The following is a 144179-nucleotide window of genomic DNA, read 5'->3' on the forward strand; positions in this document are numbered from 1 at the left end:
AAACAGTCTCCAAACCTCTTTGATTCTCTACTTACTGTCTACCTTGTCACTAGTATTTTTATGATTAAGATTAGCTTATAAGCAAAGTTTACCTTAATATAAAAATTCTGCATGACTGGGCATGGTTTACTGTATATTAAAAACTGGTAAAGAGAAGCATATTGTAGTGGAAGAATAATGGCATCTTAAATATGTTTATGCCCTAATGCCTGGAACCTATGAATGTGATCTGTTACATGGCAATGAGAAATTCACGTGGCAATTGGAATCAAGGTTGCTAATTAGCTGACATTGATATGGAAGATTTTTCTGGATTATCTGGCCAGGGCTAATGTAATCACAAGAGTCCTTGTAAGTGGAAGAGGGAGAGAGAAGGGAAGAGCCAGAGAGATGGCATGAGAAAGACTCACCCCAACCTTGCTGGTTTTGAAGATGAAGGAATGTGGCGACAAGCCAAGGAAGACAGACAACCTCCACACCTCCATAGAGGAAGGCTTCTAACTAGAAAGAGCAAGGAAATAAATTCTTTCCTAAAGCTGCCCTAGAGCTTCCAGTAGAAACACCGCCCTCCCCAGACTCATGATTTAGCATGAGACCAATAGAACTGCAATGTAATAAATTTGTGTTGTTTTAAGCCACTAAGTTGTGGCAATTTGTGACAGCAGCTATAAGACACTAATACACCTATGATGAGACCATATGAATTAAAAACATCATTTTGAAGCTCCAAATTGACATTAAGGACCCCAAACTGTATTTTTTTATTTTATTTTTTATTTTTAAAATTTACATCCAAATCAGTTAGCATATAGTGCAACAGTGATTTCAGGAGTAGATTCCTTGGTGCCCCTTACCCATTTAGCCCATCTCCCCTCCCACAACCCCTCCAGTAACCCTCAGTTTGTTCTCCATACTTATGAATCTCTTCTGTTTTGTCCCCGTCCCTGTTTTTATATTATTTTCGTTTCCCATCCCTTATGTTCATCTGTTTTGTCTCTTAAAGTCCTCATATGAGTGAAGTCATATAATTTTTGTATACCGTGGGTACATGCCTAGTAGTGCAATTGCTGGGTTGTAGGGTAGTTCTATTTTTAGTTTTTTGAGGAAACTCCATACTGTTTTCCACAGTTGCTGCACCAGCTTGCATTGCCACCAACAATGCAAAAGAGATCCTCTTTCTCCGCATCCTAGCCAACATCTGTTGTTGCCTGAGTGGTTAATGTTAGCCATTCTGACAGGTGTAAGGTGGTATCTCATTGTGGTTTTGATTTGTATTTCCCTGATGATAAGTGACGTTGAGCATTTTTTCATGTGGTGGTTGGCCATCTGGATGCCTTCTTTGGAGATGTGTCTATTCATGTCTTTTGCCCATTTCTTCACTGGATTATTTGTTTTTTGGGTATTGAGTTTGATAAATTCTTTATAGATTTTGTATACTAACCCTTTATCAGAAATGTCATTTGCAAATATCTTCTCCCATTCCGTTGGTTGCCTTTTAGTTTTGCTGATTGTTTCCTTTGCTGTGTAGAAGCTTTTTATTTTGATGAGGTCCCAGTAGTTCATTTTTGCTTTTGTTTCCCTTGTCTCCAGAGACGTGTTGAGTAAGAAGTTGCTGCGGCCAAGATCAAAGAGTTTTTTTTCCTGCTTTCCCCTCAAGGATTTTGATGGTTTCCTGTCTTACACTGAGGTCTTTCATCCATTTTGAGTTTATTTTTGTGTATGGTGTAAGAAAGTGGTCCGGGTTGATTCTTCTGCATGTCGCTGTCCAGTTTTCCCAGCACCACTTGCTGAAGAGATCGTCTTTATTCCACTGGATATTCTTTCCTGCTTTGTCAAAGATTAGTTGGCCATATGTTTGTGGGTCCATTTCTGGGTTCTCTATCCTATTGCATTGATCTGAGTGTCTGCTCTTGTGCCAGTACCATACTGTCTTGATGGTTACAGCTTTGTAGTATAGCTTGAAGTCTGGGATTGTGATGCCTCCTGCTTTGGTTTTCCTTTTCAAGATTGCTTTGGCTATTTGGGGTCTTTTCTGGTTCCATATAAATTTTAGGATTATTTGTTCTAGCTCTGTGAAGAATACTGGTGTTATTTTGATAGGGATCGCATTAAATATGTAGATTGCTTTGGGTAGTATCGACATTTTAACAGTATTTGTTCTTCCTATCCAGGAGCATGGAATATTTTTTAATTTTGGGGGGCCTTCTTCAAGTTCTTTCATAGGCTTTTTATTGCTTTCCATGTATAGATTTTTTACCTCTTTGGTTAGATATATTCCTAGGTATTTTATGGTTTTTGGTGCAATTGTAAATGGATTGATTCCTTGATTTCTCTTTCTGTTGCTTCATTGTTGGTGTATAGGAATTCAACCGATTTTTGTACATTGATTTTATATCCTGCAACTTTGCAGAACTCATGGATCATTTCTAACAGTTTTTTTGGTGGAATATTTTGGGTTTTCCATATAGAGTATCATGCCATCTGTGAAGAGTGAAAGTTTGACCTCCTTCTGGCTGATTTGGATGTATTTTATTTCTTTGTGTTGTCTGATTGCTGAGGCTAAGACTATGTTGAATAACAGTGGTGAGAGTGGACATCCCTGTCTTGTTGCTGACCTTAGGGGGAAAGCTCTCAGTTTTTCTCCTTTAAAGATGTTATTAGTGTTGGGTCTTTCATATATTGCTTTTATGATTTTGAGGTATGATCCTTCTATACCTACTTTCTTAAGGGTTTTTATCAAGAAAGGATGCTGTATTTTGTTAAATGCTTTCTCTGCATCTATTGAGAGGATCATGTGGTTCTAGTCCTTTCTTTCATTGGTGTGATGAATCATATTGATTGTTTTGTGGATATTGAACTGGCCCTGCATCCCAGGTATAAATCCCACTTGGTCGTGGTGAATAATTTTTTTAATGTATTGTTGGATCCAGTTGGCTAATATCTTGTTGAGGATTTTTGCATCCACGTTCATCAGGGAAATTGGTTTATAGTTCTCCTTTTTAGTGGGGTCTCTGTCTGGTTTTGGAATCAAGGTAGTGCTGACTTCATAGAAAGAGTTTGGGAGTTTTTCTTCCGTTTCTATTTTTTGGAACAACTTCAAGAGAATAGGTGTTAACTCTTCCTTAAATGTTTGGTAGAATTCCCCTGGAAAGCCATCTGGCCCTGGATTCTTGTTTTTTGGCAGATTTTTGATTACTAATTTGATTTCCTTACTGGTTATGGGTCTGTTCAAATTTTCTGTTTCTTCCTGTTTCAGTTTTGGTAGTGTATATGTTTCTAGGAATTTGTCCATTTCTTCCAGATTGCCCATTTTATTGGCATATAATTGCTCATAGTATTCTCTTATTATTGTTTTTATTTCTGCTGTGTTGGTTATGATCTCTCCTCTTTCATTCTGGATTTTATTTATGTGGGCCCTTTCCTTTTTCTTTTTGATCAAACTGGCTAGTGGTTTATCAATTTTGTTAATTCTTTCAAAGAACCAGCTTCTGGTTTCATTGATCTGTTCTGTTTTTTTGGTTTCAATAGCATTAATTTCTTCTCTAATCTTTGTTATTTCCTGTCTTCTGCTGGTTTCATGCTTTATTTGCTGTTCCTTTTCCAGCTCCTTAAGGCATAAGGTTATGTTGTGTATCTGAGATCTTTCTTCCTTCTGTAGGAAGTCCTGGATGGCTATATATGCTCCTCTTATGACCACCTTTGCTGTGTCCCAGAGGTTTTGGATTGTGGTATTATCATTTTCATTAAATTCCATATAATTTTTAATTTAACTTCTTGGTTAGCCCATTCATTCTTTAGTAGGATGTTCTTCAGTCTCCAAGTATTTGTTACATTTCCAAGTTTTTTCTTATGGTTGATTTCAAGTTTCATAGCGTTGTGGTCTGAAAATATGCATGGTATGATCTCGATCCTTTTGTACTTACTTAGGGTTGATTTGTGTCCCAGTATATGACCATTCCATGTGCACTGGAGAAGAATGTATATTCTGCTATTTTTGGATGAAATGTTCTGAATATATCTGTTAAGTCCATCTGGTCCAGTGTGTCATTCCTTGTTGATTTTTTGATTAGATAATCTGTCCATTGCTGTGAGTGAGATGTTGAAGTCTCCTACTATTATGGTATTACTATCAATGAGTTTCTTCATGTTGTGATTAATTGATTTATATATTTGGGTTTCTCCACATTTGGTGCATAAATGTTTACAATTGTTAGGTCTTCTTGGTGGATAGGCCCCTTGGTTATGATATAATTTCCTTCTGCATCTCTTGATACAGTCTTTATTTTAAAGTCTAGATTGTCTGATATAAGTATGGCTATTCCGGCTTTCTTTTGTTGACCATTAGCATGATAAATGGTTCTCCATCCCCTTATTTTCAATCTGAAGGTGACTTTAGGCCTAAAATGTGTCTCTTGTAGATGGCATATAGATGGATCTTGTTTTCTTATCCATTCTGTTACCCTATGTCTTTTTATTGGAGCATTGAGTACATTGACAATTAGAGTGAGTACTGAAAGATATGAATTTATTGCTATCATGTTGCTTGTAGAGTTGGAGTTTCTGGAGGTGTTCTCTGGTCCTTTCTAATCTTTGTTGGTTTTAGTATTTATATATCTATATCTATCTTCTATCTATCTATCTATCTATCTATCTATATTTTTTCATCTTTTCTCCCCTGAGAGTCCCCCTTAAAATTTCTTGCAGGGCTGGTTTAGTGGTCACAACCTCCTTTAATTTTTGTTTGGGAAACTTTTTATCTCTCCTTCTCTTTTGAATGACAGCCTTGCTGGATAAAGAATTCTTGGCTGCATATTTTTCTGATTCAGGACACTGATTATATCCTGCCACTCCTTTCTGCCCTGCCAAGTTTCTGTGGAGAGGCCTGCTGCAAACCTGATCTGTCTCTCCTTGTTGGTTAGGACCAAACTGTATTTTTTGTACTGCTCTGATATGTTTAAATTGTCCTACATGTTTACCATTTTCTTGTCCTCCCAATCCTTATTTATAGTGTAGATTTTAATTTATTATTTTAAATGTTTATTTGTTTATTTTTATTTTTGAGAAAGAGAGCATGAGCCAGGGAGGGGCAGAGAGAGGGGGACAGAGGATCTGAAGCAGGCTCTGTGCTGACAGCAGTTAAGCCATAGGCGGGGCTTAAACTCAAAAACTGTGAGATTATGACCTGAGCTGAAATCGGATGGCTCAACCCACTGAGCCACCCAGGTGCCCCTAAATTTTACTTTAATGGAAAGATATTCTGTATGTCTGTTGGTAGAGAAAATGCAACATTGAGCTTTGTTGAAAATTAGTTTGGTAAATTTAGAATTCTGACTTGACAGTTATTTTCTCTTAACATATTGAAGATATCATTTGGGGTTTTTTTTTTCTTTTTTTTTTTCTGGCTTCCAATGTTGCTGTGGGTATCCCAGCTGTCAGTTTGATAGTTTTCCTCTAGAGATAACTGATACTTTCACATTGGCTGCTTATAGGAGTTTCCCATCTGTGTTTCATGTTCTTCAGTTACTCTATTATATATCTAAGTGAAGATTTGTTTGTTTTAGTTTATCATACATGGGATTTTGGGGGGTTTCTTGAATGTAAGTATTGGAAATATCTCGACCATCATCTTTTTGAATATTGCCTGCCTGCCTCCCTCCCTTCCTTCCTTCCTTCCTTCCTTCCTTCCTTCCTTCCTTCCTTCGTTCCTTCCTTCCATAATTTCAGGCTAGGATGCTAATTGCACACGTATTGAAACTTCTCAGACTATGTTCTGTGTATCTTAACCTCAGTTTTAAATTGTTGCTTCTTTTTTTTCTGTCTTATCCTAGTTCTGAAAATTTTCTCCAGAACTCAACCTTGAATGGGCTTTTATTGCCTTTCTGTGTTACAGGAAAATCAGTTATGCTAGGGCTTCATTTTTTGAGCTTCAAAAAATACCTACTCACAAGGCTATCATTTCTCCTTTGGGTCTCAAGGGTCTCATTTGGAAGTCATAAGATGAACATTGACTTCTTCTTTTGACATTCATGCTTATAATCAAAATTGCTCCTGAGACAGCACATACTACTGACAAAATAGGGTGAATGTTATGCACAAAAGTCCAAGAATGGAGGCAACGGATAAAATTTCAGGATTTTAGGGGTGCCTGGGTTGCTCAGTTGGTTAAGCATCCAATTTTGGCTCAGGTCATGATCTCATGGTTCGTGAATTCAAGCAGTGCATCAAGCTCTGTGATGACAGCATGGAGCCTGCTTTGGACCCTCTGCCTCCCTCTCTCTCTGACTCTTCCCTGCTCTCCCTTTCTCTCAAAAATAAATAAACATTAAAAAAAATATTTCAGGTTTTTATCCTTACATTTCTCTTTTATCAAGTTCCTTGATTTGTCAGGTATAGGTGTATGGAGTATTTATGTTCCAAGGTCTGTCCAGGTACTAGAGATAAAGATCAACTAGATATGATTTCTTGTTTAATGGAGCTCACACTCTTTGGGCAAGATAAGAGACTAGATTATAAGACAACATCTATTGATATTTTTCTCCTATGAGAACTCAGTTTGATGAGTGTGCTGATTGCTTCCTGGCCCTCTGTTTAATGGGGCATGTGTTTTTGTCTTCCCGAATTTGCCTTTCCAGTATGTTATTTTTAAAAGAATGGGCTCTAGAATTCATGAGTATAAATGTCAGCTCTGACAATTAACAACTTTGAATTCTGGAAAGGTTATATTATACCTCCAAGTGTCTGATTCCTCATTTATATAATAAGGAGATAATGATATGTTCCTCAAATGGTGATTAGGAAGATCAAATGAGTTAATATTGAAAAGTATTAAATAAATAAAAGCATGTGCATCCTTTGTCCAAGTAAATAAGGTCCTATCTCACCTATAGTCCAAACTCACTTCCTGATGTTGTTTCTTCTTGTGAAAGAAATTCCTCTATGTCTGAAAACATGAAATCTCTTTTAAGAAACTGTTGGCCTAGCTGTGAATGGCAAGGTATAGGCATTTGCCCTTATAGACACTGCTGCAGAGAGGGCCTGCTAATCCCTACAAATTATGCAGGTTTTCAAAATTTCTTTTGCTTACTTTCAGCAACATTCCTTTGGAAGAAAAGCTGTATATCAGCTACCCGTATTTTTGAGCCAAATACATTTTGCGATATGTGGTAAAAATTGGATTTAAACGTTGATGACATATAATGACACAATTTTAGCGCTGATAACATCCCCTTCTCCAGCTCCTTCTCCTTCCACTCCCTTGAACATCATTTTTGCTTCCCTATACTATTTTTGATGAGACTGAAGTTTGAAAAAAAAATGTTTTCTCAGATATCTTTTTTTTTTTTGGGGGGGGGTTGTAATTGACATCAGTAAACCAAAGGACTGTTCTGAAAGTAGAAGTGGCATTAGCCAAATATGAGAGAAATGGAGAAGTAATAAGTATCAACCTAAGCTCGTGGCTGACCCAAGATTTGTGCTGAGACTGGTGACGTTGGAACTTCAAGGAAATAAGCATAGAATATAGAGTATCACATGTGCTACTGCTCCACACAGTTTTAGTCATTATTCATTATTAAGATTTTCCGGGAGAGAAGGCAGCAGGTCTTTCACACATCACACTTTGGTTGCTTTAGGCCCCTGATGTCATGTCACAGTATGGGTATCCCATTATAACTAAAGTATTAATAAACTTTAATAAAGAGTAGAAGAAAAAAGTAAAGGACCAAATCTGAAGGGACATTTTACATCCTTATTAAGCATGCTTTATATAACCAAAGTAAAAATCAAATACATATATTTTCAAAAATTGCCTAAGGGCAATTAACGTTAAGTGTTATCATTGTTTTTAATAGAGGGGAACAGAGAAGGGACTGCTGAGGGAATTAAATGAAGTTTTCAGATAGTATAAGGAAGAAAGAACATAAATGCTGCAACTGCAGCCCAGAAAACTGAGTTGTTGACAAATAATATGCAACCTTTTAAATTAGAAAAATTTCCCTACATAATTGCAAGCAGTTGAAATAAACAGTGGTTTCCAATTGTCCAGGTAATTTTGTGCAATTTTTACTGGCCAATAAGCATTAGGGCCACTTCTCATGATAGGACCTAGGATTCAAACTTTCTCTTAAGTATATTTCTGTATTATTTTCCATTTGTTTATTTGGTTATTTATTCACCAAATTGCTCTATTTATATTCACTTTCAAGACTGGGGTAAGTTGTTTATGCAGGCCCATTGATTTAAGGAAAAATGTATTTTTTTAATCTAAGCCCCAGGATATATTTCAGCTTCAAATTGAAATATGTGTGCTTATAGGTGCTCAAATACTATTGTACCTGTGGCTGCTGTTTTCCACCATAGTAAATCTGTCCAAACCTGTTCTTTCTTACGCATATTCCTGGGGCCTGTCATGACTGTGACACTCAACTAAATTCACTCACTCCATCTTTTGATGCTTTTCATCATCAGGGCTGATATCTCAGGTTAGGTTCCCTGGAGGCAGAGACTAAGACAGAATTAGCATGGAGCAAGTTGTTGGGGAACACTCTTAAAAGCAGCACGTCTGCGACAGTACTGGAAGAAGGGGTTGGCAGGACAAGTTGGACTGCAATGCAGTTGTGACCAAGACCTTGGAAATGCCATGAGAGCTCTGAAGCTGGGGTAGCCCTTCTCAGCTTAAGTCCCAGGTAAAGTCAGTCAGCCAGGCATGTGGTACCCTGTATTGACCCTTTCAGAGGAGGCTATCTTCAACTAAGGGCAAGTAATGAAGTGTCTCAGTTGAGAGTTGTGGATCATCACCAGTGCCAGTAACTGGGCAGTGAAAGCTTCAGCTGGAGACAAGATCAGGTGCCTCCACGGCTTATTACCATGGCCCCAAACGTCTTCAGCTTCTTACCTGCTAATCTCTTCTACCCTAAAAGCTTCCATCTCCTTTCTAATTTCCTTCTCTGTGTCCCAGCCTAAAGGACTTCCCGTCTCCTCTATGAGGTCTCCACATTTCACTGAGACTGTACTACATGGGCCATTGTCTTTCCAAATACTTAAGACCAGAATGTCACAAGGAGTCATTGACACTTTTCTGCCAGACTTAAAGGTTTCAATAACTTAAAGGTATGTGATAAATCTGTGAGAGGATTAGTATCAGAATTTATAGTTCTTGCTTTTTCATTATAGTTTAGTTTATGAAAGAATCTTTTTTCTTCTTAGTAGTCTCACTGTTTCCAACTCTGAAAATTGGAAAGAAAACGTACAATATATATTCAAGTTTGCAATCAGATCCTTTGGGATTCAGAAATAAGGGAGGTAAGCATGGGTTATGGTAACAGGAAACTATGTTTTCCGTGTGTTCAAATGTGTTTTTTCCCTCCTACCTTCATTAATTATAAAGTACTGTATATATAATGGCCTACATATATTCTGTCATTGAGGTCAGATAGCCAAGTGTTTAGTTGGGAGGAAACTGTCATTTATTGATTCTTTATTAGGCATTCTCATAGAAATTAAGTCATTTTATTTTTTTATAAATATTTGCAATATAAAGACTATTAAGTCTGATTTTCTAGGTAAGAAATCTAAAGCCCAGGGGAATAAAATAGATTGCCCAAAGCACATGTGATTCAAATATGAGTTATTACCATCTGAGGACTTTTTCTTTTGTGTATGAAGGCTGACTTTTTCTTTTCTCCTCACTTTTTTTTTTCAACGTTTATTTTTTATTTTTGGGACAGAGAGAGACAGAGCATGAACGGGGGAGGGGCAGAGAGAGAGGGAGACACAGAATCGGAAACAGGCTCCAGGCTCTGAGCCATCAGCCCAGAGCCTGACGCGGGGCTCGAACTCCCGGACCGCGAGATCGTGACCTGGCTGAAGTCGGACGCTTAACCGACTGCGCCACCCAGGCGCCCCTCTCCTCACTTTTAATAGACTTTTTTTAGAGCGGTTTTAGGTTCACAGGAAGATTGAGCCCACGGTACAGAAAGTTCCTGTGTGCCCTGTGCCCATACATATGCATAACCTCTCTCATTGTCAACATCCCCATCAGAGTGGTACACTTGTAATTGGTGGATCTATGTGGACACATCAAAATCACCCAAAGTCCAAAGTTCACTTTAAGTTTACTCTTAGTATTATATATTCTATGCGTTTGGACAAGTTTATAATAACATCTGTTCACTACCATACTGTCATATGATATTCATATGGAGGATATTCATCCTTCTCTCCCTCCTAAACCCTGGCAACTACCAATCTTTTTACTATCTCCAAAGATTTGCCTTTTCCTCAGTGTCATATAGTTGGAGGAATACTGTTTATAGTCTCTTTGGATGAGTTTCTTTCACTTAATAATATGCATATAAATTTCTTCCATGTCATTTCCTTGTTTGATAGCTCATTTCTTTTAGTGCTGAATGATGTCCCATTGTCTAGATATACCACAGATTATTTATCCATTCACCTATGATAGGACTTCATGATTGCTTCCAAGTTTTGCCAATTAGGAATAAAACTGCTCTAGAATATCCATGTGCAGTCTTTGGTGGACATGAGTTTTCAACTCTTTGGGGTAAATACCAAGGACAGCTGGGTTGTATGGTGAGAGTATGTTTAGTTTTGTTAAGTAATAAGCTGCCAAACTGTCTGCCAAAATGACTGTACCACATCCTCATCGGCATTTAGTTCTGTCAATGTTCTGGATTCTGGCTATTCTTGAAGGTTGGCTTTTTGTGTTCTAAAATTTAAACTAGCTGTGAAGATGTACAACCATATATCCAATTAAGACACTGATTCTTTAGATGGTCCTAATGGCTTAAATTGTTAGCCTTATAGGTTGATGACCAAAAAAATTATAAAGCTTACCATCTATACCTTGCATAATTACTTTGGGAATATTTCTTTGAGAAGATTCAGTGAATGAATAATGCATATTTTTATCTCTTAAATTATACCCTTCTGTGTCATTTTGAGTTTTCAGAGAAGAATTTGTCAAGACAGATTAGATGCACAAAAGTTATTGGAAGAAACATCTTTAAGGACAAAGAAGAAAGGGGTGTGGGGAGGCTGGGAGAGAGTTCAGTGTATGATCTATGAGAGGAGAGAGAAATGGAAAAAATATTGGGTAGAAGAAGCTTCAGACTGTACTATTTTCCTGAAAAAGCCTCAGCTAGGCTGATGGGGAGTCCTAGAACAAGGGTTGTCTGTTAAAAGAGTCCTGCATTGGGCAGAAGTGTCCCAACTCTAGTGCCTCTGCTGTGCCTCTCATTCTCTGACAGAGAGTAGCCCAGCAGAAGCATGGCCTCAATGCGGTTGCTACAATGGAGCCAAAGGAATGGGAGAGAGAGGCTGTCTACCAATATTCTCAGTAGCTGGTAAAGGGAGATCTGGGTACATCTAGGCTTGCCAGGCTCTTCATTCCTCTTCCTCTGGATTTCTTACCTTTCCATTTTTAAAAATTTAATTTCTGCCTCCTATGTGGCTGCCTACATTCATATATAATGTATTCCTAGAATAAAAACAAAAGTTTTAAAAAAGGAGACTTTTGGAGCACCTGTGTAGCTCAGTAGGTTAAGTGTCTAACTCTTGATTTCAGCTCAGGTCGTGATCTCACTGTTTGGTTCATGAGATCGAGCCCTGTGCATCAGGCTCAGCACTGACAATGTGGAGCCTGCTTGGAAGTCTCTCTCTTTTTTTCCTCTCTCTACCCCTCCCCTGCTTGCACACATACTCTCCCTCTGTCTCTCTCAAAATAAATAAATAAACTTTTTTTTTTTAATGGAGACTTACTATAATACTTTTAGAGAAAATACTCAATGCTATGTTTCCAACCTTCTGTACCTGTTTCTTCAATTTGGTCCATTTCCTTCATAACTGATCGTATTCTGCTGCCTCATGTTGAATTTGTCTGAATAAGGCTAAACATTACCATTTCGGTAGAGTTGTAATGATTTTTATCTTTGTTTTAATTTTATGTTTTTGTTTTTGTTGTTGTTTTAGACCATATCCGTTGTATTTATTTTGAACACTTTCATTGCTCAACTTCCTCTTCATTCTCATAAAATTATATGGGTGAAAAGTAGCAGAATATTCAAATAATTGCAAAAGCCCTACTCTACCAAGAACAATAGTATTAATATCCCAGTTTAACTGCTGGCTGGAAGTTAGCATCATCATATGATTTTTAAAATGTTCATCCAATAATTGATGAACAAAATGTCTACATTTAGAACACAAAAAGGCATTTAAGGACATTTTTTAACATCATTTGTAACTATTTCTCTTAGGTCTGGCCTGCTTAAAAGCAAAGCCTAAGACATGAATCTTATGTAAATGATTTATTTAGAAAGTGCTGTTAGGAAAAGTCTCAAATAAGGTAAGGAAATTAGGACAGGGCAGGAGAGAAGCTAAGTAAAGACATGATTTCAGGTGACAGCTAGCTTCAGCTCACATAAATGTTTGCATTGTAGAGTTTGCCTGCCTTGTGGCAAAGACGGGGTGGAGCTTTTGTTAGCACCTCCTCCCACCTACTCACATGCTCATACCACTCAGTCATTGGCTACATGCTGCCCCTGGGTGAAGCAGGTACAATAATCGCCGGAGGACGATGTTCTGGAGAGAATTGCATGTGTGATTGGTTAGCAGAAAAACCCTAAGTAAATGGATGGAGTTGGGGTGGGGCTTGCAACAAGAGTGCCTGCTCAAAAGCATTGCTCTTAAGAAAGTCACTCCCAGAAAGCTTTCCTGTACTGATGTTGACAGTTGTTAGATCCTGGAAAGGGGGAAATAGTACCAGGCCCCAACCTTCCTGTTACCTCAATCTCCTCATTTATTAACTCCTAGGCACTGAATTCCTTGCAGCCCCAGGATGAAAGACTTTTGGCCAGGTATCCAACTTTGTGTCATTCACTTCACATTACACACACACACACACACACACACACACACATCTGGGGCAATTGAAAGTATTACATGCATGCTCATTCATGAAATTGATCACCTAAAGGTAGCGCACCAAGTTCTAAGTTACAGAGCAAGGAAAAGAATCCTAAATCATTAAGTTTGCTTTTAACATAACTGTTATGTTTCCTAGAAGACATATAAATTTACAACATTGACATGTGCACTTGCCTCAAATGCCAAAGTGAGATTTCTTCTAGTGAGGCATTTACTTAGCATGGCGATCAAGAACAGAGAAAGAAAATGGATAGAAAATCCAGAAAGTTTTCTTTGGGTTTTCCATTTCAAATGAGGAGAACAAAAACTGGTAGAATCCATGACTTTGGTCATAGATTAAAAGTGAATGTTTTAGATAATGTGTCACTGAATCAGCAATTGTTGCCTTCTGTTTCCTTCCTTTTACCATTTGAAATTTAAAAAGGGTATAAGGAAATCTTATTAAATGACTTTTACCCAGACAACCTCAGTTTCAATTCTCTCAAATCGTATATTCAGGCACTGCTGTCTTTGTGAGCTCTCTATGTGGCAAAAGGAGAGACTAGTTTCAGGACCTAGTCAGTGTTAAAGTAAGCTGATCTATCACCTACCCCCTGAGGAAATTCCTACAGGGCTATCTTGCTCTGGGCTGCCTAAGTGTCTCATTTGTACCTAAAAACAAAAAGTGTAATTTTTTCCCTATTCAAGATGTCACAAACCCAATTTTCTTTCCCTAAGGATCACAGTTATTAGTCTCTAAAGGTGCTAGCACTTGAGGCCAAGTCTGAGGTGATTAAAATTCCTCAGCACTTTAGGACTGGTGCCCTTCCATCACGTCTCATCTCCAGCTGCTTCCCTGTCTGACTCTCCTTCTGTCTCTAATTATGATCCATCATTATCCATTTTGAGGTCTGTGTAAGTCATGTGAATCAAGGAAAATTGAGAACCTTAGGAAAATACATTTCTATAGCCATGCACCGCTGATAAAGAGATGGAAACACTGATTGGATCCCATTTTTGTCTCCAATTTTATAAATACACTTACTTTGCCTTTCAAATTCCTTCTGTTCTCACTCTCTTACTCTTTCCCTCTCCACCTTCCTCTCTCTCTCTCTCTCTCTGTGTCATACACACACACACACACACACACACACACACACACACACTTACACATACTCACATGTGCATTACAAGCACATACATATGCTTACCATCTATTGGCCTAGATGAGCTATAAAGGCCCATGCCAGCTGAGATTTTGGGTTTAATGTCATTACAGCCATAGCACTGCAACGGTAATTTGGCACCTGGTAGTTAGCTGGATTGGTATAATGTATAGCTTCCTGGCTAACCCCAGCATCTTTGTTGCACACAACTGACCTGAAGAGGTTTGCTTTATAGTTTCACTCAGCAAGATAATGATCTCATGCGTCCCAGCACTTCTCAGAAGCCACAAATTAGAAACATGTAGAAATGGGACCAATGGAGTTATAATCCAAAGTATTCATTCTGATTTCAGTGGAGAGTGAGATAGAGAATGGAAAAAAAAAAGAATTATGACTATGATGGTTTTTTGACATCTTCACCCCCTTCTGGTGGATTTACATGTTTAAAATCATCTCTTTGGGGTAGTCTGTACCGCAGGTAGGTAAGTCACACATTAGCTTTATGGAAATGAGAACATGAATCCATCAGGCTCAATTCTGCAACATGAAATGAAAGGGCAGTGAGTGGCCTACATACCAGAGACTGAAGAGCCTGGTATATTTAAGAAATAATACCCCAAAAAGATATAATTACAGAGGTGCAGTCATATAAAGACTATAGATAGGCAAGTCATGTGCCCAGAATAGGACAGCTGCTCAATCAGGATGTCAGAGAATAGGGTCCAGCAAAGCCTGTGTTTCTGATTACCACCCACACATGCTCCTACATTACCACCACCTGTATAGGAGGAGTTTGAGACCAGTTCTTGAGAGTAAGTACCTTTTACAAGCTGCTCTTCCTTTTTCTTTATTTGCTGCTTTTGTCAGGTATGTGGACTTATGTTTTCTTGGAACCACATCAGAAGACTGAAATCTGCCTTCACAGGAAGCATATAGAATCTCCTAGGTGAGATGCTCTTTTTAAATGGCTTAAAGGGAAAGAGCCATGACGTAAAACCAATAATTACAGGAATGGAAAGAAAACTCAGTTTGGGTAGGTTAGCAAATAGCAGTGGCCAAGAACACTAAATGTTAAGAAAACAAGTGTTAAGAAAAGCTGTTAGTAATCAAGGCTTGTAAAAGACAGATGAACAAAGATTTTAACTGAGCTCATCTGAGACACTAAATAAATGAAAATATAAAAATAAAAATTAGAGGCGACTGGGTGGCTCAGTCAGTTGAGCTTCTGACTCTTGACTTCAGCTCAGGTCATGATCTCACGGTTTGTGGGATCGAGTCCCACACTGGGCCAGCTTGGGATTCTCTCCCTCCCTCTTTCTCTGTCCCTCCCCCACTCACTCACACACACATTCTGTCTCTCAAAATAAATAAACATTTTTTAAATAAAAAAAATTAAAATTAAGAAAGAATTGAATCTATTCTGCATGGGACTTTCTCCCTCATGTTTTACTAAAGAGAAAGCAAATTCTTTAAAATGGCTGCTGGCATGAGCCACACTTGGGTAGCTGTGACAGAGAGGAGTATTTAGCAGTATAGTATGGACGTCAGAGGAGAATCTTCAGATAAGAAATCCTTCCCACCCCTGCTTCCCAGGTGTTGCTGGGTTATGAACAGAAAAGAAAAGGGGGAAAAACCCCACAGCAACACCGGTTCTTGGTCTACAAACCATGTATCCATTGTTTACGCTTCACCTATCCACATGATTTTATAATTGGCAGCCAAGTTTACAAAAACAGAAGTGGGCAGGGAATTAGGTGGGCACAGTTAAGTTTTGCAAACAGAGATAATGGGTGGAAACGTCTGAAGATGATACTTGTGTTTCTGCTACCTGGGAGGTAGAGGCCTGGAAGAGACACTGGAACTGAACTCTCTGCTTTTATGCCAGTAATCCCTGTACTTTTTGGAATTGTCTCCACTTCATAAACAGAACATAAGATAACATCTGTTGCACTTTTCTTTTACTTATCACTTGCAGTGATTCAGAAATCAAATATTAAAATATGAAAATCACATGGTTTTCTAATGCATTTACCTCATGTAGAGGACTGAAATAATCAGAAATAATCAGTGCTAATCCATTTCTTCAATCTTGCGTTCTGACTCAGCTGTCCCATTTCTTTTTTTTTTCCCCTTCCCAATCAAAATCACACACACACACACACACACACACACACACACACACACACACACACACAGATACAAATCCATTTTTACCTTGAATAACATAAACAGTAATCATCACCCACCATTATTACAGAAGATTAGCGGGACCATTAAGGGACATAATCTGCACTGTACTTTTATTCATCAAGCAGCATTTATGTGAAGAAAATTTAGATGGATCATTCCACAGCCTGGAAATTACAAAGAATGAGTTTGCTGAAACAAAGCTGCAAAACAGGTAGCAGCCTGTTTTTGTGATTACCATCAAATACGTAATCCTGTGTGGGGAAGCTTTGGGACTGAACCCCGGAAAGATTTTCCCTTTGGGAGTTATGCTTCTTCGTGCAACAGTATTGCCGTGTATCGTTTAATATCCATCTGCCTCCCCTCTTGAAGCCACACATGGGAACTGGCACTTGCCTTACCAGGAGAGATATAGAATCTCCCATAGGAATTAAAGGGCTGCCTAAGTTATGAGGTCGTCCTCATGGCTAGTAGGCGGTATCTGGTTCCTTGTTTTGTTGCACCAAGTCCTTTCATTTACGTGTTACTGATTCTAATCTACTTGTCTCTGAATCTCGGATTCTCTGATACTTAATCCCTACACATCGCACCCTTCAGTAGGGGAGTGAAAAAGAAAAGAATAAAAAGAATAGGAAGGATACTGTGGAGGTACTGATAGAAACTATGGACTAGATATGGGAAGTTATGGAGAAGAGAAGTCAAAAGACACTAACCCTTTGAAACTGGCTAAGTACAATAGTAATTACACTAACAGAAGTAAAGGCAGAAGACAAAATCAAGGTGAAAGATGACAAATTTCGTTTGGATATTGGGCTGCAGGAAGGCAAATGGCTGTGTATGGGAGCCTGCAGCTCAGAAGAGTTGGCTGCACAGGCTAGAGCCTGAGATCAGGGACTCATCCACACGGGTGTGGTGGCTAAAGCTATGAGAAAGGATGATATTACTAAGGGAGAAATTATGAAGAGACAAAAGATAATGACTGAGCCTACAGAAAGCCTGTATTTTGGGTGTGATGAGGAAAAGAAAGATAGCAAAATGACAGAAGGAATGCTCAAAGGTGGGAAATCAAATTGGCCATTCATTGATTGATGGATTCATTCATTCATTTAACAAAATATTTTGAGCTCATTCAATGTGCCAGGCACTGGTGTGAATCCTAGGTGTGCAAAAGTGAATAAATTAGACGTGCCACTACTCTCATGGAACTTCTAGTTTAGTACGAGAGACAGACGTTAAATAATCTGACAAATATATATGAGATCAGAGCTGTGCTAATTTCTCTGAAGGAAAGGAATGGCACTCTCTAAGAGTGTTTAATGGAGGCTATTGACCTGGTTGGGGAGCCCAGGGAAGAATATCCTGGGAAACTATAGGAAGGTAAATAGGAAAATATAGAAAGATAAAATTGGAGTTAACAAGGCTAAGAGACGGAAAAAAAAATGTTCAGGGGAACTCCATTTATCCTGGGGCCATTGAGGAGAATAGAATTATACATGAACCTAAAGAAAGCTGGTGTGGCTGGAGCTCAGGAAGCAAAAGGAAGTTTGCTGGATATGAAGCTGGAGCAGTGAAGGAAGGGTCGGAATGTATTTGGCCTGGCCAGCCATGTTAGCGATGTTTTTCTTTATTCTAAGAGCAAAGGGAAGGCATTGGTGGGTTTCATGCCTCAGATTTGTATTTTGAAAAGAGAACTCTAGCCTAAATATAATATAAGGATGAGACTGAGGAAAGAGTATAAGATGACTAATTAGGAGTTGTTATTGTAGTGTTGGTATGAGGTTATACAAACTAGGATTGGATGGATAGCAGTGCATGTGAGGAGAGGCAAGTAGACTACAGAGATTGTGTAGGTGGTAAGACCAACAGATTTGGTCATGAAGGATATATAGGTTAAATCAACAGATTTGGCAATGAAGGATACATATAGATCCATTTGGATACCATGCTATTGGTAAGGAGCAAGAAGAGTTTCAGAAAGTAGGGCATTGGCAGCACTGTCCAATATTAAATAAATTAAGGAGAGAGAACAACTGAATTTTACAATTAAAATGTTACTAATGACTTTGAAAATGACAATTTTAGTGGATTGGTGGTAGTTTTTGCCAGATTATAAGGGCTTAGAGAAAATAAGTTAAAAGCAATGAGTATAGATTCCTTTTAACTATGGTAATTTAGTCAACAAAATTTTATTAAATTCTTATGAACCAGATACCATGTTAGGTGCAATAGATACACGAATATCACCCAATTGCAGCCCCATAGTTAATCAGCCTAAAAGAGTAATCAGTGTTTATTAAGCTCTTACTATATGACAGGATTATTTCAATTTATGATAAATATTTTTACTTTTCATCTTTTTACAGTGGGCAAAATGCAAAAAAGGAAAAGTTATTTTTTCAGGCTCATTCAGCTAATCAGCTCAAGACCGAATATAAATTCAGAGTCTAGCATCTGAACCCATCATCTTAAAAACTTTGTTTTGCTGGAACCTGGAAAAGGAGACAGCCTGCATAGTGATGGCCCTAATAGAATTACAGACGGAGAGCTAGAGGTGTGGCAAGGAGGCAGGGACCTGTGTTGGCTGGTGGAGTAATCAGGACTTGTCAGAAGACATCTGGACTAATCAGATAGAAGCTGGAAGGAGTAGCAGGGTCAAAAATGTTTGGCTTTGCTTTTTTATGACAGAGGAGATTTGCCGCTTGGCAAGACTAAGTGGTACAGAGCACAGGCTCTGGAGTGAACCAGATCTGAGTTTAAATACCAACAATGCGGCATATTAGCAGTGTAACCTTGTCCAAGTTACTTAAACTCCTGGAGTCTCGGGGTTTTGATCTGAAAAATGAATTAGAAATGGTATTTCATGACACTGATGTGATGGTCTGTGATTTTGAAGGATATTGAAATAAGAAATGTACATAAATTGCTTGGTCCAAAACATGTACTCAGTAAATCTTAGTCCTCTCTCTTTATTTATTATTATCACTTTTTGCTTCCCCAACCCATAACCTGTGTTTACTGCAAAGAGAAGAAGTATAAGATGACACAAGCAAGTCAGGTTGGTCCATACAGAAAGGTCAGGAGGGGATGGGATTAAGGGATTAGCTTTGGTGAAGGAGGAAGGACATCTTTCTTCTGACCTTGGTGACAGAACAGAGGACACTTGGGAAGTAGACATCTGATGCATGTCCTATCCCTCCCTCTGTTTCCCCTTCCCACGCCTGGGCCAGAGAGAAGTACTGTATGTACTCGAGAGCTATACTTGTTAATTTGAATTTCTTGCTGTAGACCTAATTCTTTTAAAGGAGAATTATTTTATGACAGAAGGATCCCTGTCACTGAAGAGTCAGGCTATTAAAGAATATATTTGTGCTTTAAGTTAGTATTCATATGCTGTGAATTTGTGGATATAAAGGAAGTCGAAGGATTACAGCTATATAAAATATGTGAATTCTCAGACAGAGCTTAGCTTTCTTCAGTTACTCAACTGTATTTTTTACCTTGAGGAGAAATTCTGGCTTTAGGTAAAAACAAGCATGATACTCTTATGAAGCTAACATCAGAAAAAAGAGGGGCCAAGAAAAGAGGACAAGCCAGAGCTACTTGCCCTGTGACCATTACCATCTTCTGGTTGATATGATCCTTTTACTCCTGGTTCTGCACAGGGAATATAGGAGCTGGCTTACTGTTGGGTATAGAAGGGAGCCACAGCCCTCTGTGAGCTACCAGATGTTGGGGAATAGGACTTGACCAGACTTGTTTTCAAAGATGTCATTAGGGAACGGTAGCAGAAAACTCACTATGAGGAGCTTTTATTTTTAACAAGGATTTATTTTATTCTAACTTTAACAAAGTTTTTTTTTTTTAACTTGGTTTGTTTTTATGCCTGCAGTTAATAGAAGAACAAACTCAGATTCTCCTTTCTTCTTTAAACCTACAATTATGCTCAACACCTGGTTTAAATAGTTTCCTTTCCTTATAGATTTTGGTCTAAAATCTTCATACTAGAGTAAAAGATCCTTAGTCTACCTGGAGTCACTCCAGGTCTTGTGCCTAATTGAAAATTCCAGCACAGGGACTACCAAAGGCTAGATTGTAAAATAGACACTTTAAGGGGCACCTGGGTGGCTCAGTCGGTTAAGTGTTCATTCTTGGTTTCGGCTGAGGTCATGATCTCATGGTTCGTGAGTTCAAGCCCTGTGTTGGATTCTGTGCTGACAATGCAGAGCCTGCTTGGGATTATCTCTCTCTCCCCTCTGTCTGCCAGTCCCTGGAGCATGTGCTTTGTCTTTAAATAAGTAAGTACATAAATAACCTTAAAATAGATACTTTGCCTTCCATACTTCCAGCAGACCCATTTGTGTTCTTTTTACCACTCTTGCCTTCATCCCTGACAGAAACCAAACTGTTCACACACTTCCCCTCACCCAACCCTTCAAGTTTCTCCTGTCATGAAAATCAAATTTGTCCTTGACAAAACAGTGTTTTTAAGACTTTGGAAAACAAAAACCTATTTCAACGCTAAATGTCAACATCAGACTCCAAAATATATTCTAGGTCAATGAAAGAGATGAACATTGAACTGTTGTTTTAAAGGAGAAAATAAAATTGTTATCTGATCTCTGGAAGAGCTGGAATTCTTAGCTTTGAAGCAAAAAGAACAATCACATACGAAAAGACTGACCAATTCAAAGTCTATTTGAAGTATACTTGGAATGCAAAACTTCACGTTAAAATGCTCGTACCAAGCACAGTAGACAAAAAGGTGGTTGTCTTTGTGTGTAAAGGGTATTCCAACCCCAAAACAAAACAAATAACAAAGAAAACTTTCACCATATAGGCAATGATCCAAGTATGGAAAAAGCACTTACACTGGAGAAAATACAAATAGAAAACAATTAATGTGAGGAAAATATTTTCATCCTTCAGCATAGTAGGAATGCTATAGTAATAATGTTGACAATGTTTTGCTGTGGCTTTTAACTTACACCCAAATGAGAGCTCTGTTAACTGATACAATCCACTTGGAAAATAATGCAACATAAAAATACTCATACCCTTTGACCCAATAATGTTTCTTCTGGGAATTTATCCTAAAGCAGTAGTTCAACAGAGGCAAAGTCCAGATGAATAAAAATGTTTATGGCAGTATTACATAAAACAAAACAGAAACAAACAACAACAAAAAACTCACCAAAAACTACCAAAATATTCAACAATAAAAGAATGGTTTATTAATTGTAGAATATCAGCAGGGGGTAACTTAATGAGCCATGAAAATGATAATTACAAAAACTATGTAACTACATAGAAACAAATTCTAATAGAAACACAGTTTTCCTCACTATATACCACTATTACTTTCTGAGGATGTGGAATTTACTCTGGGGAAGGCAGGTTGTAGCTGAGCACATGGATGTTTTTTTTAGGCTAGTGGGGGAGCAAGGACTGAGAAGACCTTGATGTTTTGTACAGCTGAGGAGAGAACCAGGCGTTTGCAGGGGAACTCAGAATTCGCAGACAGTTTACGGAAATGAGAGCTGTGTGGGGGTGGGAACAACACAGGGAAAAGCCCTATAGGGGATGGGATTGCCAAGAAGGGAATCCAGAGAACATAAATATCCAATTTGTATTTTCAGATTGTTTGCTACTGGTGCATAGTGTAAGCTGTTCTTTGTCTCCCTGTCAAAACTGTCAGAAAAGTCTATGTTGTTCCCTAATAATTTTTGTGGAAAAATTCTTCCCGAGAACTGAAAAACTCCACAGCTGGATTAATGAGGGACGGCTAAGACAGTAAGTCTGAAGCTATTCCAGGCTTGAATACTGTCATGGCTTAAGCTAACTTTCTCAAGGTTCTTTGACTTCAGCTTCCTCATCTGTAAAATAGGGATAGCAATATATCTCCTTTCAGAGGATTACTGTGAGGATTAAATAAGTTAATAAAGCACTGAGACCAACATCTGGCACATAGTAAGCCCTAGATACTTGTTTGTTTTTATTAGTGGTCATCATCATCACAATGCAGGGCAGAGACAGTTCATGAGGATTCAGGATGTAAGTGACAGATGTTGTAATTAGGGCTGTGGTTCCATACATTTGTTTTTCAAAGTTGGGTCAGTATTTCTGTTGTATTGACTAAACATTTTAAAACAGAGGAAAAAACAGTTTAGTAGATAGCCTAAGTATTTAGCCCTTACTTAGACATGTTTAATCAGCGATCATTTAAAGCAAAGGAGAAAAATCACCAAAGTTGAACAAACAATTAAATAATGAAAGGCAGTGAGGTAGTAGGAAATTTCTTTGATTATAAAAAAGATAGTCACAATAGGCATAGAAAAGCAGGGGTAATATATCTAGGACACTTTAAATTTTAACCTAATTTAATTGGTGCTGATTATAGGAGAGAAAGCTATCAGAAATCTGATCATTCAGAGAGCTGATTTGTGATCCTAGAATGTCAACCTGAAATTTTCCCTGGAATTATAAGAAAATGCCTAAAGACATTCTATTAGATAAAAAAGTGATTTTAACTTGAATTTCTGTACCTTTCAAACTTGAAATATTAGAGGACTTAATGTAATGGAGAAAAAAAGGAGAAAATTATTATGAGATAATGTAAATGTATTATTATGATATAAGTTTAATTTTAAAAGCTTCATGTATTTTTGCTTTTTAAAGTCCTTGTAAAATTCTCCATTATTCAGATAGATTGTAATAAAAATTAATTAACAATTATTAATATTATATAAGAGTACAAGGATATAATTACATAAGAATATAATTATATTATTAAGTGTATATAATTATATAATATAGAATCATTAATAAAATAGTCATAAAATTATCAAACATAATCTTCATGTTTAGATATTTGACTACAGATATTCAGTTTAAATGAGAGGTGTAACTATGTGAAGGAAAATTATTAATCTGGTTTTTAAAGTTAACTCCACTAGAGAGTTTAAATCATAACCTGGGTTGCACCATTAATCTCTAGCAGTTTAAATGGGTGGCAGGGACAGGGCCTGGGCAAACATACAACCTTTGAGATATTTGTTTGCAAATCTAAAACTACTATGTGAATGAATTATTCATGGGAATAGCTTTACTTAATTAACATAGAAATGTCTTTAATTCTTGGTTCCTGAAAGAATAGCTACAAGCCTGAAGATGGGCTGGATTCAAATGTGTTTAGAGGCTAGATTAAGTTTTCTGGGCCCTAGGTTAGATCAGAAACTTAGGCTTACATAAACACACCCTAACTCCAACTGCCTGGGCCATGAAATCCAATGTCCAATGCTTTCTCTGTAGTGACCACATATATGCTTGATGATCATTAGTATTGTTTGGAAGCATTGTATCCATGAAACCCAAATCTCTGGACAACTGGTAAAACAGATTGAGGGCTACCAAACTGGTTCGTAAATCGTGCTCTTATAGATAGGTGTGCCATTGATAAATGGGAGGAAAGAGGTAGAGCTGTAGAAAACAAAAATTCAAACAATATTAGTTTATACATGCAGTGTTTCCTCCTGTTCGATGGGAGCATGTTGTGCACATAAACTTTATCCTTCCTTCGGCTCTGCCCCAAATCTGTCCCCTCTCCAAACTGTCTGTGAACCACTAGAGGCAAATGCTACAGGAAAAAACATCTAGCTCCAAGCTGAGCTACTCCTTGAGGTAGGCTGTGACAGACTGACCTGAGAACGGTGCCAGATCATAGAGGAGTTGATGGTGTTTCTGTGTTTGATCCTCTTTAACACGAAAGGGTCACTTGGCTTCACAGTACCAAGTAAAGGCAAAGACATTCTTCACCAACTCTACCCCAGGAAATTTCATACCGAGGGGCTTCCTACAAAAGAATTGTAATGCAGACAGTCACGTAAGTATTTCTAAGTTAAGGTAATGCCCTTGGTAGTTTGAAGTCAATAGACCTTTAAAAAACAAACAAAACACCTTAACTTCCATTTACTCTCAGGATAGGTTCCCAGCAGATATGTCTGTACTCAAACCTTTGTCTATGTTTAATACCATCACTGTCCCCTTCCAAGCATGTTCCACGAGGCACAGCCTCATGGTGAATGGCCCATAGGCCCAGGATTTGAGCATTCCTCCCTGCCGAGCAGAAGACTGGATACCTACAAGGAGGCTGACTTAGTGACTGAGACCAACTACATGTTCTTTCCACTGAAACGTGTGCCTTTGCACATGTGTACCCTTCCTCCATCCCCGACACACATCCAGTTTCCTGTGAGTGAATTTCCCTTGCTGATGGTAGTGATTTGGAGAGAGAGCCCAGAGGGACTGCAATTCCCACTCCCACCTCCGGAGCCAATCCTGATCCCAGCACTTTGCATTGCTAGGGCTATAGACCTACAGCCACCCTGTGGCATCCAACTGATTGCTCAACTGGAAATGTATTGAAAAGAAAGAAAAAAGAAATGAGCACATTAAATGCATTTTGGTCTGAGTTTCGTCTCACTGTGTAGAAGGTTCAGGGCCTGCTGGGTTTCCAAAGCTTTGTATAAAGTAAATATTACAAAAAAAACAATGCATCACAGCAGTCACTGCTCAGTGCTATTTCTTTTTTTATGTGGTAGGAAAGGCTTGTCACTCCATACATCATTTACAACTTGCTGCAGTGATTCCTCAAATTTAAAAATATTGTACATGGTGAATAAAAATACAAAGAGGAAAGACAGTTTTATACTACAGGATTTTCCTCACCTAGCATTCTTAAGGAAAACATTTTTGACAGCAGTAACAGGAAACATTAACTGGAACGAATGCTAAGAAAATTGATAATTGCAGAAATCGTATGGTTAAGGGCATGTGCTTTGTGTTTTTTCTCTTACTGTTAATTTCTCATGTTACATTTAATATTTTATAAAAGGATACAGTGAAAACAAAAAATATGTATTTCATAAACTACAAAATTATACCATCTAACCAGAAATCAAGTGTTGGGTGACTTCCATCCTCTGAAACACAGCTCAGAACACAGAAAGAGAAAAAAAAGTCCATGGGACAGCTGTCATAGAACCAGGGGACAGCTCCTCAAATCTGCTACTTTCCTCCCCAGGAAAGTCACTGACCATCGCTCAGAGACCACTGGAGTCTTACCATGCACTCACTTCTATTGTAGATGTGAATACCTATTTGCCAGCCTTAGACAAATTAGACACAGTAATTTAGAAGAGATGGTGGAAGGGAAAGAAAGGGAAAGAAAGAAGGATGGGAAGACAGTACTTCAAGCAGGCATTCTGGTGAGAACTCTCAGCTCCAGGCAGGTATTCCACAAAGGAGGAACCAGAACAACAGGAAGATAACTTACTTGAGGCCATTTAGTGGAAAGGGAGGAAGTCTCTCATGCTTCACGAGTCTCTAAAGCCATCAATAACTAAAGCACAGCAAAATCATTGATGTTCCTCACATAGTATCATTAGAGGGGAAAACACTATATTCAGTATATTCTTTTCTTTTTAATGTTTATTCATTTTTGAGAGACAGAGACAGAGTATGAGCAGGAGAGGGGCAGAGAGAGAGGGAGACACAAAATCTGAAGCAGGCTTCAGGCTCCAAGCTGTCAGCACACGGCCTGACATAGTGCTGGAACCCACGGAGTGTGAGATCATGACCTGAGCCGAAGTCAGATGCCCAATCGACTTAGCCACCCAGGCGCCCTTCAGTACGTTCTATTTGAACAAGTCAAGGAGTATAGAATAAACTTTGGAGAGATTTTTTAATGACATATTTAAATTTTTAAAAGGCTTTTGTACTTGAAATAGTTCATGTAAAATCTCTTTATATAAAATTTTCCCCCGTGGCAGTGCCATGAAAATGAAGGATTATTGTATATGTTAGGTGTATTAATGCATTGTAATTATATTCTCTTTAATTAAGATGAGCAAATAACAACTCACTGATCTGCATTTATTTACCTCTGTTGGTGGTGGATTAAGTGTGGGTGGGTTTGAAGGCGGGGAGGGAGTTAGCACATCATGGAGTGTACGTCCCCAGCTATGTTGCCTGGAGCTCTGTGTGGCCCACTCCATCTTGGAGAGGGTCAGTCCTCTCTAGAGATTAGCCCTCTGTTCTCCTGGTACATCATGTTAGTATGTTGAATCCTGTGTGCCATCATACATCGATGGATGCACTTCCATGCCTCCATCCCTGAGTGGACTGTGTTAAAGTCCACTTCTGAGACACCTACCACGTCAACCCTAGAAATAGATGTTGTAGCTTTCATTCTAGATTCCCGCCACTACCACGTTCAGGCATCTTCTAAATTATTGACTCCCCACACTCAATGACTTGGATATAATTTCCCGAGGAGTAAAAATGAAAAAAAAAATTAAAGCTCCTCTTGAAAAATATACATGGATTAGAGATATTGGCACCCTACTTGATCACCCCAATAATATTCTCAGAGTCCTGTTGTGTAACAAGTATTCACATGAGGTAGATGGGTTATGGAAAAGTAATTTTAATATATATTTCAAGAATTAGAAATGTGAGATTAATTATGATACTGTCTTACTTAATATTTTGCATCTTCTCAAAAGGCTGTGCACATTTTTTAAGAAGGAATAATTTATCACAGCTTTAAGAAGGTGTAAATTTATCAAATATATCTATATCTATATATCTATATCTAGATAGATCACATCATATATATTCCCATAGTATATATTCAATTTATATGTATCCTATATATTATTTATATTTTAATACATATCATTCATACTTTTGATTTAATTAAATTGATTTTCTATGCCTCCTACTGACAAAAATGGATCAATAGCTCTGGTAATTGTTTATCAAAACATAAAGCTTTGATAGAAACAGGAACACAAAACAATGATCTTCTCAATAACCTTCTTAGTAGAAATAATAAGTGGGACTCTAGTGGTAGTATGGTATGCGGATCTAGATGTTCTAGGAAATTGAATTTTTAAGTGTAATGATTTCACAAAATCAACCAAACAAAAATAGAATTATAAAATATGCAATTATTTAAAAATTGGATTCTGCTAGGACTATTAGGTAACATTTTTAGTCCACAGTGGGTTAGCTGTTAATAAAATTTAGCAAATGACAACATAAATTCATTGAACTTTTCTCATAATTTTCAAATAATTACAAGATTTACCATAAATGTGATAAAACAGTTTTTTTGTATAAAGTTGATAATTTTTTTGCTACTGAGGACAAGAGCACAAATGACAGAAACAGACAAATTTATATTTCTCAGAAGAAAAGCAAAAACAAATGACCCTTACACTACTGCTGAGAAAAATGTAACGCCAAATGCAAATTAGTAACAAATATTATGCCAGAAAAATAAGAATAAGTTGTTGACAAAATTTATAAAATGAAATTTATAAAGTTATACCATTAGATGTCAATGATATCATAAGCACATAAAAAAGAGACTTTAAAAAGTGTGTATTGAGGTGTATGTGTGGACTGTATGTGTGTCTGTTTGTGTCTGTGTGTATGTGTGTCAGGAAGTATTTATTATAATTGGATGGAATTACTAATGAATGGGATATTAGCCTTTGACACAGGTATGGTACATATAGGGGAATGCACATCTTAGGTTTTTCACCAAACTCACGGGAATGCAGAAGAGAGTTTTTTGATTTTGGAGTAATGATTATCTTGTGAGTTGCAACATAGCCTAGGAAAGGCATCTTTAGAACTTGATGAAAAAGCATTGGCTACGTGTACAGCAAGGAAAATGTGTCACACAGGCAAATAAACTGTCTACGAAAGTTAATCCAAACAGTATTCATTCAAGAGCATAGTTGGTAGTCAATAACATACTTTAATTCATTGTTCTAGACCAACAATGACCAAAAGAACTTTCGGCAATAATGAAATTTTTTTTCTATTTGCTTGTTCAATATGGTATCCCCTAGACACATATGCTACTGAGCACTTGAAATGGGGCTAGTATAACTGAAAAATAAATTCCTATTTTACTTTAATGTATTTAATTTTTTTAATGTTTATTTTTGAGAGAGAGAGAGAGAGAGAGAGAGAGCGAGCATGAACAGGAAAGGAGCAGAGAGAAAGGGAGACACAAAATCCAAAGCAGGCTCCAGGCTCTGAGGTGTCAGCACAGAGCCTGATGTGGGGCTCATGAGTGGAGCCGTGGGATCATGACCTGAACAGAAGTCAGCTGCTTAACCGACTGACCCCCCCCCCCGCACCCCTTTTTATTTAAATTTAAATATCCACATATGTCTAGTGTCTACAGTATTGGACAATACATTTCTCCAAAGTAGTTAATATATTGATGTAATGCAATCACAGCTATGGTGAGAATATCTTTTCATTATGTCATGTGAGGGAATGAGTTGAAGGTCAAAGACTACTTTTCCACACACGCTTCCTTTCTCTTAGTGTGGGAAAGATTTGAGTTCATGAGGTAGCAAAACTGTTTCCTTATTACACTGATAATACAAAGAAGGTCTGTATGATTTTAAGTGGCCTAGTCAAATAACACATTTCAAAGATATATTCAATGTCTTGAATAGTCTGACCCCAAAAATCCAAGGGAAAATATTATGATTTTTAAATTGATGATAAAGTATGAGGATTTCTTTTGAAAACCCAACAGTGATATGAATAACTTCCTTACAAAAGGTTTAACTTTTTCCTTCGTAATTGATTTCACTTATTGGAGATAGAACTGGATAATAAATTACTGAGTTTATTATTTCTCATCTAAAGTGGAAATAATTTCTGGAATCAAAAGCAGCCAGAGTAGATGAGGGAATTGAGTGTTGTTGGCATCCAAATTGAAATATTCAACAATTAATAGTGTGATACAGTCATTTGGTTTATATCTGATGTGGCCTGGAAAATAGCCTTCAATGAAAAAGAGGAGTTGTAATTTTGTGATTTCTGAATCCATGTTTGAGATGAATGTCCATAACTGATAAAGCTATAAATCATTGCTCCTATTTCCTCAAAATCTATAATTGAAATTCAGAATGTTTTAATTTAGTAGAACCTACTACGTGTAGAAGTTGCAGTTAGTGGCCACTTGGTCACACTAACCACATAGATAGCATGACAAAGATTATGTTTTATAATGATTATTTTAGAAGCCTTTAATATTTATTTTAAATGTATTTAACTAAAATGTGTCAACCTATAATTGCACTGGTCATCTAGTAATTGGTTTAGGATTGCCAAAACTTTGAAAAACATTGGTCTATAATATAAAGTTAGAGATTAAAAGGCTCAGTTGGTTAAGTGTCCAACTTCAGTTCAGGTGATGATCTCACAGTCCGTGAGTTCGAGCCCCACATGGGGCTCGGTGCTGACAGCTCAGAGCCTGGAGCCGGCTTCCGACTCTGTGTCTCCATCTCTCTGCCCCTCCTCCTCTTGCACTCTGTCTCTCTCTCTCCCCCTCTCAAAAATAAACAAACATTTAAAAAATGTTAAAAAAAAAACTATTTACAGTGGATTTACTTTTTAACCTCCTCGTTCTCCTTTAATTTTCATTGTCAGTCTTTTAATTATTTATTGATTGATATTTTAGCAGTTTTATTAGAATATCATTAAGAGACATGGAAGTATACATACTTAATTTGTAGAATTTAATGCATTTTGACACTTTCCAGAATTTCTTTGTGTTCGTTTGTGTGCGATAAGAACACTCAATGTGAGATCTACCCTCTCAACAAATTTTGAAGTACACAATTCCGTATCATTGACTCTAGGTACCGTGTTGTATAGCAGATCCCTAGGACTAGTGTAATTGAAACTTTATACCCTTGGAATAACAGCTTCACGATTCCCTCACCCCTCAGTACCAGGCATTGAGAATTGTATTCTCTGCTTCTCTGAGTTCAACTATTCTAAATACCTCACATAAGTGGAATCATACAGTATTTGTCCTTCTGTGACTGGCTTATTTCACTTAGCATCATGTCCTCCAGGTCCATCCACATTGTCACAAATGGCAGGATTCCCTTGTTTTTAAAGACTGAAGAATATTCCATTGTATATAATATTCCATTTTTCCATTGATGGAGACTTGAATTGTTTCCATATCTTGGCCGTTGTAAATCAGTAGTGGTACAGTGAACACGGGAGTGCAGGTATGTCCTACTCGCTCTCCTTTATCTGCCATTTCAGGAGATAGTCAGAAATCTGAAAGTAAATCTATACATCTCTTGTGCCCATATGTCCTGTATTAAGTCGACATCCAAGGTCTGCCAATTATATCTCAAACCTATTCATTAATTCTCTATCTACTTAAACTTGACAGCCACACCTTATTTCAAGCATTTATTTCCTCCCACTTGGACTGCAGCAGTGGCCTCCTATGTGTCCTCTTTAGCCCCATTTCTATTCCTTGAAAATCTGTTCTCCATATTATTACCAGCTTTCTATTTAAAATTCATGTTTGTTGCTTCACAGTCTGTTTAAAATACTATTGTGTTTTTTTCCTGTTAGCAATAAGCATCAAAAAATGAAAATAGTGAATATATTCCCTTAGTAACCGTAGCAAAAAAGTATATAATACTTAGGAATAAATTTAACAAAAAAGGTACTGAAAGGATAAACTGAAGAAATTTTTTAAGAATCAGAAACACAATTGAAATAACATACCATGTTCTCACATGGTAAGGATTATTAGAATAAAAACATCAATGTTCCCAATATTAATAAGTAAATGTATTTCAAGTCCAATTAAAATATTTATAAAGATTAGGGTTTTAAATTATTTTCTGAATTGACAAAAGTACTTAAACTGACAAGAAAGGATAATTTATGAAAATAGCCAATAAAAGCAAAAGCAAGAATAGTGAAAAGGAACTCACATTAATAAATATATAAAGCATTAAAAATATTCTGTAATGTAAAATGGGATTTTATATAGAAATAGAAATTAGTAGGATCTAACTAAAAATCTAGACACAGACCACATCATATGAAAATTTGGTATGTAATAAGGGTGGTATTTTATTTCAATAGTGTTCACACATTGCCTGTACATCTGAAAGAAAAGAAAGTTTCATTCCTGTCTCACACCATAAGTAGAAAAGATTCAGATGGATCAAAACTTTAAAGAAGAAAATAACTTAGTAGAAACTGTAACAAGACTATATATTAACAAAGGAGTCGGGAAGACCTTTGTCATAAAGATAGGTAATATAGAAACTATAAAGGCTATAAATGTAATGATATCTTTCCACAAAAGGTTTTAAACTTTCACATGAAAAAATACTAAGACCATCTCTTATACATATTTGAATTATAGATGGCAGACAAAATATTACTATTAAAAACAAAAACTACTTAAAAATTCAGTTGAAAAGCCAATGAGTGGTCAGCAAAAGCCACAGAAGGGCAAGTCCAAATGGGCGATAAATATATCCCCACACCTACCAGTACTCAGAGAAAAGAAAAGTATAGTAACCATGAAATATTTTATAAAGTCCAATTGGCACAAATTAAACAGAGTAATAATATCTATCTGGCTGAGATATGGGGAAAACAGCTTCTCTTAATTTGCTGGTAGACGTATGACATAGTCTTTGGGGTAAGTAATTTAGCAACAAAATCCATTAAATTTGAAAATACACATACCTTTCAACTCAGTAATTCTGCCTCTGGGACCTATCTCACAAAATTAAAACAAAAATGCACCAAGATGTATGTATGAGGATGTTTATTTAGCATTGTTCATGTGACACAAAACTGGAAACAAAGATAATAACCATCAACAGGAAAGTGGTTGAATAAATTATGGTACATATCCATGGTGGAATATTTGCAGCCATTAAAAATAATTAATTAAAGCTATATGAGTTAACTTGAAAGTATTTCTGTGATGGTTCACTGAGAAATTATACAATAAGACCTAATGTTTTTAATGACTAAGCAAACTTGAAGATAATGAGTTGATAGAGATGAATGTTAAAATAGGAAAACAAATGGATGTATGTGTACATAGGATTGTTTCAGCACAGATAAAATTGCAGAACATCACAGATCAGTTTAGACATGTAAATTTATTTTAGCAGAGGAAAAGGTGAGAGTTAGTAAGCAACTGACTGAGGAGAGGTGGACAAAAGGATGTAGAGAAAATTGAGGTAGGTACAGATGTACAGATAAAGCTGATTGTTCTAAAGTGAAGACACATGAGTGGTATGCTATTTTGGAGGAGATAAGAGAATCGTAATTTCTGACCCATAAATGATGACTAGTTGGTAAGCTAAAAAAGCACATATAAGAAACACATATAAAATGATCCCATTACACAAACAAAATAAAACATCTTATGATGGCACCCAAACATCTGTAAGAAAAATTCAAACTACTTAACCATTCCATACCAGGCACTTTAAGAAGGTACCTATCCCCAGACACCTTTCCCACTGTACCTCCTGTCATATATTATACTCCAGAACAGTTCCAAAATGCTTCTAGGGATACGCAAGTACACACAGACATAGCATGTACGTTATTTTGTGATTTCATGTCCTTGATTATTCTATGGGTTATAGATTCCCCTGTCTAGAATTATGTTTGAAATAAGATAATATTCTATAAATGCTCATTGAATAAGTGAGTAAAGGAATTAATGTGTAAATGAATGAATGCAAGTTACTGTACCAGGAATGTCCTTTACCTACTTCTTCATTTGATTTTAAATTCTTATGCCTTTTAGAATTTTAGCTTATGTATTCTATCTTGCAGGGAATCTTCCCTGAACTCACTTGCACAGTGTCCCCCTCCATGCAGCCTGTCTTTCTATTCACCCCATCTACCAGCCCTTACTACATTAGTGTGTTATCATCAGGATTCATTTCTGTATCTATCTCTCAGTAGATAAAAAACAACTAAAGGACAGTGTCTGGAACTAATTCATCTTTGGTACGTTGTCTCTGGAAAAATGTTTGCTAAAGTTATAAACTGAGGAAAGTAGCAGACTTCTGGTTTTATAATTGTAAATATATTTCCATGATCTTCTCCATTGAAAAATTAATGCCAAATAAATTTAGAATATAGCATTTGACACAAAACAAAATAAATTACAGAAGAGAAATTTCCGGAACTTAAGGACAACTTCCCAGAACTCAAGACTGAAGAGACCAACCAACTAATCACATAATTATGTTTCAAAACATCAAAAGGTAAAGAATCAAAATTGGTTTGGACTTTTTCAGAACAAAATGGAAAATAAAGTATAACATTCTAAGTTGAGAATGTGTTAAATGTAAAATTGTATGCCCAGCAAACTAGCAACCATGGCTGAAGGTAAAATAAAGTTATTCCAAAATATAAAAACTATCTCAAAAACCTACCTTGTTAAAGGAAAGAAATGAAGGATATTCTTCATGAAAAATGAATGAATGAATGAATGATAACTAAGGAAAGGAGATCTTGGATACTGAGATCAGAGGATCAAAATTAATGAGAGAAGAAAGACATTCTCAGAATTATGGCTTAGAAAACAGTGAACCCAGATAATAATTGTCCAAATTTTTCAGTTTAGTCTGCTGAAGAGAATTGAACTGAAGATTATCATATAGTTTTCATCCCGTGGAAAATTTTACTTACCTATGAAAAGCTTTGGATGTAGCAATAGATTTGAAGATTTCCAGAGAAGTAAAATAGCAGGAAATCAAAACCAGTAATATAAAACAGGATAACATATCACATCCCTTTATCTTAGGAAGGAAAGATGGTTTGAATATTCATAAAATCAATTATTAATATTTAATTTTATTGATTTAATAGTTTAGCTAATCTTCTTTAATTCACTGTGTCAATAGTCTTAAACAGAAAATATATAATTATATCAATTGATGCAGAACATGATTTGAGAAAATTCAACATAAATTTGCAATAAGAAGTCAAAACAAACTAGAAAAACAAAGATGTTTTCTCATCTTGATAAAGGATATCTGTGAAAACCTGCAAATAACAATATATCTAATGCTTTCCTGTTAAGATGGGGAAAAAGAGGTCGGAGGCATTAGAGACCAAACCACCGTTTCTTTCTCTTCTATAAAACTTTTAAAGTGACTTTATTTTTTAAACTTCATGTTACTTTGTATATGTATCCGAAGAATTACTTTTGTAAGTGCAAAACATAATTAAAAATAGTTCTGTGATTTATGAACATAAAGTCATAAACCAAGGGAGATGATCTGCATTTTGCCTACATTTCAGAGTGCTTCTGAGTCTGGTGTCTTTAAATTAGTTTTGATCTGGGATCACAATTTCAATATGGAGTCCCTTTTAAGCAGTACATACTTATAAAGCTGGTTTCCTACAAAAATCTCCATGAAATCCAAGAAAAGTAAATGAGATCCCACCCCCAACCAAAACAAGAAATGAGTCCACATGAAATGATCTGATAAAAGCCAAACCAAAGCACTCCCCTACACGAGGTTCTAATCTGGTTAGTGAGAAAAGATGTGAAAAATGACATTGCCAAACAACATAGGAAAATAAACCTGTTCTTCCCCAGCTGTCAGTTTGGAAGAGAGCTGACAAGCTGGTTCACACTATGTTACTTTGATGGATTACACTTTCATGGATTATTCTTCTCAGGAAGGTGCATTTTAATAAATAAGCCTAAACCAGTAAAGTAATAAAGGTAGGATTTTAGACATGTACATAAGCTTGTAGAGGAAACTTGAAGGGTTTGGGGGTTTGCTGGAATCCCCAAGGTTACTTGGCCTGTGTATCTGTATTTTGGGGAAAGTGTCTGAACTAGATGATGTAAAAACAGAAAACCATCCACTTACTTTCCTGTGGTTTAGCTCCTGGAATTTTACTCCACTGTGAAATCCAGTATAACCAATGTTTCATTTTCAATTTCAACTTGTAAATTACTTCTGTAAGGGGAATGTTATAAGAGGTAAGTGATATATTTTGAGAGCAACTGAAAAATCTCAAGACCTAAAATTTCCAGCATCTGCAATCAAGTTTTACTTTCTTTAATCCATGCAGAGCAAGGTATTTTCAGTGTAATGCAGGTAATTTCATTCATAATCATGAACTGTGTATTTAAGTAATCAGTTCTATGCATAATTATTCATTCTGGATGAAAACCTGTGCCTAGCTTTTCTGGGGAAATGTGCACATTTTTTTTCCAAATTCAAAAATCAATCATGAATGCTTTAAAACTTGTTTCTAAACTGATTTCTGGCCATTGATAACACATGATAAGCGGGGTATAGGGTTAGTTCTTGGAAGCAAATGAGGTGGGAGAGACAGTTCCTACAGAAGAGGAGTGTGGCTTGGTTGTAGTACCCTCACCTGTGACCGCTATGTGGCCGTGTTAACAATGATGCCCATTAATTCTTCAAAATAAATAACCCACCTATATTATTGACAACCCTCAGGCCCCTGCAAAGTACATGCCATCTACCCCAGTAGTTTCTGGGCAGGTCCTAAATAAGTCCCACTTGTGTCCAACAAGTGTGACTGTCACATCTGGGGGCTCTTGCTTCCCACCAGACTGCTGCTTGGAGTCCCTTGTGATGGCTGATCATTTACCCCTTTTGCCAAATCTTGAAATATCCTCTAGGGTGTGTTTGTACATGCTTCTGCTATGCCTCTGAGAAAATACCAACTACCATTAGGTGTTGCTTTCCCAGGATATCTCAAGACAACCCCTAAGGTGTTAAAATTATGTTACTTTCCTTCCAGTATTCAGTGCACTGGGGCCATGCTGTGCTCTGTGAGGAGCAGGCAAGTGCCCACCCCTCTCTGTGCCATTTTGTGAGAATGTGATGGAAAGAAGCATTAGGGGCGCCTGGGTGGCTCAGTCGGTTGAGCAGCTGACTCTTGATTTCAGCTCGAGTCATGATCCCAGGGTAGTGGGATGGAGCCTCGTGTAGGGCTCCACGCTGACCAGGAAGACTGCTTGGGGTGCTCGCTCTCTCTCTCTCTCTCTCTCTCTCTCTCTCTCGGAAAGAAAAAGCACTCCCTCCCACTTCCTCTCGACTCAAGTAAGGATGTCCCTCATCTTGCACCAAAATCACCATATTGTCCCTCAAAGCCACTCTTCCTCCTGAACTTTTTCCTCTCTCTGTAATCGTTATCATCATCCCTCAACAATTCAAGTCCAAAATCTCTGAAATCTTTCTGTTCCAGTCCCCACATCAGATGATTTAAAAGATTTCATTGATTTCAAGCTGTCATGTGCATAGTCATTTGTTTACTTACTAAACACATATTTCTTGAAAAGCAGATTGTAGGTTAGCACTGTATTAGAAGTTTAGGTTCAAAAGTTTGGGATACAGAACAATAAATATAAATTGAAATATTGTGTGAAAATATTTACCTTAGGCCCTTATTACTTCTTACTTAAACTATTTAAATATTCTTTTAATTATTTCTCAAAGCTCTTCAATTCAATCCAAATTGCTCCAAGCAATCAAATTAATTTTCTAAAAGCCTGGTTCTGAATCTACACTGCATCGATCTTCTTAACAACCCTAGGAGTATTCCCATCGTCTGGCTAATGAAGTCCTAAGTCCTTTGGTCAACATATAGAACTTTCACCAGAGTCAAACACCTTGCTAAACTTTTGTTTAATTTATTCTCCTTCAAATAACGTAGGCTGCAGCCAATCTGGGCCAGTATCCATTTCTCAAAAGATTTTGGCCTTTCTTGTTCTTTTATGTCTTGATTATAATGCTGTTGTTTCTGCTTAGAATATTTGCCTTTCTGGGGCACCTGGGTGGCTCATTCAGTTGAGCATCCGACTTCGGCTCAGGTCATGATCTCACATTCATGGGTTCGAGCCCCACATCAGGCTCTGTGCTGACCGCTTGCTCAGAGCCTGGAGCCTGCTTCAGATTCGGTGTCTCCTTCTCTCTCTGCCCCTCCCCCGCTCACGTTTTGTCTCACTCTGTTTCTCAAAAATAAATAAATGTAAAAAAAAAATTAAAAAAAGAATATTTGCGTTTCTGATTTTTCCAGAGATCTCATGTCTAGCAGAGGTAGGGTTACTTTCTTCTGATTGCTTACATCACTTTTCTTGTCTTCTGGCACTTGATACATATTATTTTATATTTTGTTTATGTCTATCTCTCCTATCCCCTAATGGAATGGAGGTTCTTTCAAAGAGAGAGGTCGCAGGTTATTCATCTTTTAATTCACATGCCACACAGTACATAAACCAGATCACATACTCAATTTATTGATTGCATGAAAAAATGTTTTATCAGCAATAAATCCTTTGGCTTATAGCAAAGGTGACTGAATGGAAATATTTGTCATGTAAATCCTATTTTCCACTGACTTCCATTATGTGATTAAAAATATGTCCCCATGGGAGAAAAAACAAAACAGTAATGCACTGAGGAAAAAATTAGTGAGAAACATGGTGACTCCCTCCATGAAATACTGAGCAATGTACACAAAAGACATTAAGTCTAGAGGCTTTTAGCCTTCTTTAGTTATTTTCGTTTCTCAAGACCTAGTTCAGTAAGTGTTAGGTGAATAATTAACTGAAAGAGAGTCTCCCTTTCATGACAGAAGTCCGTCTTTGTATTTAAACTGTTCTTTTAATTGAGGTGTCTGAGTTGACATACCTGGGTGAAAAAAGTCAAAGCTAAACTATTGGACAAGTCCATCTGGAAAAAGCCTGTTTCCTTGTCATCATCATATGTGATGACACATTCAAATTCGGGGTAAAAGGAAAAGAGGATGTTATGCCAATTACATGAGGCATTTAGGAGAAATTCATTTCCATCTGAATGTAAATTGCCCAATCTGGCGTCTGTGTCTTCCATCAGTTTAAAATTACCTTCTATTATTTGCTGTGGTCAGTGTGAAACTGTGCTCTCAGATTTCCCTTTAAGACAGGACTTGCTGCCCTGTCTTTCAGGAAAGAACCTCCAGCTCTGAATTCCTTTAGAATTTGTCTCGATTGTAGAACACTTCATCGTTTAAGGATATATCCTTCCTAGGATAACTCATATCCAATATTGTAATAAGTGATCATATGGAAGCATGACTATGTTGGCCCAATCTGGGGAACTTTAACAGGCCACATATGATCCAGAAACATGGTCAAGCTGACTGACTCTCTAGCCTGTACTTAAGCTTGACTTCTCCCTCTGTTGATCGCTGCTTCCTTTCTTTCTTGTCCACAGTTGTTGATTGCTAAAAAATACCCAGTACCTTATTAATTTATTAAATGGTAATAAATTTCAGTTCCTTATTCCAGTGTTTTCAACCTCCAACAACTGATGTCAGTAGTGACTCAAGAAGCTAAAATATAAGATGGTGTTTTGAACCTGGCTCATTTGGTGCCTAGCTAGCACTGAGAACCTTATCACTGGTGGTAGTTGAGGCACATACAGTTTTAGCCCCAAATAGTTGTCCAAATTGTTAAAACTTTCACCATATCAGTAAAAGAGTACCTCCAAATAGCCATAGGTGAAAGCTGGGAAGGGACACTGGCACAAATGGTGCTCACAGCTACCTGCTCATATGGCTTAATTATTCCCTATAGCCTGGCCCATGTTTAATCTCAGTATGACCAATTACATGTAACAATGAACTGACACCTGTAGCATCGTTGAATCTGCAGGAGGGTAAGACCTCAAGGGACAAAACTGATTGCACGTTGGCCTTGACTTGCTAGAGTCCTTTATTGATTTGGATCTCACTCAAAACTAGCAGCGGTTATAAAACAAGTTATGGCTTGGAACAGTTTACATGTGGAACATGTTGCCTACAGAAACCAGTAATGCCTACTTGGCACTGTGCTTTCTTCTTTGGGGTAAGGCATGCTAGGGAGCGCAAGTTGCCTTTTGTTTTGTAGGAAATGTGCTAGCACACTGCTTACCTTACCACTGGACCTCCGTAAATTTCACAAAGCCATAGGTCTCTAAAACTCCATACAGCTTATCTCCTAACCTCTAGAGAGCATGTGTCTTGCCAAGGCCTCTAATACAGAAGCCATCCCTTGCTCATCCTGTCTAATGAAGGATTTTTAGTTTTCAGAATAAAAGAAACTCTTTTATTGAAGGGGGAGGTGGAGTGTTTTCTGACGGGCTCAAGAAGGCCTAGGCTGGGGATGAAAAAGCAGGCATGTGGTGGTGAGACTGGTCCCCTGGGACTAGGGCCGCATATCCATGAAGAATTTTAATTAGCTGCTGTTATATATTAGGTAATTCAAAATATCGCAACAAATAATCACTGGTGTTTATGCTTTGGAAAGCTAATAAGCAGAATAGGATTGAGCAGTAATTAAAAGCTAAATGTGAAAGTGGTGGTGGAGTAGAAGGAATTGATAACCCAGCCTAAGACTTAATCATAAGAGGAATAAGCTCCAAGGACTGTCAAAGGCCCAACCCAGATAAGTCTGCAATGCCAACATCACAGTCCAGGATGGGAAAGAATGTAATTTTGACACATGGTATGAGAACATCTGGAAGGAAGTTCCTGACAACATCAAATCCCCAGATTTCCCTGACACTAACAAGCATGACGACATGGCCCAGTACTCCGTACTAAGGGCTAGTATTTTGTAATAGCTTGAAAATTCTACGTAGACCTCTCCCCATGTGACCTCTCTTAAATCTGTCTCTACTCCCCTCCAAGACACCAGATCTACAACTAGGATTAATGTCAGGATATAATTTAGCTGAAAATGAGCTGGGCCTGATAAGAGAAGGAAGGGACTATACCTCCCAAAGCAGCATAGGATTTAGGCAGGATCCCTACAAGAGCCAAGCTGCTTGATCAAAGGGCAATGAAACATAAGCTGGAAAAGGGAGTCTAGTGCTTTTTTTCCACCACTCTCCCAGGATTAAGAACACTTAATACCCTGGCAAGGATTCTGGTGATGGTATAGACATACTGCTAGGATGGCTTCCGGAAGCATAAAAGAAAAGGTGATGTTTCATACCTAACTGAAATAGAAATGCTAGAACTGTTATGAAACATGGTGGACAGAAGCATTATCAAGCTCAGAGAAAACGGTATGCTGTAGGGGATGTGCATAATGCAAGAAAACTCACCAGAGAACTGTGTTTCAAAGGAAGACCAAACGATACATCATTTACCAAAGCAATATGAAACACACTGGTGAGCTCCGCTTCTGCTGGGGATATAGAAAGCCAGAAGAAAATATTACCTCAACTCTAACAACCAGGAAAATTTGGATACTATGCTAAATTATAACATTTTCTGAGCCCATCAGAAAACAAGACAATGGGGCGCGTAGGTGGCTCAGTCGATTAAGTGTCTGACTTCATCTCAGGTAATGATCTTGTGGCTCAAGAGTTGGAGCCCCGTGTCAGGCTCTGTGCTGATAGCTTGGATCCTGGAGCCTGTTTCGGATTGTATGTCTCTCCCTTTCTATGACCCTCCCCTGTTAGTACTCTGTCTCTGTTTCTCTCAAAAATAAATTTAAAAAATTTAAAAAAGGTAAAAACAAAACAACAAGCTAAATTGAATTTCAAAGGGTAACAAGCCCCTCTGAAAAGATACAGGACCCATGTACCTTTGGCAGAGCATATAAGAAATAAAAGCCATAAAAGCAGAGTTGCAAATAAACTGACATATTAATTAACTATTAAAAGCTGAGTGTGGCCAAGCATGACGTTCAGCATCCCTGGGAGCCCTAGACATAAGAGTAGTCCCCCTGTAAGTTCTTTCCCATGGGTCTTAACAGGGTGATTATGAAAAATATTGGAGACCAGGTCCAGAAAGCATGCCCCTTAGTGATGGAGGTCAATAGGGGATAATTGGCTGACACTGGAGACTGGTACAGAGATCTAACACTTCTGGATTAGGATTCAAGCAAAACATATTTACCTCTGTGGGGGAGACAGGAGACAGGACACAAAGACTGATTACTTCTAGGAAAACAGTGTAAGGAAAAATACTGTTCTCCTGTTGAGGAGCGGGAAACTCTACTGAGCTTAGGATCTAAGCTGTATCAAAGCTGAGATCTGCTTCTACCAAGAAAGGCCAGGAAATGCTCTCCTGCACAAGATCCACCACAGATACAACACAGACCTAGGCAGCCATCAGATGATCAAACACACTGTGAAAGCTTCACCCGCTAAACCTACATGCACAGGGTTTGCCAAACACACAAGTTGAAGCAAAAGGACAGAGAACACGGCAGCTGTGAGCTTAGCACTAAGTAAAGCCACCGTTGTTCACTGCGGTGGAGGGGACAAGAGTGTATGGACGGAGGCCCTGCTATGGTAGATGTAGAGGACTGCTGAGAGCTGAGACAAAATAGACACCCATTGGTACATTAAGTCACACTTGAAAGCAGAAGGTAACAGCAATCTGTGTCATGTGCAGAAGGTACATGATGATAAGGGGAAAAACACTAACTCAGTTCAATTCCTTGCTATACTGCATCACCTCCGTGTCCCCAACATAAATATGTTAACGGCCCATTCCAGATATATATACCCTTTACCTCAGTCTCTAATATTCTTTTTTACACAATGTGAAGTACTTAATAAAAACCCATGAGATATACAAAGGAGCAATACAATAGAGCAAGAAGGAAAAAAACACATTGCCAAGAGATAAAGCAGTACAAAAAATAATATTCAGAGATGACCCTAATATTATTATCTAGGAGGCAGAGACTTTCAAAATACTATGATTAATGTGGCAAAGTAACAAGTGGAAGAAGTGCACAGCATGCACAAAGAGATGCAGAATTTCATCAGAGAAATAAAAAGTATTTTTAAAAAAGATCAATGAAAATCTAGAAATAAAAATGTAATATCAGAGATAATTCTTTCAGTGTGAAGAAGTAAGACTGTATATATCTGATTAAAGAATCATTTAACTTGCAGATAGATCCATAAAAATTATCTAAACTGAACAAAGAGAAATAGTGCAAAAGATAGAATATTCAACAGCTATGGTACAATATCAAACAGTCTAATCTATATGTAATTGGAGTTGCAGAACAAGAATAGAGTAGGACAGAAAAAATATTTTAAGATACAATGACCATTTAGTTTTTCAAAATTTAATAAAAATGAGAAAATCCTACATCTGTCTTTTTCCCCCTTTCTGTCTCTGTCTCTCTCTCTCTCTCTCTCTCTCTCCCTCCCTCCCTCACACACACACACACACACACACACACACACACACACACACACAGGCATATTATACTCAAATGGTTGAAAATCAGAAATAGAAAATATCTTGAAAACAGACAGATAAAAAGAAATACACATGCAGAGGAGAAAGGTAAGAATTATGGCACACTTTTTAGTTTTTTTCAAAAATAAGAAAATAGAGTTATATCTTTAATGTGCCAAAATTGAAACAAACAAGACACATCAAATTAGAGTTAAACATTTGGGGAGCATATCTTTAAAAAATGAAGGTAAAATAAAAAAAATTTCAGAGAAATGGAAGATGACAGAATTCGTTACCAGCAGGTAAGAAAATGTGGAAGAAAATAAACTTGAATACACACAAAGAAATGAAGAGAGCCATAAATACTAAAAGTAAAGGTGAATTTTTTTTAACATTTATTTATTTTTGAGAAAGAGAGGGACAGAGCATGAACGGGGGAGGGTCAGAGAGAGGAAGACACAGAATCTGAAACAGGCTCCAGGATCTGAGCTGTCACCACAGAGCCCGACGCGGGGCTCGAACCCATAGACCGTGAGATCATGACCTGAGCCCAAGTCGGCTGCTTAACCGACTGAGCCACCCAGGCACCCCAGTGAGGGTGAATTTAAAAGATAGTTTCTATATAACTAATTGCTGTAAAGAATGACTATAGTAACAATGTATTTTGGCAAGTATACTTAGAAGTAAAATGTATGACAATAATACTACACAAATTGGAATTAAGGAAAAGGACTTATACCATTGTATAGGTTTTACACTATGTTTGATGTGGCATAATATTATTGAAGTTAGGCTGTAATAAGGTAAAAACTCAGGCTGTAAATGCTGAAACAACAAATAAAAAAATTTAAAAGAGAATAATTCCCAAGCCAATAGTGGAGATGAAATGAAATAATGATAAAATAAGTCAGGAAAGAGGGGAGAAAAAAAGGAACAAGGAACAGATATGTCAATTAAAAAAAACAATTCCATTAGTAATATGTTAGATTTATTAATAAATACATTAAATGTAAATGGCTAAACACCCCCATTTAAAATGTGAAGAATAACAAACTGAATACAAATAAATCCAAGACCAAACTACATGCAGTCTACAGCAATGTACCTTAAATATAGAGATAAATTAAAAGATGAAAAATCAAGCCATGTGAAAACATCAAAGACATTGGGAATGTCCCTATTAATATCATAGAAAGTATACTTCAAAGGAATAAATAATACCAGCAATCCAGAGGGCATCACATAATTATAAAAGTGCCAATTTAATAACACATAGAATTCCCAAATGTATACGCTTCAAATAACAGAGGTTCAAAATGCACAGAAAAAAAAAACAAATTTAAAGTAGAAATACACAAATTCCCAATTAGGGCTGGAGACTTAACACTCCTTTCAGTAATTTATAGAACAAACAGCAAATCAGGAGGGATAGAAAAGACTCCAGATACTTCATCAACCAGCCTGACATAACTGCTGCTTCTGGAACATCCCACACAGCAATAGACAATTTTGTGTTCTTTTTAAGTGTTCATGGAATATTCACCAAGAGAGTCCATATTCTGGGCCAGAAATGAAGTTCTAATAATTTTAAAAGAATTGAAACCATACATGCAACATATGCTCTCTGATTACAACAGAATTAAACTAGAACTATATTACAGCAAAGATATTTGGAAAATTTCCAAAGAGTTGATAATCAACACAAATATAAATGCAAACAACATAATTCCAAGTAACCCATATGTTGAGTTAAAAAATAATTACAAAGGAATTTGGAAAATACTTGGAATGCAATGAAAATAAAAAGAGAACTTATCAATATTGGGAATCAGCTAAAGAAGTATTTAGAGGAAATTTTATAGTATTCAATATTCTTATTAGAAAATAATATTGCACATAAATAATTTAAACATCTGTGAGAAAGTAGAACATAAGAGTAATTAAGACTCAAAGGAAACAATTGGAAAGCAGAAATTTACAATAAGAGAAAAAATCAATATCTGAAAAAAAGAAAGGGAGAATCAATGATACGAAAAGCCTAGCCAGAATGATTACTAAGAAAAAAAGAAGACATAAAAATCATCAATATCAAGAATAAAGGAAATGCTAAGCCATAAAATTCCCAGAAGATAACAAAGGAAAAATCTAGAAACTTAGGGTTTGGCAATGACTTTTTAGACACAACATTAAAGGCATGATCCATGAAATAAAGGATTGATAAACTGAACCTCATTAAAATTAAGAATTTCTGTTCTGTGAAAGACACTATCAAGATAATGGATAAGAAAGCCACCAATTGGGAGGAAGTAATTGCAAAAGACATATCTGATAAAGGACTGTTACCTAAAATATACAAAGAACTCCTAAAACTCAACAATAAGAAAATGAACAACCCAATTCAACATGGGCCAAAAACCTTAGGAAGCATCTACTCAAAGAAGATATGCAGATGGAAAAATAAACATATGGAAAGATATACCACATCATAAGTCATAGGGAAACGCAAATTAAAGCAATGAAATGTTACTGCACACCTATTAGAATGGCCAAAACCCAGAGCACTAACAGTACCAAGTGCTGGCAAGGATGTGAAGTGAAGAACATTCATATATTTCTGGTGGGAATGCAGAAGAGTACAGCTATTTTGGAAGGCAGTTTGGCAGCCTTTTACAGAATTGAACATATTCTTACCAAACAATCCAGCAACCATGTTCCTTTGGTGCTTACCCTAAGGAATTGAAAACTCATATTTACAAAAAACAAAAACAACCTGCTCACAGATATTTATAACAGCTTTATTCCTAATTGCCAAAAATTGGAAGCAACCAGCATGTCTTTCAGTAGGAGAATGAATAAAGAAACTGGTACAATGAAAAGATATGGAGGAACCTTTAATGTATGTGTATTAGTAAATAAAAGGAACCAATCTGAAAATGTTACATACTGCATGATTCCAATTATATGATATTCTAGAAAAGCCAAAACTATGGAGACAGTAAAAAGAATCAGTGGTTTCCAGAATTTAGGAAGGAAAGACAGATGAATAAGCAGGGCACAGAATATTTTCTAAGGCAATGAAATTATTCTGTATAATACTACTATGGTGAACACCTTCCATTTGAAATTTGTCTAAACCCATAGAATTTACAAGGCAAAGAATGAAACCTAATGTAAACTGTGGACTGTAGGTAGTCATGATGTGTCAGTGTAGGCTGTTGAATTAGAATGAATGCATCTCTTTGGTAGGGAATGTTGATAATGGGAGAGACTATGGTTGTGTGTAAGCAGAGAATGTGGGAAATCTCTCTACATTCTGTTCAGCTTTGCTGTGAACTGAAAACTGCTCTAAAAAATAGTCTATTAAAAAAAATGAAGATTTTGTTAAAAAATCCCCCAGATCAACACTGCCCCTCCCCTGCTCGCTCGCTCACTCACTCTCTTAAAGTAAATAAACATTGAAAAAATTATTCCCATAAATTTGACAACTTAGATGAAATAGAGAAATGCTTTAAAATATATAAATTACCAAAGGTTGGTCAAGAAAATAGGTATCCTGGATAGCCCTATATCCATTAAAGACAATGAAAATGTGGTTAAAAGTATTTCCACAAAGAACATGTCACTGGTAAACTCTACCAAATATTTAAAGGGCAAGTAATACTAACTTTACACAAGTTCTTCCAGAAACAAACAAACAAACAAACAAACGAAAACAGTAGGGAATTCTGGCACATTCATGAGGCCAGCAGTGATAACATAACCAGACAGAGACATTATACATAATGAAAATCACTGTACCACTAATAAACATAGGCACAAAAAATCTTTAACAAAATAAAAGCAAACCAAATCTAGCAATATATAAAAACAACAATACATGATCAAGTATGATGTATACCAGGATTGCAAGGTTATTTAAACACTTAAAAAAAAATCAAACAATGTAGAGCAATGTATTAGGCTAAAAAGAAAAAAAAGGCATGCAGTTTTCTTTTTTTTTTTTTTTGCAGTTTTCTAAATAGCTGAAAAAAGTTCTACACCCGTTCATAATAAAAATTCTTAATCAATGAAGACAAGAAAGAACTATTTGCTCAACTGTGCTGCCTTGTGAATGCTCAGTATGGGAGTTGGTTAATGTTGAAGGGGAAACTGCATGTGTAAATAGGGATTCCTTTCTCTGTGGCTCTTGTTTTTGGAGGGAATCTTGATCCTCAAGCTCTAGCTTAAGGGTCAGTTGTTGCCTCCTTAACCTAGTATAACTGTCCCAAGCGCTAGGTCACTGCTTTCTGTCTGGCTTCTATGAAACTGGTTGTTTATTTTAAAATGTTCTGAAAAGAAAAAAAAAAAAAGTGGAGGCAAGGATAGCACTCACCTCAGAGCACTTCCTGTCTCTTAGGGATCTTATCCCTGCAATTCTTGCATAACTTCTTTGCTCTGTGTTGCTTCCAAATAACTGTTTTCTGTATTTCGTTCGACTTTAATGGTTGTTTTTGACAGGAAGATTAGTTTAATACCAATTACTCCATGAGAGCCAGAAACAGAAGTCTTTATGTCTTTACTTACACTTAATGTCTTATACCTTTAGACTTATTCAACATGATTATTTAGTATTCTGTGCAATAATTTCACTATTTGAGCTTTTTGTGGGTCTCCTTCTTAGGTCTTTTGCAATAGTTGGGTTTTGATCTTAGAGCACCCCCATCTCTAGCCTACCCATTTAATGATTTTTTTTCTTTTCTTTTTTTTAACTATAGGCTTATTTTTTTTTGAGATCTAGGCTGAAGTTGTGTTCCTCCAAAAGTGATTGACATTCACTTCTCTTGTGCCATCTATGTGCACATCTAGAGTGCCACTATGCCAGGGATTTTTTAGGTTAAAATCTCCATGTCTTACTTACCATTGTAGGAAATTTATTTTTTCTTTCTCCCTGAAATCATTGCTTGAGAAAGGGGATTTGCCTAGTTTCCTGGAAAGAAAGGTTTATTTATTTCTAGATGCCCTTATATCAAAGTATTGCCCTGGATGGCCCTAGTCTAATGCCAAGGTAGGGGCACCTCCTCTTATATTTTCTACCTGAAGGTGGTCTTGGGCTTTGTTTTGTGTCTTCTATGAAGCCCAATATTAAGTTCATTCACATTCTTCATGGTAGGAGTAAAATTCAGTCTCTTGCTAATCCCCCTCCAAAGTTCCAGTTTTACTGACTTTTTAACTAATAATATTCCATTTCTAATTGCCAGTCCTTTACTATATTTTTTTAAAGGGAGCTTAAAATACTTTATCCATTTCTTTTGGTTGTTTTTAGAGGGAAAGCTGGTAAGACCCTGTGGACTGCCTCACTCCCAGAAATAAATATCTATAATCACTTTCACGTATATCATTTTAGTTGATTCTTATGACTGTTTGTGAAAAAGATGTCATCATTAACAACATCACACAAATACGGATACTGTTACTATTGCTGTCATTTGCCCCAAATTCATGGCCAGAAAGCAGCATCGTTTTGCTTCAAATCAGATTTTGACACTGGACCTAATATTCTTTTCATGACACTTTTCTGGTCATTGTTCCACTTCTGGAGAACAATAATTTTGGCTTCTAAAATTTACACATCAGCTCAAAAGTTGGAAAGATAACACACACACATACACACACACACACACACACACGTACACACACACACATTCTACTCTGAGTCCTCACTTACACATCGTTCTGAAATTTCTCTTGATTCATCAAACAAGCTCAATTTAGAAAGGACATAGCCATCATCATTTGTGCAGCTATTCCGAGTGGCATCACCAGATATTCTCCATCAAAGAAACATCTCTGAACAGCAGTGTAATGTCAGTACGGGCTGCCTTCCAGAGAAAATTAATCATAATACCAGGAGTTAGAAAGATCCTACATAGATTTCAGGAATATTGCATTTCTTTACCCTAAAGTTCACATTCTACCTGCTGTGTTTCATTACAAAATCCAGATATCATACAAAAACATCACAGCTACACTCCTCACTGTATGTATTTTAATCAAAAATCTTTGATCCATGTGATATTGGCCCTGCAGGCAAAAGCTTCCTTTTGTGTTAAGATATGTTCTACTCTATCACCAGTATGAGGTCCATTCTAGTTGGTAAAAATACTTTCAGGAAAATCAGAGGGGAAACAGCATACTTAAACAAGTAGATCATGTGAGAATTAGCAAAAGGTAATATTTAGATTGGTAAGATAAATATTCATTTATCTTCATCCTCTCAAGTTTATAGAAGGTATATAATTTGGGGCTGCATTTGTTTTTACGTATCAGCCATTGTGGTAAGGTCTTCTATCTTTCCCTTGCTTTCTTCAGCCCTTTCAGAGACTGGCCAGTTCTTTTGGAAACCCATATCCTGGATCTACCTGCAAAGAAATACATTGCTGGCTTTGGAAAATCTTGCCATTTGGGAATTCTTGCAAATGTTGGTTGATGTTTTTGTGTGTTGTGCTCAATTCCATTTGTTAATAACTTCTACATCTTCTTGGCAGTGTGTCTACACACGCCCCTGCCCTATTTGGTTTTCTCAAATTCTCTAGGTTTTTATATAGGGTCAGAGCACCAAGGGATTTTCTATACTAAGACATATATTAAGAAATAAGGGAAATATTTTTATTAGCCATATGAATTTATCACATTTGTGTAGGGCTTAAGGTTCTAATATAAATATGGGCAGCAATATCATGTATTGAAACTTAAGAGAAAACAACAAACTTTTTCCATGGTCCCCAGTGTTCATAGAACCATGGATAAGGTATTGTTGTTGCTCCTAATCTTATTTTCCCCAGCTTTATTGAGGTAAAACTGACAAATAAAATTGTACATATTTAAGCTGTACAGCTTGATGTTTTGATGTACATAGACATTGTGAAATACCACAATCAAGCTAATTAACATATCCATCACCTAATATAGCTATCTTTTTTTTCTTTCTTTTCTTGGCGGGGGGGGGGGGAGAGGGGTGGCTGAGAACACTTGGAATCTACTCACTTAGCAAATTTCAAGTACAGTGTTATTAACTATAGTTACATTGCTTACCTAATCTTAATTTTGTAAGGATTCAGGAAAGTAAGCAGTTGAGAGACTCCCCCAGATACACACAGCTCCAGAAGAATTAAAGCCTCCTTCATGGTGGCAGGATATATGAATTCATAGCACCGTTTTCACTAAGTGTAATTGTGTCTTCATAACCTTTATGAAAAAAAAGGGAAAAAATGCTTTTGCTTCTGGAAAAGGCTGCCCTCTCTCTCTCTTTTGCCTCTTTGTTCTTTTCTCTTCACACTCAATCCAGTTGCTCTATTCCTGCAGTTCTGTCACCAAAGAACTTCATTATTTAGTCAGCTCAGTGTCAAGTAAAACTTGTTGCTGGTCTGGTTCTGATCTTTTGACCTATTTTCAATAATTGGTTCTTTTTTTTTTGTCTTAACAACATACTGTGATAAAATGTGTATGGGTTTTGGACAGCTGGGCTCAAGTGTCAGTTGTGCTAATTTTAGAGGTGGGTCTTAATTCTCTTTTATACCTTATTCCATAAAATGGGGATGATAATTCATACTCTGGAGGACATTTGTGATAACCAGATGAAGTAATGTATATTAACTTGTTTGGAACATCATAGACGCTCAACAAATAGTTCTTTTGTCACCGAGAGTCCTAGCCCAATAAACTGAGATGATAAACTCAAAAGTTAATTGAAGACAATTTAATTAGGATACTTTAATTAAAGACACTTTAATCAGGTGTGGGCAGGGTTAAGGGATGATCAGCAGATGGTGAAACACACAGGAAATGATAGCAAATCGAAGTTGTTACCACTCTAGTGCTGAATGGATAGAGGATCCATGTTCCCTACTGAGAATTATAGGCATATGTGAGAGGCTTCTTGACATGATCTGTGACCTTCAGCAGAAGAAAGTAGCTGTTGCCAAAACCCCCCTGCCAGGAGTAGAGGAAGTGTAGGTGGAGACAAAAATAATATGGTTATCTATCTTCATGCCCTCTTATATTCTTCTGGGATCCTTTATCAACTGATCCCAACTGGATACTAAAAGGCAAGGAAGCCCAAATAATGCTGTCTGGAGCCATCACCCTTCTGGGACACAGAGTAGCAATAGAAAGATAAATAACGAATGCAAAGAAACAAATGAAGAATCATCAGCACAATTTATTTTCTTCACCTTCTACTTCTCTTACTCCAGTATTTTATTTACCTACATTGATCACTTTTCCCACTATTAGCTGCCAATATAGACTGTGAGGTTTTTGAAAGCAAGGATAGTATTTACTCATGACTTTAGCATTTCCTAAAAGATGCATCACCAAACACGTTGTGTGTGAAAATGCTACCTGCTATATACCTCTTTTGAAAAAGCACATTAGCAGTACAAAAGCTCTCAAAACTTCTGTACAAAATGATAGTAATAATAAATATCTGCTCACAGAGTTACTTTTCAAGTAATGCCACTAATCCATAAGCACTAGTTCCAGGAAATGCAATTTTGAAAATTAATGCATCCCTAGTGCCTCGTGCCTAGTGTCTAGGAGGCAGAATATACTGTATGGTCAATAGACATATAGTAGATACATAAATAATGGGCTTCCTCTATGACTGGTCCTGAATTGCTTTTGCTGAGGTCCTTATCTTCTCTTTCCCCCCTCCAGAAACTGGATTTTTTTCTTCTAGCAGGAATCTAATTGGAGTTCCATATTTGTCTCAGGGTACCTACATGCCTAGCTGCCTATAGGTGATCTAGATTATATTATAGATCTATATTATATTATGAGTGAACAGTAAGTATTATCAGCAGCATCAAAATCTCTGCATTTGGCTTCTATTTTAGATTCCCAAATATTATGATCTATTTTACTGTGTTTTAGGATAACTTATTACTCCTGAGAGAAATGCCATCAGTACTGGATGTATCTGCCCCTGAATTCAGAAAAAGCCACCTTGCAGCCATTTGCCTTAGCTTCCTTCCATAACCTGTACCTGATTGTGTTCCTTTTGGATTGGTACAATCAGATTGGATAACACTATCCCCGTTCCCAATGCCCTTGTCTCACTCCCAGTGAATTTTCACCACCATTTTCCTTTCCCTACAGATTCTTCACCATGCAGCAGCATCTGATTTATTTATTTTCTAGGTCAAAGAATCCATACAGGTGAAGTGATATTTCTGCAGAAATTTCTTCAAATGCCCCTAGGCCTTCTGCACAACATCATACCCCCTTTATGTCTTTAAATAACAATTAAATATGAATTAAACTAAAATTAACATAGGAGAGTCAAATTTAATGAGAAAGCAGAAGAGATGAGGAAAGCGATTTTCTAGAGGAGATTAACTGTATTTTTCTCAAGAGAGTTGCTTATCTTAGTGAGTATAAGAGCCAGAAGGAATAAGAGACCAAGAAAAAAAAAAGACAATTGCCATAGAAGAGATAAAGTCTTTAATAATCACCCATGTTCAGGATTTTTTTCCTCCTCCCTTCCTGGTTTAGTCATAACGGAAGCAGACTGGTGGAGGAAAAAAGCGTCCAACATTACACAGAAATGTATATGTTCTTGAAGATTTGGAATAGCAAAAGCGATGACCTAGAGTCTCCTCAGTGGAGACTCTGATCATAATAAGCCAAGGTCCTGTGACTTCATTTCCACATATTCCCTGGATAGTATAAGGTGGTCTTCTGCATTTTAAAAAGGGTGCAGTGGCACTGTATGCCTTGGTTAAGCATCTCAGCTCAGATCTTGATCTCAGTGTCATGAGTTCAAGACCCACATTGGGCTTCATGCTGGGCATGGAGCCTACTTAAAAAAAAAATACATCTGTACATACATAAAAATTCAAGATTTTCCCTTTTGGTCATAGAAGCATGTTGACATATACCATAAAGCCACAGAGAGGAAAATGCATGCTCCTTCCCCAGTTATCAGCTGAAAGAAAATCACTGGCCTATAATTCAGCCTTTATTATTGTATTGTGAGGGTTCAGTCAGGGAAGCAGAACCACTAGGAGTTATATGGAAAAAGGAGTTTATTATAGGTATTAGGCAGTATACGTTGTAAAAGGTAATAAAGAAGTCTATGAAAGCTCTTGTTGCTGTTGTCTGGCGACGGACCCGGTGTTTCTGTAGGTCAGCACAGTTGGCAGTGGGAAGAAAACCTGGGACATGAAGCAAAGGAGAGTGACCAGCTGGAACCCAGGAGAACAGAATGAAACCCACATCTACACCCAATCTCAATAATGTGGTGTTTTCATAGACCAATGGAATAGAATAGAGACTCCAGAATTGGACCCACAAAAGTATGGCCAACTAATCTTTGACAAAGCAGGAAAGACTATCCAATGGAAAAAAGACAGTCTCTTTAACAAATGGTGCTGGGAGAACTGGGCAGCAACATGCAGAAGATTGAAACTAGACCACTCTCTTACACCATTCACAAAAATAAACTCAAAATGGATGAAGGACCTGAATGTGAGATAGGAAACCATCAAAACCCTAAAGGAGAAAGCAGGAAAAAACCTCTCTGACCTCAGCCCCAGCAATTTATTACTTGACACATCCCCAAAGGCAAGGGAATTAAAAGCAAAAATGAACTATTGGGACTTCATGAAGATAAAAATCTTCTGCACTGCAAAGGAAACAATCAACAAAACTAAAAGACAACCAACGGAATGGAAAAAGATATTTGCAAATGACATATTGGACAAAGGGCTAGTATCCAAAAATCTAAAAAGAACTCATCAAACTCCACATCCAAAAAACAAAGAATCCAGTGACGAAATGGGCAGAAAAAATGAATAGACACTTTTCTAAAGAAGACATCCAGATGGCCAACAGGCACATGAAAAGATGCTCAACATCAGTCCTCATCAGGAAAATACAAATCAAAAGCACACTGAGATACCACCTCACGCCAGTCAGAGTGGCTAAAATGAACAAATCAGGAGACTATAGATGCTGGCGAGGATGTGGAGAAATGGGAACCCTCTTGCACTGTTGGTGGGAATGCAAACTGGTGCAGCCGCTCTGGAAAACAGTGTGGAGGTTCCTCAAAAATTAAAAATAGATCTACCCCATGATCCAGCAATAGCACTGCTAGGAATTTACCCAAGGGATATAGGAGTGCTAATGCATAAGGGCGCTTGTACCCCAATGTTTATAGCAGCACTTTCAACAATAGCCAAATTATGGAAAGAGCCTAAATGTCCATCAACTGATGAATGGATAAAGAAATTGTGGTTTATATCCACAATGGAATACTACATGGCAATGAGAAAGAATGAAATATGGCCTTTTGTAGCAACATGGATGGAACTGGAGAGTGTTATGCTAAGTGAAATAAGTCCTACAGAGAAAGACAGATACCATATGTTTTCACTCTTATGTGGATCCTGAGAAACTTAACAAAAGACCGTGGGGGGAGGGGAGGGGGGGGGAAGTTAGAGAGGGAGGGAGGCAAACCAGAAGAGACTCTTAAAAAGTGAGAATAAACTGAGGGTTGATGGGGGGTGGAAGGGAGGGGAAAGTGGGTGAGGGACTTTGAGGAGGACACCTGTTGGGATGAGCACTGGGCATTGTATGGAAACCAATTTGACAATAAATTTCATATTACAATTTTAAATATAATGTGGTGTTTAGCAGAACCTGGTACCCTTCACCACTAAGCTACACATGTGCCTGAGAAAAGCTGAAAGTGATGAGAAAGGACCTTGGATGAGCTCCAGGTCGGTCTTTTCTCTTTTCCAATCAGGTGAGGTAGCAGATCAGTGACAATATGCGTGTGTTTCAATAGTACCTGTCATGCTACACCAACCCTCAGAGTAGAATAACTGCTGATTTTCTTCATCTTTCCAAATCTTGCACAAATTTTTCCTACAGCTCATCTTAACCCAGAACCATATAGGAAGAAAATTCTGGAAATCATACTTCTAATATGGTGCAGTTGACACAGTGTAAAACCACAGCAAGTGTGATACTTTTGTGCTATAAATTTAGGAACTCAGAGAGGCATCTGAATAGATTTTGGGAATAATATCTCCGATAGTTATGGAACTCGGAGTGGTTTGGAACACAAAGGGCCTCCTAGACATTGAGGTCAAATAGCCATGTGTCTACTTGTTCTGATGCTGCTGGAAGGTGTGGTCATGAACTTCTGTTCTTTGTATAAAATGAGGATTTCATGGAGCTGCAGCCTGTCCTATGTCTGAATGTCAAACATTTTACTCAGGAATTAAATAGACTTCACTATTAGTAACGCTAAAACCTCTCCCTGTTCTTATATTTGGTTTATTTCTAAAACACTTTTCATAAGGTTTCAAAGATCTGTGATAAGAATGCAGATGGAATTTATACCAAAATCATTCTGACAGCTGAAGATTATACTGTGAGTGCAAATTATCAATCTGAAAAGAGAGGGCTTTACTGCATGTAAAATAAAAAAGGTGTTGATTTATATTTGATTCATGGTGTGAGTAGTTGCATTATAAAAGATCAATGAACATTATCATCAGAATAATGTCACACTATTACAATTATGGTGCATCAAAAATGCAAACCTAATTGCTTAACTTTAATGAAATACAAAAGCCATATTTTAATAACGTTAGGGTTGTGGTTCAAACTGAAAAAAAAAAACCATATATAATCAAAGTTAAGGTAATTCATCCTTAACCCTTTGACGTCATAATCTAAAATAGATCATAGAAATTCCACACCTCACTTCCACCTCTCTTCATCATGAATAGCAGAGGATGTCTTTTCAAAATCTAGTTGGCTGGCTTTCATAGGAAACAACACGGTCCTTGGTCAGATTGGCAACTCAATTTACTTCATCTGGTTGCATCTGAAAATAGATCAACTTCTACAGTTAAGGGAAAACAAAATACAGATTTTGCTATACTTAAAAACATTTTGCATCAGAATTTAATCATAGGTCAAATTTTCACCAAGCAACAACCCTTAAGGCAAACCTTTAGTATAACCGAGGGATGTAGCTACAGTATCTCTTGGATAATCTTAAGAAAATATGTATACAAAGAGCAAGGCAGAAGGAGAGAGACAAGGAAGGTTGAGATGACTAAAGTATAGGGTCATATCTACACATGAATAACAAATAAATATTTTTTCAGTGGATTAAGACTTTAATTATCCTGATCTTCTACTTCAACTACTGAAGAAATACCATCCATCAAATCATCCAACTCTTGAAAAAAATGTTGTCAAGATCAAATGCCTTTGTTAAGACAACAAAAAATAGTTGCTGAAAGAGATTATGGGAAATACATAAAGTGGGCATGTTTTGCACTTATTACCTCTTTGAATTCATTCACATTACCATATAGTACTAACTGCTGGTAAAGGACAGAATCAACAAAACCTCAGATAAATACGACATTCTAAGTTCACCCCCCTATTCTACTCATAAGCATATGATAATTCCCTTGATGACTTTTATCTCCATAGATTATTCTTATATCAGCTGTAAAATTTAGTACGGGGCTTGGCTTTCATAATTCAGATAGCACAAGTAATGTAGGGCATAGTAGCATCTGAATTCATTAGTTACACATTTTATCCATTATTTCAGTAACTTGGCTCTCCCAAATCCAGTGGATGCATCTGAGTAAAATGGTTATTTGTTTATTTATGTACTTGTTTATTTATGGATATTTTTTCACATGTATACAATGTCAGGAGATCTGGAACAGCCTTGTGAGAATACAGCTAGCATCCCTAATCCCTCTGACCTATTTGCTTCAAAGAATAAATTAGGTGTGGGAATCTAACAACTTCAGTGAAGTCAGTAATAGTGAAACCACTGAGTTTTCCTGATAATCTTCTTTTCATCCCTAAAGCACCTTGTACACCAGAGTTATCAGCATCCCCCACCTTATATAACTTAAAGATGTTTTATTATTGGCTTAGGATTCCTTTTACAAAATACTCATTAAATTACTGTTTCACCCTTAGGAAATTCTGATTTCCGTACTTTAATATACACAGAGAAATTTTCTTCTCTACACTTCAGCAATATTTCCACATGTAAAGACCTTTCTTTCATTCTACTTTGATATTTGTCCAAGCAAGGATTTTATTTCAGTACTTCTTCTTCCAAATATTGAGTGCATCTTTTCTGGCTCTGGTACCTGGATTGCCAATTGGGTAAACCCTTCCTGGATGCTTATAGCAGGCACAAAACACTGTTTTAAAATATGATCTCTTGCAGATTAGGTATTATGACAGCTCTTTCTCTGCATTGAAAAAAATGGTTTTTTGGATACTAAGATCCACCTTTTACTATAGTGGTCCCCTCTCTTCTGTGGCTTCACTTTCTGCTGTGTCAATAACCTGGGTTCTGTGGTACAGAAGCAGATGACTCTCAGATGACACATCAGAAGGGCAAAAGTAGCCTAATGCAATGACACAATGCCCACATCACTCACCTCACTTCATCCTATCACGTTGGCATTTTATCATCTCACATCTGCACAAGAAGAAGAGTAAATGCAGTGCCATATTTTGAGAGAGAATGAGACTACAATCACATAAGTTATTATAGCATATTATTATAATTATTCCATTTTATTATAAATTATTGTTAATCTCTTACTGTGCCTAATTTATAAATTAATCTTTATCATAGGGATATATATATATATATATATATGAAAAAAGGGCATATATATTTATATATGTATATACACACACACACATATATATATATATATGTATGTATATATATGTATGTATATATGTGTATATATATGGAGGATTGGGTACTATCCAAAATTTCAGTCATCCACTGGGGATCTTGTCACATATCCCTTGCAGATAAGGTGAGGGGGCTACTGTATTCTTAAACTGAAGAATTATAGGAGAAAATGTTTTCCTTATCGAGTAAAATACCCCAAATCCTGATTCTTCTAAAAACTTTCTTTTTGAAAAAATCTCATCTCTACCAAAAGGTTTAAAAGCACTCTCTAGTTTACATTATCAACATCAAGCATATTGGCATAATCTGCTCAGTCCTTAACATTTTCCTCTCTATCCATAGTCAAGATTCAAAGTAATCTTTGTAGTTGCTGGAGATGGGATTTAGCTTGCTGACTTCTTACCCTCAATGGAAATCACTTATTTTTCGTTGCTGTGTTTTGCCCCTTTCCCCATAACCATGGGTCTGCCTTTATGCTCTGCTCCTGTGATGTTTCACTTTGTCTATTTGAATTTCTTCTGGCTTCTCCAGATTCTGACTTTAGTTCTGAACATTGCTTCCTATCCTCATGATACAGACTAGAACTTTCTAACTTCTTACTCAGCTCAGATTCCTGGGATCCATTCCCTCAAAACTGGATATGACATCCCAGATGATCTAAATATTCAGAAGGAAATTCTCTCTCCCTCTCTCTCTCCTTCTCTCTCCCTCTTCCAATCTACTTTCCATATTTAAATCTGTATCACTTATTTTTACAGAAAGAATACTCAGTGAAAGTCACTGTTCCTGCCATTAAGAAAACAAAATAGGCAAAGTCTGTTTTGGGAAGCAGCAACGTTTCAGAAAGAACCAGTTTAGAAGTTAGAGTTTCTAATCTTTTTTTTATTTATTTATTTATTTATTTATTTATTTATTTATTTATTTTTATTTTCTGACTTGCAACCAAATTTTGAATGAAGAAAACTAATACACTTTCCTACTGGGGAGTCTATAATTGTCATTTAATTGCCACTTCCCCCCCTAAAAAAAAACATGAAGAGCGATTCAAGTTAGATCAATAATTTTAGAAATTTAGAGATGAGGAATGCTACAAACCAAATAAATTGAATACAAAGATAAGCAGATTTGGGGGTATCTGAGGAACAGCTTTTCAAGTCATAATTTTGACAATCCCCCCAAAGGACATGCATATTACCAACTTATTACAGTGTCATTATTTAGTATCTGTATAATATTTTTACTGTTTGTTTCCACTAATAAGTGTCACTGGGCAAACTGCCTCCCCCTTTCTGGGATGAAGCTGCTGCCTTATAAAACAGGGACTTGATACGGATGTCACTGAGGCTCCTACCAACTCAGACCTTTCATGATTTGTACACCAGCCATTTATTCTATTCTAGAAACTTGCCAACAACCCAGTTCTGAGCAGTGTGAACATATTTTCACATTCCTAGTTAACACAAATCCATCCAACTTTTACATCTTAGAATGGACAATCATTTATTTACTAACACATTAAATTAGCTGTGTCAATACATTTTGTGTGTGTGTGTGTGTGTGTGTATAAAAATGAAGTGTTACACGCAAATATCTGTTTCTCCTGTCATCTTCTTGATCTGATGAATCAAAATATGATTTCCTTTGTGAAACCTTACTGGCTTTCCTAGAATTAGTTGTCCCTTTATGTTCTTTTGTAATATTTTGTTAGCATTTTTAATATTAGATTTTTTTAACATTACATTATAATGGTTTTTTTATATATATCTGTCTTCCTACTAGACTTTGGTCATCTTTTTTTAAATGTTTATTCATTTATTTTGAGAGAGAAAGAGAACACATATGTGTTCACATGCAAGCGGGGAGGGGCAAAGAGAGGGAGAGAGAATCCCAAGCAGGCTCTGCACTGTCAGCACAGAGCCCAATGCGGGGCTCGACCTCATAAACTGTAAGAAAATGACCCAAGCCAAAAACCAGAATCATCCAAGCTCAACCCACTGAGTCATCCAGGCACTCCTGCATTTTGACATCTTAAGAGTCTTTTATTTTGTCTTAGTTTCTCATATTGAGCATATCATCTGACATAGAGCAAAAAAAAAAAAAAAAATATTCATTGATTAATGAATGAATATCCTTTGTATTTAATTTATGCTAGTTCGGAAGAGGCTTAAGTCCAAAATCATCAGAGATATTTTGGATGTAAAATATCTTGAAATTTGTTCTTCTGCTTTGAGCAATACTAAAATTGGTTTACATTTTTTGGCAAATAATAGCGTAGAAAGATTATTAAATAGACATAACATAGAAGTTTTAGTTTTTTACTCCTACCGTAAGACTCAATGAATTGTGCCACAAAGGTTTACTTTACTTTTCAGAGTTTACACATTATCTATTTATAATTAATTTCAATTAACTTCCCTCAGCCAATCAACAGACCATACATTCAAATTAAGCAGTTAGGAGCAGAGCTTTGTGATGAGAATTCATCCTTATATTAATTTAGTTCATTAAAAGTTTGGGCTCAGGGAATGATAATAGCAATATTTAAGTTCCTCATTTATGGTTGCATTAATGTATTTAAAATAAAACTTCTCAATCAAGGAGCCCAGAATATTCAATATTTTAAATCATCTTTGTCAGAATTCTTAAGATGGCTCTAAGAATGCAGTAAACACATTCGGGAAGATTCTAGAATATAGAATTTTGTGTCACTTGACCCCAGTGTGGATATACTCCATTTCCAATTGTGCATATTTGTAGTTACACTCCTCTAGCTAAAACAATAATCTCAAGCAAATATGGTTATTTCGAATTGAGACCTATATCTGATAGAAGTTACTTAGAAGAAAATAAAACCACACTGGAATAAAATACATGAGGCCTCTCCGGTCTAAAGCAGAAATTTGGCACAAGGTGAGGAACCCTGACAAAATAAGAAAGAAGCAAAAAAGAGAACTGATAATATAATCTAGTGATCAATAAAAAGCAAATGCTGCACGAGTGCAGTATGTGAGGGCTTGAAGTCCACTGAATGCCTCAACAAGAGAAATTTCAAAGTTTCCTTGTGAAGGGTTGGGAATGTGGAGAGAATGAGCCATTGGAGTATCATAGGAATATCGCGGATATAAGAGAGATCTGAACTCTAATAAAACCAGCTAGAGAAGATCTTTATTTGGGGGTACTAATAATGAACTCGATAAAATTAGAAGGCTGGAAAATGAAACCAGCTGAAGTTAATGGATGCAGCCTCTCTGTGTGAAGCTGGACACAATCCTGAACCTCAGGCTATAGCAACTTGAATTTTGCAGTATGAACATGAGGTTACTATGTTACTGAAGGGAAAAAAAAAGCAGGAATTCAGCACTAAAAATAAATGACTTATCAAGCCATGAATGCATAGAACCTTAAATGCATAGAACTAAGTGAAAGAAGCCAGTCTGAGAAGGCTACATACTATGTGATTCCAAACATTATGAAAAAGGAAAAACTACAGAGAAATAAAAAGATCAGTGATGCCAAGGGGAGAGGAGGGAGCTAAAATTAAATAGGCGGAACAGAGAGGATTTTTAAGGCAGTGAAAATACTCTATATATTATAATGATGAACATATGTCACTAGAATTTTGTCCAGATCCACAGAATGTGCAACACCAAGAGTGAACCCTAAGGTGAATAATAGATTTGGGGTTACTATGATGTGTCAATGTAGGTTCATCCTTGATTTAAAAAAATACCATTCTGGTGAGTTATGTTGATAATCGGGGAGGCTATGTATGTGTAGGGGCAGGGGATATTCAGAAAATCTCTGTACCTTCCTCTCAATTTTAATGTAAACTTAAAACTTTTCCTAAAAAATGGTCTTTAATTTTTTTTTAATAAATAAATTTTTTTAAAAAGCGAGAGAAGATAAAGCAACCAAAATTAAATTATCTAGATTTTTCATGTTGAAAGAACTGGGAACAGGAAAGATTAGCATATGCTCCACATAAAAAGAATAAGCAAAGGCAAAAATGTCTGTTGATCTCTTGGAAGTTAGTGGTGGAAATGATGATCATAAGTTGCATGGACCCTTTGTTTGGTGGGCATCCTCACAACTCTTAAAGATTCCAAATAGTTTTTAACATGGTAAAAAGTTAATTCAGATGGATGATAAATTAGTAAGGTTAGATTAAGTTATGTGGTCATAATAAATAACCTCTAAATCTCAGTGATTTAACACAAAAAAGTTTTCTCTCTAGTACAGAGTTCTGGGGAAACTGTTCTCTATGTAGTAGGACATCTGTGTTAATGAAAGCTCCATTATTTCTCCAGTTTAACAGTAAGACTCCTTAATTGATGAGAGTGGAAAAGACTGTGGAGTCTTGGACTAGCAATTAGACACTTTCGCAAGGCAATGACACCTACCACTTCTTGCAATTCATTGGCGATAGTTTGTCTTAAGACCCTTTCCAATTGCCAAGTGCTGGGAAGCTTAATCTTTCCCCGACCTAAAAAGAAACTCAGATATTAGTGAGCACCAAGTAATACTACCACAGGTGGTTTCCCTGAGCGGTATGTGTTTATTGTCCCCTAAATTCCTGATCTGTATTCTAGATTCTCTCCATATAATTTATTGTATGTCTTTCACTAAAACTGTGAAATGGCCTGTTACAAAGATTCTGTGAATTGGAAGACCTAAGTTGTTTTTTTTTTTTTTACATAATGGGGTTTGAATGTTTGAAAATAACGGGAAATATCAGGGACCGGTGCAAGAAGACTCACACTGCCCTTCTCTATGTCTTTTGAAATCTTTCCAAATGAACCATATCTATCTATCTGCTTATGTGAGAAACATTTAGGGTTTCCTGGTTAGCATTCTTTGTTAGACTCTCAGGAAATACTGTACAGGAAATACTTAAGACCTGAAAGGTATGGCAAAAATGAGACTAGGACAGATCCCAAATAGTGAAGAACCAGAGTGGCAAGCATGAAGAACTGGGCCCTGAGCCCTGTGGAGGTAAAGGCCCTGAGCTCCTTTACCTGCATTCTTGCAGTGTGCACAGTGCCCAGCAATTGATAGGAGTTCAATAAAAATGTGAGGCAAAATGACTGAACTTAAAAATATGAAAACTAAATAAAGTTTAGTAAATGACAGTGATAACCCCCAATACTTTTGTTTCTCATCTAGCCCTGTATCTCCACCCCATCGCTTCGAAAATCTTCAATAAAATCATAGGTCTGAAAGGTTCCTCAGAAAATCATCTAAGAATTTCTCCCAGGGTGACTAATGGACTTTTCCCCAAATGCATGGGAGGCAGTGAGACAAGATGAGACAAAATGCAAATCTTGGCCTCAGTCCAATTCACTTTTTCTCTGGTGAAGTGGTCCTCCTTCCCACAGGGCCATCAGGCTTCTCCATTCATAATGAACTTAACTGTCTTCTCTCTTGTTCCTTGCACATACACATCACAACCACTGCCATTCTCAAATGCTTTAATTTTCTTCCTAGGTTTTGATCACACTCTGACTTCATATTATATAAAAAGTTTTATTGGTTATTTGTGTCGTCCATTCAAACAAATTCCATGAGGGCAGCTCTTTTTTTTTTTTTTTTTCTCTTTGGCCCACTATTGCATTCTGAAACTTAGAACAGTACCTAGAAAATAGTAGAATCTCAATATATATTTTTGAGTAAATTAACAAAGTGACAAATGAATGTGTTTCACAGGGAATATTTGGGTATGAATGATGTGAATTCTCTAGAGCATAGAAAGGTGAAAATCGCCTTTATAAAAGTTAACATTTCTTCATGTATTTTAAGGTTCAACTATAGGAGTAGCCAGGAATGCTTAGGGAGATGATGTAAATTATGAAAAGAGGAGAGCTTAGTACTGATCCTTGAGAAACTTCATGATTTAAAATTTGGAGAAGCAGGCCACTCCAGGAAAGAACAGTAGAAAAAGCAAGAGCTATTAAAGTAGGGGAAAAACTAAGAGGAGTTTAAATCTGGTATCAGTGACCAGTTGTGTCAATGCTGCTGGGAGGAAATACATTATAAAACATGGAGGCAATCAATGATCATTGCATATGTAGTTTTGCTCTGAAGCCATAGTAGTGGAAGTCTGATTGGAGTGAGTGAGGAATACATAGAAACACCATTCTGTTTGTTTGAAACCTGTTTGGGGAACACAACTGCTATACGATATTGAATCATCATATCTGTGACCTAGTTTCTTCATATCTTTAAAATGAAGATAATAAAACATGTTGCATTTACCTTACAGGGTTACTGTAAGGATCAAGTGATCACAACAGACAGGCCTTCCTATCGTGTGAAATCTACCTATGCAAAATATTATCTTTGGCAATAATATTTCAACTGAATTCTTTAAAGGAAAAAAAAAACCACATGAACATTCATTTGAGTTCTCTTTCCCCATAACCTAGGCTTACCTGTAACCTAGACCAAATGTGTCAAAAGATCACTAACCATTTCCTTTTTTTTTTTTTATAACACTAGCCTATGGTAAACAGGGAAATAGGGGAACTACATGTATTGGGCAAAGACTACACAATCTCTGATACTTAGTTTTAAAAACAATCTGTTATCAGGACATCAGGTTAAGGAGCATGTTTTGGCTTCCTCAGCCTCAGACAGCATCGGGTTATCTCATGCTTACTCTATAACTAATATTCACTGCTTTCCATGTCAAACCCTAGTCTACCAGTCTTTAGCACTCCTTCAACATGCAAGTGTGCATAGAAAGCCCAGGTTTCATTATGCCACTTGGAGGAACAAGCAAAACACTAACAATGAAGAGAGAATGACAGTTTTATCACAGTTAGCCACAGCTCTGAGAGGTCTGTAGGAAAGGCAACAAAAGGAAAGGATAGGAAGCTTTCTGAAGTCTACTTTCTCCACACCCTTTATATAAAGGAGGTGTCTGGGCACTGTAAAGGGGCTTGTTACTAGTGCCTTTGTTTTTTTTTTTGTTTTCGTTTTGTTTTTTTTTTTTTTTACTCTCTCTCTCTGATTTTAGAATAATTATATGAGTAGGTAACAAAGTCTTCACTAATTTTATTTCTCTTATCCACAGAATAGGTCAGTTGTATTTACCTTAAAAATCTGTCTGCAGTGATTACATGATGTGTATATATTTGCTATGTCTGTCATATCCATTTCATTTCTGTTCACCTGTTTATTTTTGTTCCCTCCTAGGTTTTCACATAATTTCAAATACCCACTACTAATCTGTGAACTGAAATAGCATGTGTTCTGTATATAAAAAGCCATCCGACCTTGACAAAGGCTGCATTTCTCCATTGGAAGGCCAAAGTCAGAATGAACACTTCTCAATAGCTAAGTGTGAGCTTCTAACTTCTATTAGCAGTGTTCTTCCTGAAAATATATTGTTTCTGGAGTGTAATGCCCTATGGGTCATTAGAAAGAAAGTTCTGTTCTCCAGATTATTTACCACTAAAAGAAAAAAAAAAACTAGAAACATGGAACTAAATGCCTAAGTACATGAATAAAAATGAAATGACCTGGGATCCTGGGTGAGATGGAATCAGAATACTCTACCCTGTGTCTCTCAAGGAATGTACTCATAAAACCTAGACAGGTGCATGGAGGAGATCTTTAAGGACTCAGAAAAGGCAGAAGCAGGCAGATTGTAGAATACTAGAATTTGAAGTACCCTTGAATGAAGGGTGGTAAGTTAATTTTTTTCACCCCTAGCATTCCCCAGCCAAAAACTAAGAAGTAGTCTTGGGCATGAACAAGAGATCCAGAAGAACATCCCAGTTCAGGCTGAAGGAGTGGAAAATGGAGTTCTTGTAAGCATCAATAGTAGCATCTGAGAACCATAAGCACCTAAAGCTATGAAGAAGTAGGGAAACCTTCACTTCTAATAAAAATAACTGTCATCACAAAAGAATGTGGGAAAAAAAAACACATCCTTTTTCTCTTTGTCTCTCTCTCTCTGTTTCTCTCTGTCTCTCTTTCACTCTCTTTTCTCCTGCCACTTGACCCCAGGCAGGAGCATAGTGTTAGGAACACATGATAGAAAAAAATAAATAATGCCCAGCTTTCTGGTCACAGAACCATAGAAAGTGCCAGGAATCAGAGTACAAAGGAGATAGATGATGGAGAAAGTTACCACATACAGTTTTTTAATCACTCTGAGTTTTACCTTCAAGATGTACATGTGGCGCTCCTATAGAGCATACCAGAGACATAGAGAATTGAATACAAAGACAGACCACCACCTGAGTCCCAGACTGGCCACTAGGTGATGCATGCCCAGGAAGAGTCCAAGTAGAATTACAAAAGCTTTGAAAATGTAATGTAAAAATGTAAATTTCATTTACATTTACATTTAACAAATTACATTTACATTTCAAATGATATCGAAATCACATCCTAAGAAGGCTGATGGCCACAACTTGTGACCTGAACTTATTAGATCTATTGCCTGATAAAACCAAAGTATCAACATTCTTCACAGGATTTAAACAAGACCCAAAGCCTCATAATATAATATTCAAATATCAGATGCAAAACAAATTTGACTAGCATATAAAGAAACACACAAATCTCAATTTGTCTGGAGAAAAAAAAAAAAAAAAGACACCCATGCAGAGATAACACATATGTTGGATATATCTAATAAAGACTTTAAGGCAGCTATTGTAATAACACTCCCAAGAAATAAGGGCAAATACTCTTGAAGCAAATGAAAATATAGAGAATCTAGCAATAAAATAGAAGACTTAAAGAAGAACAAAATGAAAATTTTAGAATTAAAAAACAATTCTCATCAAAATAAAATACTTATTCAAAAGAATAGCAGAATGGAAGTGACACAGGAAATAGGCATTCAGTTTGAAGATACATAAATAAAAAATATCTAATATAAAAACAGAGAAGGGGTGCCTGGGTGGCTCAGTCTGTTAAGCTTCTGACTTCAGCTTAGGTCATGATCTCGCAGTTCATGAGTTCAAACCCCACGTAGGGCTCTGTGCTGACAGCTCAGAGCCTGGCGCCTGCTTTGGATTCTGTGTCTCTCTCTTTCTCTGCCCCTCCCCTGCTCACATTCTGTCTCTCTCAAAACTAAATAATAAACATTAAAAAAATTAAAAAATAAAATAAAAATAGAGAAGAGCACCTGGCTGGTTCAGTTTGTAAAGCATGCAAATCTTGATCTTGAGGTTGTGAGTTCAAACCTCATGTTGGGTGTAGAAATTACTTAAAGATAAAATCTTTTAAAAAATATATTAAATATAAGTAAGTATGTATGTGAGTGAATAAATAAATAAATACAAACAGAGATAATAGGTTGAATAAAAAATAACAGAGATGCAGAGACCTGAATGACAATACCAAAGTACAGATGCCTAACATTGATGTTGTCATATTGCCAAAACTTTTTAAAATAATGGCTAAAAACTTTCCAAATCTGGTAAAAGACATAAAGTTAAAGATTTAAGAAACTCCATGAACTTTCAAAACTACAAACCCAAGAAACCCAAATTTTAAACATCATAATGAAATTGCTGAAAATTAAGATTAAGAAAAAAAAATCAAAAAAGTAGCCAAAGAAAAATGACACATTATTCCTGAGAGAATAAAAATTCACATGACTGAAGATTTCAAATCAGAAATTTAGGAGACAAGAAGCATGTGGAACACTTTTAAAGTGCTGGACTTTAGAACATGAACTTATACAGGTACTAAAATTCATAATTATAACCCACAAGGCAATGTTACTGTATATTAATTAAAAAGTGCAATTCAAAATAAAATAAATAAAAAGAATAAAATTATCAGACTCAAGTAACTTTACTTTGTTTTTTTCTCCTTCAAAACTGCTACATTCTGTTTCATTTATTTTTACTTCAAAATCTTTTTTTTTTTTTAGTTTATTTATTTTGAGAGAGAGTACAAGCAGGAGAGAGGCAAAGAGAGAGTGAAAGAGAGAATCCCAAGTAGGCTCCACACCATTAGCATAGAGCCCAAACTCACCAACCATGAGGTCATGATTTGAGCCAAAATCAAGAGTCAGATGCTCAGCTGACTGAGCCACCCAGGTGCCCCTACCTCAAAATCTTCTGAAGGAAGGACCCCATCTTCCAAATCCTCACTTCTGCTTCCACTGAGGTCAGGCTCGCATAAAGTAATCACTGAAGAAACAAAGATCATAACAAAAACCCAAGGAAGTGTGCATAGACTACAGTGTCTCAAATGTGCTTTAGTTAAATAATTTAGCTTTAAAATTTTACTAAAGTTATACTCTTAATTTTAAGAGTCAAACAGTTCTATGAGGCTAATTAATTAATTATTCTGACTACTCCCAATTACCAGTTCCCTGAAGGCAGACATCTTCAACATTTTAAGCTGACCCTTTTGGTACTTAATGTAGTAAGATTTTATAGTTACTTTAAGCTTTTTTAGTGATGAGAATTATCTTTTAGCTTTTCTAAATGCAATGTGATGATTTAGTCTCTTTCTTATACATACACTGAAAATTTATGCCTTTGCATTCTTCCTGTCTCCCATATTCTCTCAAAATACACCAACTTTTAAAAGATATTCACTGTTTGCATTATTTTACATTATAACAACTACTATTAAATGAGCCAGGCATATCACTATGGTTATTTTTCCCCTTGCATTTTTTTCTTATCTGTACGTTGACAATTATCACAGTTTAATTAATTTATTTTTCTATGTATTTATCTTAAATCACACCACAACCTTCAACGTGATGCAGATCTCTCTCAATGTGTTTAAACCCATTGGACCTACTAGCGCGTTTTTCTTTGGAAAGGTAACTCCTAGTCTTTTGACCTTCCTTAGTGTTGTCTGGTGGATCTCTAGACTTGCTGAACATTAGACATGAAGACTCTTTTCACCATCCTCCCAAAGATTCCCTTTGCTTTTGTCTTCTGATATTCCATTTCCTAGATCAAATATTTTCAAATGTTCTCATTTCATATTAGTTGTGTGATACATTTGTTTTTCTATGACACTTGCAGGCTAAAAGAAATACATAACATTTCTGTGTATTAAGTATTTAGGTGCCAACAAGTTGATTCTGGTAATTCACATGGTGTCTAACAGATGTCCCTATATCTCCTTTGATGACTGGAATATTCCATGGCACCCTCTGATTTTGCTGTGGCATTCCAGGCCATATTGGTGTGGTTTGAGAAGTGTGGCTCCAGATTCTCTGTCTCCCTCTTTCACGGTTCACTTTTCTGTTTTGATGGATGCATGTCTTCTAGAACTTTTATGCAAAGGAGTTTAAGCAAAGTTAATTTTTTTTGAGACATTGACATTTAAAAATGTCTGTCTTCTGTCTTGACACTTGATTGATGTTTTGTCTCAAGATAGATTTGAAGAAATCTAATACCACAGGCACATTTTGAAGCTTTATGTATGCAAGGTCAGTGAGGATGGTGACTTTTTTAATATACTATTTCCATATACCTGGCAGATAGTAGGCAGATGGCAGTGAGAGAATGAATAAAGATATCCCTGTATAGACCTAAGATGTTTTCACCAATGATATGCCAACATGATTACATCTGCCATTTAAAAAAATGAATACATGATCAATTGTCTAGTAAAGTATAAAATCCAATTATCTGAGACTGTCATGCCAAAATAGATTAAATACTTATGTTTTACCAAGTAGCAGTGGAAAATTGGAGGTAAATTTGTAGTTTTTAGCTGAATTGTGCCATTTAATTATAATACTGTCACCCATCCTTTAAATTAGTAAAATAGTGCTCCTGTTTTTAATGATATTGTCAATAATGCAGTCAGCTTGAGCTCAATAGGTAAGCTAGTTTATCATAACTTGAAAGCCATCCTATATTTATAGTATATTAAATGCACGAGCCAATAATTCCTAGGCTGGAATAATGCATCAATCCATAATGAGAATTGCTTTTAATTTAACCATTGATAAGTAAAAGATAACTCAATATTCCTCTTCTAGGAAGGCTATTCTAATAATGGTCCAGTTGTCCTTTCTCAATAATAAAGTCAACCACTCAAGCAAACATGCCATGTTCTGATCCCAGTGAAAATGAGCGTGTCTAAGCGTGTTAGATCAGTGCTAATGAGACTGGCCTTAGAGACTTGAGTCCTTCATGAGTCTCATAGCCTCATACTATATTCCATTCCAAGGCAAACTACTTGCAATTGCCAAGTAGGAGAATTAAATGGGAATCTATCAATGCAAACTTTTCATTATTGCAATAAAACAATTCAAATCAGCAGCAGCAGCTCATATGAAAAGGGTAGAATATCATATATTTATTTCATTAACCTTGGTTCTGTATCTTGAATTCACACATTCTCAAGTTGGGAGTATTCTACATTTCATGTATCTTAACCTCCCTTCTTCTTGTAGAGAAGTTGATTTGAAATTTTTAAGTAGCCCAACTTAACTTCAAAAGAAAAAATGAACTTTCTTTGACTTCCATATAAAACTCTTCAGTTTGAAAACAGCTATTATCTTCAGCCCTATTACACATTGCAACAATCCTCACTTCTCCTGTTTGAATATCCCCTGTTCTTCATACGGTACTGTTTGTCTACTCTTTGTTAGAGTATGTTAAGTTAGGTTGAATACAATTCTTTACACAAGGTCTGACTAGCTGAATAAACAGAGGTATTAACAGCCTCGTCAGAGTTGAATTAATCTACCAACACATCCAAAGGTTGCCTTAGCTTTTGCTACAACAACGTGATAGCCCTATTTCACTTGGAGTTTACTGTTGACTGAAACTCACAGAAGTTTTATAGTGGGTGTTCTTGTTATGTCATAGGCTACCCAGTCTATTCGCAACACCATTCTCTTCGGGAATCCAAGTACCAGACTTGGTGTTCATACCTGGACATGTATTGATCTTAGTGCCATGAAGCAAATGTTCCTAAAAGACCATTTTAATCCTTTAACTTCCTGACATAACTCCATAATCATGGAAACTCCATGGTTTCAGGTGCAAGTTTTGATGACCCTATCTGTCTTAATGCAGCCCATCTTGCATTTGGTCCCAAGAAACCATTAGAAAGAAGTTCTACTACAGTCCACCCTCCATATTGACTTTTTGGTTTCAGGAAGAGACAGTGTGTTCTTCCATAAACCTCCTTTCTTCACCTTCTGAATTTCTTTGTGCCACAGGAAGCATTTCCTCCCTTTTCATGGAGCACCAAATACTCCACGATTTTTCTATTCCTAACTGCTGCTGAGGCTGTTTGTGTTTTATTTCTAATTCTTTTATTCTTTCTAAGAAGCTTCTACAATTTTCTTTTTGTAGGTTACTTAAATTTAAGCATAGAAAGCTAGATGCAGTTTTAAAGCTATACTTGAGAGGTTCTATTTTAAGCTATTTTAATATGGAGAAGTTTTAAGTTATAGAAATGAAATGTTACAATAAAAAAAAGATTGTGACTGATTTTATCACACACATAATGCCATAATCAATCTAAATATACATGTTCAAAAGAGAGGTAAATACCTAAACGTCCTAATCTTACTGAAAATAGAAGACTCTTAGTATTTATATTTGGAAATGCTTTATATAACTCTTAAGTAGCTATTGAATTACTATTATGTTCTCTGCATTCAAGATACTTACAATATATTTGGGGAGACATTTAAACTTTCTGAAAACATCAGATTAGAGTGTAATAATAAGCACTTTCAAAGATATGATTTATTTATTTATTGCAACAGCCATGTGATTTAAGACTTAATGGTGTTATAATCTTCATTTTACAAGTGAGAAATCTGTGGCTAACAGAAGAAAGGGGATGTGCCTGAAGTCACATGTCCTAGAAGTAGAACAAACTTGTGTCAGCCTCAAACATGCCAACTCCTAACCTACTGCTCTTTTAGTTCTAACATAATCTCTGCCCTACCCCTCCTAAATTTCAGAAGAGAGTCTCATTAGAAATTTATTTCTTATTTACTCTCTCAGTATATTATATTGTATCTAAATTTCTTACCTATTTCCCATTTTTATCATCAAATTCTTAGAAGTTGAGGTGAGTACATGGCTATAAACAAATATTGGGCATAAAGTATATATAATAGATGATATCAGTCAATGATGTGCTAATAAGTATTTAACAGTAAGTTCGTGGGGGCAGGGGAGATGCCAGTTGTAGCATTTACCTATATCCATGGTGTAAATACTCCTACTGTGGCTGATTTCAAGCCATCATTAAGATGTCTTTGACTGTCCAGTGTTTGTGGTGTTGGGAAAGATGTGCACAATCAGCTCTCATGGACTGGGATGAGTTGCATGAGCCCTCATTGGTTATTCTTCCAATAGGATATTAAATTAGTCACACACTGGGCTGTCATCCATAGTTTTCATTTTTCCCTTGATGAACTTTACTGAAGAATAATTTACATGCAATAGACTACATCCATTTAAAGTATACGATTCAATAATTTTTGACAATTGTATAGACCTGTGAAACCAAAAACTGCGCTAAAATCACCTCCATTTTGACCCATGGTAGGGCATCCTCCTCCATTCCTGGGAACAACTGATTTGCTTTATGTCCCTACAGATTGTTTATATAAGTGCCATAAAAGCTGCCTGAACAGGTTGGCACAGGGGATTAAAGGCAAGGATAACAGTATTCAGTAGAGGAAATCATGGAGATAGGCTTTGAGAGACTCAAGCTTCTACTTAGTAGTTGTTTTTCTCACCAGAAAGGGAAACCCATCTGAAAATAAAGTCAAAATAAAGTAAAGTGGTGTCAAAGAGTGGAGAAAGAGTGGGGTGTCTAGGTGGCTCAGTCAGTTGAGAGTCATACTCTTGGTTTTGGCTCAGGTCATGATCTCACACAGTTCATGGGTTCAAGCCCCACATTGGGCTCCGCACTAACAGTGCAGAGCCTGCCTAAGATTATCTTCCTCTCTTTCTGCCCCTCCCCTTCTCTCTCTCTCTCTCTCACTCTCTCTCCCTCTCAAAATAAATAAATAAACTTTATTAAAAAAGAATGGAGAGAGAGATCCCCACAGATATGATTTGCACATCTGGATTCAGCCATCCCTGAATCTACATTACCCCACACTGTCAGTAAAAATCTACTGCATATACCAGTATTAATTCAGTATTATTTGGAGATCAGAAAGGCCATGAGAGGATATCCTGTGATGATGTGGTGCAGAACACACACAAGAGGGATGTCAATGAAATTTTAAAATTATTCTGTTAAAAACAGTATTTGATTTTTTTTTTTTTACTGAATCTCATTTGTTTTTTCCTTGCCTCCTGGCACCCTATCACAAACATAAATCAATGCTGCTTAGTTAAATACAGTGTGCGCCTTGCCCACCAGCACATACATGCCTCCTTCCTGCCAAGCTTGTGGTTTCTCTGGGCAGTGTTGTGTTGTAAATCAATACTGTTGCCATTGCCTCTTGGTAAGAAAATTCTTCCTAATGCCCATATTCGTTATGTCTATGAAGAGTAACGGTGTATTCTGACAGACTGACTTATTTTGATCATCATCTGAAAGAATTTTGACTGGCAGAGGTGGGAAAATAGGCATGCAGCCAGAGGAAAGAATAAAGATATCAAGAGACAAATGTGTAAGAAATATAAAACATTCCTTTCCAGCTGGTCCATAGAGGATGAATAGGTAACAAGAGTAGAAAGACGAGCTGAGGAAAAGATGGAGAGAGCCCCACTTGGCAGGCTGAAGACTCTGGATTTCCCTCCTTAAATAAAAGAGAGTTGGACAGTGGATTTCAGCAAGAGAGTACCCTCTTTAGAACTGTGAGCCAGAGTAGAATGGCTTAATGGAGAGAAACAGGCAAGAGGGAACCACATAGAAGATTCTGATAATAATTTAAATGGTAAATAAGAAAAACCTGACCCAGAGGCATAGCAGTAGGAATCAGTAGTAGATGCATCTTGGGGAATAGAAATATAGATCCTGTCACATTTTTGGTTACAGAGGGTAAAAGAAGAAACAGAGGTGACTCTTGACTTTCGATCAAATCTGACTGATAGGATTTCTTGATGCCATTCACAGAGCAAGGACCTGCAAAGAGAAGAAGAAACAGGTGTTTTTTGGAAGGTAGGATTCAGATTGAAGATATAGTTGTAGATGGTAACTTAATTTTGAGATTAGCATGTAGCAATGTTAGTCAAGGAGCCGGCAATTGGGAACAAGTAAATAGATCAAGAGAGAGAGAGTCAAGGACCAGAAATAGAAAATTGGAAACCATATTCGTGGAAGCTATATTTTAAAAACAAATGAAGAAATGATTGTTCTAGGGCAAGAGTCAGCAAACTAGAGCCCACAGGCCAAATTTGACCTGCCACCTGTTTATTACTATTGTTAAACTTTGTATTTTCAAATAATTGTAGGTTGACATAAAAATTGTAAAAAAAAAAAAAATAGTAGATATCCCTCCCATGTAACCTTACCCACAGTAGTTTCTATAATGTCTTATAAAACTCCAGTATAATATCATAACCAAAACACTGACAAAATAACAATCTCATTCAAATTTCCCCAGTTTTTCTTATATTCATGCGTATGTGTGTGCATGTGTGTATGTGTTTAGTTCTGTTCAGTTTTATCACGTTTAGTTTCATATATCTACCACCTGCGTCAAGATACAGAATAGTTCGATGACCATAAGGATCTCTTATGCTGCCCTTTTATATAACCACACTCACCTCTCTCCCCGACCCCAACCTCGCCTGGAAACCACTAATCTTTTCTCCATTGTAATCTCAGAATGGTTATATAGATAGAGTTATACACTATGCAATCTTTTTGGATTGGCTTTTTCCACTCAGTATTATTCCCTGGAAATTTTTCCAGGTTGTTGTGTATTTCGAAAGTTCGTATCTTTTATTGGTGACTAATATTACAAGATATGAATCTACCACGATTTGTTTACTTTTCACCTATTGAAGGGCCTCTGGGTTGTTTTCAGGGTTTGATTATAATAAATGAGCTGTTAGGAACATTTGCATATAGGTTTTTATGTGAACATAAGTTTTCATTTCTCTGGGATAAGTGCCCAAATAGTGCAATTGTTGGGGTCACACAGTAACTGCATGTTTAATTTTATAAGACACTAGAAAACTGTTTTACAGACTAGCTGTGCTATTTTACATTACTAACAGCAATGTGTGAGTCAGCCCTTACCACCTGATTTTGTAAGTAATGTTTTATTGGAACACTGCAGAACTCACTTGTTTACATATATGTCTATGGCTATTTTGACACTACCATGACAGAGTTGAATAGTTGTGACAGAAGCCATGTGGTTCATACTGACTAAAATAGTTACTACCTGATCCTTTACAAAAAAAGCTTTCTGACCTCTTCTCTAGGGATCAATGTCTGTCTTTTTTGGGAAGGTAGAACAGGGCTCAGAAGCCTGGGTTGGGTGTGGTTAGCTTAGAGCTGCAGAGTAAAAGAGAGGAATGAAGTCTGAGTTTCAGGCAACGTGATCCATGGCTACTGAAGGCAAAGGGGATTCCTGTACTTGTCCCAAGTTTGATAGATAGCTTTGAAGGAAATTCTGAAAAGAATCGAGGAAATCCACGATTGGATGGGAGAACTGGATCCTCTAGAGGGGTTACCTAGAGAGATTTTCTGAGGCAGCAACTTACAATGGATGGAAGTCATTAATGAAGTGCCATGAACATGGGACAGGTAGGAGATGGTAAAGATATCAGCTGAGACGGGGAATTGTCATATTTCTTCAGTTCTAATGACATCAGTTGTAAGAAACACAATAATTCAAGTAGCAAGATTTTAAGAAAAAAATGGTTGAACATTACAAAATATCACTTGGAAAATGCTCCCAACAGAAACTGAAACTTTGAAACATTTGTGTCTGAGAATGGAAGAAATGTAGGTCAGGAGAGGTATAGTAGAGTATAATTGCTAGAGAGATACAGTGGTCACCATCACAGGATACTGAAGTCCTGGAGGATGATTTAACTGATAGGTTGGAAAAGAAAATTTGGAACAGATGCTAAAATCTTGAGACATTTGACAATATCAATAATCTCATCAGTCACCACCAAGTAATACATTTCCAGAAAATTACAGTTGTTTCCTTCCCATTGCATCATTGTTGTTTCCCTTAACATTTCCCTAAAATAGGTGTCATTATCTCCATTTTGCAGACATGCAAACTGACCTGATAGTTCTAGGGATTTGCCTAAAGCCAAGATAGGGAAGTGGCAGAACTGATGTATAAATTTAAGCAAGCTCAGCTGCCGGCTGGCGTGCCTGAAGTCTATACAGGTAAAGGTGACTAGGATGAAGAGTGTGTCATATGGATAACATGGCCTTTGCTCCAGTCCCTTTTATGATAAAATTTCTTCATCTGAATGGCCTAGTAGAGCCAGCAAAGAACAAAAATAAAAACATTAATGCTTCCAACTCTGTCCCCTCCTCCACGTGTCAGAGGTACGGTTACAGGAATATGGAAGGCACTATCACCAGGGAAAAGTTAGGATATAGGAGGCCAGGTAAGGAGGTATGAATGGAAGAGAAGGATGTAGGAAATCGGTTCCCAATCATACAGGGCCTTCCGAGTTACAGTGCAAGAGGCCCAATGGCAGGTAGGAGGGAGGAGAGAACCTTGAGAACGCTCAGCCACTCAGGATGCAAATCCTACATCTAACTCTCCTTCTGCTTCTTCTGCTCTTGTATACTGGCTTACGATGTGTTTCCATCAGACTTCTGTTCCAAACAGCTTCACTCTCTGTCAGCTCCAAAGCATAGAGCCTCATACTACTTTATTATCCTTGCTGGATCACATCAGCTTGCTTAAGCAATGTTGATGTCAGGTATCCTGGGTACATTTGCATGTTGCAGAGTATCCATTCAATTTTTGTATCCTGCAGCATTAAAACAGAACAATTGCTTTATATTCTTTTCTTCCATCTCCATCCTCTATAGAACCTTCTTTCAATTCAGTGGTGTTTTGGGGAAAGGTCTCTGTTCTATTTTGCTATTTTATTTATACTTTTGCCACATCCATCCTGATTTCTTTACAAGACTCTTACAATTTCTTTCAGGCTCTCAGTTCATGGTTTGTGTAACCTATGCGGTAATATCAGATGGCCCAGGAAACAAAAAGGAGTAGAGAACAAAGTGGAACATTAATCTATAGACGATTAAATGGGGTACATAAGAGCTAACATGGCAACTGAAAGCTCACCAAAGAGCTTATGGGTCCACTAAGGATGACCTCAGATAAATTTGGCAGATGGCCAAATATGAAGAACTGAGCAAGCATTTTGGTTGCTTTTTTCTCCCTCTCATTCATTCAATAGATTAAAAAAAAAAAAAACATATGAGTGATTAATTCTGTCTCAAGAGGCTAACTGTGATCTAATTCACTGAGGCTGTCTGAAAAACAAAAGAGAAACAAATCAGAGGGATTTGGGAATTTCAGCAAGGCTAAAATAAAATGGCACATTTGTTTGATTTCTCCCTTTGTTTCCCATTTAATAATATCTGTACTATTTAAGCAGATCCTCAAATATCTTAGAAATGGAAAAAAGATGATTACAGCAGTAAAATGACAGTTGCCCTCTTATTTCTACTTTAACTGAAACCACTGACTTTGTTTGTTTTGGACTTGATTAAGGCCACCAAAGCAATTTTACCGTAATTCCCTCTTCTAGTCTTTACCACTTGATTTTCTAACACTGATTAGTAGGTGTAGTAATCCCAGTTCTCATACTAAGTAAAGACAAGATGATAAAGCAACACATGTGTGCTCTGGAAAATAAATTTATATAAAAGCAACTAATGCTTTTTTTCTTTATTTTTCTTTCTTATTTTTTCTTTTTCCTTTTCCATTCTCTTTCCTTCCTTTTTTTTTTTTTAAATTTTCTTTTTGCTATGTGGTCAGACAGAAGGTAGGCGTTCTAAGAATTTCCTAACATGGATTCGTCCTGCTACTTCCCAGCATTGAGCCTACCTGTAAGCTTGTGAATATGGGACTATTAAGAGACACATGCAGGGGGTCTGGGTGGCTCAGTTAAGCATCGGACTTTGGCTCAGGTCACGATGTTGGCGGTTCCTGAGTTTGAGCCCCGCATCAGGACTCTGTCCTGTCAGCATGGACCCTGGAGCCTGCTTCAGATTCTGTGACTCCCTCTCTCTCTGCCCCTCCCCCCACTCTCACGTGCTCTCTCTCTCTCTCTCTCAAAAGTTAATAAACATTAAAAAATTTTTTTAAAAAAGGAGACACATATATTTTGAATTGGGAGGAGACAAGCAAAAGAAAGACCTGAGTGACCCAGTTCTAAGCTTCAAATTTATCTATTATGAAAATAACTAAGAGGATGGAACTATGATTTAAGAAACAATAAGCAAATGACACTGACAGGGTTATTAAAAAAGTAATTTTTAGATGCAAAAGGAAATATGGTTTGATTGTATAACAGTTTTAATATTACTATGTACTTTCTTTTGAGCTTCTCAGAATTTATTACCCACATTCTACTGACTTATAAATAATTTAATTTTGATTACTTAAAATTGGCTAGGTAAATTGAATCTGCTATACAAATTCATCAAACACTTGAAATAATGTTATTGATAGTTCCTGCCTCACCAGTTTGAGAAATAAAATAGAAAAACATTCTTTTATATTCAAATTAGAACTACTGAGCTCCAATCCCCTTTTCTTGGGCTTCTTACTAGACCCTCAAGGTATTTGTCAGAGTCTGAGAATCAGCCCTTTGCGTGGCTAGGCTTCAAATACCTGCCCAGTGAGCAAGAACATCTATAGATAAGCCCTACTGAAGGTATTTTCAAGACAAAAAAAAAAGGTGAACTTGTTAGTGTTCCTGTTGAATTTCCTGTGGGCTACTGGTATTTTGTATTAAACACCCCTTTCCTATTAGCACTATAAAAATCCCCACAAAATATAAGGGCATCCAGAATTTTAAAATAGGACTTACATCCATCCTTGTTTCCCCCAACATCCAGCATTTCTATATTTAAAAAATCCATCAATACTGTTAATATCCTACATAGGAGTACCCTACAAACAAATAGGAAAATGTTGAAGGATTTAGCATAATTAGGTAAGAAAATATAAGATATTACAGAAGTTTTCCAGGGGTGGGGGGGGAACAAACTCCTCAGGTGGTATCCTGCAAATGAAGATACATACCCAAGCAGCATTCACACCGGGCCTGATTTATTTCAGTAGGGAAAGCTCATAGTGACATGAGCAATGGTAATTACATAGGTCTTGAATTGCCAGTTGCATTCTACAATAACACACAGAAATCCGGCATAACTGAATATCAGATTCCAGGAATTGGATCCCGACTCTTCATTAAGGGGCTTGTAAATTTTATGATTAGGAAGCAGAAACTTTCCTCTGTTGTGACCCAGGGCAGAGGTATAAGCCTGGAAATTATAGCCATCTGACTTTGCCAGTGACTTTAGAAAATGGCTTTGCCATATGGCTGCCAAGCTAGTAGCAACATGTCACCGTGACAATAGCAACATGTCACCATGTCACCCCTAGCCCTGCCCTGGCATAATGTGGGAGGCAGTTTGGAGGACTTGTTTCCAAATGTATTTGTTGAACAGGAATCTTGGGCTATACCTAGTTTCCATAGAATTTTGAAGGAATTCTTCAACTCATTTCTTGAGAGGCCATACACAGGCAGTCAGACAAGTTATTTCTTAATACACAGTCCATTTCCCAAAGATGGCCTCTAACTGTATGGTATGCTTTATTATATAAACAACTTGTACTATTTCAATTTGTATGGGAAACTCTAAAAGATGGTCAGTATTGACCAAGTGACTAATTTCAGAGTGTAGATCATATTCATCCAAAGCATAGAGGGTACACTTTATAAGAAATTTGAGTTTTTGTTTGTTTGTTTTAGAGAAAGAGAGTTTGCATGAGCAGGAGAGGGGCAGGAAAGAGGGAGGGAGGGAGGAAAAGAGGGAGTGAGAGAGAGAGAGAAAGAGAGAGAGAATGAGAATGAGAATGAGAATATATCAAGCAGGCTCCATTGTGGAGCTTGATCTCACCACCCTGAGACCATGACCTGAGCAGAAATCAAGAGTCAGATGCTTAACAGACCGAGCCATCCAGGTGCCCCACTTTGTAAGAATTTAAGAATAGCCCTAGGAAGAGTACATGGTCAAGTCCAGAGAAGTAAGACGACTGGTATCATTGGCTGTGGTTCAAAGGTTAAACAAAGTTCATCCATCCAGGGCTCCCAAGCCTTTTCTGTGACTGAGGAACCTGTGTCATGTTAAAGGAAGGAATAGTTGTACTGTGTGCCTTGCTTAGCCTCTAAGGACACATTGCTGACCATCAATTTTATTGGCATGTACTAGTGGCATATCTTAATTCGGCAAAAGAGCAATAGGACTGGGGGAAAGGTTATTTTATTTGTAGACACTAAGATGGCTATCATCTCTCCCCATATCACTTCTGGTACTGGTCTGTCATCAGGACATGTTGGCTGAGGAAGGTCATCGTTGTGGGAGAAGCACAGTCTTGTGTTTTCTCATGCTGTGTCACTAAACTGAAAAGGAAACAGAGTTGTCCATCTAGTATATGAATTCCATGTGGAGCCTTCTGTCGTCCGACAGCCTGTGTCTCTGCATCAACCTCTGGGTCACTCAGTGACTTTGGAGTGTCAAGGAAATGGTCAGCTATCCCTCTATTCTATATGGGATTCTATTTGGGAGCCGCCTTTATCCCCGTCTTATAGACGGCCTTCATACTCCTCTAATATCTCCTCTATCTTACACCAACCAGTCAGTCAGTCCTTCAGTAAACATCTGGTGAGTTCATCTCCATTGTGTGTGTATGTGTGTGTGCACACGTATGAATGTGTGTGGTTTATGAGGGGGCATAGTTCAATATTACTCTAAATGTAGCTCACTCCTTTCTGACTCTTAAGACCTTTATCAACAACCTAGGAATTTAATATAGGTCGTCTTATTCCTGCTAATCTTCCATTTCTGAGGACTTCATGGGCTAGTTTCCATTAGCTGTGATCAGCCATACCAGTAGCCAGCTATGCTGCCCAAAATAGACACCTGTAAGTCTTATCCTATCTGCAAGGCAGGACTTTGATCTCTAATCCTTTTATTTACACTGGAAGTCCTGGATGGGTCTTTGGTCAGATGTCTGGTACCATTTGTTATGGAAACAAGGGCAAATAGTCAACAAGCACTCTCACAAAGTTTAGCGTAGCAGGGTCACGGGTAAATTCCAAGAAACAGAGAGGTAGCAGAAATGTGAGCCCCTATTGCCTGTTACATGTTAGGACTGAGCACAGAGATCTCACAAGGTTAAGAATCAGACTCTGGGCAGGAAACCCTAACTCTTCTAAGTTGTATGACAAAACTATCACTGGCCCATGCTGGTGTGATGAGGGGCCAGAATCACATAGTGTAGTAAAATTATATATTTGGCCATATCCTGCTAGCTCAGCTTAACCTGGTTGAGGGTGAGGACTCCCTCTCTTCTGACACGGTCAAGGGATCAGTCTCAAGCCTTACAGTTGCAATCATATGACATGGCAAGCCAATAGCACAATTTATCACAGCCATATCCATGGTGGAGGAAGAACCAATCTTACTTCTCATTATTATCAGAGGTGGATTATGGTCCAGACCACCACTGATTGCCATAAGCAATGGGCTATACCCAGCTTCTGCTGAACATGAGGAGGCCAGTTTGCAAGGGATCATTCTTGAATAAATTTACCCTTACCTTTCAGAAGGCTTCTGGTAGAAATTGGGAATGGCTCCAGAGTTCAACCAAGTTACTTAAATGAATGAAGTGAAATACATGAGGAGATGGTAAACACCATGGTGAGCTAGACAGGAACTATTCAAATGAGAAAATCATTGCCCAGCAGCAGCCATTGTTAGCCTGTGGGAATGTGAATCATGTTTTGCCACGTTCTTCTCTTATCCAGAAAGCAAGACAAATGACAAATATGGGATTTGATCTATAATATTATCTTTACAACAAAGCCTCTCTTCAAACTGGCTTGAGTTCTTATGTCATTAGCTTGCACCTCCAATAACATATAGCTTGTCACAAAGTTCCAAAGCACCTAAACAAGGTGGGGTAAGCTAAGGAGAATTCTGGCCAAGGCTCCGAGGCTGTTTCAGCTCCTTCAAACCTCTGTCCCTTAAGGTATTGCTAAGGAAAGGGTTCTGTGATTCTATTTGAGTAGCCCCCTTTTAAGCCTAATCAGCATCTACTAACCCTATAAATTTGTCTGTTCCTTTGAGAAATGACTTTATATCTGTTTGGAAGACTGAGTACATTTTACTGCTGCCAAGATTCCCAATGATATTTCGAAAATATTATCTGCTGCCTTCTTGTTGTTTTGCAGGATTTTTTATGCTACCATAAATGTAAACATGAGACAAAAGAACTTGTTTAGATAAAGCATAACCCTCTGGAGCTAAATCTGGGGTGTTACTACAAAATACTATAAATAATATCATTTTATCCTTGAGATGGAAGAAGGGGGTGTGGTGGTGGGCGTGTTTGAATGGCAGCTCAATCTCTTCTCATCAGCTTATCACTTTCCTGTGGGTTATCTCAGGGGTAAAGCCGAGAATGGTTTTGCAGAAAAAAATAGCTCTCAAATTTAGGGGTTTTTGAAATGTGCAGTTCTTTGCCCAGTCATCAATGATATTTGTAATTTTAATTTTCAATTATGCAAAATAAAAGCAAAAACAAGACAGAAATAGGGAACAAAAGAGTGCCAAGTTTCTTTAAAGAATGCATGTTGTAGAAAAATGAATAAAATCAGATGGAGATAGGAATTCAGGGATCATTACCTTGAGGCAGGAGGTGTTATGAATTCAGGGATCATTACCTTGAAGTGGGGAAAATGAGGAAGAGAGAGTTGAGAAAAAGAAAACATGTGAGATGGTCTACATTAAGACACTGACAAACTGTTCAGTCAAAAATGTGTTCGACCCATCTGCAAGGTTGTAAAAACATCCGTTTCAAGGGTGGGAGGAATTTGGGGAGGTAGGCTTATATTGGAATTTATCGCTGCTCTTCCTGGGCTGTCGATGAACTAGCCTTACTCAGGGGAAATTAAATTATTCAATCGTTCAAAATATCGAGAAGAAATACTTGGGGCCTTCTAGGTTCCAAGCACAATGCTTGGCACTCAAGGTTAAAAACAAAATAATAACAACAAAAACAAGCACCCACAAAATCTGTGACATAGTCTGTCTCCAAGGGGTTTGCAGACTACATGTATGTAGTGATCTCTCTCCTTTACTGATGATGTACAAGGGAATAATATAAAGCCCATGTGCCAGGCAGGATATGGACACCTATGACTTTTATCCTGAGTCAGCATTACTGTGTTGATGAATCTTGTCAGCTGTGGTGAGATGTATGTCATGGTGGTGGTGGTATTTGGGAAGGGGAACGCTTAAATTAGATAAAGTGAAAAGATCAGAGAGAAGGAAATTTGTAGGTTTGTGGTGTTATTTTTGGTCTGATGGTGTGGCAGTCTCTCAAGTTAGTTTTTTGTTTTTTTTTTTCCTTCCAAAGACTATGGAAGTAGATGAGCAGCTGTTCTTGCATAAGCATATGGAACAAGCCTGAGAGAAGAGATAGACTCAGTGTGTGCGAGCAAGCAGTTCAGGTCACAAAGACAGGAACACATGATGGTCCAGGGTGAACTGGGTAGTCAGTGAGAGAAGTAGAAGATGGTGTGATCCAGGTGAACAGTGACCTTGTGACAGTAAGACCAGGACAGATGATATAAGATGACCTGAGCTCTGTCATTAGGGGGCAGGTGGGGAAAGAGAAAAAACTGTCAGGCTACTGCATACAGAACCTGACATGGGAGCAAATGTAGAGGGGAAAATGAACTGCCACACTTTCTTGCTGTGAATTCATATACAGGAAGCAAAAATATGGAAAACAGAAATCAAAAATGTAATGACCATGACCCAGAAAACAAACAAACAAAACTAGTGATGATGGCAGAGATTAAAAAAAAAAATGAAAAGAGATTCTTCTCATTAGAATGGAAAAAGCCTTGGCATAAAATGGCTAGAGAGGAGTAGAGAGTCAAAGGGACTCTGTAAGAACTGCAGTATGGACGAAGAGGAGCAGGCATACTGAACTAGACAGAGACACAGAGGCTGTTGGGGTAGAAGAGGAGTACTAAGCTAAACAAGACACCCAGCTGAAAGAGTGAAAGAGGACAGTTTTAATGTTTATTTACTTTGAGAGAGAGAGAAACAGACAGACAGACAGACAGACCATGAGTGAAGGAGGGGCAAAGAGAGAGGGAGACCCAGAATTGAAGCAGGCTCCAGGCTCTGAGCTGTCAGCACAGAGCCCAACGTGGAGCTCAAACCCACAAACCCTGAGATCATGACCTGAGCTGAAGTTGGATGCTTAACCAACTGAGCCACCCAGGCACCCCAAAGACCCAACTCCGTAGTCTGGCCCTGCTCCTTTGCCACATCTTCCTTGAATAACTCCTTTTTGAGGCATATAACTATCTTCTAAGGTCATGCATTACTGGCTTGTTTGTTTGTTTGTTTGTTTGTTTGTTTGGTTTGTTTTCCCCTGAAAGGTTTATAGAATCCTTTGGGAATTGGGTATATTTAGAGTTGGAGTTCTTGACCTTTACAATGTTTGCTCTGGAAGGCCAGTGCAGTCCAGTGTTGCCTTATTTATTTCAGCTGGATTGCAGGGGTGGGAGGGCAGCTGAGGATGGGAAGCATGTGCCTCTGGGCAGTATCCTTATGCCAGGAACCCTGAAAAATCCAGAATCAATAAGGTGTTCTGATTCTGAGTTGGGGGAGCTACTAACCTCAGGTTTGTTAAGGGTCCAGAAGCTCACTAGATAAAATGCCCCCTAGACACAAAACAGAGCTTGTAGACCCTCACTTTTTCTGATGGGATCACAGTATTGTGAAGATGGGGCCTGGGGCAGGGGACTTAATCTGTAGAGGACAAGGACTGATGTTGCAATACAGAGAGGCTGAGTTTGCATAAACTCAAAGCTTCTTCCTTTAAGCCACACATCAGGAGATCAATAAATTTTGGTAAAATTCCACAAGCAAAATCAGCCTCTGTTTTCCAATTGCATCCAATTGGCCCCACCAGAAAGACTGAAAGCACTCGAGAATCAATCTAATTCTTAGCTACAGGATCACTAGCAAATATCTGCTAGAAAGATGCTGGCAGATAAAATTTGCAGCTATGACTATAATAACCTGGAATGTTAGGGGATTTAGCAAAATTGTATACCTTTTTACCCCATAGTGTGCTTTAGTTGCTTTAAAATGCCTTTATTTCTCAATTCCCAGGTAAGAAACACTTCTACATAATATTTAGGGTAGATCTACAGGAACTCATGAAGAGCCAATATGCAATCCAATCATTGTAACATGTTAACTAAAACCTTCCGAGTTGTAAAAGGGACAGGTTATAAAATTATATGTCTCTATAGATATCATCTTTGATTAAAACTACTTCTTTTCACCAGGTAAGGAGATGCGTAGATGGGCTAGGGTAGGGAGATTTAAAAATTATTATGAATATGAATTAATCAACTCTTATGTTACCCCGAGCAGTCAAAACTGGCCACTACCAAATTGAAATCCTAAAATCCTTGCCTGTTTCATAGAGACTCCAGAACAGGATAAAACACCAGAAGCAATCATTCATAAGACCTAAGTAATATGGTTAAAACCAGGTTGACCCTGATGCACTGGGGTTAGATGCCTGAGGATTCCAATATCAATAAGATTCAGGCTTGGATTCAAGTGAGTATGTACGAGATAATTCAATAGAGACCATCTTCAACTAAAAGAAAATTCAGGTACAGAAACATTTTTAAATAAGCAGAGCCCTCAGCTCAGTTTCCTGAAGCTGCCCTTGGCCATGGCTTGTGGGAGCATTATTTTTGGTGAGGGCTGTGTGTCTCTTAAACCTCTCCTCCTTCTCTGTCCTTCTTTGCAGGTCTCTGAATAGTACACAAGCAATGCATTTACTCACAGCCCTCCTGCAGAGGAGCCTCTTCACCTGACATCTCCTGCAACAGTTTACATGACTCATGCATTTGGGTCTCTCCATTACACTGAATTATGGAATAGCACAAATTTTAGTAAGATTAGAACTCGTTTAAACCATAATTTGGGACAATTGGCCTGGCTTGGCACTCCTTCCTCCCTCCTCCCAGGCAGCCACAGTGTGCCACCTCACATACCTTTGAAAGAGTCACACAGAAAATTTGCTAAGCATATCCAAAGTGCCAAATTATTAAGGGAGAATGCTTTTCCTAATGAAGAGGAGAAAATTGTTTTAAGACATATTAGCACGAGCATTAATATGCTTCCAGCACTGCAAACATTAGCTCATGTTGAAAGGGAAATAAGCAAAGGCACTTTTGAATTGGAGATTGGTAAACTCCCCAAATAGATTGACCAGAGACAGAATCTGTGCAGGTCTGGGCAGCGCACTTAGCCCAATTCCCTTTCCTCCTTTGATCCAGAACTTTGTGTTTGACATCTCTTAGCAAGTAGCTGGCACTGACTTGTAGATGTGTTAATGCAGTGCTCACTATAGCACTTAAATAAAGCATTTAGGGTTTCTTTGTTTTTGATCTTCAATATCCCTGAATCATAGATTGGTTCATCCATACATTGTTCCATTTAATTAGTCATTGCCTGTCATCTAATTGTTTCAGGGTTTTGTGTGTGTGTGTGTGTGTGTGTGTGTGTGTGTGTAAACTTCCCATGACATCACACAGTGCTTGGTGACATGGTCCACTTCTTATCCTTTCCAGTTCATCAGCAGTAGTGAAGCGCAGTGGAAGTGTTAAGAGCATGGATGCTGGCTGGAGCATCAGGGCTCTGGCTTTGAAATTTGGCTCCACCGCTTGCCACGTTTGTTACCTCAGGAGGTAACATCTTCAATTTTTTCATTAGTTGTGGTAATGAGTAAATCACTTAACCCTAAACCATGCCTGGCACTGCTCGGGTAAGGTGAGGAAGGCTCTTACCTGGGGTGCAGAATTTAAGGGAGTACCAAAAACCACAGTAATCAAGATAAATAATATTTTAATGTTTTAAAAACTCAAACGGTCAATGGTGGTTAACTTGTTCATTTGAATTCCCAGTTTAATTCTCCAGATTCACAGTTTTGCGAGGGGCTAAAAGACAAGAACCCTGACTCAGACATTTATGGCCACCTTGCAAAGTACATGCATCCATCGTTTTTTTACCCACAGTTACTAAGTCCGTGGTTCCACATAGACCACAGACACACGTGAAATCACCGGGGATGCTAAGACATATGTGTTACTTATTTTGAACCCCCTTTAATGTTAGTGCACACAGAGAAACCCTGGGCTGCTCCCTTGTAATTGTGCTTGACTTTTCTTATTTGTAAATGAAATCGTATATAATTCCACCCTGGCAATTTTTCTGATTACTCTTTCCCAAGACAGTGCTAAATCACAGACAGTGACACCTGGAACCACCGTGATCTCTGGGCACATAGCAAAACTCCTGAATTATCTATTGGCAATAGCCTATCAGCAGGTTCTTCCATTGCTTTGTGACTTTGGAATGTGTAGCTATTTGGAAGATCAGAATGCTCCCACGCACCCTTCCCTCCTCCCCAAGGCAGACCGCCTTTTCCCCTCTCCCTCCTTCAAGGAAAATTAAATGAAGACAGCTAACGAGCAGTTTTATTTTCTTTCAGCAAAGGTCAGCAATCCCACAGCAGCAAATTAATCCCAATTAGTAATGATATTTTGTCTTGATAAATGATGACACATTTGATTTACTGTGTTTCCAGGATGCAGGCGGCAAATGTTAATGATTTGGTTTGCTGGGAATTTATACTCTTGCTCATTTCCTATTTGCTGATCAGTTGCGGCTCTTGAAGACTTGGCTGCTTCAACTAATGAACTGAGGGCCTCGCAGGAATAATGGTGTGTTCTGCGGGCCTCATTTTTTTTTCTGCCATCTGTAGAAATGCAGGTTCCTCTCAGAAAATATCTCTGGCAGCCAGGAAGGAATGATTATGATCATATCAATGTCACTTGTAATTTGTATTTCACTTGTTTAATAGCATCCCCAATAAATGAAGCTTTCTGCAGAGAACAAAACTAATTATAGCAAATTCAGCATTTGTGTGTGTGTGTATGTGTATGTGTGTGTGTGTAGGAAGGAGAGAATTCATGAATAGAAACATACCTAATCTTTCCTCATTTCCTTAAAATATTCTGATAGCAGTGATACAGTTTACATAATGATTTATCTGCCCAGCTGGTATGGTTTTAAATTAGACCAATGAAGATGTTTTCTTGAGGTCTTCATAAATGAACATGCCATCCTTTTGTCTGCATTAAATGCAGATATAAGTCAAATGTTCTCTCTTTCTCACCCTCTGGTTCCTGCAGAGATCATTCAGTACTTTGGGGATTGCTGGAGGCATTTTGACTCCTGACAAAGGATGCCAGGATGTCCCCTGGGGCCGCGCAAGTCAGTCTATGGGCAATTCTGGGACCGGCACCCGCCTTCTGAGCATCACCAAAGATTGAAGCCAACAGGAAGCCCTGGGGAAGGTTGGCTCTTCTACCTCTGAAAAGCTGATGTGCCTTTCACACATCAGACAGAATCTGTGCTACAGAAAACTGCTGTGATTGGCTGCAACTCCAGGCAGGCTGGTCTCCTAGTTGTTTACGTGACACTGTGAAAATGAAATATGAGGGATCATTACCCATGCTCATTTAAGAGCTGGAAATGCTCCTTCAGGGGAGGGGATGTTTTCCTCTCATTCTTAATCATTGTTCTTAGAACCAACTAATATAAAATCAATAAACCTCACTCTTCTTGCTTAAGGGGACACTTATTATGGTAGATTACTGGATCCACATTATGTGTCTTCCATTTTCCTTTCCTTTCCCGAGGCTTCTGTTCTAGCACTCGACTCCTGACCCAATTGGTTTTTCACTCCTAGATGGAGCTGACATTCTCTGGTGTCTCTAGAATGCAAATGACTGGGGACATTTGACTATGGTTTCAAAGCCTGATGATTTGGACTGGTGCAGGGAGAGGTATCCCTAAGGTATTTTTGCTAGACAACTTGCCTGTTTCCGTGATGTGCCCTGCTTTTCAGGTGGTGATGAATATTTTTTCCCCTTGTCCTTTCCATAACATCCAGGCAAGCATTACTTCCCTCTATTAATCCTGATCCTCTTGGAAGCAAACATCCAAATGGAACTAAATGTGTCAGGATTTCACAAGAATTTGAAATATTTATGTGAAGAAATAAGGAAGGATTTAGAGGAGGAACAGAGGACCTGAGGTTATTCTAATGCCAGTGTTTTAAAGTTTCTCTCATAGTGAACAACGTATAGGATTTACCTACATCCTCCAGCTTCAATACTGTACCTAAGGGAGGAATTTTATCCTAGTGCTACTTTCCAGTGGACATATTACATATTCTAGAAGACATAAGCAGAGAGGGGGGATAATGGATTGAAAGGAATAATAATCCTTTTAATCTTCAACCCTAGGTTTGGGATAGAACTTTACATTTACCAAGCACTTTCATATAAGTTTTTGCTTTTGATTCTGACAACAAAACATGAAGTCAGCGTTGTTCCTGTCAATGCTGCATAGCCTGAATTAATGGGTGAAGAAACATCAAAAACCCTATAGCGGGACAAAATAACTGGCCAATAGTCTTCAAAAAATTTGAGTCATGAAAGACAAAGACTGAGGAACTGTCCAGATTAAAAGAGACTTACTAGACTTGACAGCTAAATACATTGTAAGATCCTGGATTAGATTTTATACCACATCAAAAAAGAAAACAAAGTCTTTTTCTCTAAAGGGAATTTTAGGATAATTGGAAAAATTTGGATTTCTTTATTTTAGATGATTAATTTCCTGATTTTTAGAACTATTTTTATGTAAGAAAATGTTCTTGTTTTGAGGAAATGCAAACTGAAGTATTTGGGGGTAAAGGGACAATTTATCTGTAACCTACCCTCAAATGGTTCAGAAAGAAAATTAAATACACACACATATAGAATGATAAAGCCAATGCGATTTAGAAAAAGTTAATATTGGGGGAATCTTGTTAAAGGGCATACAGTGTATATGGTCCTTCTTTGTACTATTTTTGTGACTCTTTTGTAAATCTGAAATTATTTTCAATTAAAAAAAATTTTAACTTTACCCAAAAAAGATGAAATGAGCAAGGCAGTCCACCTGCCCCATTTTGCAGAACAAATTTGGCTCAAGGAGTTGAAGTAAGTGCCTTAACTTGGTCCATACAATAGATTAGTGTCACATGTCAAATTTTAACCCTAGATTTATCTCCAATCCCAGTGATTTCTTAAGGCCAAACACATCATCCCTAGGTATGTGGGAGCAGCAAAATGACTTGGCTCCAGTGTCCACAGCTCTGTCTCCCTAGTTTTACTATTGTAATACCTTTCTCAGTATGGCACACTATTGCATGTTAACCTAGCTGACCCTCAGGGCACCTGGGTGGCTCAGTCTGTTAAGCATCTCATTCCTGGTTTTGGCTCAGGTCATGATACCATAGTTCGTGGGCCTCTTCTTGATCTCAGCTCAGGTCATGATCTCACAGTTTGTGACATGCAACCCCACATTGGGCTCTGTGCTGACAGCATGGAGCCTACTTGGGATTCTCTCTCTCACACTCTCTCTCTGCCCTTCCCTGGCTCATGTGTTCTTCTCTCAAAATAAATGAAGTTTTTTTTAAAAAAATATAGCTGACCCTCAGAGGAAGAAACCTATCTCTTTTGAGAGTGAAATGCTTCAATCCTAGATTCCATTTCCCTAACAATCCAAATTATAGTCCGTTAATTCACCTATTTCTACCCATAGATAAATCTGTTTTTGGTCAAGGGGAATTATCAAGTCCTTGGGCTAGGAGATAAGGGTCATATCAGCTATGCTCTACTCTGACCATATACCTGAGTACCAATACCTCTGATACTGTTTTGTTTGATTCCTGGAAATTACTGTCCCTCTTCTTATCCCAATTCCAATATACCTTATTCCATTATACCTGAATCCCTGACTTTGCTTACTTTCCAGTATCCTTTTTTTTTTCTTTGTTTGTTTTCTAGATTCTATTTACACAGACAATCTTCCTGGGGAATTAATTCCTGTAACCAAAATCCCAGTCTCTAGGAATAAGTTAACTTCAGGATCTCTCTGGACCTTCCTGGACCTTCTGTTCCTACATCTTGGATCAGTTCATCAGTGTCTCAGTTTTCCAGATCCCAGACATTCCTTGCATGGCTGTCTTTCCAAATATCTCTCCACATTTCATTACAATTACCATCCCCTGCGTTCCATGATAGTTCCATGATAATGCATTGAGCATTATCCCTTTTAATTTTGACTTTCTTATTGGAAAACTGAACTTGCATCTGCTTTATTCTTCCTTTGAAGTCCAGCTTCAGTGCCACATATCCCTTAAACTCTCTTGGCCACACCTGTCCTTATGACATATCCCATTCAAATAACTCAGCATAAACACACATATTTTGCATATTACAGGTTACTTGGCTTGGTAGCATTCTTCTTGTGTATAAAGCATATTCTATATCCTTTTGGAGACAGCATTGTTTGGAGGAGAATGAAGCTGCTTCTAACTTTCTAGGTTGTCTTGCACAAGTCACTTAATACCGCTGAACCTCAGATTTCTAATCTGTGAGTAGAGAGAGTTGGATTAATGAGTCTGTAAGGTTTTTCTCAGTGCCAGTTTGTAGAACATTGGACTATCCAGTGTCAAATAGTAAACATTCAATTAGTGTTTGATGAATGTGATTCTGACCTCACAAGGGGTTTATCATCATCAGAAGGTCAAGTAATGGAGTGTCTCCCATGAAGGCACTAAAATGCCCTCACTGAACCCATTTTCCATTATGTCTCCAGAGGGTCTGATTTGGAAGCAGGAAATATTATGCTATTTCAAAGGCAATAGAATCAGTTCCCCCAAACAGCCACATGACTATCCAATTACATTTCCACTCCCAACTATGTTGAGTATGCCCTGACATCACAGTGCATGACCCAGTGAAAATTCAAGATCAAGTCATGTGGCCACATATGAACTAAGGGATTTTTGGCCAGGGTAACTATGATGGCAGTGTTAATATGACACAGAGGAAAATGGAAAGTCCAATGCAGTGTTTAATTTTATCCTTACTCATAATGTTCTCTGTCCTTATTACTCATTATGTGCCCCCAGAAAGATCACAAGCTTTGGTGTCGGCCTGTTAGAAATCTAGAATCTTGCATCCATCCCAGATATAATGAATAAAATATGTCTTTTAATAAAATGTCTAAGTGGTGCATATGCACATTTGAGAAATTTTGAGAATCACTGCTAACCTTGACCAAGGAGGATACATGTCTTGTGGGGCTCGAAACATATAATTTTGGAAACCATCTTTAAGAATAATTACTACACACACACACACACACACACACACACACACACACCCCAAGTCTATATCCCCTTAACAGTCTTTAGTACTCAAGACATAGCATGACCTTCCCCTCATTGTTCTCTGCTCCATCCGTGCAGAATCCAGCTAGAATGAGAAGTACATTTTAATAAAGAATTTAGCACTTGGTAATTGGTAATGAATTTGTTTAGTCTCTTAGGTAATATTAATAGCTAATATTGAATGAGTGCTTACTAAATGTCAGGAGTTGTTTTAGAAACTGGGTATGGATATTTCATTTAATCCTCATATCAGTCTTAAGGGATTACAAGACCTGTTTCAGGTTAACCCTTTATCTTAGAAATAATATGAAGTATATTTCTCAGTAAATATTGGAGCAAAAATTAGAGCACAGGGCATCTGGTTATATGGACCACATTCTTAAAGATTGAGCTGTATTGCCTCTTGATGATAAAAACTAAGATTTCAGGGGCACATGGGTGGCTCAGTCGGTTGAGTGTCCAACTTTGGCTCAGGTCACGATCTCGCAGTTCATGAGTCATGAGTTGGAGCCCCTCATTGGGCTCTCAGTTGTCAGTGTGCGGCCTGCTTTGGAACCCCTGCCCCTGTCTCTCCCTGTCCCTCCCCCTCCCCCACTTGTGCTCTCTCTCTCTCAAAAATAAACATTAAAAAAATAGATTTTAAAAGAATCTTGAGACACTAAGCAAAAAGAAAGAATGAACTGTAGGGGCCTAAGATACTGTGATGTTGAAATAAAGCCTGCATTTGGGAAGGGCATAAAGGGAAGAGTCTGCCTTTTTTGGTCTTTCCTATTTCATCTCCTAAAGCAGCTCTATTATTCCACCAGCCCATAAGGGAGATTCTGACACTGGCTCTTTTATTAAGCATTTTTACTGATGACTTGATGGTAGAGATAGTCCTAACTGTAAAACTCAAAGTGGGAGTGGAATTTTCCAAGAGCTAATAACAAATGAAGTGTGTTATTAGTGTGTTTTTACTAGATCTTTCTGTAAGAAAGTTCCTGATATTCTATTAGATTTTTTTTAACTCTTTACGACAAAAGCCATTGGAACTCATAAAAGTAATTAACTTTTCTATATCACTATCTAGAAAGAGAGAAGTAGATGCTTTTTAAAAATTACCTCCACCATCAAAAAAAGAAAAGAACAAAAATGCATATAGAGAGAGCTAAAATTAACTTTTTTGTTTTGTTTTGATGACAAGGAAAATGCTGTTTAGTATATGTATCATTTCCTATTTTCTTTCTCCTGGTCACATTTTTAGGACTGCAGCCCAGCCAATAAGATATAAAACACACACACACACACACACACACACACACACACACACACACACGAGTCTACTGTATCATTAACTCAGCATAATGGACAAATACATGTCAAAACTGACCTTATCGGACTACACTGGCTGTGAGATGCTAGTATAGCCCAGCAAGATTGGTTTTGACATGTATATGGCCCCTGTATCTTGGTCTATTACCACTGACCCTTGGGACCTCAGTGGGAGGCTGCTTATTTCCTTGATCCTTACAGTTGGCAGTAGTTGATTATTCTTCAAGTCAGTCACATAAAGAATAAAGAAATCTTATGTATCTATATTTTGAGATTATTTGTATGATTCATAGTCAAGTTTCTAAAATGTAGGAAAGCAGATATCAATGAGAAATAAGAATATTACACTATTTTGACTTAAAAATGCTAAGGAAAAATTAAATCTGTCGGGATTATGTGTGTAAGTAGGGGAAGGGAATGGGGAAGGCAAGCTGTGAAGAGAAAAGGTATATCTCCATGGGAATTGAAACCAGAAAGCATGTTCACAAAAATTGCAGCCAGAAGAGCAAAGGTTGTCTGAAAATGCTGTTTCTAAATATAGCCTTAATCATATTGACATGGAAAAGAAATGACATAAAAGTGAGGAAATCAAAATAAGGCAATTTATGCCATGAAGAAACATGAGCTATAATGATTTCTGAAACAGATGTTATAAAGAAAAAAGATTGCATAACTTTTTAACTGCACTGTTATATTTAAGAAAAATTAAAATTATGTAAGAGGCCTATGGAAATTTGCAAAAGATCAAGAGTAAAGAGGTTAGTAAAGTAACTCTATTATATCTTAGTGCTAGACTTTGGGGGAAGAAAGTGTGGTTGAATGATGAGTAAGTATGAATACCAAGACCACCATTTTCTACTGGTGGAAGACAATTATGAACTATATGGAGCAAGAAATCAGAAAGTCATTCAACAGACTGGTATAATTATGTCAGCTGCTTAGACATGAGGTAAATGTTCTAGAAAAGCTCAAGTGGTGATTTTGGACATGACTCAACAAGTAGAAGAAGCACTGGGCTACTTTTATAATTAGGAGCAAGGGGGAAATTATTTAAAATGTCAAAAACCAGGCTGACCTTCTGCAAGAACCCAAATTTTACTGCTATTGCTTTAGTTCTCATGATCTCTTGTCTGGACTCTTACTATTAAATGATTGTCCAAAAAAATCCTCACCTACTTCAGTCCACTGGTAGACTAATCCATCAATGGACTAATGATGATTATAGATAATGAGCCCAAAGAATATAATGACCTTAATCATCTATACTTAAGGTATATTGAGAAATAATAAAACTGATAAAAACCACTTTGGAAAGCAGTTCGTCAGTTCCTTAAAATGTCAAAAATAGAGTGACCATATACTTAGCAATTCCACTCCTAGGTAAATACCCAAGGTAAATGAAAAACCTCGTACACAAATTTTAATAGTAGAATTATTGATAATAACCAAAAAGTGGAAAAATACAAATGTCTACCAAATGATGAATGTGGTATATCCATACAATGGAATATTATTCATCCATATAAAGAAATTAAGTTTTGATACTTTTTATAACAATGGGTGAACCTTAAAAACATGGTAAATGAAAGAATCCAGTCACAAAATACCATATATTATATGATTCCATGCATATAAAATGTCAAGAGTAGACAGAACTATAGAAATAGAAGGTATATTGGAGGTTATTTAGGGCTGGGAAAGAAACGTGTAAAGTGACTGCTCATGTGTATAGGGTTTCTTTCGGGGCTGATGAAATGTTCGAAAATTAGCTAGTGATATTGATTGCACAACTCTACAAATATATTTAAAAAACTATTTTAAATGGATGGATATTATGGTATTTGAATCATATCTCAATAAAGATGTTAAAAATAACCATAATCATTAATAGAATTCTACTTACACCTAGAACATAAAAAGCTGGTTAAGATTCTTACTCTCAACAATAAGCAAAAGATGGGTTAATTACAAAATCATAATTTTTCTTGACCTTATAAGAGACCTGATGTCATCAGGCAGTCAAATAGCTTGGAATCCAAAGAAAGCAAATGGCCTCGCAATGGGAGATGAGAGACATGGACACTGACTCACGTATTACAGAGGAATAGATAAAGAAGTGCTTGGTGCCATATTTGAAATCTTGGGATAGGAAAAGATGCGTTAGAAATGATGCTAAAGGCAAGACCCATAAAAGAAAAACTTGAATTGGACTGCATCAAACTTGAGGACTCTCTGTAAGACACTGTAAAGAGCAAACAAGACTCAAACTGAGAGAAAACATTTTCAAATCACTTTTCTCACAATGGATGTGTACTCAGTATATATAAAGATGCCCCTAATAATAATAATAATAATAATAATAATAATAACAGAATGTTTTTAATGGAGAAAAAGTTCAAACCAACATATCATGAAAGAGGATGTACAAATGACAAATAAGCTCATGAAAATATTTTCAACATTATTAGCAAACCACTTGCCTGTTCCAATGGCTAAAGAAAAAGGGAAAACTGCCAATAGTAAGTGCTGGTGAGGATGAGAAGCAAATGGAAATCCATACATTTTTTTGGTGGGAATGCAAAAGTGATACAACAACTTCAGAAAAGAGTTCAGAAGTTTCTTAAAAAGTGACGTATACACTTACCATACAGCCCAGTACTTCCACAGCTAGGTATTTATCCAAATGAAATGAAAACCTCATCTGCACGTGAACAATTATGGCATGTTCATAATCACTTAAAACTTGAAACATTTCAAATGTCTTTCACCTGGTGACTGAATGAACAAACCGTGATACATCCATACAGTATAGTACTTCTCAGAAGTAAAAGGAATGAACTACTGAACCAAGCAATAACATGAATAAATTCCTGTATGATTCCCATTTGTGTAACATTCTGGAAAAGGAAAACCTATAGGGATCCAAAAGATATCAGTCATTGCCAGGAACTAGAGGTCAAGGGAGTGGTTAGCTACTAATGGGCATGAAGGGAATTTCAGGTGATTAAAATGATTTGTGTCTTGATTTTGATGGTAGATACATGATTGTTTACATTTTTCAAAAGTCACAGAACTATACACTCCAAGGTAAATTTTAATGCTTCTAAATTTTACAATTAGCAAACAGAGTTAAGAAAAAAATAATAAAATTATAAGTAAAATTTATTAATGCCTTGTTCTTGCACAAAATGAAAAAAAGTATATCTTTTTAGAGACGCATTAAAGTTCTTTCCTATAAAGACTTATCTGCTTTCTCTTACACCCAACTTCTACTAGTGTTCATTTTCCCAGACACACAGCTCTCATAGTTCCATGACTTGGTGAAGAATTTCTGCTTATCAGTCATACCATTGTGTCTAAGCATTTGAACAATCTGTGTTGTTTTGTTTTGTTTTGTTTTGTTTGCTGGGAGAGTGTAAATAAACATGAATATGGCAAGGCCAGTATTGGTAGTAGTCAAATTAGGTAGTTTTCTTTCCGGAAATGTTTAACAAGTTCCCAGAAAAATGCTCTATCTTACCAGCCCAAATAGCTCCCTTGGCAATGTAAGAGTTCCCAGTTGTTTAATTTGTCAAAGAAAGTAAAACAAAGTAAGAAACGTGGCAGATGATTGACAGAATGGAAACTAGATATGCCTTGGGAAATGTATGTGCTGTAGCCAGCACTTCAGTTGTAAATTCTTGATTTTTTTATCTTAATGTTCATAGTTTCAGTGATCCAAGGGCGTTTCTCTGCCAAGACCACCACAATTGATAAGTTTATTGAGTAGACCATCCCATCAGTTTGTTAGTATTAGTTTATCAAGAGAAGTAACTTACCTGACCGTGCTATATATGCATCTAAAATAGCCATTTGTTTCTGATTTTTTGTCACAAACCCTTTTAATTTTGAAGAGGAATTTTATAATATAGCATTAAAACCAGGAAAGTTTTAAAACTCTGGAATCATATTGACATGAGTGCCAAGGCACCATTGTATTGGGGAAGCTAGTGATAGTATACTGTGGTGCTCTCTCCAAATTCCTAAAGGAATATTGTTCTGACTCATTTATTAAGGGGGCCCAGAGGGCTGTTAACTTTGAATAGAGCCCATACCAAAAAAGGATTACAACACGTCCGCGTGGTGGTACGTATATTTCTACCAATTGGGCCCAAAAGCCTGGCAGATCATATGATATTAAAGGCATCTGTGATGGGAAAAGATTCCATGCAGAGTTTATGGCAAGCTCTAATAGGAAAATCAGATCGCTAGATTCTTGGTGTTCTGGAGTAAAGAAATATCACCTGCAGAGAAAAGACAGCTTTTTCTTTTTTTTTTCTTTTTTAATTTTTTTAATGTTTATTTATTTTTGAGAGAGAGAGAGAGAGAGAGAGAGAGCAAGCAGGGGAGGGGCAGAGAGAGAGGGAGACACAGAATCTGAAGCAGGCTCCAGGCTCTGAGCTGTCAGCACAGAGCCTGATGCAGGGCTCGAACTCACGAACCATGAGATCATGACCTAAGCTGAAGTTGGATGCTTAACCAACTGAGCCACCCAGGTGCCCCAAGGCAGCTTTTTCTTTTTAATTGAGGTATAGTTTACATATAACATTATATTAGTCACAGGTGTAAAAAATAATAATTAGATATTTGTATATGTAAAGAAATGATCACCAAACATAGTTACACATTTTTTTCTTGTGATCTACTTAAAACAACTTTCAAATATGCAATACGGTATCATTAACTGTAGTCACCATGATTTACATTATATCCCTACCAACAGTGCATGACTTACTTATTTCATAACCAGAAGTTTGTATCCTCTTCACTTATTTTGCCCATCTTCTCCCACCCCCCACTTCTGGCAACCACCACCAATCTGTTCTATCTGTGAGCATTTCTTTTGGATTCCACATATAAGTGAGGTCATATGGTATTTGTCTTTCTCTGACTTATTTCTTGTAGCATAATGCTCTCAAGGTCCATCCATGTTATTGCAGATGGCAAGAATTCATTCTTTTTTATGGCTGATTAATTTCCCATTGTATATATACACATGTGTATGTATATAATATATACAAATACATATTTAATATTATATATAACATATATACCACATTTTCTTTATCACTTCGTATTTTTCAATTAGCATTTTTATTTTGTTCAAATAAATAACCAGAAGTGGAATTGTTGGATCATATGGTAGTTCTATTCTTAATTTTTTTGAGGAACTTCCGTACTGTTTTCCCTAGTGACCACAATTTACATTTTCATCAAGATTGCGTGAGGGTTCTGTTTTCTTCACATCCTTAAAAACATTTGTTTTTCTTGCTTTTATTTATTTAGTTAGTTAGTTAGTTTTGAAAATAGCCATTCTAACAAGTGTGAAGTGATATCTTGTTGGGTTTGAATTTGCATTTCCCTGATGATTAGTGATTTTGAGCACCTCTTCATGTACCTCTTAGACATCTGTATACAAATATTTTCTCCCATTGGATAGATTGTCTTTTCATTTTGTTGATGGTTTCCTTTGCTGTACAGAAGCTTTTTAGTTGATATAGTCACACTTGTTTATTTTGGCTTTTGTTTCTTTTGCTTTGATGTCAAATCCAAAAAGAAAAAAGTCATTGCCAAGACCAGTATCAAGGAGCTTACTAACTATGGCAGTAAAAAAAAAAAAAAGATAGCTTTTCTTATATGCTACTAGATGTTTTTCAGTATGGAAATATCAACTGTCCCCTGTTCTATGAGATCCACCAAGTCATAAGATTGTGGTGGCACAGCAGCAATCTGTCTTGAGTTAGAGTGGTATATTTGGTATTGGATATGAGCAGAGCCAGAATGCATAAGCAGGTGGTCTGAGTCCATGTCTTATACTAGTTACTGTTGCCTGGCCCCGTCCCCCTCATCTTACATCTAGGGCCTATGAGGGAGCTTAATGACTAGCTGACAAAGAAAGGAGAAGTTCAGACTTGTTTTCTGAACAGATTGATTTAGTATGTTTGTGTGAATCAAAACCTGATGGCTGCTACACTAAACCTCACTTTGATATCTTCCTGAAAGAGAAATGCAGGAGGGGAAAATCCTCCCAGTCAGCAGAATTCAGGGTGGTATAATTGGTCAGCTACTTTGTGTGGATAAAGAAATGGCCCTCCTCCCCCAAAATGTCCAAAAGTTCATGGTCAGCAGCAGATGGGCTAGATAGTTGGCTAGAGGCCTTCCTTGAAAGAGAAATGTTGAAACATCAAAATCATAAAGGTCTAGGGCAACAAGCATGTGGATGGACAAATGGGAGTAGGTACAACATGCAAAGATCTTTATATCACATGTTAACTGACACCAGAAGGCATACACTACAAATGAATCATGAAACATCTGAGTAGACAGAATGGGACACTCAGCTGTTGGCATGATGGGCTCGTGAGCAGCAATAAAGGCAGGGATGAAGCCCATGCATGTGCTTAATAGCAAAGGCTGCAACTCATCAAGACTGATCTAGCTACTGCCACTGCTGAATGGCTCAAACTGCCAGCAAAGATCAAGCCAGCCTTACCAATATCTCAGAGAGGAGACCAACCAGCCATTTAATAACAAGCTGACTAGATTGGGCACTTTCTACCCTGAAAGGGGCAGGGATTCATCTTGACTGGGATTGCCTGGATTCAGGGTACATGTTTATCTTTTCTGCCCTCAGGACCTTAGCCAGCACAAGTTCCAAGGGCTTATTGAGTACTTGCAACACAGACACAGGATCCCTCACAATATCACCTCAGACCCAGGGGCCTATTTTATAGCAAAGGAAGTCTGGAAGGGGCCAACGGTGGGATCTACAGTGAAGCTTCACACACTGCAACCACCCAGCAGCTCCTGGTCTAAGAGGTCACTGAAATAGCCTCTGAAGAAACATTGCTCAGGCATCAGTTTAGAGATGATAAGAGTATGGGGAACCATCCTTCAGGATGTGGTAATTTCTGTTACTTAAGTAGAATGGCCTCAATAGGCAGAATTCATGGGTCTGGGAACCAACATGTCCAAGTAGGGGTGGTTCTCCCAAATATCATACACATTGATCTATTTAGGGTAGAGTTTCATCCCTGTAATATTTTAGGCTTTATGCATCTAGAAAACCTTGCTCCAGATGGCGATCACTTCCACCAGAGAATTTGACGGTTTCACTGAAATTTAAGCTATGACTACCACTCAGTCATTTGTACGAAAAACCAGTAGGCAAGCCAATGAGTCATCAGATTGGAAGGGTGCTAGGTAAGAATACATCCAACATACAGGTGATATTAGGGTAACTGCTGGTGTCTCCAGGCTTAGATTTAATAGTAAATGAATAAACGCAACAGCCATAGCCTCCTCATAACATAGGGAAGGGCATGTTAACCTATGGCTCATACCCCTCAGGGATGAGGATCTTGGTGCACACACCAGGAAGAGTCATTGAAACCAGGAGAGGTGCTAGCGGAGTGTAAGAGGAATATAACAAGGATAGTAGAGGAAATAAGTGATGAGTATCAGTTGTCATTCTAAGGCCAATATTAGTGGTGGACGCTATAATACTTACCACTAACCCATAAAACAAGAATAAGCCAAATATTGGCTATATTCTCTCCTCGGTGAGGCACTCATCTCCCAGCTGCTTGAATATCAGCAGCTTCATTCACAGGTAATTGTGTTCAGCATTAAGGAACTGCTTGTTGTTAAGGTTACATTCCTTCCTGGCTAACAGCCAATGATTGGTTTGTATTTATGTACAAAGGCTTGTGTCCTCCCCTCAATTTAAGGCAACTGTGAAGGGCTATTCTAGTTTTAGAGTAACCTGTCCATAACCAACCTGCAGGTTCTACTGAGGTCTTAGTTGCAACCATATCGCAGGTCAGATTTTCCCCGTTTCCACTCCTGGATTTCCTGTAGAATTCCTTCCCAAACTTTTGCCCAATTGTCTACATCAAAGTCTTTTCTAGGAACACATTCTAAAATTACAGGTTGAGGGGCGCCAGGGTGGCTCAGTCGGTTAACCATTGACTTCAGCTCAGGTCATTGTCTTGCAGTTTGTGTGTTCAGGCCCCGTGTTGGTCTCTGTGCTGGCAGCTCATGTCCTGGAGCCTGTTTCAGATTCTGTGTCTTCCTCTCTCTCTGCCCCTCCCCTGCTTGAGCTCTGTCTCTCTCTCTCACCCTGTCAAAAATAAATAAAACATTTAAAAAAATTTTAATTGCAGGTTGAATCACAGTTTACATGGTTAATCATTAATCTCAGTAAAAACTTGGTTTTGGTGTACCACCTAATCAAATCAATATGTCAGTGATGGAGCTCACAGGAAGCAATGAAGATATAGAAGATAACAGAATTTGTCAAATGGGCTTTGGCAATTCTGATCCTATCTAACACTACCATCTGATTCCAATAGTCTGAAATCTTTTAGGACCGATGACTCAGAATAAACAAACTGGCAACTTTGCCATGGGTTTACATAGGTGCCATTTTTCCTTGCACTTTTTTTGGTAATGTTTATTTGTTTTTGAGAGACCAAGACAGAGCATGAGTGGGGGAGGAGAAGAGAGAGAGGGAAACACAGAATCCGAAGAAGGCTCCAGGCTCTGAGCTGTCAGCATAGAGCCCAACGCAGGGCTCGAACTCACAGTCTTCATGATCATCATGACCTGAACTGAAGTCGGATACTTAACCATCTGAGCCACCCAGCCGCCCCTTTCTTTGCATTTCTATACATAGTTTTGAAAGTAGAAATATACTGGCTGCTTTGTTTAGAGTTCAGAGAGCCAGTAGAAATATACTGGCTGCAGTACTGGCTGCTTTGTTTAGAGTTCAGTGAAAGAGTAGCCACCTTCTGTAGAAATCTATTTGCCTATATTCCAAAATCAATCAGTAGATTTATTAATTAGAAAAAAATTTGGTAATCCCCAGGAAACAATTCAGGATTAATACAGGTTGAGGACAAAAAAGATTTTTAAGTACTTGCCTTCATGCCAAACTTCAGTGTGAAACTGAATATGAGCAAAGCACTGGAAAGAAATTTGGAGCAATGAAGAATTAGAATTTTCTACCTAGCAATAAAGAATCTAGAATTCCATGGAATTTGTGACAGAGTCTCCGTGGATCTTAAAAGAGACTTGACAGAGAAATGAAAGGACTTGGTACATGTCTTGTCACAGGAAATAATGGATTACAATTATAGTACAAAGGATTGTTAAAGCATCGTGACAGATAGGGTTTTTGAGAACAAGTTTTAAACCTGAAGGGAGCACAGATTTATTAGACTGAAACTGGAGGTTAGCCTCTTAGAAGAGATATCTGTTTGAATGAGAGTTGTTGACATCAGTGTGCAAAATGAAAATACAGGAGCATTTTATTGGTTTCATAACATTGGACAAGACTAGGGGTCAGGAACTTTCCTAAGTCATCTTGTCAGTGCTGACAAGTCTAAAATTGACATCCAAATCTCTCAGGAGGTAAACTGGGACAAAGATAAGAACCTAACAGAAATTTTAGGCAAATTTCATTCCCTAAGCATAAACTGTTCTTCCATGTAAAATTATATTGCTACAAAACTATGTGGGTATGATGCCTCATTTTCCTTTATACTGAAGTGACTGGGTCTCTGAGCACTTATGTAAGAAGGAAAAAAAGCTCCCTTCTTTCATTTCTCATAGAATACTTGTGACAACAAAAATACTTAGAGTGTAGACTATATCATCTTTATATCAATTAAGATGCTTTTGCATTTGGGATTTTTCTTGTTTCTTGAGATAGACCTGGATTACAATGTATTTTCCTCTCAGGACTGCCTTCGCTGCATCCCAAAGCATTTGGATTGTTGTATTTTCATTTTCATTTGTTTCCATATATTTTTTAACTTCTTCTCTAATTGTGGTGTTCTTTAACCTCCATGCTTTTGGAGGTTTTCCAGACTTTTTCCTGTGGTTGATTTAAAGTTTCATAGCATTGTGGTCTGAAAGTGTGCATGATATGATCTCAATTCTTGTATACTTATGAAGGGCTGTTTTGTGACCCAGTATGTGATCTATCTTGGAGAATGTTCCATGTGCACTCAAGAAGAAAGTATATTCTGTTGCTTTGGGATGCAGAGTTCTAAATATATCTGTCAAGTCCATCTGATCCAATGTATCATTCAGGGTCTTGATTTCTTTATTGATCCTGTGTCTAGATGATCAATCCATTGTTGTAAGTGGGGTATTAAAGTCCCCTGCAATTACCACATTCTTATCAATAAGGTTGCTTATGTTTGTGATTAATTGTTTTATATATTTGGGGGCTCCTGTATTTGGTGCATAGATACCTACAGTTGTTAGTTCTTCCTGAAGGGTAGACCCTGTAAATTACTATATAATGCCCTTCTTCATCTCTTGTTACAGCCTTTAATTTAAAGTCCAGTTTGTCTGATATAAGTATGGCTACACCAGCTTTCTTTTGACTTCCAGTAGCATGATAGATAGTTCTCCATCCCCTCAATTTTTGAAAGAAATTGAAGAAGATACAAAGAAATGGAAAATCATGCCGTGCTCATGCATTGGCAGAATAAATATTGTTAAAATGTCAACACTACCCAGAGCTATCTACACATTCAATGCAATCCCAATCAAAATTGCACCAGCATTCTTCTCGAAGCTAGAACAAGCAATCCTAAAATTTGTATGGAATCACAAAAGACCCCGAATAGCCAAGGTAATATTGAAGAAGACCAAAACGGGAGGCATCACAATCCCAGACCTTAGCTTCTACTACAAAGCTGTAATCATCAATACAGCATGGTATTGGTACAAAAACAGACACATAGACCAATGGAATAGAATAGAGACTCCAGAATTGGACCTACAAAAGTATGGCCAACTAATCTTTGACAAAGCAGGAAAGACTATCCAATGGCAAAAAGACAGTCTCTTTAACAAATGGTGCTGGGAGAAACGGACAGCAACATGCAGAAGAATGAAACTAGACCACTTTCTTACACCATTCACAAAAATAAACTCAAAATGGATGAAGGACCTGAATGTGAGACAGGAAACCATCAAAACCCTAGAGGATAAAGCAGGGAAAAACCTCTCTGACCTCAGCCACAGCAATTTCTTACTTGACACATCCCCAAAGGCAAGGGAATTAAAAGCAAAAATGAATTACTGGGACCTCATGAAGATAAAAAGCTTCTGCACTGCAAAGGAAACAATCAACAAAACTAAAAGGCAACCAGTGGAATGGAAAAAGATATTTGCAAATGACATATCGGACAAAGGGCTAGCATCCAAAATCTATAAAGAACTCATCAAACTCCACACCTGGAAAACAAAGAATCCAGTGGAGAAATGGACAGAAGACATGAATAGACACTTCTCTAAAGAAGACATCCAGATGGCCAACAGGCACATGAAAAGATGCTCAACGTTACTCCTCATCAGGGACATAAAAATCAAAAGCACACTGAGATACCACCTCACGCCTGTCAGAGTGGCTAAAATGAACAAATCAGGAGACTGTAGATGCTGGCGAGGATGTGGGGAAACAGGAACCTCTTGCACTGTTGGTGGGAATGCAAACTGGTACAGCCTCTCTGGAAAACAGTGTGGAGGTTCCTCAAAAATTTAAAAATAGAACTACCCTATGACCCAGCAATTGCACTGCTAGGAATTTACCCAAGGGATACAAGAGTGCTGATGCATAGGGGCACTTGTACCCCAATGTCTATAGCAGCACTTTCAACAATAGCCAAATTATGGAAAGAGCCTAAATGTCCATCAACTGATGAATGGATAAAGAAATTGTGGTTTATATCCACAATGGAATACTACATGGCAATGAGAAAGAATGAAATATGGCCTTTTGTAGCAACATGGATGGAACTGGAGAGTGTTATGCTAAGTGAAATAAGTCCTACAGAGAAAGATAGATACCATATGTTTTCACTCTTATGTGGATCCTGAGAAACTTAACAGAAGACCATGGGGGAGGGGAAGGAAAAAAAAAGTTAGAGAGGGAGAGAGCCAAACCATAAGAGACTCTTAAAAAGTGAGAATTAACTGATGGTTGATAGGGGTGGGAGGGAGGGAACGGTGGGTGATGGGCATTGAGGAGGGCACCTGTTGGGATGATCACTGGGTGTTGTATGGAAACCAATTTGACAATAAATTTAATATTAAAAAAAATTAAGATGCCTTTGGCTGTAAGAAGTAAGTTAATCCAATTCAAGTTGGCTTAAGAAAGAATAAAATACATTCATATTATCAATAAGAAGTCTGGGCCTGGGCAATCCAAATGTTAATTCAACTCACTGCTCTCAGAGCTATGGGTCTGCTTCTTCATTGTGATTTCCTTGGCTTTCCATCATTTTTCTCTACCTTTCTAAGAGTTGATGAAGTATTACTCTCAGGACTCCAAGATATCTCTCTTTCACTCAAGTCCTCATGTCACAAAATCTAAAGTCAGGAATTGGGCTACTTCCTCCATTGTGTCTCTATTCAAGAATCAGGAAAACTTTCTGAGAAGTTTCCTAAAGCTCTTCCTCATATCTCATAGGGCAGGGTCGTATCACTTGTCCATGGCTAGAGACATGATTGGGAATGGGAGTGGAATGATCCTGGTTGGCCTAGATTATTCAGAGTTTAGGTATTGGAAGGGGCCAGAAGCCTAGGAAAAACTGGCACCAAACTCAGGTACTGGTAGCATGGAAGTGGGAGGTATTTTTATAATAGTTCTTGAATATGAAAAAGAAAAGAATTCTGCTACAGTCTTCAAGTTACTTGATGTTATAGGCTGAATTGTGTTCCTCCAAAATTCATACGTTGAAGTCCTAATACTCAGCATCTCAGAATGTATTTGGAGAAAGGGTCTTTAGAGAGGTAATTTCAGTTAAATGAGATCATTAGGGTGTACACTAACCCAATATGACTGGGATCCTTATAAAATGAGGAAATTAGGACACAGACATGCACAGAGGGAAGACCACATGCAGGCAGGGAGATGGTCATCCAAAAGCAAGGAGAATGGCCTCAGAAGAAATCAACCCTGCTGACACCTTGATCTTAGACTCCTATTCTCCAAAACTGTGGCAACGTAAATTTCTGTTGTTTGAACAGCCCAGTCAGTGATGCTTTGTTACGACTGCTCTAGCAAATTAACGCAATTGGTATTCTGGTTAAAATCCTGCTGCTTTTCTCTTTGCCCTCACCCTAGGAAGTCCTAATGATATTAAAGTACTGGTTACAGGGGTGCCTGGGTGGCGCAGTCGGTTAAGCGTCCGACTTCAGCCAGGTCACGATCTCGCGGTCCATGAGTTCGAGCCCCGTGTCGGGCTCTGGGCTGATGGCTCAGAGCCTGGAGCCTGTTTCCGATTCTGTGTCTCCCTCTCTCTCTGCCCCTCCCCCGTTCATGCTCTGTCTCTCTCTGTCCCAAAAATAAATAAACGTTGAAAAAAAAATTTAAAGTACTGGTTACAGAAGAGTTAATTTTACTTAGTTTTCTCATTTTTTACATGGGATGGTAAATAATGTTCTTTCCCAGTTAGTCTCAGAACCAGAACGTTCAAAGTAGTTTTATGGGAAATATAGTAATGAGTTGTTCTAAATTAAATGCCTTGAATTTTAACTTGGTGCTATGCCAAAATTTTCTGCCTTTATGCGTATAAGAATAGAGGATTAGGAATTCAAAGTACATTTACAGAGTGTGTAGTGGGAACTTTTTCTATTATTTCAGAATTTGAGCTGAGTCGCCAAAGCTAAAGACAATGGATGTTTATTTTGTTACGACTGCATTTTTCCCCTAATTTATATTTTTCTAATCTCTTAATTGAAGTGCATCACACACATAGGAAAGTATACAAACCATAAGTGTACGTATCGATGAATTTTACCAACTGACCATCCTTGGGTAGGTATATTCATACATAGTCATTCAGCTGAAGAAGGAGATTTCCAATACCTCAGGAGTCCCTGGAGTCCCCTTCCCATTTTACCCAACATTCAAGTGTGACCACTACATCAGCATCTAACACTAGAAACTATATTCAGATATTTCAACTTAATATTGTCATTGTAATCCCACAGTATATATATTTTTTGATTCTCTTTTTTCCCCCAAATGTATGTATAGTTTTCTATTATAACAACACCTCACAATGAATTTATCCCTCCTAGTAATAGGTGAACTTGAAGTCTGTAGTATAGACTTCTTAGGGTCAGGGCAAGGAGAAAAGCAGCAGAACTTTAACCAGGATACCGACTGGATTAGTCTGCTGGAGCTGCCCTAGCAAAGCATCATGGGCTGGGCTGTTCAAACAACAGAAATTTACATTGTCACAGGTTTGGAGAATGGGAGTCTAAGATCAAGATGTCAGCAGGGTTGATATCTCCTGAACAGTGGTAGTATAACAATTCTGGTAAAACTCTTTTGGTGAAATATGAGCATATTTCTGTTGGAACTATACCCAGAAGTAAAATTGCTGGGCCACAGGTTGCACACCCAGCTTTAGTAAACACTGACAAACAGCTCTCCAATTTATACCAATTTATACTTCTACCAACAGTATTATGAGAGTTTGAGTTGGCACATATCTTCACCAACTCTTGATTTCTTCTTTCTTTTTCTCTTCACACATTCTGGTGGCACGTAATGGTATAGGCATTACAGCTTTAATTTGCATTTCTTAAATGAACCATTAATGTAATCACTCTGTCTTATGTTCATTGGCAAATTGGACATACTCTTTTGACATGTAGTTTTTGTTGTTGTTGTTGTTGTTTTCTTTCAAAATGTTTTTAATGGATTACCTACACTTCCCTTATTTCTTGGTAGGTTTTTGGGTGGTTTTTTTTGGGCATATTCTTCATATGAATTTTCACTGGGTGTATGTATTATATATCCTTTTTCATACATTCTATACCTTATATTTTCATTCTTTTGATAGTTTTTTTTAGGAAATGCTCTTTATTTTGATATAGTACATTTTTTTTCTTTTTGATTAGACTACATTTTATCTTTATCTACTTCAAGGTCATAAGGATGTTTTATTTTTTTCATGATTAATTGTTTTACTTTTCATATTTATATCTGCAATCCATTTGAACTTAAAGTCTGTGTATGCTGTGAATAGAAATCAAGATTCACTTTGTCTATATATGAGTATACAATTATCCCAGAACCATTTATTGAATAGAAAATCCTTTCTGTACTCGGTAATATCAGATTTGACATGAATTAAAGTATAATATTTGTTTATCTGGATTCTAGTCTGCAGCATTGGTCTGTTGGTCTGCCTTTAATTCACAACACACTGTTATAATTGGAATAGGTATATCATAGGTCTGAATAGATAGTATTGTCGGTATTTCAGCTGTGTTTCTATGGCTTCAACATTTGCCTTAGTTATTCCTGTTTGAATTTCTATGTAAGTGTTAGAGTCAGTTTGTAAACTTCAAAACAGACATTTATTTATTTTTTTCTTAATTTGTCACAATAAAATGTAGATTTTCTTAAAGTTTTGAGAATGTTTTCTTAAAAATAATTCTAGGTACTTAATATTTTGTGATTTTAAAAATCCCTAGGGGCATGTGGGTGGCTCAGTCAGTTAAGCATCCAACTTTGGTTCAGGTCATGATCTTGCAGTTCGTAGGTTCGAGCCTGACACCAGGCTCTGTGCTCATAGCTCTGAGCCTGGAGCCTGCTTCAGATTCTGTGTCTCCCTCTCTCTCTGCCTCTCCCCCACTCACACTCTTTGTGTGTGTGTGTGTGTGTGTGTGTGTGTGTGTCTCAAAAATAAGCATTAATTTTTTTTTAATTCCCATAACATTGTTGAGGTTTAATTTGCATAGGAAAAATGCATAAATTTTAAGGATACAGCTTGATACATTCTGACAAATAATTATATACTCATGTAACCACCATTACAATAGTATCAAGCAAACAAGGTTATTTTTCACCCTTTCCCATTCATTCCTTAACCCTACTCCTATACGCAGGGTAAGGACTGATCAGCTTTTTGTAACTGTAGATTAAACTTGTCTTTTTATGAGTTTTATATAAATGGAATCAAGCAGTACATATTGATTTGTGTCTGGTTTCTTTTGTTTAGCATTTTTGAGATTCGTCCATGCTGTTGCATGTATCAGTAGTTCATTTTATATTTTTTGCAGTTTCATTTCACTAAATGTATATATTGCAATGTGTTTATCCAATCACCTGTTAATTGACTTTGTGTCCAAATTTTGAATCTTACGGATAAAATTCTTATGAATGCACAGACATATCTTTTATCTTTCTCTTGGGTAAATACTATAAATGGAGTGACTGAGTCATATGGTAAATTTATGTTTATCTTTGTATGAAACTGATAAACTTTTTTTATGTGGTTGTATCATTTTGTGCCAACACATGGCAGGATCGATCTTTTTAATTTTCGCTATTCTAGCAGGTATGTAGTGGTATCTCACTGTAGTTATGTTACAGTTTTCTGATAACTGATGAGGTTGAGCAAGCAATGAATTTGCTTATTAGTCATTTGTGTAACTTCGTGATGTTTTGTTCAAAAGTTTTTTCCCAATTTTGGGGGTCCATCTTCTTTTATAGAAATGTATAATTTTATTACACATGTTTTGACAATATTTTCCCAAGGCTGTGGATTATCTTTTTCTTTTCTATATGATATTTTTGTAAACTGCAGGTTTTTTTCTGTTTTTTAAAAATTTTTTAAAGTTTATTTACTTAATTTTTTTAAGGTTTATTTATCTTTGAGAGACAGAGAGAGACACCGCACAAGCAGGGGAGGGGCAGAGCGAGAGGGAGACACAGTATCCGAAGAAGGCTCCAGGCTCTGAGCTATCTCAAATGCACAGACCGTTAGATCATGACCTGAGCCCAAATCAGTTGCTTAACCGACTGAGCCACCCAGGCACCCCTGTAAACTATAGTTTTTAATTTAATGAAGTACAATATATTTTGTATTTTGTGGTTCAAGCTTTTGAACCTATCTAAAATATCTTGATCTTTCTCCTGTATTTCCTTATTAAAGTCTTATTTTTCACTTTTAAGTATCTGTGAATAATTAAGTCAATTTTGGCATATGTTTGAAGGTAAGGGTAAAAGTTTATTTATTTTACATATAGATATCCAGTTTTTTCTAGCACCTTTTGTTGAAAATAATATACTTTTCCCACTGAATGACCTGGGAACTTCTGTTGGACTTCAACTGTTGTATGTATGAGTCTATTTTTAGACCACTGTCTCTTGATTACTACAGTCCATAGAAAGCTTTGAAATCAAGTAGTATAGGTTCTCCAACTTTGTCCTATTTAAAAATTATTTTGGCATTTCTAGATCCTTTGCGTTTCCTTAAAAAAAATCAGAATCAGCTTGTTGCGTTTTATTTTATAAAAGCAGATTATGATTTTGATTGGGGCTGTTTTGAATCTATAGGTTACGTTGGGGAAAAACTAGTATCTTAAAAATATTTAGTCTTTTGGTATCACTTCATTTATTTAGGTCTTTAATTTCTCTCAGAAGTGTTTTTGTTCTTTTCAGTGTATGTGTCATACACAAAATGTATCTCTAAGTATTTCAGGGGTATTTTTTGATATTATTATAAATGGCCATTTTTAGATCAATTTACATTTTTTCAATTACATAGCAGTGCAGCTGATTATTTTTTGTACATTGACTTTATATCATACAATCTTACCAAACTCACTTAAGCATTCTAGTAGCTTCTTTGTGGATCTCTTAGGATTTACTGAATAAATAATCATGCTGTTTTAATCATGCTGTTAATAATCAGGAGCTCAAGACAGTTTCACTTTTTCTGTTTCAATCTGAAATCCTTTTACTGTTTCTTTCTTCCCTGCTGCACTGACCAGGATTACTAGTATATTGTGGCTTCCTGCATTTGCAGTGCAAGTCTCTCCAACATTCTGTGCCACAAATTCTAGCCAGTGTTTTCTCCCCCAAATCCAATTTCTGTCTCTTCAAATCTGCAAGGACGCCAGGCTCTATTTGGGTCCCTGCCACTGCCCCAGAAACTATTACCAGTCAGTAAACTAGTGCCATTTATAGAGCTTATCTTATTTGTTTGTTCTCTCTTAAGGATCAGAGTCTTGTCTGCCTGTTGTCTAAGTGTCTGAACTTACTGTTTCATATATTTTGCTTAGTTTATTAAAGTTTTTTTAAGGTGGTAAGGTATATCCAGTCCCTATTATTCCAGATATCCTAAAGCAAAATTCCCGTTGTATTTCTTAGAGATACTTTAATTTCAAAGAGCATATACCTGGGTATTTCTATGTAGTTCCTTATGGATATCTTTGTCTTTTAAGAAGACTGTTTGGTATGTTTACATTTACAGTGAAGATTTATATGGTTGAGTCTCAGTCTACTGTCTGGCCATGTATCCTTTGTTAGTTTTCTATGTTTCTCTCTTCTTTTATACCTTATTTCTTGTCTGCTTTTCAAGTATTTCTGGTATTCCATTCCTTCCCCTCTATTGTCTATTGCTCTACCTTTGATACTTGGTATTTTGTTTTTAATGTACAGTTATTACTAGGATTAAAATATGTTTCCTTAATTTATCACTGCCTAACCTGAATTATTATTATAGCACTATGCATGTAGTGTAAGAAACTTTCAATATTATAATTCAGTTTTACTATGTTTTCTCTTATTCTTGTCCCTGTCTTATTTCTACATATATTATGAACTCTACACTCTGATTTTTTTTGCTGTGGTCAATTGACTTAAAGGTATTTAAGAACACAAAAATTTTCTTTTATATTTGCTTGCATCATGATAGTTTTCAATGATATTCTTTTTTTCCTGTAGACTCTGAATTTCATTAACTTGGAACTACATTCAGCCAAAAAACCTTTTTTTTTTTTTTTTTTTAGGATTTCTTATTGTATTGACCTGCTAATGATAAATTTCTTCACTGTTAACTTACCTAAAAAATCATTATTTTGCCTTCATTTCTGAAAGATATTTTTGCCTCATGTTGAATTCTAAGTTGGAAGATTTTTTTTCTAAATTCTGTATTTTAAAGATATGGCCATATTACCTTCTGGCCCCCGTTATTTCTGAGGATAAGTCAGTTGCTATTTTTATCATTGTTTCTCAATTGGAATGTACCCATTTTCCTCTAGGTGTGTTTAGATTTTTTTCCCTCATCTTCAGTTTATAGCATATTAACTTGATGTGCATAAATGTGTTTTCCTCTAAATTTATCCTGCTGAAGATTTGCTGAATCTCCAAGATCTTTGAATTGATGACTTTCATTAATTTAGTTATACTTTTACACATTTTTTTTCAAATTATCTTTTGTTCCTCTTCCTCTATCGTCTTTCTTTCTGAAACTACAATTACATATATATTAGGTAGAATGATTTTGTTTTAAAGGTTCTGGGACTGTGCTCATCTGTTAATCTCAGCCAATGATTTTCTTCTTAATTTCAGATATTTTTTATTTCTGTAATTTCCATTTGCATCTTTTTTTAATTTTTGTAATGTTTTATTACTGATTTTTGAGAGTGAGAGAGACAGAGCATAAGAACGGCAGGGGCAGAGAGAGAGGGAGATATAGAATCTGAAGCAGCAGGCCATAAACTGTCAGCACAGAGCCTGATGCGGGGCTTGAACTCACGAACCGTGAGACAATGACCTGAGCCACAGTCGGATGCTCACCTGACTGTGTCACCCAGTTGCCCTGATTTCTATTTGTATCTTAATTAAAGTTTCCATCATTCCACCATTGTATATATTTTTCTGTAAATAAAGGTATCCTAATATTTTACAGCCATTGCTAATTTCTACATCCATGTTGTCTGTGGTTCTATTACTGTTTATAGATTTTTCTCTTAACTATCAATCAAATTTTGTTTCTTCATCAATTTGGTATGTTTTAAAGTTTTATCATGTGCATTAGGGATGCTATTTTGTAGGTACTCTGGATTACACTGGGTTTTTTTTCCTCTGTAGTATATTGAGTTTGTTCACCAATCAAATAAATAATTGACAGAGAACCTCAACTTTATGGAATATTCATTTCAGTCTTTGTTAGGGTATCTTATTTTTACGAATTTCCCTAAGCCTAGGGCAAATCCTTTGGTCTTTAGAAATAATATTGACTTCTTAGTCTTGAAAATTCAGGTTATTTACCAAGCCCTTCTAACTGGAGCTTCACATTCTGTCTTCTCATTGGGCAGCCACTGAAATCTTAGATCAGGTATCTCCATCTTCCAGCTGTTGTTTACCTTGGGATAATTGGAGTCTTTCTAGTGCATGCAGAGTTCAGGTATCATGCAAGGACTTAGGGAAAATTTATATGCTGCTTTAAGGATACCCCCCCCCCAATTTGTGGCTATGTTCAGTTCTCTCCTTTTTTGACTCTTCAATACCTTAGTAGAGTTATTAATCAAATCTCAAACCTTGTCTCCCTACTCCCTGTTTCCCTACTCAGGGTGTAATCTTCTCTTTCCGAGAATTATCTTGTTTTGGCATGGTTAGGCTGCTTTCTGAACTCTGATTTTTTGTTTTTGGCATTCTCTAATTGAATATTCAGTCTGTTGTAGGGCTTGCAGATGGCTCTACCGGTTTCGGATATTTATTTCCCTATATTCATACAAATTGAAATGTATAGTACTTGCTGTCTCTTTGTTATGCTGTGGCATGAGTAGTGGAAGGTTTGTAATCTCGCCTTATTGATTGGTGTGTGTTATTGGAGGTTGTAGGGAGAGATTAAAATATATTCAGCTGTTTTTACACTACATCAACATAGAATTATATTTAGAAAATACTTGAATGTCAGAAAGTGAATAGAAAAACAGAAATCATTCTCCTCCCAAGATAAATGTCTAGGGGATAGGGAAAGGATTTCTGATTAAAGGCAGCATTAGCAAAAATTAATAGCCATATCCTGTCTAGATCTTGTGTCCAGTAAATCTAATACACTAATTACAGATGGATAACATGTTCACTGTCGAGCTTGGCACTTCAAGAAATAAGAAGCACAATAACTCTGTTTTCCTGCCCATACTATTCCAACAAATATCACTTTCACACCACTGGGTCCAACTCAAGCAAGGTCTCTGAATCTATACAGCATGAGAAGGCATAGAACTTCAAGACTTCTCTCTAGTTTTCAAGACCTTCTTGATCATTTTCACTTTTTTGAGAAACTCCAACATGGCTTGTCTCTCTGCCCACACCTAGATGAGGTGCTTGCCCCAGATATGGAAGCTTCCAGGGTGACTCTGTTTGCACTGCCTGAGAGTGAGGAAACACAAGACAAGGGCTTTAGGACACAGAATTGCCTTTATGATATGCCCATTTGTGGAACAGAGGAGAGCATGAATTTATGGTCAAAAAATTGTCCAAAAATGAACAAAGGAATTCAGAAGCTATATGGATGAGCTCCTAATAATAGTACCACCAAAAGCAGGCTGTGATGGCTTGAAGACCCCAATTAAAATGAAACTGCAGGGGCACCTGGGTGGCTCAGTCGGTTAAGCGTCCGACTTCGGCTCAGGTCATGATCTCACAGTTCGTGAGTTCAAGCCCTGCGTCGGGCTCTCTGCTGACAGCTCAGAGCCTGGAGCCTGCTTCGGATTCTGTGTCTCCCTCTCTCTCTCTGACCCTCCCCCATTCATGCTCTGTCTCTGTCTCAAAAATAAATAAACGTCAAAAAATGAAACTGCAGCATTTCCAATAGGTGATCAGTACTCTAGTGAGCTATAGTATTGAAGAGGCCCAAGTGCCTGTTCTTCTTTCTTTCTGTGGAGTAATGCATGTGCTAGAAAATATTTATGAATATAAGAAAATTAACATTAAAAAAGAAGCGTAAACCATGCCTTCTACTTAAAAAACTACAAATTAGTTTGGGAGAGAAGACATTCATAGAAAGGTAAGTACTAATATGAGTTAATAATACAGAAGTTTAAGAAGCACTATGACTAAGGGTCAAATAAAAGTAGAACCGGCAGAAGTTATACATTCAAAGAAGATTTTATGAGCCGACTCAACTAGAAATTTTCTATCATTGTGGCTATAGTCAGGCATCTCTTCACCAGTTCTGGGACTATTCAGAAATACATAGTAAGTAATTTTTTAATGGCTTGTCCCAGTCTTTCAGTCTAAAAGACCTCCTAACCAAGTAGTCATGGCCAAATATCCTTATGGTAAGATCATTCTTTTAATCATGGTAGAAACTCAGTAAGCTATTCCAATTTCATCATCTCTTACCAGAATCGCTTAGCATATAGAACATCCACTATGTTTCTTCCCAAAGATGTTCTTGCCCCTTCCACCGCATACTTTTCAATGTCTTGGTAAAAATGGTATCATCTGGGTCTTCTACAGAGAAAAAGTGAGGGGATAAGGTTGTAGTCACAACTCATAAATCTATTTCAGTGTTCCTACCTATGGAAAGTGTTTAATTTGGGGGAGGGGAGGCAAATAATTATAGTTATTTACCTAATTCCAGACAGGTGACTAGAAATCGCTTCTCCTTTATAGACAGAAATTCTATTTTATTTGTGCTGACAATAAACTGCAATAGAAAAAAAAAGACTATATTTTCAGCCTCATTACAACTCAAGGTGGCCAATGAAATATAAGTAGTAGTCATTGGGTGGAGAAAAGTCTTCAAGGGTAACTGCTTTATATGTCAACTGTAGTTTACTCTGTGGTTATTGAAAGCCAGAGCTCAGGGGTCAGTCAAGAACTTGGGGAGAATGTATACACTGTTCTTGACACACCTTCCTATTTGTGGCTACCTTCAGTTCTCCTTTTGCTTTTCAGTAACCAATGCTTTTATTGACCAGTTTTCATATCTCTTTTCCTATCACAGTTTCCCTGATCACAGCGTAGGCCTCTCTTTCTACCGCTGAATTATTTTGTGTTGTCGTAGTTAGGCTGTTTTCTGGACTCCTGTTTTTTTAATAGTCTCCAACTGAGTCAACAACCTTTCGTGGGGTCACCCTATTGCTTTTATTCTTTTTTTTATTCCTTTTATCCTAGGAGATCCAGCATTCTTCTTAGACTAAGAATCCATGATGGTTACTTACATGGTTGGTACCTTGATGGGAGGACTGGAAGTCTGAGCTCAAATGGGACCTCTCTTATTATTTAGTCTCAGAGGTCCAATAGGGAATGTTCTAAGAGATGCAGGCAGAATCTCCAAGATGTATTATGATTAACCTCAGAATTTCGGAGGGTAGCTTGTGTTGCATTCCATTGGTTAACAAGACCATAAAACCAGTGCCAGTTTAAGGCAGGGAGGAATTCGACTCCACACCCTACTTAGAGGAGTAGCAAAGAATTTGCATCCATCTTTACCACAGCTGTTTTTGTGTTTCTTTGTTTGTTTGTTTTTCAGAAATCCCTAAAAGGGCGAAAATGACTATGTACTCTAGATGGATATGAACATTAACTTAGAAAAGGGTGAAGTAGGTCCAATTTTACTAAGGGTGAAAGGGATCTCATTACAAAAAGGAGCACAAAGCAAGAATTTAAGCTCCCAGAAGACATCATTGTGGAGGTTTTGTGGACCTAGGAGGGGAGGTGCAAACTTTGAAATACCTTCCCCTTTAGGGACCTCGAAAGTGAGCAAGTCATATCCAAACTAAAAATAATGATGTCAATCAGAGGTTTCTCAATCTGAACAGAAGCTCCTGAATTTATCATAATGTGGTCATCAGGGACCATGGGGCCTCCAAACACACAGCATGGAGCCCGCTGGTACTGAGACACCCAAGTTCCGTTGACCAAACACAGGACCTAACTGCCGTTCTCTTACCAAAGTTCACACAGACATTCCAGCACAGAACCCATTTTGAAACTGTTGTTTTTTTTCCTGCAATGGGAACTCTGATTAAACAGATATCTCACTATCTCAGCCTTTGGGAGTATCTGTCTCTCTCTGTCTCTCTCTGTCTCTCTCTGTCTCTCCCTCTCTCTCCCTTTCCCTCCCTCTCCCTCCCCCTCTCTCTCCCTCTTTTTAGAGGAAGGGCATAATAAAAATAGGAAAAAGAAAACTAGAATAGTAAACTTGCCTTTTACTTGTTAGTTTTTCACTCTCTTCACTCCTGTGAAATGCACTGTACCCTTAAGGAAAATAAAATGTTGGTCCACCATCTGAGAAACTTATTTTCCTGAGTAGTTCTGAAAATGACCCATATGCCCCCTCTTGAGCCCCATTATGATACTGCAAACTCTTGTGAGACTGTAGTTAGCAGAAGAATCTGAGGCCATAGAATATTAATTCATGAATAAGCACAACAAGATGCCCAGGAATCAAAATAATTGATTTTTACTCTCACTGACTTTACTCTCCTGACAGTATCGTTTGATCAAGTACATGAAACATGATTCATTTAATCACCTTCATATAAGGGATTCGAGTTTACATTTCTTCATTAGATGTAAAAAATTATTCTATGTAACAATAGATTTTACTCTGCCTAAGGAATCAACCACTAATTAGTCTTTTTCCTCATGATATATAAATACCTTATTTTTTTAAATCAATGCTCAAAATATTTTTAAAACTAATTATATTGAGGTTCTTTTATAATGTTTTTATTAAAAATATTTTCATTTGAATTCCATTTTTCCTTCAAGGCATTGGCTTTAATTGATCTCATTTTAATAGTTTCTCACATGATGCATGTCACTGGTTTATATTAACATTCTGTCATCAACTAAATAAATAGCTTCTCCTTGGTATAGTTAGTTTCTCTGTGGTAAAGATCACATTTACTAATGCCTTTTTCAGAATTTAGAATCAGGGTTTTTTTTTTTTAACTCAAATGTAAGAAAAGCAAATAGCAATTTATGGCAAATTTATCAACAGTTCACAATATTACCAAAAAAATCAATGATAAGAGAATTTATTATTTCCTAGACTTGGTTATATGTTCGTCAATTGACCTGGATGAAAATTCTGGATATTCACCACCGGTTTTCATTATTTTCATTATTCAAAGGAATAATGTGTGTGTGTGTGATGTTTCTACACTGTCATTAGGAGGAAGTCTGTGGTCCATGAGTAACTCCACAAACTCCACCAATGGAGAAGATGATATACCAGAACGATGACATACAAAATAGTTAAAAATATTTTAGACTCTGAAACATCTCTTAAAACTTCTTTAAAAAGTAGAGTAAGAGCCCTAATAGAATTTTACCTCCATTAATAAGCCAGTATGTACCCCTTCTCTCTCTGTCTAGATAGAATAAGCATTATCCTTATTTATGTATAAAAAGTATTTTACTAAAGTGTTAGCAGTCTGGGGCACCTGAGTGGCTCGATCAGTTGAGCATCTGACTTTGGCTCAGTTCATGATCTCATGGTTTGTGAGTTCAAGCCCCATGTCAGGGTCTGTGCCTACAGCTTGGAGCCTGGAGACTGCTTTGGATTCTGTGTCTCCCTCTCTCTCTGTCCCTCCTCCACTTGCTCTATCTCTGTCTCTCTCAAAAATAAATAGACATTAAAAAATTAAAAATAAATAAATAAAGTATATAAATAAATAAAGTATAAGGAATCTGTCCAGGAAGACAATTTACAGGTGTACTGCTTAGTCACAGGCTTCAGTTTAGTCTCACTTGGACAAATATAGCTGGTCATTTTTAACTTCTTTGCTACATGCTAGCAAGACAGTTCATTCCATTACTGAACACAGGATATGGGGGCGTATTACAGAGAAGGTTCTCTATAAACCTTGTGATATGACAGTGAACAAGACAGAGTCTATGTCTTCATGTAGCATTTGTCTTTGCATGTAGCATTTCTTAAAGAGAAGAAAATATTCTCCAAAAGCACCTAATACTCTAAACTTCTCATGTCCAGATTCTGCTGATTCTGGATCCAGGTCATCTCCCATTAACTACTGTTTGTTATTTTTTCTTTAAAGATTAGCTAGGTCTCTCAACCTCAGTTACTTCATTTTTCTCCTATTATACCTGTCATCATACACACTGCACCTACCTATTTGTTTGTTCATATTTTCAGCCTCCAAGCTAACTTTGAGGTCAAACTAGGGGTTCAAGCTAGCTACTAATATCATTTAGGTATCAACTTCAATGTGTTTTTTTTCTTTACCTTTCTTGCCTAAATTAGGTGTTTCCCCCTCCCCCTTATATTTTTAATGCCACAGGACTTAAAACATTTTTTACGCCATGTGTTTACAATGCTGGTATTCCAAACAACACTATAAGCTCTCTGAAATAAGCATGTTTTTGTATATGACAAAATAAACATAATGACAATACACATATAATATGAAAGGTGGAGTTTCTTCCATATGCCACCTAAAATCATGAGTCGTATGATTGACCAATTAAAAAATTGAAAGCCTGATAACCCAAAACTAGGAATGCAAGAGGGTATTGTTTGTGAGTGGTTCAGGGATTGGATGATTATATGTATATGGACTTGAATGAATAACAACCTCATACTGTTCCTCCTCTTGTGCAAAAATAAACAAACAGTAAAAAAAAAGTCTCAACTCCTGAAAAACAAATTCCAACTTATTAGTTCTGTATGATAGAGCTAAAAAAGGAATAAGGACAAAAGTATTGTAATAGCTCTAATGTATGTAACAATTAAACTGACTAGTCATAGCATGCCCTCTTCCCACATATATGTTGTTAATGTCACTGATTCTTCATACTCAGTAAGGTATTTTCAGAAAAAAAATTGATTACTTACAGTTTGTAATCAGAGACACCAGTGGCTACCACTCTGCTAGGTGTCGCTGGGTTGACTTGTGTTTAGGATTCTGCCTGAGAATCACCAGCCACAGGGACTTTAGATGATACAGGATAAGGGGTGCCTGGGTGGCTCAGTCAGTTAAGCGTCCGACTACAGCTCAAGTCATGATCTCATGGTTCATGAGTTCGAGCCCCACATCGGGCTCTGTGCTGACAGCTCAGGGCCTGGAGCCTGATTCGGATTCTGTGTCTTCCTCTCTCTCTGCCCCTCTTTCTCTCTGTGTGTGTGTGTGTGTGTGTGTGTGTGTGTGTGTGTGTCTTGTGTTCTCTCTCTCTCTCAAAAAATAAATAATAAACATTAAAATTTTTTTTGAAGATGATAAAATATAGTTTCTACTTAAAAATTACAGTCTTAGGGCATCTGGGTGGCTCAGAAATTGAGCAGCTGACTCTTGATTTGGACTCAAGTCATGATCCCAGGGTCCTGGGATCGAGCCCTGTGTTGGGCTCGGCATTGAGTGTGGAGCCTGCTTAAGATTCGTTCTCTCTCCCTCCCTCTCTCTCTCTCTCTCTCTCTCAAATAAAATTTTAAAAATTACAGTGTTTTCTAAAATACTAAGACAAAAAAATATAACCTTGGTCCAAAGAGAATTTTTCAAAATTTATAAGTTTATTTCTCCCAGAGGATTTTACTAGTTTTCCCATAAGATAATGATAACTATATCATAGAAAACCAAGTAGAAATAACTTCTGTTAGTATCATAAACTAGTTAATATTGAGTACTTTATATGGTAAGGACTAAAAAACAAGTTATTCTTGTAAGCATTGGATGAATTATTAATTTATATCATTGAGGGGTCCCTGGGTGGCACAGTCGGTTAAGCATCCGACTTCAGCCAGGTCACGATCTCGCGGTCCGTGAGTTTGAGCCCCGCGTCAGGCTCTGGGCTGATGGCTCAGAGCCTGGAGCCTGTTTCCGATTCTGTGTCTCCCTCTCTCTCTGCCCCTCCCCCATTCATGCTCTGTCTCTCTCTGTCCCAAAAATAAATAAAAACGTTGAAAAAAAAGATTTTATATCATTGAAAAATAATCTCTAGTTTATAGTATAGAGATCTATATATATCAAATTTTCTTAGTTACAATCTAATATTCCATGATCAGGACTATCTACATAATTTGTGGAGTCAAATACAAAAGGAAAATGCTGGGCCCCTTGCTCAAAATTCTTAAAACTTTCAAGGCAGTGACAGTTGACCATTAAACCATGCATAGGGCACTATGTAACTTTGCAGACTTCAAGCCCTGGCTATAATTTAGAGTTTTTATATCAACTACCTTATTATATACATATAATTACAGATAAAAATCCTTCATCTTCCAGAAGACTAGACACAGCTGTCAACATTGCACATGAAGAAACCATAGCCCAGAAAAGCACAATCTAGGCTAAAGCTTCCCAGGCAGTCAGCAAGAGTACTCAGGCAATAACTTATGTGTCCTAACTCCAGTCTCACTCTCTGTTTACTTTATCAGATTTCATCTCCAAATCGAACTCCAATTTCAACAAATAGCAAAGACATTTATGACCAACATACACCGCTTCACTTCAAAACATCACCTCTGGAGTCAATTCTAGGAATTTAATTGTATGAGACAAACAACTGTTACTTTTGTGAATGATTTTTTTTTTTGCCCCATTCAGAGTCCAAAACATTGCAGGATTGGGGAAATGAGAAAACTCATAAAGCAGCAACTCTTTTCTACCCAGTGCAGCTGAGAGATGCAATTAATAAAAATGGAGAGACTCGGCAGCCTAGCAGCACCCAAAGTAATAACTCCTTTTATGAATATGAGACATAGGTCTCAGGGTATCTTGAGGTAGGTTTCTGCTCTATTGATCACATTGTCAGACAACACATTTCATATCACTGAACACGTCCTATTTCAGGAGACGTGAGAAAGGGACACTGGAGGAAACATAAATGTCAGAGGAAATAGGAATGCCTGTGAACCTCAGCACATGTTTCTTGGAGCAATAAAGGTGGTCTGGCTTGGGAAGCCAGTCCCAGGAGTGATCAGAAATTAGAAAAGCATCCATAGCTGGTGAAGTACTTGAACATATGCTAAGTATAGACAACATGGCACGAAAGTCTAAGCTATTGCAAGTATTCATTTCCTGGGAAGTACCAGGAAGCTATCAGTCTCTCATTCTGCCTTTCATTTGGCATTTGGCAAATTCTTAGGTACCAGGTCATATACTTAGCCACACTGATTCCTATGATATAAGTCATTCTGTTCATTGTATGCAGGAATAAATTCAATGCAATTGTCAATGTATTGTCCTGTACCCTATCTCCACAATTTTTTTCTCCCATTAATCCTTTCAGCAAGTTAAAAGTCAAGATATTTTATCAGATATTTATTTAAAAAGGAAGGATCCGGGGCGCCTGGGTGGCGCAGTCGGTTAAGCGTCCGGCTTCAGCCAGGTCACGATCTCGCGGTCCGAGAGTTTGAGCCCCGCGTCAGGCTCTGGGCTGATGGCTCAGAGCCTGGAGCCTGTTTCCGATTCTGTGTCTCCCTCTCTCTCTGCCCCTCCCCCGTTCATGCTCTGTCTCTCTCTGTCCCAAAAAAAATAAATAAACGTTGAAAAAAAAAATTAAAAAGGAAGGATCCTTGACACGACAACGAAATTCTTTTCAGTGATTGTCTTTTTAAACTGGTGAACAGAAAGTTCTGTGATTCTTTACACTCTCATTCTAATGCCGCTAACCTAGCTCTCATTCTGTTTCTTCAATCCCCAGCTGGACCCTCCATCCTTTTAACATTTCCTTGTCATTCAGAGATACTATTGGTTTGACTAAGTCACTTCTAGTGAATCAGAAAATGTACTGAACACCTACTAGCTGCTTTATGTACATTATTTCTAGATGTTTATAAACCCTACCCGTGAAAATGTCATTCACACTTCAAACGCTAAGTGGCATGGAGATGGATTTTGAACATTAAGATGTGAAGCAAGAAATGGATTTTGCAGCTGTGGGGGTTGAGGAAGACAACCTAAATTGGTGATACTCAATTTAGTGAAATTGAGTGAAATGGGTGAAATTGCAGGTGGGATTCTCCTTATGCGTGGGGATTTAGAGAGTGAAACAAAGTTTCAAAGTTTCCTTTTTCCTTTTGAATTAAATTAGGCAAAACGTGTGGCCCCTCTGTAAAACACACTGTGAATACATCCATTACAGAACATTATATTATTGTTCAAATTGCTTTTCCTATCTCTCTCTATATATTAGCTTATATACCCTTTGAAGCACAAACATATGCTAATTGTTCTCCTATACCCAGAACTTACCACATTGTATGGAAAATCAAGTCCACAACAACAATTTTAATAATGTGTTACACTCTTGAATCATATTATGCATTGTATTAAATGTCTGGTGTTCGTAATGCTAGTTCATCTTCATAATCTAATGATTTCAGTATTTGTTAGTATTTCCATTTTAATGAAGGGAAAATGAGGGTTATAACCACACACACTGAATTTAGGGTTTGGGGTCCTAGACTAATCAACAACCACAAGCCCCTTCCTAGTTAAAGCCCCAGCTTAGCTTCCCTTCAATTTCAGCAGCAGCCATCTGAATCCGGAGATGTAAACAGAGAAAAGACTCAGGCTCCTGTGACAGTCCCTAGAAACAATCTTTAGGATGAGATACACACCAGCAGGTCAAGTAGTATATACTTGGCCAGAGCAACAGCCTCTCTTGAATGTAGGAGCATGGCCACTATGACAGCTGGCATCAGGGAGTTCTTCATCCTATTGAAAAAACTCACCCAAATCGTACGTTCTTAATATCCAGGTTTTATCTAATGTGTTTTCCCCTACGTCCAAGAACAGAGAAGCTATAGATGTGCATGTGCTTCTTTGTGTCTTGTTTCCTTTAGATTGCTCCCATGTGTAGAGCCATAGCTGCGTGTGTTTTATGTGATCCCAAAGTCTTTTGGTTGTAAACACTTCTCTTTGAGTTACCACTTGAGTAGAAGGGGACCAATGCACCAGTGGGTGTATGACTTGTTTTATCGTATGTTCTTCTACAGTAACTAGTGTGTTATTTTCTCATTCTCTTTTTTATGCTTCAACCTGAAGAGGAGGGAAATTCTGCCTTTACTGCTACTTTCTGTCTCTACCCATTACTAACTACCTTCCCCCAAAGGAGGAGAAGCTGACGTGATTGGTCAGTGCTAAGTACTGAATGTAACGTAAAAGGCACCCAACCATTCGTGGTCTTCTGTTTCCAGTTCTTTCTCCCAAATGCAGCATTCTGTCTTCTATATCTAGAAGTCCTGAGGTAGGCACAGGGTGGACGTGGTCCACCAGCCTCTTCACACTTTCAGCTGCATCTTAGATTTGGGAGAAGTGGTGTGTGTGAAACATACTTTTCATTCTTGTCCATGTGACTTATGGGATAAAAAGATTCAGAGTTGATTCCATAGACCCCCCAAAATGGAAAGGTATATATAGGACAGTATACTTTGGCTTGCAGGCTAATGTTTCCTGAAGAAAAAAAATGAAATCCAGAAAAGCCCTACCTTTGTTTGTATATGTTTGTCTGATAATAAATAATGTTGACCCTTTATTTTTCATTTAGCTATTTTGTTTTTGTTTTTGAGTGTTATCAACCTGAGAAAGGTGGGATGATGAACAATGGGATTTGGGTACCAAGGCCACCTTGCATAATTAACATGTATGAATTTTTTTCCTCTACTTTACAATCCTCCAGAGATAGTTAGGGCAAAGAGGTATCCAAAAGGGGAGGGAATTTGAGGAGACAGAAGGAAATACTCAACTCAAACTTTGGACCATGATGTTTCCTGGGGCTCAGCCACCTACATTCCTTCCTTCCCTGGCTGGGTAGGACAGATATTAGTAGTTGTTCAGCACTATTTATACTCTCTTTCCAGAGTCTTAGCTGGGCACATGGCCAATTCACAAAAGACTCTATTTTCTAGGAGGCTTTGTGACCAGATAACTAAGCAATCTTATGTGTGCCACTTCTGAAGCTTACTCATAAATGAGCAAGTCTGCTATCTCTTTGGCCCTTCTCCTCTTTTTCATTGGCTGGCATATAGGTCTGATGGCAGATGCAGGTGCCAAGCATCCAGAAATGAAGGTATATCTTGAAGATGGCAGAGCTTCCCTAGTGTTCATGGGCTTCTTATTTGTATTTACTTTTTAAATGTTTATTTATTTATTTTCAGAGAGAGAGAGAGAGAGAGAGAGAGAGAGAGAGGGGCACAGAGAGAGAGAGGGAGAGAGAGAATCCCAAGAAGGCTCTGCACTGTCAGCTCAGAGACTGACGTGGGGCTCAGTCCCATGAACTCATGAGATCATGACCTGAGCCAAGATCAAGAGTCCGACACTTAACTGACCCAGCTACTCTGGCGCCACTGGACTTCTTATTTTTAACTATCACATAAAAGAAAAGTAAGCTTCTCTAATGCTTAAGTTATTGGGCCTTGGGTATTTTGGTTGCATTATTTTAGACCACGCCCCCAACTAATACAGGGAAAGGAGCTCCTCAGAAACCTGGTTTACTCTCTTTCCCTGTATTTCATTTCTCACAAGTCCCCAATTGCACAGATCCTTAGCTTATACCATAGTTTTCAAGATGTCTTTGGTCATGATACATTTGAGACCTAAAGTACAATTTTTTGTTTGTGATACAGAGAGATATGTATTCCTTACTTTTTACTGATGATCTTCTAAACTGATGATGCCTTCCTTTCATTTTGAAAACAAAGATAGTCACATTATTTTTAGTCCTCCCATTTTTAATCCTTACCAAAAATAAATGAAAACTTTTGGATATTTATGACTTTACCTTTGCAAATACAAGTACAGAATGATGGATGGTGCCTGACACTCATCCATTAACAATTTCTACATTTTCCCCCTTTGTAATGCCTGCCTTCACCAGCCTCTCCATAGTGAATGCATTTGCTCCCCTGGAACATTTTTCACTAAAAAACATAGCAAGCATCATAAAGAGCACCTCAAAGGAAAAAAAACCCACAAAATAAATTTCCATACGTTGCAGAATCTGTGGAAAGTAAGATGGTATGATTCAGAAAATCAAGGATTTCAAATTATAAAGACCTGAGTTCAAATAGTTTGTTATCTATGAATATTGGTCAGGTATACCTCTTCAAACCTAAGTTTCTCGTCTATGAAAGAGAATAGCAATAGTTGCCTTATGTGAATTAAATGAGATAATACATGTAATGTGTAGTTTGTAGAGTGAATAGCACATTGCTGACACATGTAGCCACTAACTCACTGTTAATTCTTCTTGTAGTTAATGTTTTGATTATTTTCTAAATTCATCTTCACAAGTAATTGACAGTCAGTGCATTTGGAAGCAGCGTCTGAAGCCAAGATGTTTGCCTGGTTTAGAGAGAGTGAATGTTTTGTCAAGCCATTGGGGCCTACTCCAAATTCACGAAAACAACACAAAATGCTTACTGAACTGTAGAACGCTAATTATGCACCCTATTTATAATAATCTTACAAAGTCTCATTACCTACAGCAGTCACAATGCATTCATCTCATTTCTGTTTAGGCTGGGAAAATTACAGGAAGGCTTTGTCATTCTTTTTGGAGTTTTCTGTATTTGGTGACATTTCCCCAGCTTGCTGCAAAACAGCAGCTGCAATTAATTACTTTTTGAATTGACTAGAGGACAGCTTGTAAGTTTTCTGCTGCCCTTTGTCAATTCTGGCACAATGAATTCTCTTTTAAAGTTGCATTTTACAACTTGCATTTCAAGCATTTCAAAGATTGCAGGGCCTGAATATAAAATGGAAAATGGGGGACCATTTTGTGTTTAGTATTTTTCCAGAAGACACAGCACTATAATGTTAATAAATTAACTCTGGATCCTAATGTTTGCAATTAACAAATATTTTTATTTATTTGAAAATCTAAAACTTTGTAGAACTCTCCCAGTTGTTGAGCTGACATCCTCTTAAGACTCTAAAAGGGTACTAAGGATCTCAACCAGTTTGGGATTGCCTATGCTGACATCATCATTTTCCAAAGTTGTACTCATCTGAAAGTGAAATGCAATGAGCAAAGAAACTACTAGCCTGAAAGTTCTTGTCAATCCTATTTAGTTAATAATTGCAAATACTTCCACTGTGTTCATTTCATTTCAAATGAAATGTCTTGCATTTATTTTGTATTTAAGTTTTCAGGTCATATGTAGACACATATCACAGAACCTTTTTTGTTACTGGAGTCCATCTCCATAAATTGACATTAAAACAAGGTGAGGGATCATAACCCCAATCAGATAAATGATTCCCTAGTTGATCATTTATAAGTGATTTCAGAAGGTATTTTTGAATATAGGCTTTATGTAGGAAATATGATGGTCTTCAAAGTCACTTTAAACAGAATGATCATGTTACATCTGTAAGAAGACTATATTTGAGATGAGGTCACTTTCTCAACTCTGTGCCCCTGCTCAGCACCTGCCCTGTATCTGCTCCACATAAATAGCAAACAGTTCTCAGTTTCACAGATGATGGAAGCCAGGCCAATTCATACTGACCTCTTTCAGAAGTTACTAGACATAAATATTTTGAAAATGTGAGGTTCAGAGAATACTGCCAGCTGAATCCACATTGAGAATAAGGAGAGCTTATCAAATAAAAAGATGTTGCAAATGTGAGAACCTGGTTTCCTACAAATGAGTCAAATGTCAAAAGTAATTATATTTGCTTTTGTGCAGTCAGCTGATTCTTTTTTTTTTCAATAGTAGTAAAACAAGATGTTAGAGGATGACTTATTGTGTCTCATATTGACTGAGTTGTCAATATGGTAGTTTATCACGGAGCCCAACAGAAGGGAGAGACAAACCCTCCATATGCCAATTTTCAAACAAAATGATCCAAAACCTGTTCACAGAATCTAATATCTTTTCATCTAGTTCATAAATATAATAAGGGACCAGAGTTTTGAGGAGACGTTTTTGTAAAAGAGATTGGTGAACACAGTTCTTTAGAGAAAGCTATGGCTTTGCCAAGATCTCACCACCCTCCTTCCAAGAGATGAGAAAGAAGGCATCACTTTCTAAATTCAATCTTAGGGGCCTTTAAGAGTATCAAAATATGATTTTCAAAACGTTAGCTGTCATACAAATAAACAGTCAATAATTTATGTAACTCATTAATGAGTAAACCAGCCTGGTGATGAAACAAGAAATGAAAAAATATATATATGTATATAGTTATTGAATATATATTCAAGAAAACATATAAATGATATAACATAACATATATTTAATATAACATATAATATACATATAAATATATGAAAATATACATATATATTCAATAAAGAGCAAATGCTAAATAAGATTTCAAAATTAGATAGAAAATTGTATACTGTCCTATAGGACAAAAAAATCATAACCAGAGAAATCAATTGTTTTCTTTTTTCTTTTTTTTTTAATTTTTTTAACGTTTTTATTTATTTTTGAGACAGAGACAGAGCATGAACGGGCGAGGGTCAGAGAGAGAGAGGGAGACACAGAATCTGAAACAGGCTCCAGGCTCTGAGCGGTCAGCACAGAGCCCGATGCGGGGCTCGAACTCACGGACCGCAAGATCATGACCTGAGCCGAAGTCGGATCCTTAACCGACTGAGCCGTCCAGGCGCCCCTCAATTGTTTTCTTTACTAAACAAATCATTTCCATCTCTACTGATCAAAAATAATTTGCTTCGATCTAGTAAATATCTAACTTTCCAGAGTCTGAGACTTAATTAATGGTAAATAGTAATTCAAAACTGTTATCTTTTTGTATAGTAACAGATGACCTCTGGGCAGTTTAGTCAGACAATACTCTGAAACTAATTTGAAAGGGCACACAGTAATTGCTGCCCTATTTATAAGTTTTGGATTATATCCTGGATAAGGAAATCACTCAGAATATTTTGAGATATATTCCCTGAAATCCAAAAACAGAGAGCAGTGCCTGACTCCTGCCTGAAGAAGCTAAAGTGAACTAAAGCTGGAGTCTAATCAGACTCCTAGAAATGTAGTAGGCAATAGCAGGGCAGACTAACATCTCTGGTAGACTCACTTTAGTGCTTCTGCACTGAGATGGTCCTGAAACCCCAAGTGTCATAGGAACATTCACAGGAATGTTCTCCGATGGGCAGGTCTGGGCCTTGTGGTTGAAAGAGTAAAAACAGAATCTTCTTGGTCCTGACCAGTATGATCTTCTAGAGGGGCATAGAGACCTCAGGAAAAAGACTGGGGATATATTGCTGGATGCCCAGGGGTTGAGTTAGAGGTTGCAAGAGACCATCAGGGAGATAGATACATCTAGTTGATTATGACAGTTGCAGGAAAGAATGGCCAAGTAGGCAACCTTTGAAGTGCCAACAAAAGTACCCACAAGAGAAAGATCTACCTTTCATCATTAGCCAGGCCCACTCAGGATAATAACTAAAGCCATCTGCCAGGCCTATATTGCTAACAAGTAAAACAAGTAAGAACTGGCCTAAAGACTCACCTAACACACGTTGGAAGGAAAATAGAGAATACGAACATGAAAAAAAGCAGATAATATAAGTACCTCACAACCCTCCCCAAGCAGCTTTCCACTTGAAGTAAGTTAAATCAGAGGTGGGGGGGGGGGGTCTATTTTCAGAACACACACTCCACATATACTGCAGTTACTAAAATTTTGTTCTAAATTTTGTTCTAAAATTTTAAGTGAGCCATATCATCTTTTTCCCTGTTTTATTGAGATATAATCGACATATAACATTGTATTTAGTTTAATGTATACAACATAATGATTTAATAGATTTACATACTTCAAAATGATTATCACACTAAGTTTAGTTAACCATCCAACATCTCACATAGTTCCAAATTTTGTTTTCTTGTGACAAGAACTTTTAAAATCTACTCCCTTAGCAATTTTCAAATATACAATATACATTTGGTATGGTAGCTATAGTCACTATGCTGTACATTTCATCCCCCAAATTAATCTATCTTATAACTGGGAGTCTGTATGTTTTGACCACCTTCACCCATGTCCCGCCCTCTACCCCCACCTGAAGTACATTAAGTTAGATCTGCCACTAAGTTTAGAATTTTAACACTTATGTGGGACTGGATACTAATTTTGGATACTGACTGGATCTTGAATTTCTGAATTATGACTTTTTATGACTAAAGTTGATGATTTTTGTTTGTTTTTAATCTGAATGGGTACAGAAAACCATTAGCCTGTCCCAGTTTTCACTGAGGGGCAGGGAGGGAATATATCTCTTTAAATAAAAATTTAAAGGGAGAATGAGAAATGTAAATAAAAATGTATTGTGGTTACAATCTACATTCCATGCTTTTTCGCTAGTAGTAGAAATTGCTTCCCTTATATGAAGAAACCAGAGAGTGGGACTTCCACACATCCCAAGACCATTATTTACTTACCTCACCATGATCCCACATTGATACTTTGGGGTTTAAGAATTGAAAGTAAAACTTCACCACCAATTTGATAGGGAAGAACCACAAATACGGAAATCAAAATTATAGTAAACGATACTTTGTTCCCCATTCCACTTTTAGCTGTCTGTGCTAAACTTTTTAGGTGTATGATATGAAGAAAAATGTATGCCATTCCAATAGGGAAGCATTTTTTGCTTTCCAATATGACATTAAATTGACAGCCTAGAAGATATGTGATATTCCTCATAGGTAAATTTTTACTTCTCTAGGTAAAAATAAAATTTATTCATTTGAACAAAATGTTTCTGGTGTGGCTTATTTTGGCTTGGATGTTTCATAGTATTGTAGCAAAATTGAGGATTTCAAATTAAATAGTTTTCAATTTAATTTTAATTTAATGCCACCTCTACCACGTTATTTTAATAATTTTATTCATTTATTTTGTATTTTAGTTATTATACAGTGCGATATTGGTTTCAGAAGTAGAATTCAATGATTTATCACTTATATGCGACACCCGGGGCTCATCACAAGTGCCTTAATACCCATCACCCACCTAGCCCATCTCTCACCCACCTTCCTCCATCAACCCTCAGTTTGTTCTCTATCATTAAGAGTCTTTTGTGGTTTGTTTCCTTTTCTTCTCTACCACTCCTTCCCATATGTTCATCTGTTTTGTTTCTTTAATTCTACATATGAGTGAAATCATGCGATATTTGTCTTTCTCTAATTCATTTTGCTTAGCATAATACATTCTAGCTATATCCACGTCATTGCAAATGGCAACTCTCATTTTTGATGGCTGAGAAATATTCCATTATACACACACACACACACACACACACACACACAGCACATCTTCTTTATCCATTCATCAGTCAGTGGACATTTGGACCCTTTCCATAGTTTGGCTGTTGTTGATAATGCTGCTATAAATATTAGGATGCATGTACCCCTTCGAATCTGTATTTTTGTATTCTTTGAGTTCAATTACTGGATTATAGTGTAGTTCTATTTTTAGTTTTTAGTTTTAGTTTTTTTGGTTTTGTTTTGTTTTGTTTTTCTAACTAATTCAAGTTAGTTAATATACAGCATAGTCTTGGCTCCAGGAATAGAACCCAGAGATTCATCTCCTCTACCACTTTTTAACTCTCTGATTTGAGCAAGATATTTAATTCTTCAGCCTCAGTTTTCTCATCAATAAAATAGAGATAATGGAATTTCTCACCATTCTGTGCTACAAATGGAGATTAGACAATGTACTAGTAATAGCCTGACAAGGAAAGAGAATTTCACTTTTTGAAAAAATAGGCTTGTAATCTTTAAGGCTAATTATGATGTATGTGATATGCTAAATAGTTTTTCCTTCTAAGTTTGATGTGGAGATTTTAGATTTGAACTTCAAATTCAAATGGCTTCCCATTAGGTCCACTCTGCTGAGGACTGCTCCAGGGACCACTAGAGGGTCATTGGTTTTCCTCAGAACTCTGAGCTGCTTGGCTGCAGCTAGAGACTCTTGGGTTCTAATGCCAGGCACGTTGATTGCTCTCCTGCTTCAGGTCATAATTCAAAGGGTAGAATTAGTTTTGAAAATCTCTAAGCAGTTTAAGTCCTGGGATAGAAATCTCAAAAGTCAGTTGGTTTGAATTCCCACGTTCTAGAGACAAAACCATGTGAGAGCTATGTATAAACCTAGATGCTAGCTTGCTGTGAAATTTTGAGAAAAAAATAAAGCTACTTTAGAAACAGGACTATGAAACCAATGAGTGCTGAAGAGTCTGATGTTCTTCTCAGAACTCCGTGGGAGAGAGGTAGTGGATGAGTGAAGCTCCAGAAACAGGGGGATGTCTTGGGTCTCCATGAACCCACCCCAGGAACAAGAAACAAGAACTAGCTCTGATGTTGTCAGAAAAAAAAATTCTGATCACGAATCTGGAAATAGAGTCCAGCAAAAGATAATAATGAGATGTGAAGTCCAACTGATCAGCTGACAAAAGGCAAAAGAACCATTCTGACACACTCTGAGGACACAAAATTCAACAATACATCCAACTTTCTACAAACCTAAGGATCTGCATTAATGATATGTAGGAAGAAAAATCAGATCTTCCCAGTGTGCGTATGAAAACTTTGGTCAAGACACCAAGCAAGTGGGCTGCATTCACAATTATGTAGCATTTTCCACCTGAGGATAAACTAAAGCATTTCTCCGTCAGCTCTGTATCACATTGGATGAAAGTTGTTCCTGGGGTTATTAACTGTCTACATTCCAGATTGCAAATGCCTGCTTGATGATTACAGCAAAGGAGGAGAAGTTTCTCCTATAAAATGAAAGATCCCTGGAGGCAAGGAACTTGCCATCACCATGAGATGAATGGCCAAAATCAGAAGTGAGGCTGTGAAAATATTATTTGGGGCACAGAAAGTATACAATACAGCCACAGCTAATGGTTTAATGGGATACTAGACATTGGACAAGGATAAATATTTTTTGACCAATTGTAATAAAGATTTAAAAAAATTAGCAGGTTCTATGAGTAAAAAAAAAAAAACTAGTGGGAGGAAGATCTAATTTTGATGAAGAGAGTGAGGAAAAGACTCACTCACTCTTCGAGAATCTGACCTATATTCCAGATGAAATTACAATGGTGGTAGAGGACTTTTAAGGGCTCTACCAGTTCATAAGCTACGTGAGAGAACAGGATGAGCAAGGGCACCCATTTTCAGCTACAATACAAAATAGAATGTATTAAATAGTGTCTGGGAATATTGAATGAGGTTCCTGACAAAATTAGCCCCCTCAATTTCTGCCATTGTGTCTAGATTTCTAGTATTATTCCATTCCCCCCTGTCTTGCATTACATTCCAGAAAATGTATTTTTAAAACCCAGTTGAACTACAGTTGATTTGTACAGTTCCTCTATATAGTGGGATGTTAGTTGTGATAATTTTCTCTGTCACCATTCCTGGAGATATGAAAGATATTAACAGGCTATCCTACTTCATAACAAGAAATAAACCAATGTCTTATTCCCAGAAAACTGGATTTCTTCCATTTATTCCCAACAAACTCATACATGTTTGTTTTTGCCAAGAACCACAACAAATTTTAAATTGTTTCACTTTTGGAAAGATCCAATATATGGTTTTCCAAAGATATTTTCCTCTATTATTTGAAATATGTTTTCAGTTCATTTGTACTCAACTCAAACTGTTGCTTAATAAAAGCCATTTGATGTCCAAGCCAAATTTTGAAGATTATTGCATCTTTCCCCAAAAACCTTTTAAGAGGAAATTATGTTCTGTCAGCAAGAAATAGAACTGGACTAATGGTTAATTGTGTTCCATAAATCAGAGGCTGGCATTTGAAGGGGTTAAAAAAGAATAACACTAAACTAACTGCCCTTGATCAGTAGGCACAGGAAACTGGCAAACTATTAAACTTAAAACAAATGGAAAAGATCCTTCACTAGTGAAAGAAGATGTGATTCCAGGGAAGCCAAACCCTTGGTTTTAGATAAACGTATTAGAGACTGAATTCAGTTTACAAGTTTAGTTTAAAAAACAAAAACAAAAACAAAAACAAAACAGGTGAAAGAATTCAGTTCCAGCCAACTGACTTGCTTCTTCTGTCCTGAGGAAGACCAGATGGATGGAGCAGTCTGGAGGTGCTTCTCTAGCTAAGGAGAGAATAGACCTTGAAATACTTCACTTACTCAACCCTGTCATTATTTTAACTACTACTCGGCATAGAACGGCACAACACGGATAATAAAGTATTATGTTCCCAAAGGCAGCTTCTTGAAAGGCTAGCTTGGCAGCTGTTCATTTCACCTGGAAACTTCAATTCAACATTACAACAAATGGAGTCTGGCATGTAACTGGGAGAGGTCCCTAATTTATTAACATCAAGAGACAAGTTTTAAAGGGACAGTTTTCCTTTCTGTGCATAATAGTTTAGCAAAGGTCAGAATCATTTGCAATGCCCAAAATGTGCAAGTAAATAACTTTGATTACACAGTAATGTAAGGCAAGGAATGTTCTTCCTCACATTGATTTGATGAGCCTAAGAAAATCCAAAGTGTAGGACATCACAAAACTGTACATTTTTCCTTTCAGTGGCATTCTGTCTGAGGGTCTCAGTTTATCTCTTTCTCTCCCTGTCCCCAAACATTTTCCTAGGTATTTCAATGATGATAAGCCACTGATGCTGAAAATATAGAGGTGTCTCTGAGATTATGTTACCCAGGGCTATTTGTTAATAGCTATTATTAATATTTAAGCTACCTCAGTAATAATTTTTGCCAATGTATAAGCCTAAGGAAAGGTTTGTTATTTAAGGTTTAGATTTATAGCTTCAACTTCCATGTTTTCTAAAAAAAAAAAAAAAAACTATATAGAGAAATAAACCTTTAATTAAGGTGAAAGTCTAATGAATATGAGAAACTATCTTAATTGTGAATAGATTATTGGATTTAGCTTTACTGGGCTTACAAAGCACAGACCTCTGGGGATGGGACATCACTGAAATTATCTTTGACACCTAAAGAGAAACAGCTTGGTCAGGATTTAGTGATCGAGAACAAGCACAATTTTCTGGAGTTCAAGCCACATCGATATTATTTTTATGGTGTTAAGCCAGGGCACATCTTAGGCTTGCATTGTATAAAGAATACTATTTCTGGATCTTCAAGGATTCTGAAGGGGCTCCAGATTAGCTTAAAGGGAATCCACTGACTCCTTAATTTCTCCTAATCCCCAGTCCATTTTTTCTAAAGTCTTATCATGCATTATTTCAATAACATTCTTGGCCATACCATAAATTCCTTTGCTTTCGTGTCTTTTCATCACAACTCATGAGCAAATCCTCATGTCTCATGCAGCCCACTTTCTGTTTTCTCTCTGTCATTGCCCAGGTGAGCCAAGTGCCCAACAATGCTCCTTTTGGTATTATTATAAATTGAGTTCACTAGCTTTAAAGGAGCCATCAAAACTGTTTACCAGTCCTACTTGACTCTCTGGTCCTCTGCTATCTCAATTCCCCATTATCTTGTTGCTGAGGTCCAGATAAACACACACACACACACACACACACACACACACACACACACACATTTTTATGACTCATCGGTAGAAAGAAATAAATAATAAGCTTTCTACATTTGCTGGAAGAATTAAATGAATTGTTATATGAAGCTCTTAAAATATTGCCTGGTGAACAAGGGCTACATATCATTATTATTGTTGTTATTATTGTGATGATTATTATATACAGTCGCCTAATCTACATTTCTGTTTGAAGGCAGCTTAAATTCAACATACCAGGGCTGAATTTATGACCTTCTCAAACAAACATTTTAGGAGCACCTAGTTCAATGAATTGAACTGCCATTCACCCAATTTTACAAGCCAACGCCAAGGAGACATTCTTGACACTTCTTTTCTCTCACACCAATCCTCATGCTGATATCCAATCTATTAAGCAGCCAACAGCGTGGCAGGCACAGTGTGTTGTAGGAAGCACTAAACGGTTTCTTTCCCTCTCTTTCCTGTATTCTAGCTGCATTTTCCTCCTTCCATGTTCTTACACATGCAAAGCTTTTGCCGATACTGCATCTTCCGTCCATTATGCTCCTATTCTACCTGCTCAGGTCTAATCTTGATTAACTTTTTCACTTCCTCTCTTCACTTTCACTGGGATATAATCTTTGTTCACTCCACGGGCCAGGTAGCTTTTTTCTATCTTCTCTTAGAATTGTTTTTTGTTTTTTCATAAGACTACAATCAGTTTTAACTAAGCATCCTTGGGGCTGATAATGTGATTAGTTATCCTCTATCTAGAATACAAGATCCACAAGATGCAGAAACCACATCTGTTTTTGCTGACCATTATATTCGCATAGCTTAGTACAGTTCCCAGGGCCCAGTTGAAGATAAAAATGTATTTTCCAGAAAATGAGAGAGGCACTATTTCCAAAAAGAAAATGGAAATCCTTTAAGACAACAAAAGAACCAGTAAACAAATGAGATATAGAACAGAAAAAAGGTAGAGAAAATCACTGAATCCAAAGTCAGTTCTTTAAAGAGATCAACAAAATTGGAGCATTTTTAGCTAGACTGACCAGGAGAAGGAGAGAAGATGGATATACTAGAAGATATACTAACATTACAAATGAAAGAGAAGACGTTATTGCCAATCTTACAGAAATAAAAAGTATTGTAAGACAATACTTATATTTTATGACAACAAGTTAGATTATGTAGGTAAAATTTATTAAATCCTAGAAAAAAAAGCAAGTTACTGAAATAGATTTAGAAAGATTAGAAAATTGGACCATATATCATAAGTAAAAATTTGATTTACTAATTTAGAAAACTTCCCACTAAAGCATCTAAGCCCAGAAGTGCTTCATGAATTCTAGCAAACATTTAAAGGAGAATGAATACAAATCTTTCAAAAACCCTTGCAAAATATAGAAAAGAAGGGATTACTTCTGAGCTCATTACATGAGACCACAATTATGATATCAACCAAATAAAGACAATAGATAAGGGAGGAAAACCTACAGAACAATATCCTTAGATTCAAAAATCTTCAATAAAATACTAGCAGTGATTCCAGAAACATAAAAGGAATTACTCAGAGTCAATTATATATCATGATGTGAAAGAATGAATTTGGACCTCCATCTCACACCACATAAAATGTGTGTGTGTGTGTGTGTGTGTGTGTGTGTGTGTGTGTGAGAGAGAGAGAGAGAGAGAGAGAGAGAGAGAGACAGAGAGACAGAGAGAGAGAGAGAGAGTGTGTGTGTGTGTGTGTGTATTTCAAGCCACATATGTAATTTCAAATGTTTTAGTAGTCACTTTGAGAAGTTTTTACTTTAAAAAGCATGTGATGGGAAAAATTTGAATGCTACCCTTCTTTTTTAAAAATGTTTGTTTATTCATTTATTTTGAGGGAGAGAGAGTGAGAGAGCAAGCAGGGGAGGGGCAGAGAGAGGGAGAGAAAGAGAGAATCCCAAGCAGGCTCTGCATTGTCAGCACAGAGCACAAAAAGGGACTCAATCTCACGAACCTGAACTGAAAGCATGAGTCATACACTTAACCAACTGAGCCACCCGAGTGCCCCTGAATGCTTCCTTCTAAGACAAGGAACCTAGCAAGAATTTCTGCTTTAGCTATTTATTTCTATTCAAGATAGTGAAGGTTCTAGCCAGCACAAGATAAGAGATAGGAATTAAACTAACCAGGTTTTTCTTTAATCACATATGGCATAATTGTCTATGGAGAAAATGTCACGGAATCTATAAGAAAGCTTCTAGAACCCCTGAGTTTAGGAAAATTTTAGAATACAACATAAATATAAATGATCAATTTTATTTCTAGATACTAGTAACAAACAATTGGGTACTGAAATAAAAATACCACTTAAAATAATAGCAAAAATATGAAAAATTAGGAATAAATCTGATAGAGTATGTGCAAGACCTGTTCACTGTAAACTACAAAACAATTATGAATGGAATTAAAGATCTAAACAAATTGGGAGACATACCACATTAATTCTTGGAAGTCTTGATATTGTTAATGTGTCACTTCTTCCACATTAATTCATAGAGTCGATACGATGAAGTCAATATCCTTCCAGGTACTTGATGAAAACTGGCAACTTTAAAAATAAAGAGCAGATTTGGAGCACTTATACTACTTATTGTATAAGTATATTATCAAGACAATATGATGTTGCATAAAGGTAGACAAGCAGAGCAATGTAATAGAATAGAAAAATCCAATAATTGTATGTATATATTCAGGTAAATTTCCACCAAGACTCATAGGCAATTCAATGGAGAAAGAATAGTTGTTTCAATAAATTACAATGGAATAATTAGATGTCCAAATATAGAAAATTTCACTTGAATCCATTTCTTATACTATATACAAAAATGAGCTAAAAATGAATCATAGACCTAAATGCAAAAAGAAAACTATAAAATGTGTGGAAGTAAAACATAGGAGAAAATCTTTGTGACCTTGCATTATTAGACAAAGATTTTTACATGCAATAAATTTGCAGCCAATAGCAAATTTAATAAATTGGATTCATCAAAATTAAGAACTTAGGTTTTTTGAAAAGAAGAGAGTGAAAATACAAGTCACACACTAGGAGAATATTTCCTTATCATTCATTTGATGAAGGACATGTCGATAATATATATTCACAAGCTGAATAACTCTCAAAACTCAGTAAGATTACACAAAAATATAATAGTGTAATAAATTGGACAAAAATTTAAAAGATGCTTCAGAAAAGAGATATACAGACATATACGGACTATAAATAAGTACGTGAAAAATATTCACCATAATCAGTCCTTAGAGGAATACAAATTAAGACCAAAATTTGATACTAACACATATTATTAGACTATCTAAAATTAAAAAGACATACCATATTAAGTACTGGAGAGGATGTCTCATACAACTCAATATCTCATACACTGATAGGAGTATAAAATGATACAATCACTTTAGAACTAGTTCAACAGCTTTTTAAACAGCTGAGTATACATCTAGTATATGACCTAATCATTCCACTCCTAGGTATTTATCCAAAAGAAATGAAAGCATACGTCCACAAATGATTGGAACTCAAAATTTCATAGCAACTTGATTTGTAATCACCAAAAATTGAAAGAATCCAAATGGCCATCATTATGTGAATGGATAAGGAAATTGTGGTATATTCATAAAATGGGATAATATCCTTCAATAAAAAGGAATAAGCTATTGTACATGGAAACACATGGATGTATTTCCAAATAAGTATTCTGAATGAAGAAGCCTGAGGAAAAGAGTGTCTGCTGTATGGTTCCATTTGCATGAATTCTAGGAAATCCAAACTCTGTAGTGAAAGAAAGCAAATACGTATTTGCTTCAAGATGAGTGTAGGCATAAGCATGGGAGGGAGGCATCAAAGGAGACATTAGGAAATTATTTGGGATACTTGTTACTTTGATTGTGGCAATGGTTTCACAGGGGCATGCATATGTAAAAAGTTACCAAATTGCACCCTTTAAACATGTTAAGTTAATTGAGTATCAAATAAACCTGAACAAAGGTGTTTAAAACCTATCATGGAGGCTCTACTAGAAGTTTGTACTGGCCATAGTAGTGTCAGGCAGAATTGTCATTTCTACTCGTGTATCTGTAGATTTCAAGGAGGACTAAAAACTTGCCTTGATTAAGGTCACTTATTCCTTGCCCGAATTTCAGGATTTGTTCTGATAGCTGTTGTTATTGATATCATTTTAATTATATAATTGATCAAATCATTTTCATTGACAGTAAATTATGAAAGCCTGAGGTGGGTCTTGAACTCACGAACTTGTGAGATCATGACCTGACCCAAAACCAGGAGTCAGATCCTAACTGACTGAGCCACCCAGGCACCCCATATTTTACTTGAAAAGTTAATACAATTGCTTTTTAGGCTGTGGCTGTCTCCAATAACCTGCATGTGTATTTTTGCCCTCTTATGTAGACCTTGTATCTGTTTAAAAAAGAACATTGTTTAGAACATTTTCCATAGAATTTTTTGCAGGAAATGCTTTAAACCATGTTACATCCCAGAGTAATATGCCATATTCCCAAAAGTTACAGTGCCTCTCTGGTTCTCAGTCTAGAGTGGAGGATGGGGAAGGAGTAGATTTATTCTAGATATGATAAGTGAATATATATATATATATATATTCATATATAATATATATATACTGAAATATTAAGTTATTATAATCAAAAGGAAGAATTATTGGTGTTATTTTCATATTGTTTATCTTCTAATTTTCTTGAAATAAACATAGTATTCTGTTTTAATAACAAAAAAAATTAAAGAACCAAGTTGGAAAAAACAGAATCAATTTTTTCACCTTTCAAACTGATGAAGCTAAAATTATCCAAAGAAAGTATAAAATTTTCTAAATTGAAAAACAAAAAGAAAAGGACATTATTGAAATGTAAGATTCACGAAATCAATGATGAGACCTTATTTTCAGTACAAACTATATTTTGTTACAATCCATCTATTCAGTATCAGAAATTTGTGTTATATAAAAAGGCTACAAAAATTAGTAAAACACCACTGCTGCCTTTAAAATAATAGCCCAATGGAGGAGATGGACACATATATAAGTATAGAAGCTTCTCTACTGCATACACATTAAGTTCGGAAAATTTCTCCTCAAATTCAATTGTTTGATTAACCTAAGGGTTATAGATAAAAACACTAATACCATTTGTTGGTGGTAGTCACACTTGATTGGCTTTTAACTTAAATGTTGCCCCCCCCCCACCTTGTTGTAAAGGGGCTCTATTTACTTATTTATTTTGAGAGACAGAGAGAGAGACAGAGAAAGAGAGAGAATGCACACTCACGAGCAGGGGAAGGACAAAGAGAGGGACAGAGAGAATCCCAAGCAGGTCCCATGCTCAGCATGGAGCCCCATGCAGGGCTTGATCTAACTAACTGTGAGATCATGACCTGAGCCGATATCAAGTGTTAAGTGTTCAATCGACCTAGCCACCCAGGTGTCCTCCCCCTTTTTAAATAAAAATTCACAGGTATAAGCAATGTTGTGTATATAGCGGTGGTGCTCCTTCAACATGTAATATGGTAGAGAGAGTGTACTAAATGCCAAGAAGACACAAAAACAAGAAAGGGAGGGTATTGAAGACCATCAGATATCTTTTTGGGAATCAAAAGGCTAGCACATAACATTAATGAGTGGACAACGAAATCTTGTAGAAAGATTATAACTTTATCTTTTTGGGAACTTAAATTCTCAGTTTTGTACTTCTTAGGATCAGTGCCTTTATTCAGCAGTGGTAAACAGAGATGTAGTAGGTAGATGGTCAGACTGAATCTCCACTATTGTAGGACTGTCCAAGAAATTTCTAATATTGCCAATTTAGACTTTTTAGATTTGTTGTTTTTGCAAATTTCTCCTCTGTAATTAATTTAGGTGAGACAAGTACACACACACACAACTGATTCTCATTATTTGTGGATTCTGTATTGTAAATTTGCCTACTTGCTAGAATTTATCTGTAACACTAAAGCCAATACTTGTGAAGTTTTACGCTTGCTTCGGTGGCACATACACTAATTCTGGAATGATACAGAGATTAGTGTGCCCCTGCACAAGGATGACACACAGATTCGTGAAGTGTTCCATAAAAAGAAAATATCTGCAGGGTTTTCAATCATTCGCAGACCACGCACAAAATGAAAAATTGGAATCACCTGATGCACATTTCCAGTTGAAGTCAAATAAGGCCACACTCTGTCTTTTTGTTTCAGCTCTGATATCGTAAACAAGTGTCTTTTTCATGGTTCATTAAGTGTCACGTTGTTTTGGTATTTTTGTGCTTTCTGTAGATTTCACTGTTTAAAATGACCCCCAAGTATAGTGCTCAAGTGCTGTCTAGTGTTACTAAGTGCAAGAAAGCTGTGATGCGCCTAACAGAAAAATACATGTGTTAGATAACCTTCATTCAAACATAAGTTCCAGTGTTGTTGGTCCCGAGTTTAATGTTAATGACTTGGCAATATATATTAAATAAGGTATCTTTAAACAGAAATACACATAAAACAAAGCTTTGTATTGATCAGTTGATGAGAATGTTGTGACAAGAGGCTTGCAGGAACCTAACTCTGGATTTCCCCCGGGAGCAATGATTCAGTGTTTGCTAACTCAGTGTTTGCAACAATTCAATAGAATGGAACTAATGAGAATGAGACTCCTCTGTATGTGTGTATATATGCACACACATATAGTTTATTTTAAACAAGCATATGTATACATGTATGCATAAGTGTACATGCAAATACACATATTGACTAATCAATTGACTAATACTAACCATGAAGATTAACCTTAGTCTTCCAATCTCTGAACCGGGTTACATGCTATATGCTGTAAATTGTGATTATGTGTTTATGAGAGACAATAGAACTTCTCTGAAATTAGAGTTTTTTCAGAGAATATGGCCCTCATAACCACTGTTCAGTGACACCAATTCTGAGTGTAGGATCAGTGAGCACTTACTAGAGGAAGGCTGTTTGCTTCAGCTCCAGCATTCAGGCCAAAGAATATTTCTCAGTACCTGAGCAAAGGGAATTAGAAAAAGAAGAGGAAGGACAACCAAGAAAAAATTAATTAATTAATCGATTAAAACCTCTGAGTCCTATTAAATCCCCCTGACCCCAAATCAGGATATTTTTACATCCTTCTCATTATTTTTAGTATTTGTTACTGCCCTTATGGGCCTCAGCTTTCCATCTGCCAGATGAATTTAATTGAATTCCTTGGGCTAAAAAGCAAAAATCAAGAAAGATTTCAAAGATAGGGAGATAGATATATGCTCTTGAATCAAATGAAAGGGGGGCCTAGAAAGAATGAGAAATGAAATACAGGCAAGAAACATGTAGTTCAGATTTTGGTACAAAAAAAAACCTAGAAAAGTCAGGCAATTTTGAAAATTGCACGTCAGGTATGTGGTTTCACTTCTATTGAGAGGAAGGTGGTAACCAAATTTGGATTTTTCTTTTGACTGGACCTTACTTTTCCAGTGCCATCTTCCAGAAACAGCTACCTCTTTGTGAATGGATGTGTAAGTAATGACACATTACTTACATGTGTCATGTAATGACACATTCAAAATGATGAATCCTAGAAGCGTCAAGTTCAGTATGGAAATCGCATGCATATTTTTTACAGTGGTCTCTGAGTGGTCTCTAATTCTTTATCTAATTAATGAAAACTTCACCCTGTTCCAGTGCTCTACTAACGATATTAGCTGAGTTTTTAAGTGTAAACAATGACTGCCAGAAAAATGTTTGAAATTTATCCCCACCTCTTCAGAGACTGGGAAAAACCATCTGTCTTCTTTAAATCTATGTTTGGAGATTTGATTTTAATTTCAACTGCCAAGAGCATTGGCGAAATTGCAATCCTGCGACCATTATCAACTGACCGAGAACATAAGTGCACTCAGTATGCATATATACTACTGGTCCCATGACAATCTCTTCATGATAACAGGGGTGTCCCTGCCTTTGCGGACCTAAAAGGACCCATGACAAATGATTTGCACCAAGAGACTGACAGCTCATCGTCTCCCTCCTCTCCCCATAACATGCTTTCTTTCATTCCTCTTATTCCCTCTTTTGTAGCAACCAAATTTATCCAATATTTGAGGCTCTTTTAAAACTAATGATCTTAGACTCTGGTTATATGAAAGATGATGATACAGAGAATGAGAGCCAGCTGTTTCTCATCTCACCTGAAGATAGATCTTGGGCTGCTGCCACTCATTCCAGAAGGATTGAATGAATGCTTCTTGATCACAAAGACGGCGTGATGATGATGATGACCAAACAGCATCAGGCATAGGGAAGACCTGGGCCGCAATCTAAGGCAACTCACTTTGATGAAAGGAATATCCTGACATCGAAAATTATGAATTTAGTTGCCAATTCAAATCTACTCCTTATTTAACAAGAATTTGCTAATCATCCATTGTGAGGCCGGTGCTATGATTGAACCCAAGGAATGTATACAATTAGAGGCTCAGAACCTGTCTCTGTCAAGTTGATTTACAACTTATTTTAAAACAAGGGCTTTCTGGGGCGCCTGGGTGGCTCAGTTGGTTAAGCCTCCGACTTCGACTCAGGTCACCATCTTGCTGCCATGAGTTCGAGCCCCGCGACCTGCTCTGGGCTGAAGGCTCAGAACCTGGAGCCTGCTTCAGATTCTGTGTCTCCCTGTCTCTCTGCCCCTCCCCCGTTCATGCTCTGTCTCTCTCTGTCTCAAAAATAAATAAACGTTAAAAAAATAAAAAAAAAAACAAGGGCTTTC

General features: G+C 37.1%; 1 pseudogene; it reads left to right on the forward strand.

The window, feature by feature from the left end:
- Positions 1–141401: 141401 nt before the first annotated feature.
- Positions 141402–141500, forward strand: LOC113602068 (uncharacterized; annotated as a pseudogene).
- Positions 141501–144179: the final 2679 nt, after the last annotated feature.

Source organism: Acinonyx jubatus, chromosome B3 (genome assembly GCF_027475565.1).
Source record: "Acinonyx jubatus isolate Ajub_Pintada_27869175 chromosome B3, VMU_Ajub_asm_v1.0, whole genome shotgun sequence".
Taxonomy (NCBI): domain Eukaryota; kingdom Metazoa; phylum Chordata; class Mammalia; order Carnivora; family Felidae; genus Acinonyx; species Acinonyx jubatus.